The sequence below is a fragment of the Hoplias malabaricus genome, chromosome X2 (genome assembly GCF_029633855.1).
Source record: "Hoplias malabaricus isolate fHopMal1 chromosome X2, fHopMal1.hap1, whole genome shotgun sequence".
Classification (NCBI taxonomy): domain Eukaryota; kingdom Metazoa; phylum Chordata; class Actinopteri; order Characiformes; family Erythrinidae; genus Hoplias; species Hoplias malabaricus.
In genome coordinates this window covers 18759914-18904092 of record NC_089819.1, presented here as the reverse complement: position 1 = coordinate 18904092, position 144179 = coordinate 18759914, and the positions used below count along the sequence as shown (strand labels likewise).

The 144179-nt window shown below is 38.9% G+C and overlaps 9 protein-coding genes and 1 pseudogene across 10 annotated transcripts in view; 3 read left to right on the top strand and 7 right to left on the bottom strand.

Moving 5' to 3' along the window:
• The window catches only part of LOC136677188 (arrestin domain-containing protein 3-like), a 4898-nt gene extending 2815 nt beyond the window's left edge, over positions 1-2083 (bottom strand). Inside the window, exons 1-3 of the mRNA XM_066654642.1 lie at positions 1785-2083; positions 967-1008; positions 599-659 (exon numbers count right to left, since the gene is read on the bottom strand). Coding sequence (XP_066510739.1) covers positions 599-659; positions 967-1008; positions 1785-2043 — 362 coding nt within the window. The 5' untranslated portion in view covers positions 2044-2083. The remainder of the gene's footprint in view (positions 1-598; positions 660-966; positions 1009-1784) is intronic.
• Positions 2084-25678: 23595 nt separating this feature from the next.
• Positions 25679-34170, bottom strand: LOC136677359 (arrestin domain-containing protein 3-like; annotated as a pseudogene).
• Positions 34171-41427: 7257 nt separating this feature from the next.
• LOC136676450 (arrestin domain-containing protein 3-like) lies at positions 41428-50093 on the bottom strand. The gene is made up of 7 exons (XM_066653494.1): positions 49740-50093; positions 48335-48376; positions 47924-47984; positions 46754-46898; positions 44707-44803; positions 44356-44612; positions 41428-43985 (listed from the first exon to the last, which is right to left on the bottom strand). The coding sequence occupies exons 1-7, from the start codon at positions 49999-50001 to the stop codon at positions 43326-43328; spliced, it is 1524 nt and encodes a 507-aa protein (XP_066509591.1). The 5' UTR covers positions 50002-50093; the 3' UTR covers positions 41428-43325.
• A 2443-nt stretch (positions 50094-52536) lies between these two features.
• On the top strand, positions 52537-61089 carry LOC136676449 (mitochondrial-processing peptidase subunit alpha-like). Its single transcript, XM_066653493.1, has 13 exons — positions 52537-52693; positions 54546-54748; positions 54837-54916; positions 55442-55524; positions 55656-55750; positions 55841-55941; positions 56202-56465; positions 56696-56788; positions 56908-57026; positions 57230-57320; positions 57427-57489; positions 57581-57725; positions 59705-61089. The coding sequence occupies exons 1-13, from the start codon at positions 52647-52649 to the stop codon at positions 59872-59874; spliced, it is 1554 nt and encodes a 517-aa protein (XP_066509590.1). The 5' UTR covers positions 52537-52646; the 3' UTR covers positions 59875-61089.
• Positions 61090-61095: 6 nt separating this feature from the next.
• On the bottom strand, positions 61096-67742 carry LOC136676448 (phosphatidylinositol polyphosphate 5-phosphatase type IV-like). 2 transcript variants are annotated; one of them, XM_066653491.1, is made up of 11 exons: positions 67638-67742; positions 65705-66558; positions 64988-65111; positions 64788-64885; positions 64589-64713; positions 64303-64422; positions 63822-63929; positions 63062-63223; positions 62770-62885; positions 62538-62674; positions 61096-62247 (listed from the first exon to the last, which is right to left on the bottom strand). In XM_066653491.1, the coding sequence occupies exons 2-11, from the start codon at positions 66529-66531 to the stop codon at positions 62112-62114; spliced, it is 1953 nt and encodes a 650-aa protein (XP_066509588.1). In that variant the 5' UTR covers positions 66532-66558; positions 67638-67742; the 3' UTR covers positions 61096-62111. The 2 variants fall into 2 exon arrangements, with proteins under 2 accessions (XP_066509588.1, XP_066509589.1); XM_066653492.1 differs by having other exon boundaries at positions 67644-67729.
• A 257-nt stretch (positions 67743-67999) lies between these two features.
• LOC136676645 (major facilitator superfamily domain-containing protein 10-like) lies at positions 68000-76803 on the bottom strand. Its single transcript, XM_066653772.1, has 13 exons — positions 76613-76803; positions 74124-74332; positions 72903-72999; positions 72709-72812; positions 72288-72446; positions 71693-71881; positions 71106-71214; positions 70844-70955; positions 70406-70514; positions 70153-70243; positions 70020-70067; positions 69766-69855; positions 68000-68447 (listed from the first exon to the last, which is right to left on the bottom strand). The coding sequence occupies exons 2-13, from the start codon at positions 74268-74270 to the stop codon at positions 68344-68346; spliced, it is 1359 nt and encodes a 452-aa protein (XP_066509869.1). The 5' UTR covers positions 74271-74332; positions 76613-76803; the 3' UTR covers positions 68000-68343.
• A 157-nt stretch (positions 76804-76960) lies between these two features.
• On the top strand, positions 76961-81133 carry LOC136677357 (4-hydroxybenzoate polyprenyltransferase, mitochondrial-like). The gene is made up of 9 exons (XM_066654884.1): positions 76961-77165; positions 77306-77385; positions 78288-78638; positions 78984-79150; positions 79667-79788; positions 80225-80310; positions 80394-80527; positions 80659-80847; positions 80972-81133. The coding sequence occupies exons 3-9, from the start codon at positions 78332-78334 to the stop codon at positions 81131-81133; spliced, it is 1167 nt and encodes a 388-aa protein (XP_066510981.1). The 5' UTR covers positions 76961-77165; positions 77306-77385; positions 78288-78331.
• A 139-nt stretch (positions 81134-81272) lies between these two features.
• LOC136676712 (glycine dehydrogenase (decarboxylating), mitochondrial-like) lies at positions 81273-94018 on the bottom strand. The gene is made up of 25 exons (XM_066653897.1): positions 93692-94018; positions 93147-93225; positions 90493-90628; positions 89999-90163; positions 89827-89904; positions 89345-89492; positions 88944-89140; positions 88707-88803; positions 88514-88619; positions 88276-88415; positions 88079-88159; positions 87870-87967; positions 87251-87335; positions 87125-87166; positions 86769-86911; positions 86165-86240; positions 84886-85011; positions 84608-84757; positions 84010-84122; positions 83750-83891; positions 83527-83638; positions 83338-83433; positions 82883-83055; positions 81874-81954; positions 81273-81744 (listed from the first exon to the last, which is right to left on the bottom strand). The coding sequence occupies exons 1-25, from the start codon at positions 93941-93943 to the stop codon at positions 81607-81609; spliced, it is 3054 nt and encodes a 1017-aa protein (XP_066509994.1). The 5' UTR covers positions 93944-94018; the 3' UTR covers positions 81273-81606.
• Positions 94019-95290: 1272 nt separating this feature from the next.
• LOC136676255 (ghrelin O-acyltransferase-like) lies at positions 95291-97309 on the top strand. Its single transcript, XM_066653113.1, has 3 exons — positions 95291-95412; positions 95932-96156; positions 96376-97309. Exons 1-3 carry the CDS (start codon positions 95291-95293, stop codon positions 97307-97309), a joined length of 1281 nt encoding a protein of 426 aa, XP_066509210.1.
• Positions 97310-104814: 7505 nt separating this feature from the next.
• LOC136676379 (tyrosine-protein kinase JAK2-like) lies at positions 104815-128457 on the bottom strand. The gene is made up of 24 exons (XM_066653343.1): positions 127738-128457; positions 122963-123209; positions 121932-122055; positions 121010-121127; positions 116303-116448; positions 115743-116037; positions 114457-114576; positions 114046-114203; positions 113423-113534; positions 112992-113178; positions 112705-112829; positions 112385-112519; positions 111549-111636; positions 111248-111375; positions 111020-111158; positions 109144-109295; positions 108763-108913; positions 108336-108472; positions 106923-107112; positions 106383-106507; positions 106103-106275; positions 105824-105941; positions 105508-105621; positions 104815-105387 (listed from the first exon to the last, which is right to left on the bottom strand). The coding sequence occupies exons 2-24, from the start codon at positions 123159-123161 to the stop codon at positions 105253-105255; spliced, it is 3369 nt and encodes a 1122-aa protein (XP_066509440.1). The 5' UTR covers positions 123162-123209; positions 127738-128457; the 3' UTR covers positions 104815-105252.
• Positions 128458-144179: the final 15722 nt, after the last annotated feature.

Sequence of the window (144179 nt, the reverse complement as noted above, 5' to 3'; positions counted from 1 at the left end):
GATTAATTAACCATTTCTTTTCAAAATGTATTTACATGTTTATTTTTGTATATGCAAGGTTCAGCAATGAAACTGTAGGTGTGTAATAAATTATGACTATTTGTGTTTCCTATGGAGGATGTTTAAATCTATTTTTTTTCTAATTTAAAAATGAACTAATTATGTCAATGGGCGTCACGGTGGTGCAGCAGTGTCACAGTCACAGAGCTCCAGGGACCTGGAGGTTGTGGGTTCAAGTCCCGCTCCAGTAGACTCAAAAACACATTTTGGTAGGTGGATTGCTGACTCAGAAGTGATCATAGGTGTGAGTGAATGTGTGTGAGTGTGTGTCGCCCTGCAAAGGACTGGCGCCCAATAATCCCAGGTAGGCTCTGGACCCACCATTACCCTGAATCTGATAAATGTTTACAGACAAATTATGTCATTTATCCAGGGGCGACCAAACTTGTAAATACAACTGTAGATTTGTCACTCCTTTTATAATTAGCTTACATTAGCATCATCAAACCTTATGAGCACTGTGCTACGGTAAAAGGTTACCACAAGAGCAAGACAATATGATACTGCACGAAAAAGACATTTGAGGATCAGCACTCACCGATGAGGCAGCTGAAAGCTAAAGGAATAAACATGTCTTCCTGGCCTGACTACATTACCATCTGGAAATAAACAAATATGTAAGAGCACATTAAATTATGTGTCTTTTAAAAAGACCACAATGTTTTGTTTGTTTGTTGGTTTTTAATATAAATGACAATAACACATTATTCAGTATAATAATGATTAAATAGTAATACAGGTTCCGAGAAAATATTAATTATCTCCCACTAATACAGTGTGAAACCAAATGTGTTGAAACGTACTTCCCCAACTGTTTATGCAAACTGACCTCATCAAATTTCAACATAATTCCCATAAACCTTAAGACTGGAATGATATGATGTAAAATATACAGCTTGTACTTACAGGTCTCCCCAGCTGTTATAATGTCATTTGGTTTGACTTTTGCTGTAAAAGTAGCAGAAAGGAAAGTCATGAAGGCTTTATCTACTTTATCTCTTACAGTAAAGGTTACATAGGTTACATACTATTCCAGTTTACTTTGGCAGGATTTATTACACTCTATGGTCAAATGTCTGTGGACACTTGCTTATCCAACATTAGACAGATTACATGTGCTCACTTATGTTGGAACATTTGTGTGAGGATCTGATTATATTCAGCCAAAAAAGCATTAGCAAGATCAGGCTCTAATGTTAGATTGCTAGTTTTGAATAACAAAAGCCACTACAACTCATACTAAGCTTATTAACATAATTATATTCACACACACACACACACACACACACACACACACATACACACACATATATATATAGATAGATAGATAGATAGATAGATATGTAATCATAATGGATTTGGGTTTAAAGCTAAAATGCACTTTAAATTAAGGAGTGTATAAAGATTTTTGTGTATATCCTGACGATATTTCTTAATAATCAATAATTTCTACAGTAAAGACAACTCGGAACAGCTAAGCTATTAAATGCTATTATAAAGAACAAACACGGGATTATGGAAGTATTATAAGAAAACAGTTTATCAATCACAAAGGAAAGTAATTCTGTAGTATACCTACCCAATCATTATCTGGCTTAATTTATTTGTTTATTTTTAATATATGTTCATTTCTGCATTGTTAGCTAAATCCCTCATCTTACCAACAGATGTTACTGCTACGAAAAATACCGTTGAATTCAAACATGAAGACAGACTGGTCTCACCTGGTTTGGAGGGGTCCTGGATGAAGAACTGTTTCAGTTTGAAGTATCGTTCATGGGAGTGGTAAGTGTCTGACTCGTCAAAGTTGTCTTCCGTCCAGCGCACATCCGCGTCCCCTTTACATTTAATATAAAAACAGTCGATCTTCACCTCCTTGGAAACTTCTAGAAAAACCCGTCCCTGCAGCAGGTCTCCATTTGTGAACGTGTTCCTCTCGTTCACGGGGTCGTAGGTTAAAGTGAGTTCTTTAATCGTTGACATCTTAAAGCCACCGTTAAGAGTCGTGAAATTTCTGCGCAGTTCAGACGCTCCACCGCAACCTCTGATAGTGAAATACACACCACAGTCATATTCCCCACTTCCTTTAAAACTTCTCTCCTGGTAAATGGGCGAGGACCCACTGATAAATGAGCAGTCTACAATACAAGCGTTTAACATGAGTATTGCACTCCACATTCAATTCCGAGTATCTCAGTTGTGGTCCCTTCCATTGTGTGTAGCATACACACACACACACACACACACACAACAATGAATATATGCATGCTTTTTCACCCACAGATATGTTCTAACTACAGTCTTAAAACCCATCATTTCCAGTTGGTTTAGGGGTGAGAAAGAACGCATTTTTCATTGTGTTGTTTGTGTATGTTACTTTATTTCATGCTTCTTTTACTGTAGTTCCCTGGTTGTCTTGAAAGGTGCAAATAAAATATTATTTTATTTTATACATAAAATTACATTTATTTTACAATGAAATCTGCTGACCTATGACATTCATTCATTCATTCATTATCTGTAACCGCTTATCCAGTTCAGGGTCCAGAGCCTACACAGAATCATTGGGCACAAGGCAGGAATACACCCTGGAGGGGGCGCCAGTCCTTCAAAGGGTAACACAGACACACAGAGACACATTCACTCACACACTCACACATACGGACACTTTTGAGTCGCCAATCCACCTACCAAGGTGTGGTGGGTTTTTTTTTTGGACTGTGGGAGGAAACCGGAACACCCGGAGGAAACCCATGCAGACAAGGGGAGAACACACCAACTCCTCACAGACAGTCACCCGGAGCGGGAATTGAACCCACAACCTCCAGGTCCCTGGAGCTGTGTATCTATGACATGAACCAACAAAATAATTTTCCATGTTTGACTTCAGTTTAGTTTCTGGAAAGAAATGTATGGGCCCCATGAATGTGTTGGGTTGGTCTGTGACCTAAGAAACCCTGGCTGATTGAATTCGCCTGTCTGAGACACTGCAGTTTTGTTTCAGTGAACTTTGGCATTTGGGGACAGCAGAACTATTGTAAAAACTATTAGCACATTAGCCTCTAATGCAGTGGTCGCCAACCAGATAATCGCGATCGATGGGTCAATCTCCAAGATCATGGCAGTTGATCGCAGTGCTGCTTCAGTTATCGCGTTTAAGTTGCTATAGCTGCGTCATATATCTGTAGTGGTTCATTGGCTAGTTAAGCAGAGACATATAAAGCCGCAGTCACACAGGGCTTGTTTCCGCAAATTATGACACGTGAATTCATGCACTTGACCAATAGTTCTGCTGCTCTGTTCTGTGTTTGCCCTGTCTGAGCCAACAGGGTGGCAGCGCTGGTGACATTATACAAACATTTAATGTATATTAATAAATACAACATGCGAAAGTCACCCTATACCCCAGTGCTGTGTCAAGTTGTGCTAACTTGTTGAAATGTGCTACCATTGTGTACTTTTACAAGTACAATCACCTAAATAAAACAGTAGGTAAGATATTTGGACAGACTAAGAAGATATCAGGAAATGATCACAACAGAAGTATGCAGGAGATATGCAAAGTTAGAAATCTAAGTCTATCTAAATCAAAGTTAAAAATATAAGGCAATTAAAGGTATTTTTATATAAATATATCATTTTTTTTTTGCACATTTGATTAGGCCTGTACTGTTTTGAAGCAAATAAAGTGTGTTCATGAAGAACACATGAAATCATTTAAATTGTTCTGAGCATGCACAGAGCTGCTATAGGACAGATAATGATAGGTAGCACAACTTGTCAGTACACCTGTTTAGCACTGAGTACTACCACAGCCAACACTCAGCTGTACATTAACAACGTAAGAAAACTGTTCATTGTGTTATTGGAAGTTACGGGGACTTTTACATTGTTATTTTAAGTAGCCTAAGCCTGGAATTTATACTGTTAGATCTTTAATTTTTTTCAAATTTTAAAAGGTGATCTTATATGTAAAAAGGCTGGTGATAGCTGCTCTAATTCATTTGCAGTTCAGACATGATATAAGTGTTATTAATACGTAAATAGCTTTTTATATATAAGGTATGGCAGATTTCTCCATTATAAATAAAAGTTTTTTTCCATTGAAACTGATTTGATTTGTTCTGATTTGATTAAAGATCATATATGGGTGCAGGCTTGCTGGGAAAGTAAATTTTTGTTTGTTAACTAACACATGACTATAAAGGCCTATTTGTATGTCATCCATTGCTCATATTCCATACTACATATAGCCTTTTACATTTAACTTAGTAATAGTGACACATATGGCAACATTACGTAGTAGTATGTAGAAAGTAAACCTTCAGACACATAACTGAATAATAAACTACATACTTTTTTATGCAATTTAAAGGTGTGTAATTTGCAAACGCCAGCTGACATTATATATATATATATATATGCGTGCGCTGGCCATGAAATTAGAATATCATGAAAAAGTTGATTTATTTCAGTAATTCCATTAAAAAGGGAAACTTGTGTATTACACTCATTCATTACACACCAACTGATATATTTCAAGTGTTTATTTCTTTTAATTTGATGATTACTGACAACTAATGAAAATTCAAAATTAGAATATTGTGAAAAGGTTCAACATTGAAGACACCTGGAGCCACACTCTAATCAGCTAATTAACTCAAACCACCTGCAAAGGCCTTTAAATGGTCTCTCAGTCTAGTTCTGTAGGCTCCACAATCATGGGGAAGACTGTGGACTTGACAGTTGTCCAAAAGTCAATCATTGACACCTTACACAAGCAGGGCAAGACACTAAAGGTCATTGCTAAAGACGCTGGCTGTTCACAGACCTCTGTGTCCAAGTACATTAATAGAGAGTCGAAGGGATGGAAAGGATGTTGTAGACAAAGGTGTACCAGCAATAGGAATAACCACACCCTGGAGAGGATTGTGAAACAAAACTCATTTAAAAATGTGGGGGAGATTCACAAAGACTGGACTGCAGCTGGAGTCAGTGCTTCAAGAACAACCACACACAGACGTATGCAAGACATGGGTTTCAGCGTCGCATTCCTTGTGCCAAGCCACTCTTGAACAAGAGACAGTGTCAGAAACGTGGTCCAAAGTTATGTTCTCTGATGAAAGTAAATTTTGCATTTTCTTTGGAAATCAAGGTCCCTGAGTCTGGAGGAAGAGAGGAGAAGCACAGTATCCACGTTGCTTGAGGTCCAGTGTAAAGTTTCCATAGTCAGTGATGGTTTGTGGTGCCATGACATTTGCTGGTGTTGGTCCACTGTGTTTTCTGAGGTCCAAGGTTTTAGAACACGTCATGCTTCCTGCTGCTGACCAACTTTATTGAGATGCAGTTTTCATTTTCCAACAGGACTTGGCACCTGCACACAGTGCCAAAGCTACCATTACCTGGTTTAAAGACCATGGTGTCCCTGTTCTTAATTGGCCAGCAAACTCTCCTAACCTTAACCCCATAGTAAATCTATAGGGTATTGTGAAGAGGAAGATGCAATACGCCAGACCCAACAATGCAGACGAGCTGAAGGCCACTATCAGAGTAACCTGGGCTCTCATATAACACTTGAGCAGTGCCACAGACTGATCGACTCCATGCCACACCACATTGCTGCAGTAATTCAGGCAAAAGTAGCTCCATCTAAGTATTGAGTGCTGTACATGCTCATACTTTTCATGTTAATACTTTTCAGTTGGCCAGCATTTCTAAAAACCTTTTTTTTGTATTGGTCTCATGTAATATTCCAATTTTCCGAGATACTGAATTTGAGGTTTTCATTAGTTATCATTGATAATCATCAAATTAAAAGAAATTAACACTTGAATTATATCGTTCTGTGTGTAATGAATGAGTATAATATACAAGTTTCACTTTTTGAAAGGAATTACTGAAACTTTTTCATGATATTTTATGACCAGCACCTGTGTGTGTGTGCATGTGTGTGTATATATAGATACACCTTAATAAAATGGGAATGGTTGGTGATATTAACTTCCTTTTTGTTGCACATTAGTATATGGGAGGGGGAAAACTTTTCAAGATGGGTGGTGACCATAGCGGCCATTTTGAAGTCGGCCATTTTGGATTCAACTTTTGTTTTTTTTCAATGAGAAAAGGGTCATGTGACACATCAAACTTAAAAAAAAAAAAAAACAATATTGTGCTTGGTTTTAATGTAACTTTTATATTATATTTTTTATATATGTCCGACATTCTCTTAGATTTTAAGGGCACTTAATCTGGGTTTAAGTGAAATAAAACATGCAAAATCTATGTAAATGCTGTAGTGCAATTATTTTCAAATGATCTCCTTCTCCAAAAATAAATACATAAATACATTTTTATTTATTATTAAAAATGCAAAACACCTTATTTCAGCACATTTCTTGCAACAATTATGTAAACTGACTGACAGAACAGTTGTAGATATTTGTATGATGTATTTGTGTTATATTACTGTCCGCTGACTGTATATAATCAGACTTTGTAGCTCTACATTTTCAGACTGTTATCCAGTTGTTGCTCTGTAACCTGTTCTTCGAGAGTTCTTCAGCTATTTGATTAAAGAAACCTCCAGCAGCACTGCTGTGTCTGATCCACACATTCTAGCATATAACACACTAACACACAACCACCACCACACCAGGGTCACTGCAGTGCTGAGAGTTATCCAACATCCAGATTATACCTGCTCTGTGGTGTCCTGGCCATTGAAGAAGAGGGTGAAAGGGGGAAAGTATGCAGAACAAGAGATGGACTACAGTAATAGCAGAACTACAAAGTGTGGTAGTGGACAATGAGAAGTAGTTGTAGTTTTGTAGTTGATCAATGTATAAAACATAAATATTTCACATATTTATCTAGAGGTTCACATTTAAATCCAGTGAATTCTAAGCAGCACTTCAGAATTTTCCATTAAACAATAATGATTTGCACTTTTGATAATTCTTAAAGTTAACTTTTTGAAATTCACTGCTGTCCTAGCAACTTTCATAAATATTGTGATATCTGCAAACACTTAACATGAAGCTGGCATCACAGTGTTATATAAGGCTTATTTACTTGAAACTGTATATTGATTAGCTCTTCACAGTGAGAATTCAAAGGCACATCTCACTATGCATGTTTTTCGGATGTTTTAGTTAGATAAGGCTCTTGCTGATTGGTTAGATTGCCGGAATTTGGCCAATATCCTGGAGCACCTCCTGCCTGACCATAGCCTGGGGCAGACGGATTTGGACAGAACTCTGGGGCACTTGGTGCTGCATGATGCTCTGGGGCAGGAGGACCTGGATAACCCATAGCAGAGTATGGAGGAGGATTGAAGGGTGGGATTGATGAAGCTGCCTGGAATCCTGGAACTGTTGGGTTTTGATTTGGGAAGATGTCTGTGTATGAAGGAGGAGGAGCTACTGGATTGGCTGGAGATGGATAAGCAGGTGAAAGGTATAAATTGGGGTAAAGTCCTGAAGCTGTTCCAAAGGATGTACCTGGAGGGCTGGGCCCAAACCCAGCCTGTGGCGTAGGGCTTGGCCAAAAGGCAGCTTGAGGTGGTCTGGGCCCATAGGGCTGAATATTTGGTTGACTTTGCCAAGAACCAAAAGGCTGGCCTGCAGGGAGAATGAAGACTGGAAATTTGATCTTTGGATCACTAGCAAAAGGGACATCCAAATAGACCTATAAAAAAGGAGTGCAATTAAAATCCATGTAGTGACTGATGGCAATAGAGGTGGCAAATGTCAATATTTTATTCGTAATAGAACATAGATGACAGATCAAATGTTTAATCTGAGTAAATATAACATTTTAAAGGAAAAATATGTTGATTCAAAATTTCACAGTGTCAACAAATCCCAAAAAAGTTGGGACAAGTAGCAATAAGTGGCTGGAAAAATAAATTGAGCATATAACGAACAGCTGGAAGACCAATTAACACTAATTAGGTCAATTGAAAACATGATTGGGTATAAAAAGAACTTCTCAGAGTGTCAGTGTCTCTCTGAAGCCAAGATGGTAAGAGGATCACCAATTCCACCATTGTTGCGCAGAAAGATAGTGCAGCAATACCAGAATGGTGTTACCCAGCGTAAAATAGCAAAGACTTTTAAGTTATCAAATTCAACCTTGCATAACATCATCAAAAGATTCAGAGAATCTGAAACAATTGCTGTGCGTAAGGGTCAAGGCCATAAAACTCTACTGGATGCTCATGATCTCTGGGCCCTTAAACGTCACTGCACCTCAAACAGGAATGCCACTGTCAAGGAAATAACAGAATGGGCTCTGGGATACTTCCAGAAAGCATTGTCAGTGAACACAATCCACCGTGCCATCCGCCGTTGCCAGCTGAAACTCTACACTGCAAAGAGGAAGCCATTTCTAAGCAAGCTCCACAAGCTCAGATGTTTGCACTGGGCCAGGGGTCTTTTAAAATGGAGTGTGGCAAAATGGAAGACTGTTCTGTGGTCAGATGAGTCACGATTTGAAGTTCTTTATGGAACACTGGGACGCCATGTCATCTGGACCAGAAAGGACGAGGATAACCCAAGTTGTTATCAACGCTCCATTCAGAAGCCTGCATCACTGATGGTATGGGGTTGCATAAGTTCTTGTGGCGTGGGCAGCTTGCATGTCTGGAAAGGCACCATTCATGCAGAGAACTATGTTCAGGTTCTAGAACAACATATGCTCCCATCTAGACGTCATCTCTTTCAGGGAAGACCCTGCATTTTTCAACAAGATAATGCCAGACCACATTCTACAGCAATCACAATGTAGTGGAGAATGGATCAAATCAAATAAAGAAATAAAGAAATGGAAAGTTCTGAATAAGAACTCTCCACTTTAACAAGGATTTTTGTTTGGAACAGAACCCACATTCCACAGAATTTTGTGTGTGCGTACAAACTCACATCAAAGGACTCACCAGGACGCCTGTCCATGGCCCCCTCACCTCCGCCATGAATGAAAGATAACAAGCCAGTTTATTATGCTTTTAGGCAGAGGGGAGATCAAACAAAGTGGGGAATAACTGTGGGTGACAATTCGGCTTTATGGCTGTGGCGCCTAAATAGTGAAACGTTATCTTGTGTGAAAATCAGCAGATGGTAACACTGACTGAACTCGGGTTGACCTCCTGGTAACCATCCGCACAGGAAGAACAGCATGGACCAACAGCGACCCCAAGTGGACGTTTGTGAAATCGTGTTTTACCCTACTGACTCCTAAATGCACACAGAGCAACGAGTGTTCATGAACATTGTTTTATGCAAATATGTATTAATGTCAGCCCCTTTTGTTGTCCTCAGATGAACGTCTACCAACCAATGAAGTGATGTGTATTACTGTTTCAATCATGAAAGAAAGTTTCTGTCTCTAATTAAGAAAACGAATAAATTTCTTCTAACATAATATTGTAGTGGGATGTAATCATAAAGTAGCCAAGATATATATACGTAGATGTTTGATATTAATAATCCAGGACACATATTATGCTATACCACAAGTATGTATAGGTAATTTTATGTTATTCAATTTTGTGTATACGTGTATCTTTTCTCTCTCTCTCTGAAACGTGAAACAAGTCATGTGAGCCTCAGACCCAGGATCCAATTAAAGGAAGGATACCTCCCAGTTGGGCGTGAATGCGCCACCTCTGAAAAGAGTGTGCCCGGACCACGCCGACCTCTTCTTCTCTTCTCTTTGTATTACGCTCTTCTCCGACCTCTTCTCTCCCTCTACTTTGCGCGCTCTTACACGCTCTCTCTCTTACGCACTCTCTCTCTGATTTTCAACCTCTCCAAGCGAGACGTTTTTCTCTTCCTTACGCCGACAAAACAAAGACTCTAAAGGACCTCACTCAGCTCCCCAGGAGACGTCTTGCGCCAGCTAGAGTGTGAAAGAAAAATTACCAGTAATGTCGAGTAATTCTCAATAATCCTTTGTTCTTTTTATTGTGTTTATGTTTTATCGCCCAACCTAAGTTTAATCTCACGATTGATCAAAGCAGGTGAAACTTATTCGTGGCCAGAATAAGATATCACCCATTTAGATTAGTTGATAGCAGATACCTTAGCGTTATAAGTCGACTTCTGAGGGCACCACTTCTGGAGACTCGAGTGATGAGCTAACGACTCTGAGACGGCCCCCCACTCAGGGGAAAGACCAGCCAGGCCTGCAGTCCTCCGCAAAGGGGAACCCCCGACTGACGTCACCACGTCTAAGACCAAGAGTGTCTGACTCAACCTGGAAGGAATCCCCTTTCCAGCGAGCCTACTTTCAATGACGCAGGGAGGACAAGAAGCAAAAACCCGGAGCACGGAGGTTAAAACAGCGGGACCCGACGGCTCGGTGAAAACGGCAAAAAGAGTAAGCAAGCCAAACTTCATTCACTTTTCAGAAGCTGGTGCCTAATTGAGTCTCTTGATAAATTTATACCTTAATTAAAACCTCAGTTAGCAACACATTCGTCACAAGTCCTAGCGCCTAGCTTATGTTTAAATTCGAATCGGCTTCACCTGCATTGATGCCGTGAGATTTTGAGATTATGCTATGTTAAGTACATATTCTTTTGTTAATAAATATTTCCATTATTTGAAATCACAGTGTGTGGAGTCTGTTCATTAAAAGTCTGAAGATCCTGAAGAACTCACTTAGCTAGGCCATTATTCATTCTCAAACTACTTGTTAATGTTTTAATTACTTAAGTCAATGATAAAATTTTAATTATTATCATTAGTCAAATATCAGTAATCATAAGAGTTTGATTAAGGTCAAACGCTACAAACACAATATATAAATATATATTATATATTTATATATATCACGGTGTATACACAACATACACTACATATACCTTTATTATTTTTGGCGCCCACGCGAGGCCAAGAAAAATCTTTTAATGAACAAACTGTAAACACTGATAAATAATCTCAGCTTGGGTTTATGAAATGCTTTCCGCTGTTTATGTTGCTGAATAACGATTGAGATTCAAAGCTTGATGTGGGCAATTTTGTGTCGTGTATGTTACTGTTGAAAATCTGTTCTGTGGTATATACCGTTGAAAAAAATAAGCTTGGTTGTTTTTGAAGTGCGCGGCTCTGCGCCATTTTGCATGCATTAAATTGAGGCCTCGGCACCCCCACTGCGCGGATTCCGCTTTGGGACATTGCCGCGGTTCGACCCTCAGCCGCGAATTCCGGCGAGAAGGACCACCGAACCGAATTCCTCCGTTCGTTTTAAAACTGGGTCTCTACCAGCGTTAAGAACGAAATCGCGCGCTAGGCGATTGGGAGGTAACTAAAGAAACAGCCGAAAATATGGCTTGTGTAAAGAGCGGTCTGCTCTCATCAGCTCTTCCTGTTAGACTGAACGCGAATTCAGGAAAGGAATGACCCCTTTGAAGGGGCGGAGCTGAAACTAAGGAGGGAAATTCAAAACGCCCCCAAAACAGAGGAAGACTAATTCCCTCTTGTGGTTAAAGTGCATAGTTGCAGGGAAATCACTTCATAACTAGCGTCTATTGAAGCATGTCCTCCCGTGCTCTTCCTTGTGGTCAAGTGTGGTGCTACCCTTGACGTTTGATTCCCGTACACCCTCTAGTGGTTGGGAGGTTGTCCGCCAAGGCAACCTTAAGTGTTTAGCAGCCCTCTGGTGCTTAAAAGCTGTAATTACAGATGAAATTCTTTTAAAGTACCTTAGTGTAAAATCTCTGTTCCCTTTTAAATTTTAATTTTGATAAAGTACCTGAGCGTTTAAAATCTTTATCCCATTTTAGATTTTAATTTGATAACGCCCTCTAGTGTTAAAACTTCCCGCTACAGTGGAAATTCCCATTTGTGTTACATTGTGCCTGCTTGTGCCGTGTGTATTAGAATTTCCACCAGCGCCGACTGGTGTTCATTGCTGCTATTGCATTATAAAATTGCTTGTCGCCCTTTGGTGCCCCAGTCTGGTATTACAATATAAGTTCAACTTTAATACTGAAGCTTGCTGTTGCCATCCAGATTTACCTTCAGTACCCTCTTGTGGAGAAACTTGCTATCGCAATTGAAATTGTTGACCAGTTCATACTAACAAGATCTGGTACTACAGCTCTGGTGGCTGTCTCTAAACTCTGCACATCTGAATAATTACAATTAAAGGCTTAGAAGCATAGTAAGCTGATACAGCTATAGCAGACAGGGTGCAGTAATTAGAGATTGATACTTTAACTTGATACCAGATCATAAACTCAGTTAAAAGAGAAAGTCTTTTAATGTCGTTATTCTTAATAATTCTTCAATTTGGAAAATTCTTTTACTTTCATAATTCTTTAATCGGAAATTTTATTTAGTTTAATAAATTTTACTTTAAAATTTTTTTAATTCTTTAATCCGAATTTTTTCGACAATTCTTTAATTCCAAAATTTTTTAAATAATTTTAATTATTGAACAAAAAACTTTTTTTCTTTTGCTCACTTGCGTATAGCAACTTTCACTCCAACCTCTACTACTAACAGACTTCCTTTAGAGATTCACAAGTGAACTTCAACACCATACAGACTAGCAGTTACTCTTAGAGCACTCGGTACAGCTGAATTTAGCTCGGTTTAGTTTAAAAACGATTAACGAACTAAACCTAACTAGAACTAATCCTAACTAAATAGAAGTAAGTTACACCTCGCAGCTAGACACAGCTAACATGGCAGAAGGGACTTCTCCCTTGGGAGTATATGTAGAAGGCTTGTGGGATGAGGCATTCTCTGTTCTGACCAGCATCACCAATGATGTGATGCCTGGACTTGCAGAAACTGTGCAGAAAGCCTCACAGGTCAGTCGTGACCACATGGCGGCCAAGTGGATAGAGAACCACTTAACAGACATCCTCAAGGGCAAACCCCGAACTGAGGCATTAGGTCAAATAGCCATCCTCGCTGTAGTACAGCTCAGGGCCAGTGAACGTGAACTTGATGTATCACGGCGACAGCGGGCAAAGGTGGAGGCAGAGTTAAGTCAACTTCAAAGTGAAATGGCTGAAGGGAACACACTGCCCCAGGTCACTCCTGATGTGCCACCTAGTGCCGCTACAGAAAGACAAGACCAGCAGGAAGATAGTGAGGATCAGGAACCAGACTCAGGGACCGTAACCTTTAGAGCTGCTGCAGCACCTCCTCTGGTATCAACAGGTATTTCAGCTTCCCCTGTGTCTCCTGTCAGCCGTCCCTTACAATGCCCTGCTAAACCCAGAGCACTGCAACCCAGTGCCTGGCCCCCTCAACCTTTACCCTCTCACGGTCCCTCATACAAGGACCTAGATAAAATCGCGCGTAATATAACCCACTTTGATCCCAAACCTGATGGTTCTAATGATATCTTTTCTTACCTGAAAGATATTGATTTCTACCTCTAACGGTTCCCCGGAATCACAATAGATGACAGACTATATGTGATTAAACTGACCTCCAACCGAGACGTCAGTAACTTCATTGACCGTCAGCCAGACTATGTAAAAGCGCGATATGATGTGCTGTGCCAAGCATTGGAGGAAGAATTCTCCAATTACCTGTCACAGACAGGACTGGCCGCTGCTTTAAACATAAAACAGCAACGCCAGGAATCCCCTCAGCAATATTATAACCGACTCAGACAGGCGTATTTCGGACCTAGAAATGACTCCGGAATGAGAAGAGTTAAATTTTAAATCACTATTTATCCAAAACCTCCATCCCCACATCAGTCATCAGCTGGGAGTCTCAGCTTGCCCTCGCACCCTGTCTAGCAGACAGCTGCGTGATTTAGCATTCAGAGGTTTCCAAAAATCCCAACACATTCCCAATAGATGGTCCGAAACACCCCAAGTCTTTAATGTCGACTCCAGCTCCCCACATTTAGAGTTGGAGGGTGCCACCCAGGCTGATCCACCAAGATCCGCCCTGGACCCTTCCCCCACTCCGTGGGCCAGTGAGGGCCCAAAACCTTCAGTTAGATAGTAAGGAAGGTTTAACGCCAAACGACCCTTCAGTCATTGAAGGCAACACACCCGTCCAACAATTCATGAGACACTTAACTGAGAAAGGGGTTGCATGCAAATTCTATTTGTCCACCATTGTGGAGAGAAGGCTAGTACATGAGGCCCTGCTGGAAACTGCATCAGATGTCACCCTCATGTCTTCCACCTTGTTCCACCAGGTTCGAGCCATTGCGCGGCATGAAAATTGCGAGATACAGCTCCAAAACTGTTCTTTTAAAATTCAGCCGTATTCACATGCAGGCCTCACGATCCAATCTCTGGCACTAATACACTTAGCCATTGGACCAATGACTTTAGTGCATCCAGTTCATGTGTCTCCTCTTGAAACAATTCCCTTCCTCATTGGCAAAGATTTCCTTAATCGCTTCGAACCACTGATTGACTTCAAAAGGTCAAAAATCTGGGCACAAGTGCGTGAGCCTTTGCCCATCTGCACCCCACACCACCGGGAAGCTCAGTGTTGCCGTCTTGAAATCCGGCCCGAATCAATAGGAGATCCACTAAGTCAGATCCCTCACTTTGAGGAAGAGGAAACTGAGCCTATGGCGGCCACACCAGAGACTGCAGTCTCTTCCTGGCCCCCTAATGCCATGTTAGAACAGCGGAACACATTCCTGTGCACTTTCACTAAGCCGTCCACAACAGACACTCCCGGCCTTCCCATCGTGAATGGTCTCACAATGCAGGACCATCAGGTGGACAATGTAGTTCTGGCCCTGTGGACTGACAAGTCCGTCATAAGCCAAACCCTCTTTGAAACCCTGCACCTCACTCAACCAAATATTCCTTTGGTGAGCAGTCCTTGTCGCTTTCCTCTCGACCCGACATCAAAAGTAATGTCACCCACTGATGGAATCTGCGCTCTAACCATCCAGTGGAAGAAAAGGGTACTCACCCACTATTTCTTGGTCGTCCCTAACTTGCCACATGACGCTTACATTGGAAGTGACTTCTTGGTGTGCCTTGATGTCCACGTAGACACCCTCAATAGTGTGCTGTGGTCCTTGACTGATGTTTCAACGGAAACCTGGTCCTCAGATCCCAGCAACCTAGGCTCAGGACAAACTATTCCCGAGGTATGTCAGGTCACTAACCAAGGTTCACTTGTAGTACCTGCGAACACCGAAATGTACCCATCCGCTTGGTCATGCGACCTGGCCAACACTTAAGCCACACGCATGCACTTTTCCAACCGTCACCTCAGTTCTTTGAACTAGGCCTCACCCTCGAAGCCACACCTTTGGTGGAAACACGAGCAAGATCCACCTATCTGTTTGTATGAAACAAAACCTCTCAACCCTTGACAATTGCCCATTCATCTCTGGTTGGTCAGTACGAAATTCCATGACTTCGAGTTGCGAATCCCGATTATAGGACCAATGCCTGAATCCCTGCTTCTTGATCATCCAGAATCAAAGGTGTTCTATACTCATCCGACACGAGCTGTTGCTCTCTTCTCAGCTCTGGATATGGGTAAAGACGCCATTTGCAGAATAGATCTCGCTGACGATGATCAAATGACGGTCATGGTTCTTTCTTTAAATTCATCCCCGGAATCTTCCTGGGAACCATCTCTTCTTCCCGAAGCGGGAGAAGACACTTAAAATTCACGCAATTCGAAAGAACTATCGGACTCCAAATTTCGTATCCAAGTCGAACAAGTTCTAAAGGAGGCCGAAGCCCTCCAAAGCAAAGAAGAACGTGAGAAACTCTGTGAAGTGCTTTTTAAATACCAAAAATCTTTTGCCAAAGATTCAACGGACTGTGGTCTCACTGACATTCATTCAGTGCGCATTCCCACTCGTCCAGGAGCACCACCCACATTTGTCCGCCAATACAAAATTCCGTTGGCATCCTATGAACCGGTACAAGAAATCATTGATGACTTGCTGAAAAAGGGCATAATTCGACCCTGCAACAGCATGTACTCGGCACCATTATGGCCCGTCATATGGCCCGTAAATGGCGCCTGACCATCGACTACCGGAAACTAAATCAACAGGTTCCCTTGTCTCGGTTGCCGATGACACAATTGGAGCAAGAACTTCCCTCGGTCCGCAACGCTAAATAATTTTCCACCATCGATGTAGCCTCTGGCTTCTGGACCATCCCGTTGCAAGCAGAAGACCAACACAAACTAGCTTTCACCTTTGCAAACCGACAGTACACATTCACTCGGTGCCCCTTTGGATATGCCAACACGCCCGCGGAGTTCAACATTTTCTTAAACAAAGCATGCCCTGATGCCCGCGAGCGAGGCACCCTCATATATGTGGACAACATACTCATGCGTAACCACTCCCTACAGGCACATATTGACGAGATTGATCATGTCCTTAACCAGCTCACAACAGCAGGTGCGAAAATATCACTCTCCAAATGTTAGTGGTGCAGAACAAAGGTGAATTACATCGGTCTGCTCGTAAGCACTGATGGTGTTGAACCACAAGTGAGTCTAGTGCAAGGGGTAACAAACCTCGCAGCACCCACCAATCTTAAGGAACTTCGCAGTTTCTTAGGAGTATGCAACTACTCACGCCAGTTCATAGAAAACTATGCGGACCTAGCTCGTCCACTTTATGACATCTTAAAAAAGGATACTCCATTCACCTGGGGCGAAGCCCAGGAACAAGCCATGCAGGCACTAAAATCGAAACTGTGCACCGCCCCATGCCTTGCCTACCCTAACAGTAGCAAAGAATTCTACCTAGAAGTAGGGTTCTCTGACCACTGTCTCAGCTCCGGTCTGTATCAAATACATGACAGAGACAAACGTGTCATAGCCTACGCTAGTAAAACTATGCTGGCTGCAGAAAAAAAAATACAGTGACTGCGAAAAAGCACTACTAGCAACAGTGGGCAGTCAAACATTTCTCCAACTACCTAGGTGGTCAGAAGGTGATTGTTGAAACTCATCATCAGCCAGTCACTTTTCTGAACAGCCAACGAATTCGAGAGGGTGTAGTAACTAATGCTCGAGTAGCCTCCTGGCTAATGGCTCTCCAAAGCTTTGATTTGGAGGTACGTTACGCACAAAACTACAAGAGCCCCATAGGCACAGGCCTTGCTTCCTGCAGGCGATGTGAAGCCCCAATGTTACGAATAACATAGACTCGTTGTTGTCAGTTGTTGTTGTTTTATTGCCCTCTGGTTATACACAGCTTAGAGATAGCTGCTTAAACTGTAAATAAAATGAAAATGCAATATTCAGAATCATAAAACAAATAAACACAAATTTAGACTCTTCCCTTATAAACCTTTGAATAAGTCACACTTAAGATCATGCTAAATTACTCACATTCAACTCTGAGCTTCAAATTCAGCATTTAAACACATTACAATCTTCAACATTAAATTTTCAGATTGATAAATCCGTCAATAAACTTAACCTTGTAAATCTTTAGTTTACCCTTTAAACATATGCAAATACATTAGATTACACATTATGAGGATCTTATGTAACCAAAAAATAATTAAACCCAGTTGTTAGATTTACAGACAGGAAAAACGTATTTCACCTTTATGCAAAATGAACGATAGTTTACTTCTTCAAACAACACAACGTCCGTTTTCACATTTAAACAGATGTCTAACATTAATTAGAACAACCTCGACGAGCCATGAAACGCTGAAGAGCATTTATGAAAGAATCTGTGTCCAAGCTGTGCGCTACCTCCAAATGAACGGCCCTGGTTGTTAAGCAAGTGAAAAGGCAACCATACCTCTTCACCTCACTGCGTCCCCTTCTGATGTTAATGGGACCAAAATAATCAACTCCAACATTGGTGAAAGGTGGTTGACTTGGAGTTACACGATCAGCTGGTAGGTAGGCCATGTACTGAGTACTGATTGGAGCTCTGCGTCTTTTGCATGGTATGCACTGTGCTAGGACTCGTTTCACTGCGACGCGTCCTCTGACTATCCAGAAGGATTGTCTAATCTCAGAGAGGACCCGTTCAGCTCCAGAATGGCCTTTGAGTTTGTAGAAGTGCCATATGATGAGCTCACTTACACGATGCTTCTGTGGCAAGATCACTGGGTGTTTCGCTGCTTCAGGTATCGGAGCATTGGTGATTCTGCCTCCAACTCGGAGTAGTCCATCACTGAGGCGTACTGGTGTTAACTTTAAGTAATCCACCCTCAGTGGATTGGTGATCTGGGAGCGTTGAACATAGTCAATGATGGAAGTCTCTGCCCGCTTCAGGTCATTGAGCATTATAGGTGCACATAGTTTGGTTTTTGTCTTCTTCAAAAGAATATCTTTTGCTCATAAGATCAATGCAATAGCTCGCTTGAGTTTGTACCAAGACGAATACCTCTGGATGAAACAATCAACTGCTGGCAGACTGGTGACTTTGGATGAGATTGTGTATGTCTGACTTGGTTTCTTTACCTCTGCTTCTGGAGGTAAGCTTCCTAGCTCAGGTTGGAGAGGCCAAAACTCTTCCTTCTGCCAAAGGAAAGCAGGACCTTTAAGCCAGCGCTCACTACTTGCAAGTTTTTCAGCTGATAATCCCCTAGAAACATCATCTGCGGGGTTATGTTCTGTGCAGACATACTTCCATTTTGAGGCTGCTGAGACTTCACGGATCTGTGAGATTCTATTTGCGACAAAGGTTTGATACCTTTTATCTTCGTTTCTGATGTAATGCAGCACAATGGTGCTATCAGTCCAGAAGACAGAATCCAGCAGGTGTAGCTCGAAGCTTTGGTGGATTTTCTGGTCGAGCTGCACTGCTACCACTGCAGCCGCCAATTCTAGTCTTGGAATGGTGGTTGTTTTGACTGGAGCCAGCCTGTTCCTGGACATGATGATGTTACAGTAGATGTTGTCTCGGCTAACAAGCCTGAGATAGGTGACTGCACCGTATCCCAACTCTGACGCATCACTGAAGTGATGGAGCTGCATGGTGACTGAAGGCACAGTATAGACTGTTGGTCTGAGACATCGAGGAACTTGTAGCTTGCACAGCCTTGGCAGGTCATCCAACCACCGGCCCCATTGCTCTGCGATCTCACTTGGAATGGTCTCATCCCAGCCTAGCTTATTGTGACACAGTGCTTGGAATAGTGCCTTTCCTCGTAGAATGAATGGGCCAACTAAACCCAATGGGTCATAGACTGAGCTTACTGTGCTTAACATACCTCTCTTGGTGTTGGGTTTGTCTTTAATATTCACACTGAATGTGAGGCAGTCATTTTATATGTCCCATAACACACCCAGAGCTCTCTCCATTGATGGATCTCCGTCCAGGTCTAATGAACGTGAGCAATTTGCATGTTCCTGCTCTGGGATAGACTTCAGGACCTCTGCAGAATTTCTTGTCCATTTGGTCAAGTGAAACCCTCCTTGCTTGAGCAGGTCGGTCAGCTGCGCTGCTAGATGGATAGCTTGCTGAGGTGAGTCAGACGATTTCAGACAATCATCCACGTAGAAGTTTCTTTCAACAGTGGAGATGGTGTCTGCATCATACAGATGTGCATGATCAGATGCACATTTCCTTAAGGCAAAACTTGCTGCATTTGGAGACCACACTCCGCCAAAGAGGTGAGATGTCATACGGTAGGTAAGTACCTCATTATTTTGATCATGGTTTTCCCACCACAGGAACCGCAGGACGTCTCTGTGGTCTGGTGTTACATAAATCTGGTTGAACATGGCTTTGATGTCTGCCATCATAGCAACAGGACCTTGTCTGAATCGAATTAACACAGTTATTAATTTGTTCATTAGGTCTGGTCCCTGATGAACAACATCATTGAGCGATATTCCATCGTACTTAGCTGCACAGTCAAAGACGATCCGTATCTTTCCCGGCGAGGGTGAACCACTGGATGATGCGGTAGGTACCATACCTTGCCATCATTGCGGTCAGGCAGTGAAGTAGGGACTGCTTCCGCATAGCCATTGTTGATAGTTGATTTCATTGCTTCCACATACTTCATTTGCAAGTCTGCGTTTTTTGTCAGTCTACGCTCCAGGAGTCGTAGTCTGTGTGCTGCTAAGTTGAAATTGTTTGGTAGTGCCACTGCCTTGTTCTTAAAAGGTATGTCTAAGATGTAGTGTGAGCCATCTTTAGAGACTGAATTCTCCCACTGTTTAATCACTTTATAGTCGTTGACTGACAGATTGTCCCTTTGGGTGGAGTCATCAAGTTTCCAAAACCTTTCTACCTGCATTTGCAGACTGTGATCTGACTTGAGGAAATAGGCCTTGACCTTATTGCCACTTTGTTTGTAATCAATCGGCCCATTTATGGCCCAACCAAGCACTGTTCTTGTGGCGTATGGATCATTATCGCCACCTACACGATATTCTTCAGCTCTGAGAAGGCGTGGGGCATCCTGTCCAATAACAAGGTGCACATCATCTGAGTTGACACTGGGAATAGGGATATCTGCTAAGTGATCCCATCTGGCAACCTCATCAGGTGTGGCGAGGCAACTGAGACCTACGTTTAACTTCTTTAGTGTTCTCACACCATTGAGTGTATACATGTTGCCATCATGCAGAGAGTCTATCTCAATGTTCACACTGCGAGTAAATATGCCTTCTTGGCTGCCTCCTACCGTATCAAGATCCAGCCTTGCAGGTTTGCCTTTGACCTTGAGTTTCCTTGTGAGTTCTTCTGACACTAAACTTGTGTTGGCTCCAGGATCAAGTAATGCGTATGTGACAGAACTGATGTTGCTAGCCTTGCCTCTAACAACCACAGGAACAATAGGTAAGCAAACTTTACCATCCCCAGCACCAGCAAATCCACAAGTAACATTAGGTGATTGAGTAGGTTGTATTTGTTGAGTCGTTTTATTGTCACCAGTGGCATTTTGACTTGCTGCTGCATTTTGCTTGTTAGCGTGGTTTGGGTGTAGCCATTTGTTATGTTTCTGTCCACAGCCAGGAACGTTGCATACCCAATTGCGTGTGCATACCTCAGCACTATGTCCCATCATGAAGCAGTTTTGGCACAAGCGTTTCTCCTGAACAAATGTGAGGCGTTCTGACACAGTCAGTGATCGGAAAGCTGGGCACTGGTTCAAGAAGTGGGGCTCTGAACACTTCAGACATTTTGAATTAGCTGGTCTTCTGGTAGGTGTAGACTTGCTCTCTTGAACTGCAGCTGCCTTAACATTTTCAGAGTAATTTGGACGAGGTTTCTTTGAGCTTTTGGTGGACAACATAATGTTGCTTGGTTTCTCCTGCTTCTTATAACTCACTATCCCACCAAAAACTGGGTCAGATCTCTTCTCAGCCTCTGTTTCAACAAAGCTGACAACGTCCTCAAGTTTAGGTAGATGTCCTGCCTTAGTTATTTCGTAGTTTATATTTAACCACTTGGACCTGAGATCTGGTGGTAGTTTGCTGATGATCTCAACTAATGTGCGGCGACCACTGAGCTCCTCCTCACACTTCATGGCAGAAAGTGTATCCTTGCAGCCTCTCAGCTGGTCCGCAAAATCTCTCAGTTGCACATTGTCTCTTATCTCTTTAAAATTCAAAACCTTCTCAACCCAAGCCTGGGAGATGGTATGAGGATTTCCAAATCTTGTTCTTAGTCGTTCGAGTGCTTCCTTGAAGCCTGCACTGGGATTGGGATTGTATAAGCAGTGACTAATAGCATCTTGAGCTTTTCCTTCAGTGTACTGGTGTAAACGAGTTAGCTTCTCTTCTGCAGCAATAGACTCTTTGTCCACCATCGTGGTGAAAAGCCTCATGAATTTCCAGTACTGAAGGGGGTCACCATTGAACTTAATCAGATCAGTTGGTGGGAGCCTCAGTGAGTCTACTTGGGCTTGATACTGCTGCCTTGAGAATTCAAGCAGCTGTGAGATTGAATCTTCTGCTATCGGTGACAGTGATGGTTGTGTTATCAATGGGCTCTTGCCAGCCTTAGGTGTAGAACAAAGATCAGTTGTTGCAGCTTGTATCCTTTGTTGATTGTGTAACATCTGTGCATCTAGCTCAGCCTTGTGATGCATTCGCTGGAGTTCCAGTTCAAGCTCCTCTTTGTTGCGTTTAAGTAAAAGTTCAAAGTTTTCTTGTTCCTTCTTTCGTAAGGCACGTAGGTTTTCTAGCTCAGCTGACACGGAGTTATCATCATCTGTGCCATCTGGAGCTTCTTCAACTGGATCATTTTGATTCATGTTGTCTAGTTCATCAGCATTTTGCTGATCATCAACCTCACCAGAGGTGTTCACTTCTTGCAACCAGGCTAGAGCGTCGTGACGCACATCATGAACGCTCATCAAGATGACCTTCTCATAGGCTTCTGACTCTTCTTTGTCAGTTTCATCAGTGAGCCTATCATGATAAAGTCTGTGTGCTTCCTGGAGTTGAGTGACAGCTAGGTCAAGGCTCTCCAGTACTTCCCTCAACTCTTCGGGCTCATTTTCTCTGATTTTCACATTAGCAGCTGTTATCATCCTAGTTACGGCTGCTTTGGCTTGTCCTTGCCGCCTCCTCAGCGTCACGAGATCGACTTCTCCCCCAGACTTGTCTGGGTTGGACATGTTGCCGGCGTGTTTAACTTTATGTTACGAATAACATAGACTCGTTGTTGTTAGTTGTTGTTGTTTTATTGCCCTCTGGTTATACACAGCTTAGAGATAGCTGGTTAAACTGTAAATAAAATGAAAATGCAATATTCAGAATCATAAAACAAATAAACACAAATTTAGACTCTTCCCTTATAAACCTTTGAATAAGTCACACTTAAGATCATGCTAAATTACTCACATTCAACTCTGAGCTTCAAATTCAGCATTTAAACACATTACAATCTTCAACATTAAATTTTCAGATTGATAAATCCGTCAATAAACTTAACCTTGTAAATCTTTAGTTTACCCTTTAAACATATGCAAATACATTAGATTACAAATTATGAGGATCTTATTTAACCAAAAAATAATTAAACCGAGTTGTTAGATTTACAGACAATCTGGCTGAATACAGTGAGTAATCTCAATTGAAAACATTAATTAGAACAACTTACCACGTTGGGCAATGTGATTTAGATTCTTAAGTGACAGGTTTAATCATCGTTACATCTGCTTAGCTTGCCTGGCTCTCATACAACTGAAAAGCCACTTGCCCTTCTTTCTCTCACCAGTCAGAAGACACAAAACCGTAAACAGAGAGTGGAGCCCTCTAGAGGAAGGGAGTGATACCAACACACAAGCTCCAGAAACCCTCTTACCTACCATGGCTAACCACCACTATTTCGATCCTAACACATACAAAGACCTTGTCACTGCATATGTAGATGGTTGTTCGTTCCGCTGAGAACACACCCTGATGGCAGGGGTGGGTATTATCGGAATAAACGGGTGGCCTCACGAACCCCTAAGTTTCAAATTGGGTTCTCAGTCCTCCCAATATGCTGAAATAGCAGGAATTCTCATCACAATTCAGTCTGCGGTCCAGAAAAGCGTAAAAACGTTGGTGATCTGCACAGACTCCAACTATGCGCGCCTAAGCTTCACATGCCACTTGAAACTGTGGAAAACCAACAACTACACCACGTCAAACAAAAAGCCAGTCACACACAAAGAGCTTTTCGTGGCGTGTGAAAACTTGGTAGACACACATGACCTGCAGATCTACTGGAAGAAAGTGAAGGGTCACTCCCGAGTCCCGGGAGATGACAAAGAATTCAATGACCAACCAGATAGCTTAGCCAAACAAGGGGCCTGCGAAGGCACATCATGGACATTCGATCCCTCCCTTTATCCAAACCCGCCCGACATCGAAGTCCTAGCTATTACACGGTCTCAAACTGTAACGAAGGCATCGCCTGACAATGCTAAAACTACCATTGTCTCTATTAACCGTGCTTTTTCTGACGCTGACTTAGTTACTCTCCAAGCTCGAGACCCATCTCTAAAATGCTTAGCCATGTCACTGACCCATCTACATGTCCCATCTCAGCCCAAGATCTTGACACCATACCAGGCCTTAAAGACCTATACGGCACCAGAGCGTCCCTCCAAGTCGTCAAAGGCTTGCTTGCAATACGCCAGACCCAACAATGCAGACGAGCTGAAGGCCACTATCAGAGTAACCTGGGCTCTCATATAACACCTGAGCAGTACCACAGACTGATTGACTCCATGCCACGCCGCATTGCTGCAGTAATTAAGGCAAAAGTAGCTCCAGCTAAGTATTGAGTGCTGTACATGCTCATACTTTTCATGTTCATACTTTTCAATTGGCCAGCATTTCTAAAAATCCTTTTTTTTTGTATTGGTCTCATGTAATATTCATATTTTCTGAGATACTGAATTTGAGGTTTTCATTATTTATCATTTATAATCATCAAATTAAAAGAAATAAACACTTGAATTGTATCATTCTGTGTGTAATGAATGAGTATACAGGTTGGGCCATTTATATGGATATATCTTAATAAAATGGAAATTGTTGGTGATATTAACTTCCTGTTTCTTGCACATTAGTATATGGGAAGGGGAAAACCTTTCAAAATGGGTGGTGACCATGGTGGCCATTTTGAAGTTGGCCATTTTGGATCCAACTTTTGTTTTTTCAATGGGAAGAGGGTCATGTGACACATCAAACTTATTGGGAATTTCACCACAAAACAATGGTGTGCTTGGTTTTAATGTAACTTTTATATTATATCCGACATTCTCTTAGATTTTAAGGGTACTTAATTTGGGTTTAAGTGAAATAAAACATGCAAAATCTATGTAAATGCTGTAGTGCGATCATTTTCATATAGCACATTTCTTGCAACAGTTATGTAAACAGACTGACAGAACAGTTGTAGATATTTGTATGATGTATTTGTGTTATATTACTGCCCGCTGACTGTATATAATCACACTTTGTAGCTCTACATTTTCAGACTGTTATCCAGTTGTTGCTCTGTAACCTGTTCTTCGAGAGTTCTTCAACTATTTAAGTAGCGGATTATTCTCAGTCCAACCGTGATCCTGAGAGATTAAAAAACCTCCAGCAGCACTGCTGTGCCTGATCCACATTCTAGCATATAACACACTAACACACAACCACCACCACACCAGGGTCACTGCAGTGCTGAGAGTTATCCAACATCCAGATTATACCTGCTCTGTGGTGTCCTGGCCATTGAAGAAGAGGGTGAAAGGGGGAAAGTATGCAGAACAAGAGATGTACTACAGTAATAGCAGAACTACAAAGTGTTGCTTTATGTTTGGTGGTGCTGAGAGAATGGACAGTGAGTGGTAGTGGACAATGAGAAGTAGTTGTAGTTTTGTAGTTGATCCCTGTATAAAACATAAATATTTCACATATTTATGCAGAGGTTCACATTTAAATCTAGTGAATTCTAAGCAGCACTTCACAATTTTCCATTAAACAATAATGATATTCAATTTTGATCATTCTTAAATAAAAAAAGTTCTTAAGATAATTCTCAAATAAATTCTTTTTGAAATTCACTGCTGTCCTGGAAACTTTCATAAATATTTTGATATCTGCAAACACTTAACATGAAGCTGGCATCACAGTGTTATATAAGGTTTATTTACTTGAAACTGTATATTGATTAGCTCTTCACAGGGAGAATTCAAAGGCACATCTCACTATGAATGTTTTTCAGATGTTTAAGTTAGATAAGGCTCTTGCTGATTGGTTAGATTGGTTGAATTTGGCCAATATCCTGGAGCACGTCTTGCTTGATCATAGCTTAGGGCAGACCTATTTGGACAGAACTCTGGGGCTCTTGGTGCTGGATGTTGCTATGGGGCAGGAGGACCCGGATAACCCATGGCAGAGTATGGAGGAGGATTGAAGGGTGGGGCTGATGAAGCTGCCTGGAATCCTGGAACTGTTTGGTTTTGATTTGGGAAGACGTCTGTGTATGAAGGAGGAGGAGCTACTGGATTGGCTGGAGATGGATAAGCAGGTGAAAGGTATAAATTGGGGTAAAGTCCCGAAGCTGATCCAAAGGATGTACTTGGAGGGCTGGGCCCAAACCCAGCCTGTGGCGTAGGGCTTGGTCCAAGTGCAGCTTGAGGTGGGCTGGGCCCATAGGGCTGAATATTTGGTTGACCAAAAGGCTGGCCTGCAGGGAGAATGAAGACTGGAAATTTGATCTCTGGATCACTAGCAAAAGGGACATCCAAATAGACCTATAAAAAAGGAGTACAATTAAAACCCATGTAGTGACTGATGGCAATACTGAAAAGTTTAAATTCTGTAATTTCCTAAGAAGCATTTCTATGTAAATCAGTGTTACATTTTTTAAACTGTAGAAAGCTTCTAGTAACTTGATTTCTGTTTTCAAACGTACTTTCTCAATTTTTTTACGAGTTCACAATATGAAGTGGAGTACAGTAGTTAAAGTTTTTGTATCAACCTCAATTTTCCTGTAGCTTGTGTACAACAAAAAGAGTGAAGAGAGTATAAACACATAAAATTAAATCTATAAAGAGGAAGGAAAATAGAACTCCCGTACCTTGAGTATGTACTGCATTTTTATAATACTACAAGTTGCCACTGTTAGTTCCAGGTTAGGTGGGATTCTCAGGGCTGTGTTGACTGTTTGCTTTGACCCATTTGGGATGGGATCTCCAACCACTTTGAAAATAGTTTTTAATGAATATTTAGAATGGCCTTGTGCACAGAACTCCTGTTTTTGCTCAAGTTTGTACTTCAGCTTGAGCTCACGTGATGAAGAATTATCAACATTAGTGGAAACCCTGATGACATCACCTTTAAAAAAGAAACAAAGTAAATATACAGAGTCAAAAACTGCACTGAAGGTGCTGAAAGCCACAGCTTAATCTGGGCCTTTTCTTGTCAGTACAGGAGAGTAGAATAAACTGACCTCGAAAATAACCCAATCTGTCAATTGTTGCTTGCACTGAGACACTTCCAGACGTAAAAAGTTTCATCCTTTTGCCTATGTTACCACTCCGTGGATTCTGTATGCAAAAATGAATAATACATGACAGATTGCAAAATGCATGATAAAGCAAATAAATAGTAGCTCTAACAAGCTCTATCAAGTACAGCATGAGAACTATATACTATATATATATACACAGTGCATTGCGAAAGTATTCGGCCCCCTTGAACTTTTGCCACATTTCAGGCTTCAAACATAAAGATATAAAAATTAAAAAATTTTGTGAAGAATCATCAACAAGTGGGACAAAATCGTGAAGTGGAATGAAATTTTTTGGATGTGTCAAAGTTTTTTAACAAATAAAAAACTGACAAGTGGCGCATGCAATATTATTCTGCCCCTTTACTTTCAATGCAGCAAACTCGCTCCAGAAGTTCAGTGAGGATCTCTGAATGATCCAATGTTGTCCCAAATGACCGATGATGATAAATAGAATCCACCTGTGTGTAATCAAGTCTCTGTATAAATGCACCTGCTCTGTGATAGTCTCAGGGTTCTGTTCAAAGCGCAGAGAACATCATGAAGACCATTGAACACACCAGGCAGGTCCGAGATACTGTTGTGGAGAAATTTAAAGCCAGATTTGGATACAAAAAGATTTCCCAAGCTTTACACATACCAAGGAGCACTGTGCAATCAATCATATTGAAATGGAAGGAGTATCAGACCACTGCAAATCTACCAAGACCCGGCCGTCCCTCTAAACTTTCATCTAGAACAAGGAGAAGACTGATCAGAGATGCAGCCAAGAGGCCCATGATCCCTCTGGATGAACTGCAGAGATCTACAGCTGAGGTGGGAGAGTCTGTCCATAGGACAACAATCAGTCGTACACTGCACAAATCTGGCCTTTATGGAAGAGTGGCAAGAAGAAAGTCATTTCTCAAAGATATCCATAAAAAGTCTCATTTAAAGTTTGCCACAAGCCACCTGGGAGACACACCAAACATGTGGAAGAAGGTGCTCTGGTCAGATGAAACCAAAATCTAACTGTTTGGCCACAATGCAAAACAATATGTTTGGCCTAAAAGCAACAGAGCTCAACACCCTGAACACACCATCCCCACTGTCAAACATGGTGGTGGCAGCATCACGGTTTGGGCCTGCTTTTCGTCAGCAGGGACAGGGAAGATGGTCAAAATTGATGGGAAGATGGATGGGGCCAAATACAGGGCCATTCTGGAAGAAAACCTGTTGGAGTCTGCAAGAGACCTGAGACTGGGACGGAGATTTATCTTCCAACAAGACAATGATCCAAAACATAAAGCCAAATCTACAATGGAATGGTTCACAAATAAACGTATCCAGGCGTTGGAACAGCCAAGTCAAAGTCCAGACCTGAATCCAATCGAGAATCTGTGGAAAGAGCTGAAGACTGTTCACAAACGCTCTCCATCCGACCTCACTGAGCTCAAGCTGTTTTGCAAGGAAGAATGGTCAAGAATTTCAGTCTCTCGATGTGCAAAACTGATAGAGACATACCCCAAACGACTTGCAGCTGTAATTGCTACAAAAGGTGGCTCTACAAAGTATTAACGCAAGGGGGCGGAATAATATTGCACGCCCCACTTTTCAGCTTTTTATTTGTTAAAATAGTTTGACACATCCAATAAATTTCATTCCACTTCACGATTGTGTCCCACTTGTTGTCGATTCTTCACAAAAAATTTAAATTTTATATCTTTATGTTTGAAGCCTGAAATGTGGCAAAAGGTTGAAAAGTTCAAGGGGGCCGAATACTTTAGCAAGGCTCTATATATATACAGGGGCTGGACAATGAAACTGAAACACCTGTCATTTTAGTGTGGGAGGTTTCATAGCTAAATTGGAGCAGCCTGGTGACCAATCTTCATTAATTGCACATTGCACCAGTAAGAGCAGAATGTGAAGGTTCAATTAGCAGAGGGTAAGAGCACAGTTTTGCTCAAAATATTGCAATGCACACAACATTATGGGTGACATACCAGAGTTCAAAAGAGAACAAATTGTTGGTGCACGTCTTGTTGGCACATCTGGCACACCACCAAGAAGGACGAAACACATCCAACAGGATTAACTGTGGACGCAAAAGGAAGCTGTCTGAAAGGGATGTTTGGGTGCCAACCCAGATTATATCCAAAAAACACAAAACCATGGCAGAATTAAATGTGCACCTCAACTCTCCTTTTTCCACCAGAACTGTCCGTCGGGAGCTCCACAGAGTCAATATACATGGCCGGGCTGCTATAGCCAAACCTTTGGTCTCTTATGCCAATGCCAAACGTTGGTTTCAATGGTGCAAGGAGCGCAAATCTTGGGCTGTGGACAATGTGAAACATGTATTGTTCTCTGATGAGTCCACCTTTACTGTTTTCCCCACATCCGGGAGAGTTATGGTGTGGAGAAGACCCTAAGAAGTATACCACCCAGACTGTTGCATGCCCAGAGTGAAGCATGGGGGTGGATCAGTGATGATTTGGGCTGCCATATCATGGCATTCCCTTGGCCCAATACTTGTGCTAGATGGGCGCGTCACTGCCAAGGACTACCGAACCATTCTGGAGGACCATGTGCATCCAATGGTTCAAACATTGTATCCTGAAGGCAGTGTCATGTATCAGGACGACAATGCACCAATACACAAAGCAAGACTGGTGAAAGATTGGTTTGATGAACATGAAAGTGAAGTTGAACATCTCCCATGGCCTGCACAGTCACCAGATCTAAATATTATTGAGCCACTTTGGGATGTTTTGGAGGAGCGAGTCAGGAAACATTTTCCTCCACCAGCATCACGTAGTGACCTGGCCACTATCCTGCAAGAAGAATGGCTTACAATCCCTCTGACCACTGTGCAGGACTTGTATATGTCATTCCAAGACGAATTGACGCTGTACTGGCCACAAAAGGAGGCCCTACACCATACTAATAAATTATTGGGCACCAGTCCTTCACAGGGCAACACACAGACTAACACATTCACTCACACACTCACACCTACGGACACTTTTGAGTCGCCAATCCACCTACCAACGTGTGTTTTTGGATCGTGGGAGGAAACCCAGGCGGACACAGGGAGAACACTCCAAACTCCTCACAGATGGAGTCACCTGGAGTGGGAATCGAACCCACAACCTCCAGGTCCCTGGAGGTGTGTGACTGCTGCGCCACCGTGCCGCCCACACTGCAACAAGTAAACAACAAAAACTATACCAGTTTTATTTTTCACTTAAGTATGCATTATTGTTATTATTTATTGTATTGTTATTGTATACTTGCAGAATTAAATAATATCCTTGAAAGGTTCAGAAAAGCATATAGTGGCTTTTTGTGTTGTAATTTACAATGATCTCTTATATTTTTAGACATAAACTATTAATCAGGAATTTCTAAACAATAAAAGAATAACAACACTCAGCTACCTAATCTAAATAGCATGCAAATTTGCATTTATGTAAAACTAGACATTCACAATCAGGCATGTGGACAACTAAATAATGCTTAAAGTTGAACTCTTCAGCTAAGCCAATGGAGATGCCCATAAACTCTATCAGCTTCTGTTACTTCTGACATTTTACTGTCCCTTTAATAAAGAGTCCAAACTATGGTACCTACACTGCTTTAGATTCAGAAATGTCAAGAAAAAGAGCTACAATATTTGAAAACACACATTTTCAGAAGTGCACATACCATTAAACTGACACCAGCATCAATCCTTGGCACAAAGTTAATTTCTGCATTTGTAGTACGGTCCGGCTTCCATGAACGATTCAATCTGACTTCTAGAATATATTTAATAGAGCAATGGGATCCTTTAAAAGATGGTGGCATGTTCCTGTAATTGTAGTTCTAGATTAATTAACCATTTACTTTCAAATTGTATTTATGGCATTTTGATTAATGGTACATACAAAAACATCCCTAATTCTACACAATTTTCCATATGTAATGACATATTCTGTTACAATTAAGACAACAAATATTTAAACATCACTGAAATGGACCTGCCTCACTACATGTGTATGTCTTCAAAGTACCCTCCCTCAAGTTAAACAGTCTTTTACAATATAAGGCTCGGACATCTAGTTTATTATCTATCACATCAGTATTAGCTCACATATATTTTCTTTAAAATACTATTGCATTTTACCTTAAAATCACCAAGACCCGACTCAATGTCAAAACTATTTTGATGTGACATTTATTTTAAGTCATCTTGATATAAAGTTTGACAGTTTATGCAGGATAAACCTGAATAGCCATCGATAGAACACATTTTGTTAATTTTTCAAAATTACAAGTGGCATTTCTACATATTTTAATGCATAAACTTCATTTACTTCATTTTTATATGCAAGGTTCAGCGATGAAACGGTAGGTGTGTAATAAATTATGACTATTTGTGTTTCCTATGGAGGATGTTTTCATTTTTTATTAATTTTTTTTTTTAATAATATAAAAATTAACAAATTGTGTCAATAATTTGTTAATTTGTTAATTGCGGTGGTGCAGCAGTGTTGCAGTCACAGAGCTCCAGGGACCTGGAGGTTGTGGGTTCAAGTCCCGCTCCAGTAGACTCAAAACACATTTTGGTAGGTGGATTGGCGACTCAGAAGTGTTCATAGGTGAGAGTGAATGTGTGTGAGTGTCCTCCAGGGTGTGTTCCTGCCTTGCACCCAATGATCCCAGGTAGGCTCTAGACCCACCGCAACCCTGAACCTGATAAATGGTTACAGACAAATTATGTCATTTATCCAGGGGCGACCAAAAATACAACTGTGGATTTGTCACTCCTTTTATAATTAGCTTACATAAGCATCATCAAACCTTATGAACACTGCGCTAAGGTAAAAGATTACCACAAGAACTTCATCTAAAAAGCAAGGCAATATGATACTGCATTAAAAAGACATTTGAGGATCAGCACTCACCCATGGGGCAGCTGAAAGCTAAAGGAATAAACATGTCTTCCTGGCCTGACAATATTACCATCTGGAAATAAACAAATATGTAAGAGCAAAATAAATACAGTATTTGTCCTTTAAAAAGACCACAATGTTTTGTTTGTTTGTTTGTTTCTAATATAAATGACAATAACACATTATTCAGTACAGTGGTGGATGCTGGTCTTTCAAGGAGGGGAAGCTCAATTGCGGCCTACATCATAAAATGTGTCGGTTTATTTATATGTAAATTCTACCCTCCGTTCCTTTTAAAGAAAATGATCTGTGACCCTGTCGTACCAACAAGGCGTCTTTTCCAGGGACTTGACTAGTGTCCTCTCAATGGCCAGCAGAGCTAGGCTGCTTAAACGGCCTTGGCCCATGTGAAGTGTGTCCGCCTGTACTCCCACGGATCTTTATACCAAAGGATCGCTGATTCGCTCATTTCGCTGTCAATCAAAAAGGGATTCAGCCTCAGACAGATCATCCAATCATCATACAGAAGCTGAGCATCCGGGCCAGCCGAGGCCAGCCCACTGCCCCATAGACGCTGAGCGTCCGATGGGCGGGACAAAGCCCAGCATTTATCCAATGACTCGTCTCGTTTTGCTGCACTTCGCTGCTTCGCTATTGAACTCTGTGGACGCTCAGCGTCCAGACTGTTTAAAACACCGTGAAACTGCGGGAAAGCCGCGTCTTTACCAGTGATAAGAAGCTGATTCTGAACAAAAGTTGAGCGCGTTGTAGTGCATATTTATTCAATGACATGTACACACAACAGTATATATTTGATCACTTATTTTTTAACATTTTAGGGGAAGCTGAGCTTCCCTTGCAGTCTTAAAGCAATCGACACTGATTCAGTATAATAATGATTAAATAGTAATACGGGTTCCAAGAAAATATTAATTATCTCCCACTAATACAGTGTGAAACCAAATGTGTTGAAACGTACTTCCCCAACTGTTTATGCAAACTGACCTCATCAAATTTCAACATAATTCCCATAAACCTTAAGACTGGAATGATATGATGTAAAATATACAGCTTGTACTTACAGGTCTCCCCAGTTGTTATAATGTCATTTGGTTTGACTTTTGCTGTAAAAGTAACAGAAAGGAAAGTCATGAAGTCTTTATCTACTTTATCTCTTACAGTTACAAAGGTTACAAAAGGGTAATATTCCAGTGTACTTTGGCAGGATTTATTACACTCTATGGTCAAATGTCTGTGGGCATGTAGACACTTGCTCATCCAACATTAGACAGATTACATGTGCTCACTTATGTTGGAACATTTGTGTGAGGATCTGATTATATTCAGCCAAAAAAGCATTAGCAAGATCAGGCTCTAATGTTAGATTGCTAGTTTTGAATAACAAATGCCACTACAACTCATACTAAGCTTATTAACATAATTATTTTAATATATTCATATATATTTTAATCTAATAAGATTGAGTTCTATCCCCCTACAGAATGCAGTTACAGTGCCCCACAGCCCTCATGGTGAACTGTAACTCATTTACCACTGCTCCAGGGAGTTCCATTTCGTTATACTTTTCTAGGGAGATTATGCAAGCTGTGTGTGCACTAATGAATATCTGTAATCATAATGGATTTGGGTTTAAACCTAGAATGCCCTTTAAAATAAGGAGTGTATACAGATTTTTGGGTATATCCTCAGGACATTTCTTAAATACAGTTCTACAGTAAAGACATTTCTTAAATAATTTCTACAGTAAAGACAACTCGGAACAGCTAAGCTATTAAATGCTATTATAAAGAACAAACACGGGATTATGGAAGTATTATAAGATAACAGTTTATCGATCACAAAGGAAAGTAATTCTGTAGTATACCTACCCAATCATTATCTGGCTTAATTTATTTGTTTATTTTTAATATATGTTCATTTCTGCATTGTTAGCTAAATCCCTCATCTTACCAACAGATGTTACTGCTACGAAAAATACCGTTGAATTCAAACATGAAGACAGACTGGTCTCACCTGGTTTGGAGGGGTCCCGGATGAAGAACTGTTTCAGTTTGAAGTATCGTTCATGGGAGTGGGAAGTTTTTGAATCGTCAAAGCGCACATCCGCGTCCCCTTTACATTTAATATAAAAACAGTCAATCTTCACCTCCTTGGAAACTTCCAGAATTACCCGTCCCTGCAGCAGGTCTCCATTTGTGAACGTGTTCCTCTCGTTCACGGGGTCGTAGGTTAAAGTGAGTTCTTTAATCGTTGACATCTTAAACCCACCGTTAAGGGTCGTGGAATTTCTGCGCAGTTCAGACGCTCCACCGCAACCTCTGATAGTGAAATACACACCACAGTCATATTCCCCACTTCCTTTAAAACTTCTCTCCTGGTAAATGGGCGAGGACCCACTGATAAATGAGTAATCTGTAATACTGTCAGCAAGCGTTTAACCTGAGTATTACACTCCACATTCAATTCCATCCCAGTAAACAAGGAACGTCCCTGGACGTTCAAAAAAGGTCTAAAAGTAGTCGGTCCGTCAATGACATATTTTAAACGTCAGTGGACGTCCAAAATGAATTGAAAACAAGTCCGTCATTTCAGGACCAATTGATAACGTCAATGGACGTACAAGATGCGTTGAAAACAAGTCAGTTATTTCGGGACAAACTGATAAAGTCGGTGGACGTCCGAAATGCGTTTAAAACAAGTCAGTTAAAAGAGAGAGAGAGAGAGAGAGAGAGAGAGATGTGTGTGTCTGAGAGAAAGATTGAGAGAATGTGTGTGTTTGAGAGAGAGAGAGAGAGAGAGATGTGTGTCTGAGAGAAAGATAGAGAGAATGTGTGTGTTTGAGAGAGAGAGAGAGAGAGAGAGAGAGAGAGACCCTCCCCTTCAGATAACGGTTGCTCTGAGTTTGAATACAGCGCCAAAATAAGTTTCAGTGGGTGATTTTTCAACGGTTTGTGGAAGCAGGCATTACTAAAACATTCAGACTACTCTATATTCAGAGGTAAGTGATATTTAATCTTAATAAAAGTTTCACCCATTCTGGTAAAGTATAAGTATTTAAGCTCTAGCAAAGCAGCAGCTATGCTAGGTTAGCATCTCAGTGAAGACAAGTGAAGGAGTAGAGGAGGATAATAGTTAACTCATTCTGTATAAAAAAATTCATAGTAATATTGCATTATTAACAGTAATGTTTTTGACATTTATTTCAGCAGGTCTGGGTTTAAATTTAAAATTCCCTTTCATACATGCAAGTTTGATCTTAAAATTACAATTCAATTTACATTTGCCATTTCATAGACTTCTATTGACATTAATTTTTTTATTAAAATTTTTTTAACTGATGCTATATTGTGCATATTTACAACTAAATAAACAGCATATAAAGTCATTATGAATACTTGTTTGAATAATTCTGGTACACTTTAATCACCACAGGGTCTAAAATGGTTTGTCACTGGGGTGGTATACACTGTAAAAAATGTGACCCATTAGTTACTTAAAAAAATTATGGCAACAAAGTGACACGTAATATTAATGAGTAGATTCTAATTTTCCAACTTTTAAGTAACATTCATTGAATAAATTAACTAAATTTAAGCAAGAAGATTATGTAAATGTTAATAAAATGCACAGTTAAAATGTGTTGGATTTAGTAATAACATGCCTAAATATGAATTAATATAGCTCAAAAATATTGAGTAAATACAACTTAATTTCACAAGGAAAGGACTATTTATCTGAGAAAACTTAATTAATATTTACTAAATATCTTGCAAGTATTGATTTACATTTACTAAATATCTGGCAAAAATTGAGTAGCATCTACTAGGATTCTGGAGAAAGCTTGTTTCTATTCACTAATTATAGTAACTTTACATCTATTCAATAATATCATGTGTCACTTTGTTGCCATATTTTTTTTATGTTAAATCTACTTAATTTGTCCTTTTTGTGCATGTTCAAGTCAACAGGTCAATGTGCATAAAAATAATACCAGGTAAACATTTATTCAACTCTTGAAACATTTATTCATACAAAAATTGAAAATTGATACAACTACATCAAGGATCACAGGCAGAATATATTTTGGGGATGTGATGCAAGGTCAAAACTTGCTGGTGCACTTAAATCTCAATAATGTTTTGAGACTGCACTCATCTTACACCAGATCAATTTAATTAGGATTCAGCATTCACCTGCAAATAGATGAATATTAGCTTTAACTTCATAAGTGTAATGTTTTAGTGTTGGTCTTTTCTATTCATCGATTTGCAGGGGCATCCTGAGTCCTAATTAGATTGACTGGGTATAATTGTTAACAAAATATGATATCTTGTATTTGAAATACATTATGTACATGAAATATAAACAGACATAACCTTGCTGTACAGTCAAACCATTTAAACCAGACTGTAGACAGTGAGCAAACACAGGTCATAAAATTGTATAGAAACGATTTGAATTGGAATTTTTCTTGCTTTTAATAAGTACTAATTATATTGTTTATAGTAGTGCCCTCAAGTCAGGCTCGAATTTAGTTTTACGATTGAGATAAACAGAAAAAAGTAAACTACGAGCCATATCGGCTACAGCCTGTTTTCGAACGCTACAAAAACCAGAAACACAAATTAGTGCAAATAAACAGTGAATATAACACCGTTTCTGACACAGAAATAACACAGCAGTAAAAATTCAGAGTGATCTGAATGGTCTACTTTAACAGAAACCATCGGGTATATGGTGCGAAAAGAGAAAATGCGATTGGGAAATAGATTTAAAAAAAAACTTAGCAGAAAAACAAAGAGATTAGAAATAAAAACAAATAGGTGTTCCTACACAATATTATGAAAACATGCATTCTGATATATTGAGAATGGAATGCTAACATAATACGTAAACTGTTAAATGTTTAGTAAACAGACGAATCATTGCCGCTGATTTCGTGGTGTGCTGTAATTTGCTGAACTCTATTCAAACGCAGCTCTGTGTGTGAAGTGAGAGTGCGCTAGAGCTGCAATGACCGTTTGAAAGTGTACTCTCACAGAGACTGAGCGTCCTGTCATGGCTTCATTATACCGTCAACAGACACATGAAACGACATGCAAACTACAGAAAGCACAACATCAGCTTCTTAAAACCGTAATTCAGGATTGTAATCACAAAAACACTTTGTTTTTTAATCAAACGTTGTTCCTCACCATCAGCTAACTCTCCAGTCTGTGCTCGAAACCGGTCTTTATGAAGCACTGGTGTTTGTAAATAAACCGCCTCAGTTACCCGCTCGGTCTCTCTCTCCCTGCTCATAGCAGAGGCATCTGGTGTTGTTTTAGACAGAGAAAAGAACTCCAAACGTTGAAATCAACGAACAGAAATGAGGATTACTCTATTCCTGCTCCATGGTTTTGCGGTTTCGGATCTCTTAAGGTGGAAATGCCTCCAAACTCCGGAGACGGCTAACTGCATTAGCGACAGTGCTACAAACTAAACACCTCGAGTTACAAATGAGTGTCTCTGGGAATTCAATCAGTGAATTAAAAACTTACAGACGAGTTAAACTTCATCCACATACAAACAACTGTCGCTTTCCCCCTCAACTCAAACACACCGATCCACCTTAAAAATGCGGAGCTTAGAACTGCGTGTCCCCACATTTAAGAGCGCCTCAAACAAAATACACAAATTTAGATAAAAATTGTTCTTTTGCTGTTAATAAATTAAAAGCTGTTCACTTTGGGAAGTCCGAGGACGTTCAGAACCCAGTAGTGCTGGTGTTCACGAGTTTCAAATTGCATTGGGCGGAAGTGTATGATGATTGTAATTAAAGACCTCCCAATGAGTAAAATCTATTGCATTTTCTGGATCTTTGGTGTTACTATTAAAACATGAATAAATTCTATTCAACATATCCCAGCTAATTTTATTTAGCCAAAATTGTGTAAATTGCAATTAATACTTTGTTCAAATTTGTTGAATTTAGCTCAATTTTATTTCAAACTACATGAAGTCTTTTTATTAAGTGCAAGTTACTATTAGTTTTTAACTAAATATTAATTTACACAGTCCCACTTTTTACAGTGTATATAAAGCTAATGTTAATAATACATTTTAGCCCCTTATGGTTCCAAGTATATTAACTAGTACAAAAACATGACTACATAAAAGAACTTGAAAGGTACACTGAAAGGGGTACAGCCCCAGTGACAAGCTTTTGTACACTCTGTACTTTGTACTTTGTTCAAACCTGTACTTTATTTTCTTAGTATGTCGATTTTTGTTTCATTTACATGTGTAATCGAATACAGAATATTAAATGTTTTATATTTTCATTAAATATATATATATATATATATATATATATATATATATATATATATATATATATGTAATTGTGTCCCATATTTGAGTCACATATTTTGGGCTATTTACAAAAATTTGCAAATGTGTTTATAAATATTTTTCTTTTACCTATGGGTGTAATGTTTTTTCCAACCGGGATTGTGAACTGACAGGTACAATTAAATACTAATAGAAGTGTTACATAATGGAAACTATTAGAGAAATAATGGTTAAACTATTAGGAACCATTAAGTGCTAATGGGTTACATGATGGAAACTATTAGATGTAGACACCATTAAAAACCAGTCTGAACCATTACATTCTTAATGGAACCTACTGTACTTTGAAAGTACATTTGCAATGTGAGTCTGTTACTCGTCTTTTCAAAGTTTGCTTGAATGTCTTTTTTCAACTTTGATTCAGTGTTTATTGAATGACATTTAGGTACGTGATTTCAACGTTGATATAACGGCTTTAAAAGGACGTATTTAATGTGACTTTTTCAGTCATCTTTTCAACTTTCATTTTCAACCTTAACAAAACGTTGATTAGACGACAGTCAAGTACGTTATTTCAACGTTGAATCAACGGCTTAATGTTTACTGGGTAACTTCTCCCCACACGCGAAGTTCCTCCGGGTTGCCAGGTTGAGGAATACGGATCCAGGAATGACGGATCTTCATATGTTCAAAGAATTTAGCATACACACAAAACAATGAATCTATGCATGTTTTTTCATCCACAGATATGTTCGAAGCTACAGTATTAAAACCCATCATTTCCAGTTGGTTTAGGGGTGAGGCAGAACACATTTTTTCATTGTGTTGTTTGTGTATGTTACTTTATTTCATATTTTTTTTTACTGTACAGTGTCCTTGGTTGTCTTGAAATGTGCAAATGAAATATTATTTTCCTATCTAAATCTAAATCTACTGACCTATGACATGAACCAACAAAATAATTTTCCATGTTTGACTTCAGTTTAGCTTGTGGGCAAAAAAATGTATGGGTCCACATGAATGTGTTGGGTTGGTCTGTGACCTAAGAAACCCTGGCTGATTGAATTCTTCTGTCTGAGACACTGAAACAGTTTTGTTTCAGTGAAATGTGGCATTTGGGGACAGCAGAACTATTGTAAACAGTTATGAAAGATTTATACAGCTCCTTTCCCTGCCTATAGTAGTCAGCTATATGAATTTTTGCCAGAATTTAATGGAAAACTATTAGCACATTAGCCTCTAATGCAGTGGTCGCCAACCAAACAATCACGATCGACGGGTCAGTCTCCAAGATCATGGCAGTTGATGGCAGTGCTGCTTCAGTTATTGCGTTTAAGTTGTTATAGCTGCGTCATATATCTGTAGTGGTTCATTGGCTAGTTAAGCAGAGACATATAAAGCCGCAGTCACACAGGGCTTGTTTCCGCAAATTATGACACGTGAATTCATGCACTTGACCAATAGTTCTGCTGCTCTGTTCTGTGTTTGCCCTGTCTGAGCCAACAGGGTGGCAGCGCTGGTGACATTATACAAACATTTAATGTATATTAATAAATACAACATGCGAAAGTCATACTATACCCCAGTGCTCTGTCAAGTTGTGCTAACTTGTTAAAATGTGCTACCATTGTGTACTTTTACAAGTACAATCACCTAAATAAAACATTAGGTAAGATATTTGGACAGACTAAGAAGATATCAGGAAATGATCACAACAGAAATAGCAGGGTAAGAGCACAGTTTTGCTCAAAACATTGCAATGCACACAACATTATGGGTGACATACCACAGTTCAAAAGAGGACAAATTCTTGGTGCGCATCTCGCTGGCGCATCTGTGACCAAGACAGCAAGTCTTTGTGATGTATCAAGAGCCATGGTATAAGAATGGCTTAAAATCCCTCTGACCACTGTTCAGGACTTGTGTATGTCATTCCCAAGACGAATTGATGCTGTATTGGCCGCAAAAGGAGGCCCTACACCATACTAATAAATTATTGTGGTCTAAAGCCAGGTGTTTCAGTTTCATTGTCCAACCCCTGTATATGTGTGTGTGTGTATATATATTCATTCATTCATTATCTGTCACTGCTTATCTAGTTCAGGATCATGGTGGGTTTACAGCAGGGATCGGCAACCTTTACCACTCGAAGAGCCATCTGGACCCGTTTCACACAGTAAAGAAAACACTGGGAGCCACAAAATCCTGTTGAAATTTTACATGAAATAACACTGCATATAACAGGGTTTTTTTTGCCTTTGTGCTATGTATAAACACTATACTGTGTTACATTTATGAAATTAATGAACGACTGCAGAAAAATGAAATAATATTTCTGCATGCAACAAAACATTTTTAACTCCGAAAAAAAGATGTTGTGTTGACGGTTAAGTAAAATACTCAATGTCTATTTGAGTCCTTGGAGTAATGGGGAAAAAAGTCCTTCACAGGGCAACACACACACACACACATTTATACCTACAGACACTTTTGAGTCGCCAATCCACCTACCAAAGTGTGTTTTTGGACTGTGGGAGGAAACCGGAGCACCCGGAGGAAACCCACACAGACACAGGGAGAACACACCAAACTCCTCACAGATAGTCACCCGGAGCGGAAGTCGAACCCACAACCTCCAGGTTCTCCATATTTGTGTTTTGTTTTATTGTGTAAGAGAGAAGCTTTTTTTTTAAACAGGGTTTCAGGCTTATTGAAAAACTGAAAGTAGAACCATTCACATTTAGCCATGAAACACAGCCAAGAAAGTAAACAAACCATGGTATTCTAGCTGGGTGTGTTTCTGGCTTTTAGGATTAAGATCTTTATTCAAATTGAAGCAGTGAGTCATTTCTTGGGTATAGGGCGAAGTGGAGTGGAGTTTTGGGGTGTGAATTTGAGTTGTTTTCTAGGCCTGTAATTATTCAAAGGTAATGGCAGATTTCTCCATTATACATGTTTTTTCCATAGAAACACATCTTAGATTAGCAGTGTTTAACTGACAAATATGCCGCCTGTTCAGATTTGATTAAAGATCATATATGGGTGCAAGCTTGCTGGGAAAGTAATTTTTTGTTTGTTAAGGTTGTGTTCTTAACAGGAGGCTAATAATGCGTTACATAGTATTGCATGTAAAGATCCAGTACGGACATGCCACAGGAGGTCATTCCTACCAGTGGCTACCAGACTTTATAACTCCACACTTAAAGCACGACACCTTTCACATGTACAGTAATAACAATAGAACAAATTTTTTAATTATGAGTGTAACAACTCAAATGTGCAATTCTCTTACTGCTGTATACAGTATATCTGTATTTATTATTATAGATGTGTACATATTGTAAATTTCCTTTTGTGTTAAATTTTTTATTAGAGTGTTTATTCTTTTACAACTGGTTGCTACTGTAATAATTGCAATTTCCCCCTGGGATCAATAAAGTATTTCTGATTCCAATTCTGATTCTGACAGTGCAGTAGCGCATAGTGCACAGTTGCATTGTATGTTTGGAAAAAAAAAATAGTTTCCATTCCTACAGAACCAGACTCTTAGATCGTAGAACTGTCCGTAAATCTGTATAAGAGCTGACATAATAATCTGACATAAGAGCTATTTGTCTTTTGGACACATGACTATAAAGGCCTATTTGTATGACATCCTTTGCTCATATTCCATACTACATATAGCCTTTTACATTTAACTTAGTAATAGTGACACATATGGCAACATTACGTACTAGTCTGTAGAAAGTAAACCTCAGACAATTAACTGAATAATAAACGGCATAAGCATATTCTCTTGTCAGGTTGATTAGTTCATTCAATATTTGCTATATTGGTTATATCAGTGTCGTCTTTTTTATGCAATTTAAAGGTGCGTAATATGCAAACACCAGCTGACATTAACATGTGAAAATTTAATGATGAATATTAATAGAAATGGTCCAGTAGTATATGAACATTGTGCATTATTTATACATATACATTATATATATATATATATATAAACAGACATTCTCTTAGATTTTAAGGGCACTTAATTTGAGTTTAAGTGAAATAAAACATGCAAAATCTATGTAAATGCTGTAGTGTGATTATTCTCAAATAGCTCCTTCTCCAAAAAAAAAAAAAAATCATAATAAAAAAATATATATATAAAGCTACTACTAATAAAACAAAAATAATAAAAAAAAATATATATATAAAACTACTACTGCTAATAATAATAATAATAATAAAGTACAAAACACTTTATTTCAGCACATTTCTTGTAACAATTATGTAAACTGACTGACAGAACAGTTGTAGATATTTGTATGATGTATTTGTGTTATATTACTGTCCGCTGACTGTATATAATCACACTTTGTAGCTCTACATTTTCAGACTGTTATCCAGTTGTTGCTCTGTAACCTGTTCTTCGAGAGTTCTTCAACTATTTGAGTAGCGGATTATTCTCGGTCCAACCGTGATCCTGAGAGATTAAAGAAACCTCCAGCAGCACTGCTGTGCCTGATCCACATTCTAGCATATAACACACAACCACCACCACACCAGGGTCACTGTAGTGCTGACAGTTATACAACATCCAGATTATACCTGCTCTGTGGTGTCCTGGCCATTGAAGAAGAGGGTGAAAGGGGGAAAGTATGCAGAACAAGAGATGGACTATAGTAATAGCAGAACTACAAAGTGTTGCTTTATGTTTTGTGGTGCTGAGAGAATGGACGGTGAGTGGTAGTGGACAAGGAGAAGTAGTTGTAGTTTTGTAGTTGATCAATGTATAAAACATAAATATTTCACATATTTATGCAGAGGTTCACATTTAAATCCAGTGAATTCTAAGCAACACTTCACAATTTTTTCATTAAACAATAATGATTTGCACTTAAGATAATTCTTAAATAAAAAGAGTTCTTAAGATAATTCTTAAAGTTATCTTTTTGAAATTCACTGCTGTCCTAGCAACTTTCATAAAAACAAACACTTAACATGAAGCTGGCATCACATTGTTATATAAGGCTTATTTACTTGTAAATGCATATTGATTAGCTCTTCACAGGGAGAATTCAAAGGCACATCTCAATATGAATGTTTTTCAGATGTTTTAGTTAGATAAGGCTCTTGCTGATTGGTTGGATTGGCTGAATTTGGCCAATTTCCTGGAGCACCTCCTGCCTGACCATAGCCTGGGGCAGACAGATTTGGACAGAACTCTGGGGCACTTGGTGCTGGATGTTGCTGTGGGGCAGGAGGACCTGGATAACCCATAGCGGAGTATGGAGGAGGATTGAAGGGTGGGGCTGATGGGTTTTGATTAGGGAAGACATCTGTGTATAAAGGAGGAGGGGCTTCTGGAGTGGCCTGAGGTAGATAAGCAGGTGAAGGGTACAGATTGGGGTAAAGTCCTGGAGCTGATCCAAAGGATGCACCTGGAGGGCTGGGCCCAAACCCAGCCTGGGGCGTAGGGCTGGGCCCAAACCCAGCCTGAGGTGTAGGGCTGGGCCCAAACCCAGCCTGAGGTGTAGGGCTGGGCCCAAACCCAGCCTGAGGTGTAGGGCTGGGCCCAAACCCAGCCTGAGGTGTAGGGCTGGGCCCAAACCCAGCCTGAGGTGTAGGGCTGGGCCCAAAGGGCTGAATATTTGGTTGACTTTGCCAAGAACCAAAAGGCTGGCCTGCAGGGAGAATGAAGACTGGAAATTTGATCTCTGGATCACTAGCATAAGGGACATCCAAATAGACCTATAAAAAAGGAGTGCAATTATGAATCATGGAAATGCTGAAGACAAAAGATTCAATTCTGATTTCCTAAAAAGCATTTCTTTGTAAATAAATGTACATTTAACAGACCAAAGCTTTTAGTAACCTAAATTAACATGTGGAATTGTTTAAAAATATCAGTTAATGCAAGATGCAATCTGTAAGACCACAATGTAAAAATACATAACATTGAATAATTTCACAATATTTTTGAGTCCATAATTTGAAATGCAGGAAATGCAGTAGTTTGTGTATCAACCCAAGTTAAATTTCTTTTAGCCTGGGTTCAGCAAATAGCGTGAAAACAACACAAACAACATTAAAAAAATGAAGGAAAATAGAACGCCAGTACCTTGAGTATGTACTCCAATTTTATAATACTACAGGTTGCAACTGTTAGTTCCAGGTTAGGTGGGATTCTCAGGTCTGTGTTGACTGTTTGCTTTGACCCAGTTGGGATTGGATCTCCAACCACTTTGAAAATAGTTTTTGATGAATATTTAGAACGGCCTTGTGCATAGAACATCTGTTTTTGCTCAAGACTGAACTTCAGCTTGAGCTCACGTGATGAAGAATTATCAACATCAGTTGAAACCCTGATGACATCACCTTTAAAAAAAAAAAAAAAAAAACACAAATAAATACACAATCAAAGACTTTACAGAACGTGCTGAAATCTTACAGGAAAATAAATTAAACTGACCTAGGGTGTAACCAGTTTTGTCAGTTGTTGCTCTAATGGAGGCACTTCCAGACGTAAACAGTTTCATCTTTTTGTCTGTAGCAGCACTCTGTGGGTTCTGTATACAAATAAAGATTAAAACAACAGATTGTAAGATATACGGTAAAACAACAGTAGCTCTAACAATAGTAAGTAGAGCGTGACAGCTTTATGTATACAACAAGAAAAAAATCCACTAATGATATAAATGTCAAAACATGCCCTCCATTTTCAATAATGTTTTGCCAGCTTTACATGACTTGGGAAAGTACAACATGCATGTTTCACAAGAGCCATTATACAACGGTTGTTTCTGGCACCACCCTCTGATTGACTGAGAAGCACTCTAACCGTTTTTCCCTATAAATGTGTGCCATTAAAACTTATATAGAATATAGCCTAAACTATACTAAAAAAAATAAACTAACAAAGTAACAGAAAACTAAATGGCTAAACAGCAAAGCCAGTCTGAATACAAAACCGCCAGTAAAACCGCCAGGACAAAGGAAACTAAGATACAAGTAAAGCGAAAGCCCATTAGAAATGCAGTTTCTGTAAGGCTTGTTTGTTTTTCTAGCATTTGTGATGAGCTTTCAGCTGCACATTTAGGCATGTGTTAAATCACTCCCCATTCCCTAGCCGTATATGTAAAATATAATTATGAATTTTAAAACCAAACACAAAAGGGTAAATATGGAAATTTAAAATATAATTCACACTACTTTCACAGCTCTGTTTACTTATTTCTTATTTAATGCACAAACTCTTGTACAGAAAAGCAATAGAACACTTGCCTTCCACTTATTCTTTGTTCCACATCACAGTTGTGCTGTTATTTCATGATAACACATGACCTTGAGTGACCTTATTGCTTCAGAAACACACACCACACGGAAAGAAATTGACAACAAGGAGCAATTTTTCTATAGAAAAGCACCTGCAACCCCAGCTAGACTAGCTCCAAATAGCGAAATATCAAACTTAGTGGAAAAGATAGGTTGAAAAAAAAAATACCTCAAAAACTTTAAAACCATAACATGTAAACTTTAGAAGTAAATGTGTTGTCTGACACAGGCTTTGTGATTGACAGGTTGGTAGGTTCTTGGACAAATATACAACAACACACATTACATTTGTGCAATGCAAAAAGATGATATGAGAGAAAAAAGTTTTACAAAAACAAAACAAAATTTGATGTTTTTTTAATTCAAAGTTTCACTTGTTTAGCACTAAACACTGCAGCAACACTGCAAAACCCCACCCGCGAATTTAGACAACATCCCTGACAGGTTCAGAAAAATCATACAATGTGTTTTTTTGGGTTTATCACAGTACAACACATTATCATCATACTGCTCATCCTTATGCTGAACTTCACTTTTGCCTTAATCACCCCTGCAACAAACCACTCAACCATGATCTCGTATATTATTCAGCAGTCTAAACTGCATCCAAATTCTTTGTATTCTTGTAAAACTAGACATTTGCTACCAAGCATGTGAAAGACTTAAGTATGTAAATACAGGGGGTCCTCGACTTACGACATTGATCTGTTCCTACGTCGCGTCGTAAACCAATTTTCGGTGTAAGTCATAACATAAGTACATACTGTACGTAAATAACATACTGTAAGCACGTATCCTATCCTAACACCTATCCTCCTCGGTCCCGAGCCGCGTAACCGTGTATTCTTCCACCGCGCACACCAAACACGAAGTTCACTTTACGACGCAAAACCACTTAAGTCAAAACAAGGCTTTATACAGTAAATGGGAGATGTGTCGTAACCACGAAACATCGTAACACTGGACTGACGTAACCCGAGGACCTCCTGTAATGCTTCCAGAAACTCTTCAGCTAAAGTAATGGAGAGGCCCATGTAGAGCTACACTCACTCAGTTAATGTTAATTCTGACATTTTATTGTCCTTTAATAATCAGTCCTATGGTACACTGCTATAAATTCAGAAACCCCAAGAACATGAGCAACATGAAAAAAATACAAAATTTTAACAATACTATGCACATACCATGAAACTGGCACCAGCAGGAATCCTTGGCACAAAGTTGATTTCTGCTTTTGCAGTGCTGTCCAGCTTCCATGAACGATCCAATCTGGCTTCCAGAATATATTTAACAGAGCCATAATATCCTTTAAAAGATGGTGGCATGTTCCTGTAATTACAGTTTTAGACTAATCAACAATTTTTATTCAATCTGGCCCCAATGTAAAATAATAGTAATTTGTCTTTTGACATTGGATTTGACAAGAGCATCATAATGGACACATAGCACCTATTTGAATATGTTTATGTGGTGTAACCCTGAATACCCATGGATGGAATACCTGTCTTGTTATTTTCAAAAATGGAGTAAACTTACAAGTGGCATTTCTGCATATTTTAGTGTACACGTTCACACAGTGTAAACTGTCACAATATACTTTCACTTGAAACATATGTATTATTTTTTCCAATATGTAAGATTCAGCAGTGAAACAGTAAGTGTACAATAATGTGTGTAACACAAAGAACAAATGAATTATTTTTACTTTTGAATCAACAAAAGATGTCATTTACCCAGGGCCTCCAAACTCTTTACATACAACTGTAGATTTATCTCTACTTGTCACACAGGGCATTAGCAGTTGGCTCAGGTGTTACCCATTACTCAATGACAGAACCTCACCTCAAAACAAACCATTTTCTACACCAGCAGTAAACATAATATGTAAGTATTACATGTAATTACAGCATTACCCATGTAACTATGAAATAATTCTGCTTCACAGCCCAGTAGCATATTTTAACTGAAAAAGGTGAGATTGTTTAGCAAGCTAGCAATGTATATATGTAAAGTTGAAAAAGAAATAATGTGTGTGTGAGCTACTGGAAGATAAAACAGGGACAGGAAGGGCAATTAGAAATAAGAGGCGAACAGAAATATTTAACTAGTGGTCCTGGATTGTCCGTTCTGTCACACTATTATTCTGCAACATACTCATTTGCAATAGATCATTAATAAATCTTTACTTTTTCTTTACAGGTACGGGTTATGTTATTTCAATACATAAGTTCAAAAACAATAATTCTACATAATGTTTCAGTTGTGCTACGATAAAATGTTAAAACAAGAACTTAATCTAAAACTCAAGGCAATATGAGATTGTATTATTTAGACATTTGAGAATCAGCACTCACCCATGGGGCAGCTGAAAGCTAAAGGAATAAACATGTCTGCCTGGCTTGACAATATTACCATCTGGAAATAAACAAACATGTAAGATCATTCACATTGCAAAATAATGCAAAATGCAAAATAATTCAGTGCCTTAAAAATAACCATAGCTAGGTTTCTTTAATGGGAGTGACAGTAAGAGATTATTCAGTGTAATAATGATTAAATAGTAATATCTTGTATGTTTTGAGAAAATGTTAATTATCTTCTAATAATACAGTGAACCAGGATTTATTAAAAAAAATAAATTAATAATAATAAAAAAAAAATCCTGAATTTTTATGCAAACTGACCACACCAAATTCTCAAAACATTCATTTCCATAAACCTTTTAACTGCAACAAGATGGTGTAGAATATACAGCTCATACTTACAGGTCTCCCCAGTTGATATAATGACATTCGGTTCAACTTTTGCTGTACAAGTAACAGAAAGGAATGTTGTTAGGTGTTTTTCTACTTAATCTCTTGGACAAATAATTACATAAGAGAGTGGAAAAATATTCCAGTGTACTTTCCCAGGACTTATTACACACTATGGCCAAATGTCTGTGGACACCTGCTCATCCAACATTTCTCCTGAAACAAGGATCAGTAGATGTACCCACTGATGTTGGAACATTTGTGTGAGGATCAGTTGATATTCAACCAAAAGAACATTTGTGAGGTCAGGATGATGTTAGATGACTAGTTTTGCATAACAAAACCACTTTCGCTAATACTATTACTATTACACTAATCTAACACTGTATTAGATGGAGTTCCGTCACCCCACATAATGTTGTTTAGTGCTCCACAGCCCAATGCTGGCAGGCTTTTATACTCCTTAACTGATCATTGCTTATCACTGGGCATAGCATGCTTTGACCTATTTTGGGGGGGGGTTAAATGTTCTTAGCCCTCCATCCCGCCCCCTCTTGGGTGCACTAGGACCCAGTGGAGCTGCTGCTGTTTCTGCATGTCTTTTTGACACTGTTGGCTATCCGTCTGTATTGCTTTCTTAACAATATGCACACTGTTACAATCTTTAAATAACCAAACTGAAAATCCACTGAGGCACTAGTTGAAATAGAATTATTCTAGCAAAGGAACCCTGATTATTGATGAACATAAAGTAAGCCTGCTTAAAAAACCTGTTAAAATGTTCATGCATTAAACACTGTGATATTCAGGGCAGACTGAATTGATGTTTATGTTCTTTCCTGAGTTTATGACTGTATATTTTACAAATACATGAGATACCTGTATATAATGAGTTAATAGCTGTTCACAACTCAGTTTTGTTTTTCTACTTGTAGATGGAAATTCCTTATTTATGTATTTGTTTTTAAAGCAGCAGCCCCACATGTGCAGCTGCTCCAGGACGTCCCATTTCATTACATACCCTTCTATGGAGCTTATTCAAACGGTGTGTGTACAAATGAACATCTGCGTTCACAATGAACGCACTTTTAAATAGCAGAATGTCTTTTAAAATTAGGGGGTGTGTACAAAGTTTTGGGTAGTTTACATTCTAAATTCTTTTCTTAATAATAAAAAAGTTCCAAATAAATACAGACAGCTCAGTTTCTAACCACTAGGCAAGTAGACTATTTAAGGATCAGATAATAATACAAGTGTTGATTTATTGATCCCAAGGAATTTTGATATTTTGATAGCATGCCTATCACAACTGATAGGCTCTTAATTTGCATTATTTCTTCTTTTCTGTACAGTAGTTCCTCATATTAGATTACTGGCAGATAACGTTCGATTAAAGCAGAAGTAGCAGTGGTCTCACCTGGTTTGGAGGGATCCTGGATAAACAACTGTTTCATTTTGAAATATCGTTCATGGGAGTGGTAAGTGTGTGAGCGGTCATTGTGTCTCTCCGTCCAGCGCACATCCGCGTCCCCTTTACATTTAATATAAAAACAGTCGATTTTCACCTCTTTGGAAACTTCCAGAAAAACCCGCCCCTGCAGAAGGTCTCCGTTCGTGAACGTGTTCGTCTCGTTCACGGGGTCGTAGTTTAAAGTGAGTTCTTTGATCGTTGACAACATTTTTGTGGTTGTTTTTGTCTGTTTGTTTGTTCAAACCAAAGCTAGGAGTCGAAGCAAGGGTTTCAGCGCAGATCACATTCTCCACCGCAGCCTCTGATAGCAACAAGATAAAACTCACTTCCTTTAAAACTTCTCTCCAGAAAAGTGGGCGAGGCCCCACTGTTATAGTAGTAATATGAAATACTGACGACAAGCGTTTAAAATGAGTATTGCACTCCATATTCATAAAATTGAAGAGCGACCACTTCCCCTTCTTTCCAGTCGCGTTCTAACGGGTTGGCAATTGGGACAGAAATTGCCACTGACACGAACGAGGACAGGTCGAGTTGAGGAACTGTGGACCTAGCGACATGCTTTAATTAACATGTTTACACAGAAAAGTGTACATAATTTCGCTAAAATATACCTATGCTAATGAAAGACAAAGCTGCAGCCTTATTTATGGTTTTCCCTTAAAATGTTTCACTGCCAAGGATGATGTATTTTTCTCTTCCTTTCTTTGCTTTCAGAAGATATGATATTACTGTTATTTGCCAGTTTCTCGTTTGAATTCCGTATGTAATGAGAACGGGGCGGAACGGTGGCGCAGCAGTGTATCAGTCACACAGCTCCAGGGACATGGAGGTTGAGTATAGAATATGGAACGCCGTTGGGCTCTAAACGTGTGAACACATGCGCGTTAACACGTAAAATTTTGTCGTTTACACGTTTACACGCTTCTTAAGGTTTTCACCAATGGGAGGCCTCAAATTCGGGAGTACTTACATATTCATGATAGGATTTACATCACACAATGTAGCTGACATGAAACATAAATCCTTTGTGAACATAGTCCCTATGTTTCATCTGAATTATTAATAACATAGTGAGCTAAGCGCTGACCTATGGCTACGTTGAGCCCTACGCGAGCAATGTGAAGACAGCAATACTAAGCTGATCCCCGTGGCAACTGGTAGTTTATTTTTTACAATAATAGACTCTGGTGTTTAATACCTTAATATTTGTAAACATGCATATTATTATATAACTTCATAAAAAGCTTTAAGCTTTTCATAATTTTATATCAAACAAGCATCACTACTCTCTCACACTATGTGTTTGACACATACTGAGGCGTAATTCATTCACATTGATACATTATGTGCATTCTTTTAATAGCATACTGCTAAACAATATGGTATCAATACAAACCCATAGTGAAATTAACTTTCCAGATCCTCCTCTTTCTGTAAACATGTATAATGTTTTTAAAGATACATTAATTTACTCATCTTTTATTTAATTATGTATATCTACTTCTATATATACATTAAAAACGTGATAGGTTAAATCTCCTTCAAAATGGAATTGAACAAAATAAATCTGAATTAAAAAATGGCTTTTTTTTCAGCAGTGAATTCTGTGGTGGCCATCATTTGAAGTGAGGGGTTTTTATATTTATATATATATATATATTCGTGTGTGTGTGTGTGTGTGCTTTTAAACGTTCAACAATATAATGTATTATATTTATATATGTATAATGTTTATACAGGATCTCAGAAAATACATTGTTCAGAACATTAAACACTGAAATTATTTCCGTTATTTGGTAAGTTATGTTGTTTCAGCAATAACGCCATACACCAGTAGGTGGCAGTAAAGCATCATGATTCACGAACATCATGATTCCCCACAGCGAAAAAATGTATACAAACAACGTGTTAACACGTTCGAAACGCATTAACGCGTAAATACATTAGCGTGTTAACACGAAATTATATGCTACGTGTTAAAACGGAGAATCCAACACGTTTAAAGATCAATGGCGTTCCATACATGTTCATAATAGGCCTTACATCACACACTGTAGCTGACATGATACACAAATCCTTTGTGAATGTAGTCCCTACGTTTCATTTGAATTATTAATAACATAGTGAGCTAATCGCTGACCTATGGCTACGTTGAGCCCTACGTGAGCAGTGTGAAGACAGCAATACTAAGATGATCCCCATGGCAACTGGAAGTTTATTTTTCACAATAAAAGGCTCTGGTGTTTAATACCTTAAAATGTGTAAACATGCTTATTATTATCTAACTTAATTCATAACATGCTCTAAAGCTTTTCATAATTTTATATCAAATATCACTATTCTCTCACACTATGTGTGTGAAACATACCGAGGCGTAATTCATTCACATTGATAAATTATGTAGCATACATCCTTTTAATAGCATACTGCTAAACAATACAGTGTCAATACAAACCCATAGTGAAAAAATGATCTTTCCAGATCTTCATCCTTCTGTAAACAAACATCATATCATATCATATTTATCATAGTTTTAAATGTGTAAATCAAATATTGTAAATGTGTAAAAAATATATTATTATTATTATTAATATTGTTGTTATTGTTATCTGATTAGTTTTGCTACCTAAGTGGCCAAAAATGTATGGGCCCACAATCTCTCGCTGACTTTGTCCATTTGAGACATTTTTGGAACACTGCAGTTGCATTCTTTTTTTTTCTTTTTTTTCTGTCTCTAGTGTGCAGCGAAGGGTGTATACCTTAGTGCAGACTTGAAGGCTTCGTCTAGCGAGAATTAGAACGAGCCCGTGTGTGCGTCATTTCCATTCCTCTTCACGGTCACAGTGGATCATGGCGGCGCACATGTCGAGCTTCAGGAGCTTGAGTCGTGTACAGAGGTAAAGCGAAATAATGTCATCTTAATACCACAGAGAGTACTCTAGTCAGCCTCTTACTGCTCTGTCAGCGGAGCAGACTCTGTGTAAAGGTCTCTGTAACTTGTTCACTGGCTTTACTCTGGTCAGCTTGTTAGTGGTAGCTGTTGTGTTTGGACCGCTGCAGCTCATTTTTCTCATGTTGCGTACGTTATTTTCAAGTTTACATTTAAAGCTAACTTCCCAATCCACTTTAAATTATGCAGCATCATTATTTTTTACATTTCTAAAGGAGCACTCAATTAATTCACTAATAATAAATACATTGATATATACATATCAGCTAAAACATTCCAACGACCTGTTTGTTTAATATTCTGTTTCCTTTCTCACGGCTCCACTGACAATAAAACGGAATTTTAGTTCTACAGTTATAAAATATAGTCCGTTTTGCCGCTGCATACGTTGTTAGCCTCCTTTTCGCCCTCTTCGTAACTGTTCAGGACCATCACAGAGCCGATATTATTTGGTTGGTGGGTCAGTCTCAGCAGCGACATGGACATTGTGGTTGTACCGTGTTGGTTGGCTCGTGCGAATGGATCGGACACTAAAACTGCTGGAGTTTTTAGACACACTGTACACTCCCTGGCGACCGTGCTAGTCATATCTGCATTGTCCACCGAGACGTCACCCAGTAAACAATTAGTCGTTGAAATGACGTAATGACTGCCGTCTAATCAACGTTCAAGGTTGAAAATAAAAGTTGAAAAGACGTCCAAACACGGACATTGAAAAGACGACTATTAGATGCATTTTGGACGTTCATTAACGTTATTAATTGGTCCCGAAATAAATTGCTTGTATAAAACGCGTTTTTGACGTCCGCTGACGTTATCGATTGGTCACCACTTAACTAACGTATTAAGATTTTGGACGTTTAAAATATGTCCTTGACAGACAGACTACTTTTAGACCTATTTTGAACGTCCAGGGACGTTCCTTGTTTACCAGGCAGCTCATCTGTTGGTCACAATGTTTCAGAAGACGTTATTGGCTCTATATTTTGGGTTACTGGACATTTCCCAGTCCAGCTGTGACATAGAGGAAATTAAAATCTCCAGGAGCACCGCTGTGTCTGATCCACTGGTTCCAGAGTACACAACACACCACCTTCACGTCAGTCACCGCAGTGTTGAGAATTATCCCCCAAAACACTCATACATCTGTTTCTGTTCCTTTGGGGGCATTGACCATTGAAAAACAGAGTGAAAGGGGACAAACAGTGTATGCAGAGTAACAGACGGGCTACAGTCTGTAAATGTAGAACTACAAGTTTAACTATATGGTAGGGTGACCAGACGTCCTCTTTTTTAGACTTAAAAAAATGTCCGGGCGGAATTGCACAAACGTCCGGGATTTTGTTTTTCTAGAGCTTACATAGAAGTTTGAGAACTAGTCCCGCCCTCCCCTACTCCGATTGGTTCGCTTGAGTGAGAAGGGGGTGTGGCAAAGTAGCCTAAAATCTTCGGATTGGACGGTCTGACTGTAGAGCTACCGTTATTGGTCGATAACCTTCTCTGTAAATATTTAATTGGCCAGTCTGCACGTCAGTAGTCCTTGTTTACGTCAGGCAAAGCTCAAATACCTACCCTCATCTCGAGCAGCTATGCCAAAACGTAAATGTAAGTTCTCGCAAGAGCTCATCCGAGACGTGTCCTCTTTTTCACAATCTCAGGTCTAGTCACTCTACTATATGGCGAGCTGGCAGGTTTTCTGTAGTTCACCATATTACATCAAAACAATTTTTTTGTAAAATCTGTTAAAACTCTACTGTGTTAATTTTCTAAATGTGTTAGCTTGTGTCCTTCTGTTGTAGGTTTGGTGTTGCGGCCTGTAGACAGTACAGCAGCAGCAGTGGATACCCCAACATCTCTCTGTCCACTCCACTGCCCGGCATTCCAAAACCGCTGTTTGCTTCAGTTGATGGACAAGAGAAACATGAGACTAAAATCACTACTTTAGAGAATGGGCTTCGAGTTGCATCACAAAATAAATTTGGCCAGTTCTGCACAATTGGAAGTAAGTATGGAAGTAAATACTGCCACTAATGTATGAGGCCATTGATAATGTACCAGCTGATGTTCTCACCTTTTACTGTTCTTTGCAGTTTTGGTAAATTCAGGTTCCCGTCATGAAGCCAAGTATCCCAGTGGGATTGCACACTTTTTAGAGAAGCTTGCTTTTTCTGTAAGTGAACTGTGGGTTGATATACATTGCAGTTATCACAGCTGCAAACATTTATAATAAAAGAATATGTACATGTTTAAATTCTTACAAATACAGTAAAGTGTCAGTGGCTGTGATAATAAATATGGAAGATACTGTGTAAAGCAGTTAAATCATTGCACCTCTGAAAAAAAAAAAAATATATTGCATTATTATTATTGCCCATATGAGCTGTGTAATTTGGTACCGAATATTGCACAGATGAGTTTGATGGCCACAGGTCGGAATGACCTCCTGTGGCACTCTATGGTGCAATTCGGTGAAGGGTGTACAGGATATACGCTTTTACAGGAAAGTTTCTGTAAAATATAAGACACTTTCAGCTTCCATTGTTTACATCTGCAAAATGTTACGCTTTATCATTTAGAAATTAAGCTTTGAAATGTGTAATAGTCATTTAGTTTTATTTATTCTTGTTTTGAACAGAACTGGAGATATAATGAGTAGTGCTTAAATTATGTTAAAGTTTTGTATTTTTGTTTTCAGTCTACATCACAGTATGGAAGCAAAGATGAAATTCTCCTGTCACTGGAAAAACATGGAGGCATTTGTGACTGCCAGACATCTAGGTTTTCTTTACGTTTTGATATTTTAAGAAAATGTTTAATTTATTTCCTTACCTAATTATTATTGTTATTGTCAGATACAGTAAAACAAATGCTGCCGCTGTTCCTCATGTCATTTTTACTATTGTTTTTAGGGATACAACAATGTATGCAGTCTCTGCTGAAGTTAAGGGTCTGGATACTGTGGTTAGCCTGCTGTCAGATGCTGTTCTGCAGCCACGTTTATTAGGTGAGACCGCATCACACTTACTGGAATGTATGGAATTATTTTCCCCTCCCTCTAGTAGTTTCTAATTATGTGGTCTTTTGTTTTTTTTAGATGAAGAGATTGAGATGACCCGCATGACTGTGAGGTTTGAGTTGGAAGATTTGAATATGAGACCTGATCCTGAGCCTCTACTGACAGAAATGATTCATGCTGTGAGTGGAATATTTCTTTATGTCCATTATTTTATAAAATGGCTCTTGCTTTCTGGAAATACAAAGCGTTTTCTATGATGGGAGTCATCCTACCTAGTGCATAATAATTCAAGATAGGCTCCCGACACACCACAATTCGAACTGTATGAAGCAGAAGATAAATGAATGACATATGAATGAATGAAAGATTAAATTAAGACCAGTCTGAGACACAGATCATGTAAACAAAATGATTTAGCTTAATCCCATTGTGGTTTTAGGCTGCTTATCGTGGGAATACAGTGGGTCTGCCTCGTTATTGTCCTGCGGAGAATGTGGACAAGATTGACCGGAAGCTTCTACACACGTACCTGCGCAGCTACTACTGCCCTGAGCGCATGGTGCTGGCAGGGGTGGGGATCGAGCATGAGCAGCTGGTAGGGTATGCCAGGAAGTACCTTCTGAATGTGAAGCCAGTTTGGGGAGTGAGCACACCTGAGAAAGTCGACCGATCTGTGGCTCAGTACACAGGAGGCATCGTCAAGGTTAAAAACATTCATTTGAACTTTTAATAACAGTTGTTCCTGGTAACAGCAGTTTCCACTGAATTATTCTTGAGAGGATCCTAATACTGCATCATTGTACACTATTGTAAGCATCATTGTAGAACTTGTTTTAGATGCAGTGGAACAGCTTGTTTCTAAACAGCTAAATTGGTTCTGAATAATATTTCATAAGATTTTATTTGAACCTATTATGCCCTGTGTATCTGCAGATTGAGAAGGATATGTCTGATGTAAGTCTAGGACCCACACCCATCCCAGAACTCACTCACATTATGATTGGCCTTGAGAGCTGCTCCTTCCTGGTGGGTCTGATAAACAATTAGTTTTACACTAATATGGTACTGTTTTGTTTTTTTTTTTTTTTTTTGTTTTTTTTAAAGCTAAGTTAACACATGAGCAATTCCTTTTAAACACCCGGTAGGAGGATGATTTTATCCCATTTGCTGTCCTCAACATGATGATGGGAGGAGGAGGGTCCTTCTCGGCAGGCGGTCCAGGAAAAGGCATGTTTACCAGGCTCTATCTCAACGTTCTGAACAGGTACCAGTCTTTTAACTTCAACCTGAAGGAAGCACTTCACCCAGACATGCAAGTGTTGGTAGTTATGTATTTAAACTGGATTGATTGTGGTCTCGTTTTAGGTATTAACTGATAAAGTATTTCTGTCATAAACATCTGTCAAACTATTATCTGAAAGGATGCTCAGTAAAACTAAACACAAAATATTTGTTAATGTTTTCCAGACATCACTGGATGTACAATGCAACCTCATACCACCACAGCTATGAGGATAGTGGCCTTCTCTGTATTCATGCCAGTGCAGATCCTCGGCAGGTACAGCTGGAATAATCATAGACGTCCTGCTGTAGCTAATTGTTTTTATAATAGTTTGATTTGTCATGATTAATTGAATGTGAACTTATATATTCAAATCTATTAGGTGAGGGAAATGGTAGAGATCATAACAAGGGAGTTTATCCAGATGGCTGGGACAGCTGGAGAGGTAAATTGTTTTGGGATTTCTAACAAGATTTCAGTGCACTGTAATTCAAACTATATAGTTTTATCATTGCAATTTCTGTCTTAAAATACAGTTGGAACTAGAAAGAGCGAAGACTCAGCTAAAGTCCATGTTGATGATGAACCTAGAGTCCAGGCCTGTCATTTTTGAGGATGTAGGTCGGCAGGTTCTGGCCACAGGCAAAAGAAAGCTTCCCCATGAGCTGTGCCAACTCATTAGTAAGTACAGCTTCTATCTCACACCTCAGACAAAGGGAAAAGTTTGACATTTTATGGGTTTTTGGTGTTTGTGGACCAAGATTTTTTTCTGTTGTGTTGTAATGGAACAGTTTTTGTGCACAGCACTCTATATATCCAGAGTTTTAAAAAGTTAATCTCCTACACTGCATTCACACCAGCAGTGACACGACAAAGCTGCTGGAGTTCATTAACCTTTAATGAGAGCTGATGTTTTCCAGTGACATGAGGCAGCACAAAGGCTGGCAAAATGGGTGGAGTCAGTGGTGCAGGGTGGTACACACTTTATCTGTGTCATTTGCAATGGTACACTCCTTTTTGGTTCGTACATCAGTGTCCCTACTAGATATGAACGACAAAATCACTGTCGTGGTGTCAAATGTCCCCATCCTATACCATATATCAAGGTTTAAAATAAATAAATAAAAGATTTGTAGAGAAGCATATCTGAAACTGTCGGAATTTCGGACGAGTTTGATTAAAGTACCAGAAATTGCGTGCCATTTGTTTAACATCAATGAAACCATGGCAACCAACATATATATATATATATATATATATATATATATATATATATATATATATATATATATATATATATATATATATATATATAATTTTTTTTTATTATTATTTTTTATCACGTCATGTAATGACATTTGACTAACTAATAACTAGCTATCGGCAGGTTGCTAGCTAGATGGATCATTTTATGAACCACCTGGATGGGGTAAATTAAGTTGTCATAACAACATAGGTGCACTTAAATGCAAAGCTATAATACCTCAAATAGAGAAATGTGCAAATGTATGGGAGATAAGTAAAATAAATTTGTCTTAACACAAAGGCAGATAGAGATAACAGTTCAATGATATCAACACACACTTGTATTTTCTTAAAGTGAAAAACATGTTTAACACAACAGTACAAGTATTATTTATCCTAGATTTACATGCTCGGGTGCTTGCTTTAAAAACACATGCTTGAGTTTTTAAAGGCTGCTATTTCTCTCTTGGCAAACACAGCTTACACTGCATAATAATGATGTTGTCTTCTGCACTTGAAGCTGAAGTGGTCCTTCTTTAAATATAGCCAAGGGTTCATATCCTAAGCAGGATTTGCCATTCAGCTTTCGCATTGAGACTAGTCTGCACCACTAATGGACTTGTCCGTCTCCATATTTCTTAAGAATTTAGCGATAGTTTGCTCTCCAGACTATCATTCACTCTGGTAGTTTAAGATGCGCAATTTTTTTCTTGCATTTTTATTTACATTTTTACTCAGTAACAGATGTGATTTGAAATTTAGCGAAGTATAATACTTCAAGCAAATAATGTTTAAGTAAAAATTTAATTACAGATTTTAAAACAGAAATACTCAATTACAGTAATTATAATATTTTTTGTGCGACTGGTAGTGTCGCAGTCACACAGCTCTAGGGATCTGGAGGTTGTGGGTTTGATTCCCGCTCCGGGTGACTGTCTGTGAGGAGTGGGTGTGTTTTTCCTGTGTCTGTGTGGGTTTCCTCCGGGTGCTCCGGTATCCTCCCACAGTCCAAAAACACACGTTGGTAGGTTGATTGGCAACTCAAAAAGTGTCCGTAGGTGTGAATGTGTGTGTGTGTGTTGCCCTGTGAAGGACTGGCGCCCCCTCCAGGGTGTATTCCCGCCTTGCGCCCAATGATTCCAGGTAGGCTCTGGGCCCACCGCGACCCTGAACTGGATAAGCGCTTACAGATAATGGATGGATAATGTTTTATACATTCTGACCTGTAAATCAAGACTAACAACTAGATGCAAAACATTGAAAGATGTATTCAATTTAAATACATTTTCTACTGGTCCATGTGTCACACAGCAGTTTGATTAATTTGACCCATTGTACAGGTATAGATATTTTTTTGCTAATTTTATATTTTTAATAGGACTTCATGGTTTATATTGTCTTCTGTCTCTCAATAGGTAACGTTACAGCTAGTGACATCAAAAGAGTTACCACCAAGATGCTGCGTAGTAAGCCCTCTGTAGCTGCACTGGGAGACCTGACGGAGCTGCCGTCATATGAGCACATCCAGGCAGCTCTCTCCAGCAAAGATGGCCGGCTACCTCGTATGTATCGTCTCTTCCGGTAGGACCTCCTCCAGTCAGCAGCGATTATAAAGTTGCTTACACCACGGACTGACCTACAGTTCCACTCAGTGATGCTGGAGAGCAGTGTGACAGTGGGCACTAAAGTTTCAGTTGTGTCTCTGCTGTATGGATTTTAATACAGTGATCTTTGGAGAGTGAATGTTTGGACTTGTCAAGGCACTAGAAGCAAAATTTGTGCCCCCAGCAGACTGGTTTTGACTGATATTTGCACAGTATAACTTTTAATCCCATGTCCAAATTTAATAACAGTGGAAATAATATCCCATGGATTCTAACGTGTAATTTTGGTCTGGATACATTAATATGATGTAAAAGGCAGTGTGCTTAGAAAAATGTATCAATTGTTAATATATTTATCAACTGCAAATGTGTGTTGATAAACAAGGGGTTCTTGTTTTCTCTTTGGTTCCATACTTTTGATAGAACACAGTGATATCAAAACGTTCCATTTACAGTCAATACTGTAATGCAGATATGAATATAAACTCAGTCATTTAGGTATCAAATTGGATCCAGGCCTAGAAGCCATCAAGAAATTTTTTATTTTATTTATTTTTTTTTTTTGTAAAATAATCATTGTGAAACATACTCCAAAAATGGAAATCTAAAACTCAGGTACTAACAGGTAATAGTGACCCTGTTGAAATGTGTTCTGAGAAGAAAACTGGCTAGACAATTGTAATACTCGGTGTACGTTCAAACACTTAAACGGTATTTGATGTCATGCCCACCTAACTATTTATAAACTTTTATTCATATTGACTTCTGTCTTATCAAACTTTCGCACGTTTAGAAGCTTTATTACGCACAGTAACTAACATCTTTAACTATTCTTTTTGTGAAGGTGCCCTCTGAATTAGAGCGGCAAAGGAGTTTTGTGTATACTGTCTTTTTTTTTTTTTTCTTAGTGTTCACATCGGTGCATATGTGATTGAATACTGGTGTATGAAGCGAATACAGACCCCTCCCACAAGTTCATTATTCTTTTCTTGATAGTTTTACACTTTATAATATCAACTTTTAACGGCGTATCTTTATCAGGTTCTTTTCTGTGTAAAGGCTCTGTTTTTGGTTCATAAATGTGGTTTACATACATATTTGGTCTTCATGTATTGGTTGATAAGCCAACGTTAGACTTTAACAACAAATGAGTCAAACACCACATAACACTGAAGGTGAGTCAGAAATAGCTGCTTTATGTTACATATGTTGTAAACATTAAAAATGTGCTTTTTTTTTGGTTTGAGACAACAGAATGGATTTAAAAAAGGCCCGAGGGCAATCATGAACAAGATCTCAGGCACTTTCCATAAGGAGCGTGAAATGTAATGTAAATGGATGGTTCACAATTACACTGGTCATTTCAGGTCCATGCAAGAGTACCGTTATTGTGTTAGTCTGTTAGGCTGTTTGTCAAAATCAGCCTTGCTTCCACACATGCACAGTCAGTTGACATTGACATCAAGTAAGCAACAAGCTATTTTTTTATATGACAAATTAAGGCAGTGGACCACAAGTCCAGTCTGAGCTGTTCAGTCTTGAGGGTGCACCTTTCTTTTTCAATGTCTGCACCACTATTAAATAGAACTTCCTTTTTAAGAAATAATTTTATGAATAAATATTGTAGTCTATTGAACAAATGGTCCATAAATTATTACATTCCTGTCATAAATTTGGTACTTGGAAAATTTACCTGTGATGGTTATCTGTAACCATCAATAATATACCCTTCTAAATTCAAGCATTAATTGAATAACTTTTATAAATGAGATCCATAAAATATTTATAAAATACCATCAAGATCTACTGCCATGTACTTTGTGGTTGTAGTAAACTTAAATATGTTCCGCTGCAATATCAGTGGAATTAATTGTACAAGGCCATTGAACACTGATTTAGTCGGAAATATGTTATAAATTTTAAGACAATTTTCATATAACCTTAAATAAGTGTACAAAATAATACAAAATAAGACAGGCAAAAATGTTAAGTAGAACGTAACTGTAGCGTTTAGGCTTGAGTGTCCAGGCACAGCCTTTTTTTCTTTTTTTTCCAAGCTCATCTGAGAATGTGGCAAACACTGCCTAAAATCTGGACGGTGGTCAAACTACATCCCCCATCAGTCTAAATTCTCCTTTGGTCCTGAAAGTCCAGCTTCCTAAGAGAATGCAGTGAGTGCATTCTCAGTCCATTCAGCTCTAGGGCTGCTGATCCAACATCAGGAGATGGAGCAGACAGTGCTGTTACTCTGGTTCTTCATTACAGCTTCCCTTCTCTTCAGCTCTCTACTGATTCTCCTCCTGATGCCCTCCAGGTACACAGGTCGATCAAACTGGCCAGCTCCCAGTGGAATGCTGGAGCAGAAGTTTCATTAGAATTTACTTCAGTTTCGAGCCCTCACCACACCTGCTATCTTTGTTTTATAGTCACTACTTTTTGCAAAGCAGTAATTAAGAACTCTGGTTCTTGAGTATCACCTGTTCCACACATTTTTAAATGTTGTATTGACTAATCAGCTAAATAAATTTGTCAAACTGTCTTCTTAAAACAAGCAACTGAATCATAATTGTTGGCTGTCTGGACATAACTGAACATATTTTTTTAAATGCATCTTGGATACGTAATGAATGTGTGCTATACTTACTTGTCCCTACCAGGCCGAATCTTGACCTGGAACATGCCGATGACAGGACGGTGATCTGAGGTCTTGATAGAGGAGCAGGAGCTGTACTTAACTACCTTAATATCTTCCACTTGTCTGTTTCTGAAAAGGATGCGATCCTACAAAATTATGAGAAATTCTTAGCTATTGTGAAAAAAAAACAGAAATTGTACTGACAAACTTTAAAGAACAGCCAAGGACAACATTTTCTCACTGTATATGAAGGCGTTCTCTGCTTGGATGTAGTGTCATAAACATCACAGCCAATGTCAAACTTGTAGGTAGGAGGGAAGTGGATAGGGGCTTCCTGAAATCCTTTAAAGATGGAGCCTAAATAATAACAATTAGGAAAATTCTTAGCATCAGTTGTACCAAAGAAATGTACCAACTTACATCAAAACAATGTCTCACTATAACTGCTAAAGAGAACCTTACAGAACTTAAAAACTGGGTTAAAGTTAAATTAATTTTCACTGTCTTTAAGTCCAAGACAAGCCCAGGCTGACCATCTTTCATTTCTTTGCACAGCTGATCATGCTGAAGTAGTGGCCCCATGTCTTCCCCGTTGTGCTGGTTCAGAACAGCCTCCACGTCTCCCCGGTCTTTATTCAGGCGGAAGTTAAAATCCCCAAACCAGAAAACCTCATCAAAACGAGTTGTCACGTCCGCTGAGAACAAAGATATCATGAGCAGTTATTATAGTTTTTTTTTAAGATTTAATTTAATTTGTTTATTAGTTTATTTACATATTTACTCAGTTATTTCAATTTCCATTCGTTTTTAGAGTGGAATAATGTCACTTCTATTTGAGTCTGTATTGTAGCATGGCTATATATACACACACAAAGTTACATCACTTGTGTGATGATCAATCTTGTCAGAAGCAATCAATCAGGAGAGTCTGTATGTAGGCTCACACCAAAAGAAAGGTCTGTTGTCCAAACCATTCTTCAAAAAAATTCAAAAGCATTTAATCTAATTAGAGCCATAGACCTTTGCCTTTTTTAAGCTTATGAAACCCACTCCATAGACTACTTTGTCTACCCTTGGTGTGTTTGTACTTTTTTTCTTAATTAAGGAGTAGTTTTAATATTATTATTTATTAGTTTTTATAAAGGCTAATTTCTTATTTTACATTCACAAAAATATTTTTGCTGCTTTTTTTCCATTTCAATAATACATTAGAATACATTCACAGTAAAAATGTATGGCTGTGCTTCTATTACTGATGAGCAATGCCTAATGCAGATTTTAGAGGAGACTCACAGGCGATGGAACGGTAAGGGTTGGTGTCAGGAAGGCATTTAGGAAGAGCTAGGGCTTCTATTATCTTGTTGTAATCCAATATTCTCTCATACACTTTGGAATCTCCAGCTGAAAGAAACGTTGTCCACTGGTTACATGATGCCAAAGAGGAATATGTAGCAAGTTGTGTGTGCTACATTTGAGAATTTCACAATTTCATTTAAAATTTGTAGTTTTTAAAACCTGGTCTCATTCTTGAAACTTATGGCAATGGTTTAGCTAAAAGGGTTTATTATCTTTTTAAACATATATAAAATACGACAGATAAAAGTGTGTCACACAGGGTCAGAAAACACATAAGGAAGTCTACTTGAGCTTCTGTTATTACTTAAACATATTAGCCTTATATATCCTTGGCAAAGAAGCAAATACTTTTTGTTCTGGGCACTTCAAATGTATCAGCATGCATCTGTGTTGAATTCAGTACAGTTAAATATCTCACAAGTAAAATGAGATGTGATGAAGAGGAAGGATGTCCCAAAGAAGGTAAAGCCTATGCCAACTGCGCCTTTGGTCTTAATCTGCGAGATGATACGAGTGGTGACCGTAGCATGTTCAACCTCTATTTAAAAAAAATAAAATAAAAATCAATCAGCAAATGCAGTTGTAGGGAACTGGAAATCATGTCCAATATTACATTTATTCCAGTACATTTTTGTAATACACAAAGCTGCAGAAAACCAAGTCTCAGCAGACAGAAAGTAGACTGACAATAAGGAAAGACTCACCAGAACAGAACCATATGAGATCCCTTCGTATGAAAATGGTGAGATAGAGCACTCCATGTGCTGCTGCATAAAGCATGACATAGTATGGGCCAAGAGTTTCCTGAAGCCGGATCTCCCATTCTCTCCTGTTAACATAGAGAATGCTGAATGCTCTGAATGGTAAAAATGAAGATAAATAGACAGATGTGAAGTTTCATACCTATCTGGGCATCCTTCCTGAACCCCAATGATATACAAGTCTTGTGCAAACTCAGTGTCAGTGGGGAGCAACAAGTCGTCTAGGTTGTTTGGAAATCCCTATAAATCACATGCAATAGTCATTATCAAAAATAATCATTTTCCAATGCCGGCAGCCGTATGAATTAAAGCCACTTTTTAACATCTGTTTGTGCCATATACCTTCTCTCCCTGCATATTCCACGTGACAACATAGATTCCCACATGCCGATCAGGAAAGTACCGTTCCAGCTCTTCAGGCCCAAGTAAGGCTCCGCTGGCCAGGAGACTGCCCTCCATAAAGCTCCTGAAACCAGCAGCAGGCAGTCGTATATTTTATTTAAAAACAGACCTGAAGTTTATAACAGTGTTATAATGCTGACTACAGAATCACTAAACAAATTCAGTGGTTTATATCTTGACCAGAATCCAAGTCATGAGCAAAAAGTTTATATTCTTTAATGAATTATGGAACCCATGAGTAAAGCAGCATGTGCTGAACGCATCTCTCTGAGTTATGAAATGAACGTAACTAAAAATAACCTAAATGAAGAATTAACCTCATCAGAAAAGAAGTGTAAATAGATAGTAGGCTTTGAGACTTACATGTTTATAAATTTTCATAGGAGTCCAAGTACAGTTAGGTGTAGAGCAGAGCTCATTATTTTTGACAGCAGTGAACAATAATAAGCAACAGAGACATGCAACAGAGACTGCTTAGTCATAGCAACAGTTGGCAAGCTGCATGGTTAAACATGGATCATTCAAATAGCAGTATGACAGCTTAACTAGCAGAACACTGAACCCGGAAGTAAATGAAAGATACGTGGCAAGAGCTTAGCCCCACTGGAGCCATAAGAGTGCAGACTAAACACCCCAAAGAAAAGGAAAAGACTCTACCTGTTCCTCACATCCTTGGGTCGGATTGGATTCAGTGCACTAAAAGTGGACTTCATGGAATTTACAGAAGCGCTGTCCGACACCATGGTCTCCAAAAGCCGGCTGTCACTGAAGTTCCTGTGCAGTCTTACTGCCATGCCCCTTTTGCCATAATCCAAACAATCCCTGTCAATCCGATTAGTGGTCCTTAAGGACATGGAGGCGACGTTGTACTCCAATGCAGGAAACACTCCTGGGGGCTGCAGAGGGGACAGGATAACTTTGGATGGTTTTTGTCGCTGCTCAGCTTGACAACTGTGCCCGTGAGGATGTTTGTCTGCCTCAGGAAGGCTGCTACATCGATCCCGAAAAGGTGGGGACTCCCCCGCTGCCCGGGTAAAGTCACTTCTACCAAAGATTTGGCCATTCTTTAAACCTACAGCAGTGTTTATTGCAGGTATCGAGTCTTCCTTAAGCGAATCTGTTGAAGAGCCTGTCTCAGTTGGATCGGTGAGGCTCTCTTGACTGCTCCTAAGTCGCCTCCTCCTGATCTTTTCCTCAAATGAGATGTTTCTATTCCCCTTCCCCACACTGGGAGGCTTGGGGAGGGAGGGTGGATGTGGCTGGTAGGGACTCAGGCTCATTTCATCCTGGGGGATTTGGAGTACCTCTCTGGACTTTTTGGTACCTCTGAGCGGGTCTTTGTTGGATCCATTACTCTCACCATCTATGTCAAGGCTGTCCTTCCTGTAATGTGGGTCTTCTGGCCTAACATTATCTTCAGGTTGAAATGGGACAATGATTTCTCCATTCTCATTCATCCTATTCTCACACTTGTTTTTAAACATGTGCCATGGCCTTCATATTTTCTCATGCTATCAGTGAGAGAAAAAAAACTTACATGAACAAACAATGTTTAGAAAATGTTTTATATTTCTGTAATAAAAATGTAATATATTTATTAATGGGACCCAGCTGGGCGTCCTTTATTCAATAAACGATGGCATGCCAGCGCCAACATGGTCCACAATGGGCTGTATTCATTTAGGGAGATTTTTTTTTTGGTTGTTGTTGTTTTCATGTAGACTGTCTATATTGTTATTCATTAAAATAGCACTCTATAGAGATATTTAAATATCAAAGTGTCCTGAGATGCATCGTGAACATCTCTGGAAACATTGCATAAATGGAAAATGAAGAGAGTCAGGGGACATCCTTTATTTTCCAACTCATTATAGATATCACTAACCACTTCAAAACAAACTAGTCAGTGAAATTAATTAACGGACTTGACTTAAACTAACATTTACACACACTACGCTTTGCGTGTTTGACGGAAACGTAGGTAATTAGTTTAAATTTACTGTACAATTTAAAATTCTTGGAATGCCCTTCGGTAAAGTTAGTTAACAAACGCTAACCTTGAATCACACTGCATTTTAATGAAGCACAAAAGGCAGGAATAGGCTTTTTTGTTGGCTTATATAATTAAACAGCAGTTGTTTATTAGGGTTTCTGACAGCTAACTGTAATCGATATCACGAAGCTGAATTTGGCTTATTCGATTCTCTGGTCCACCTTAAATGGTGCAACGGCTGCATTTAAATGCGGTATCATTCACGTTTTTATATCACTAATCATTACGACATCCACAGCGATATTTTTTACCAGTGTTCCCAGCACTAAGCTTAAGTTTTCACCTTGACTTTTCCGTTTCCATTAACATGTAGCTAATATAACGGCTCCACAATTTAAGGTGGAGCGGAGCTTCATGCTAACAACACGGGAAGGACGCGCTGTAGCTATCGTGAGGTGACAATAAAATGGTTTCGTCTATTTGTAGTTAAGGCCAGCTTTTCTATCAAACATAAGCAACTCGTAGAGGGCAATAAAGTAAATTTACACATTTGTTTAAACGTAGCATATATATTAAAATACATTTACAGCACGTTACCTTTACCTCCAAGCATCACTGCAAACATTTTCACTTCCTTAGCAACCAGTCAGCTGGAGAGCACACATACTTCTGTCATACAGCGCCACCCCACAGACCTTCTGAGATTCATCACAGCTTCTGAGATTTATTAATTCTCATAGAGCTTCCTTCTGATGTTTAATCTTTCTCACATAGCTTCTAGGTTTCCTCACAGAGGAATTAAACGTAACCTGCTTTATATACAGCCCTTGACTCATTCCCATCTATAATTTTGTGGGCAACAATTTAAAATACTACCCCCAAAAGTTCATGAAGTTGTAAAAAAATATATAATTATTTAGCAAGAATCATAGATATAATTATATAAACTATTACCCAGGCCTAATGTGACAATATGTTTATTGATAATACAAAAAAATAATCCCCTTTATTTACATTTACAAAAATGCACAGTAAAAGAGACTGCTCAGTTTTAAGTCTGTCCCACTACATATTTAAATTAACTTACTAATTTGTTCAGTAATTTGATCAGTATCTTTTGTTTTGCCTACACTGTGATAGGTGTTAATGCTGACACTTGTTTACTCCAATGTTAAAAAAACACTGACATTGATTGCAATACATGAAAAACATATTATAGTACCATATAAAATGTAAACACATCCCCTATTATGGCCAGTAAAATGTGGGAAAGGCACTTTTCTTGTAGAAAGCATCATTGTTCTTAATCCTCTTTGTGTCTCTCTAGTCTTCTAAGTAGGAGCAGGGGAGCAATGAAGAAGGCTGAACTGATGATAAAGCACATCTCTCCTCCAGCCAGCCAGTACACTGCAATAGAAATATTACAATATTCAGATTTGTGAACTACCATTCATTTTTTTCATTCCTTTATCCTGTTCAAGGTCGTGTTGAGTCTAAGAAACTGCTAGGCATAAGGCACACTTCCTGGACAGGGCACCAGTCAATCACAAGGCATCATACACTCACTCAGTCACACACACAACAATGGACAGTTTTGCAAAGACAATTTACCTATAAACATGGGTTTTTGTTTTTTGGCTGTGGGAGGAACATGTGAATACATTGGTTCTTAAATACCAAGAAAGAAATATGTCCATATAATCAGAACATTTGTTCTTGCCATTTTAAATGTTAGAGCTTAATATAGTTAAATGATGTAAGGTATTAATGTTTCCAAATCGATTGCTAAATTTTCTCAGGGTATGTATAAACTAAGGGCGGTGCGGTGGTGCAGCAGGTAGTATCACACAGCTCCAGGGGCCTGGAGGTTGTGGGTTCGATTCCCGCTCCGGGTGACTGTCTGTGAGGAGTTGGTCTGTTCTCCCCGTGTCCACGTGGGTTTCCTCCGGGTGCTTCAGTTTCCTCCCACAGTCAAAAAATAATAATAATAATAAATAAAAAAATTTAAAAAATAAAACACGTTGGTAGGTGGATTGGCGACTCAAAAGTGTCAGTAGGTGTCAGTGTGTGAGTGAATGTGTGTGTGTGTTGCCCTGTGAAGGACTGGCGCCCCCTCCAGGGTGTATTCCCACCTTGCGCCCAATGATTCTGGGTAGGCTCTGGACCCACCACGATCCTGAACTGGATAAGCGGTTACAGATAATGAATGAATGTATAAACTAAGCTGCAAAACTGCCATTAAAAAATGAATTGGTTTTATGTCAAGAAAAAAATACATTTGCATTTATCCTGAAATTAAGCTGTTTTTCAACTAAAAATTATTTTAATGCATGATATAAGTCTGCAAAACAGAATAGAGATTATTTACGTATGTAGGACATTAAAGAACATAACAATAGTTCCCCATTAAATAAGAGATATTCCAGATAAAACTTCCAGACATGATCAAATTAATTATGACTCTTTAGGTACACCAGCACTCATAGGTGCAATAATAAAAAGAAGAATACAGGAGAAAACAGAAGAGTTTCTACAGTTTAACTGTATGTATATCTGTTGTCAACAAATAGAAGAACTCAAACAAAATGGTCAAAAATTATTTATTAATGAGTGTAAGTATCTCAGTAACTTCCTGAAGTGCTTTCAATAATATGATATGCTGCTGTAATAAGAGTAAAGGTTGTTTCTTTGTTCTTCAGATATACAATAAAAAAAGATTAGTCACCTGATGAGGCCACAATTGGCCCTAATGCCCGTGCCAGTGCTCCCAGGCTGCGGAGGATACCCATCACTGTGCCCTTCTGACTGGCAGTGCCTAATGTAAAGACAGCATAACACAGCTATTCACACTGCTGGGAATATAATAAACCTCAAATTAAATACTACAGTACCTCTATAGTACAAATAAAGTGCACTGTTTCTGTTATCCTTAATCAAAAGTTTTTTTCTGAATCTGGAAATATATATAAACCAGCTCACCATGTCCAGAAACTTGTGCTGAAAGACATGGCACAACAATGGCAGCCGCTGTATAAAAGAACACATGTAGAAGTTGGCAAAATGACTCTTCTCTGTATAAAATCCTTTCATCAGAAATCAGCCATGTGCTTACCAAAGGAATACAAAAACAGGCCACTGTAGAGCACAGTCAAGGTCTGAGCAAGGCCAATGAGCAGAAAGGCTGGAATCAGTAATATTATTGCCTAAAAAAAAAAAACGTTAAAAATGGAATAAACTCACGTGTTGATCATTTTTATGTTCATTCAGTACCTTGTTTTTTGCTTGAATAGTATACATTTATTATATTACTCATAGTGTATAGGTTTATGAAGGTTTTAGAAAAGCACAAAAAAATAAGACATTACCACTCTGACTGTCTGGATCTGGCGCCCTGGTTTGATCCTACGGGCATATCCACCTTGGAACGCTGCCATGGTGATTCCAATGAAGAAAAACATCTTCCCTTGTTGCATACTGAAAAAAATATTACATTTATATATATTGTAATTACAGAATTAAACAAATAATGAAGAAGCAAAAGCAGCTATTACTGGCTTTTTATCACATCATCTCCATTAATTACCAAATGTGTCAAGGCTGTTGACACGTTTGTTTTCACAGTTATAGGATTTAAATGAGAAAATTAGAGATTTTCATTAAGACTGAAGCAGAAATAAGCAGTTTCATCTAGCCATTCATATAATTTTTCAGTCTCTTGAATCTTGAATGAGTGGAAAACCAGGAGCCAAACTACTATGAAGAGTATGAAATACAAATAATCGGTCACATCTGGTGAGACTTACCTGGAGAACTGAAAACGCTGATGTGTCAAGAAGCTCAGAGTGAACTCCAGCCCAGAGAAAAGGAAGAGGTAGGTGAAGTAGACCCAGCCAAGGACTTTAAGATTTTGCATCCCTAGTGGCAACAGTGGTGTATGTATTATGTAACAGAGCCATTTCTGTCAAGTGTGAACACAGACCTACAGATAGTTTTGAAGTCATGTTCTACAGATGTGTTATAATATAAATTATATATTAAAACTTCATTATCAGAAAATAAGCTTACGTTGTTTTGATGGTGGTTCTTTTGTTCTTGTGACTGCAGAGAAGTTGAAAAGAGCCAATGGACTGAGCAGGTCTCCTATGTCCTGAACACCTGAGCTGTCTAAGGGGCCCTTGGTTGAAGAAACATTATATATAAGCTACAATTATTATTGTGCATTGTGATGTGTAAAACCATTTATGAATTTGAATCAGATTTGAAATCATACTACAGTACTTTCTACTTTTGTCAGTTTCAAAGAGCTATAAGCAGCAAACGTTAATATGGATGACAGTATAATATGTAATTTAATGTTCCAACACTATTTCCAAAATGTGAGATGCTGTGCAAAATGTAAACAAAGTGCAATGTTTGATGCTCCATCCCAGCTTTCTGGAATGTGAAGCAGACATCAAATTTAAAGTTTAAAATGGGTATATTTCAAAAAACATTTCTCTGTTTTAGTATTTGAAATACCGTCTTTGTACTGTCTTCAATTAAATGTTTGGTTTAAAACATTTAATTATATTCTGTTTTTATTCACACTTTATACAGCATCCCAACTTTACTAGACATATAGTTGTACATTTTTAACAGTCATTTTTTCTTACCTTCTTGTCCTTATGCAAAGTCTCCGGAAGCATGAGAAATATGAAACACAGATCTGCTATGGAGAAGAAAACTGCAAGAAAAGCTGGGCCCTGGTAGAAAAGCTCAGTATTTGCCAACTTCAGCACAAAGTAAGCTCCCATTATCGGCCCCAGAGTGAAGCCCAAAGAAAACGCAACACCTATCATTGCCTAGTGAGAAAATTACTACAGATTAGTCACCACAATGTCCACGTAAAACTTTTCAAGGCATTTCAAATCTACTTTAAAATATAGCTTGGCAGTGTATTAAATATGTACAGTATATTCACAATGATTATTAGGGAGAAATGTAAACACCTTCATGTGTATTCAATTTATGCATGCAGTAGTGAGGAATCACACAATCTCACAATTATGAGCATGTTAAGCTAAAATACAGAGATACAGATAGGGAAGGTAAAAATTAACCACCTGATGCAGAATGTTATTAATAAAATTCTAAATACTAAAAGTTGATTATATTTGTTTTCATTTTTTGAAGAACATACTTAATATCTCTATGTTAAATACACTTGTTTGATATTACTGAAGAAATCAGACACTAATAGCGACTCACCATTCCTTTGCTTCTTGCTTTAGGGCAAGGCAGGTCAGCCACAACAGCAGTGCAGAGGCTGACATTGCCTTTACATATACCTCCCACAACACGAGACAGAAGGAAAACACTAAAACTGTGGGAAACCGCCCACAGAATGTAGGAAAATATCAGCCCCGTCTGTCAAAACGGAGAAAAGCCAAATATAAAATATAACAGCCTTGCAATCATTACCATTGTCCTGCCCGGGCTTTGGCAAACAATTGAAATATTGTGTTTTCCTGTTAAAATTCACACTTAGTAGTAATAAACCATTTCAAAGAGGTGCAGCTCATCAAGGATGAAAAACTATTTTCATGTATTAAGCATTCCTTAAGTTTAGCTTGTGAAGAAAAGCCACATATTGATGATAAAATAGATTCATAAACCCCACTGTACTCACAGTTGTTAAAAGCAGCAGAGGTTTTCTCCCATGTTTGTCTGATGAAGCTCCAATCACAGGAGAAGAAATAAACTGTAGCATAGAGTACAGCGAGCCAATTAGGCCTAAAATGTTGAATATGGAGAAAACATCATTCTCGGTTAAAAACAAATCTTTTTGTGTTATAAATTTAAAAAGGTGAAAGAAATGATTACCTCCAAAAAGTACACTGTTGTATTTTGTTTCCATAGGAACTCCTACAATCTCTCTGAACCAGTCTACAATGGCTTGCAGAGACAGGTACACACCATCCTGTTTAAACAGATATGAGACAAGAATCTGAAACTAAATTCTGCTAACTTTAATGTGCAAATACCAAATTAACATTCCATGTTTAATCCATATGGAAAATAATGTTTACAAATCTTTAAAACAACAATATTTAAAGTCATATGATCAATATGATAATGACAGAATGATTGTGCATAATTTGTTGAATGAGATACAACCTCAGTCTATAAAACTTTGTCCTGGTGTAGATGCTTATAGTCATCTAATTCCACTGTTCATAATTGGGACACTTAAACATTTTAATACCTCTTAATTTCTGGAACATTTATTCATTATCTGTAACCCTTATCCAGTTCAGGGTCGGGGTGGGTCCAGAGCCTACCTGGAATCATTGGGCGCAAGGTCCAATTTGAGTCGCCAATCCACCTACAAATGTGTGTTTTTGGACGTTGGGAGGAAACCGGAGCACCTGGAGGAAACCCACGCGGACACAGGGAGAACACACTAACTCCTCACAGACAGTCACCCGGAGTGGGAATCGAACCCACAACCTCCAGGTCCCTGGAGCTGTGTGACTGCGACACTAACCTGCTGCGCCCCCAAAGTGGTACATGGAGCATCTGATATTTATCTAGATATTATCACGAGTATCAGAGATTATGATCTATCATAATTTTATACGTTTGGCTTTGATTAATCTCCTCAGCCAGAGTATCATCGTTTTTCTTTGGCAGATTGCACAAAGCAGAGAGGTGACTAGTTTGACAAAAAGGTCATCTGATGTGGTGTGAAAAATAGCCAAGAATGACTGTTACAACAAACACGCAACCAAAGTAGCATGCACCAGCCAACATACAAGAGTGTCTCATTTACAAGCGTGCATACAAAAGTGCATTTAATAATTCTATCTGGTTCTAACTGGAGAGTACCGAGTTAAAATAAACTGCCACAAGCATTTTTCTGTGCTGAGCGATTAAGTACAAGGGAAAGCGGGCCTTATAATTGTGTCAAGGATGATTTTTTTTTGTAGCTGTTTTTAAATCGCTTGTCAACGTATATTACAGTATTGACCAGGTTTGTTGTTGGTTATTTATTATGTCATTTGTTTCCTTTCTATTAAAGTAAGAACCAAAAAAATGGCTCACCTCTGTTTGACTGTAGTTGTCTAAAATGGAGGGAAGGAGGGGAAGTATTAAGGTGAAGCCCAGCAGGTCCAGCAGGAGGGCAAAAAACACCACGCGAATGATCTTAGAAGAACGTCCATCCTCTGGAGAACTCTTGTCCCCTGCCATAACTCCTGCTTTCACTGATCTCTTCAGAGGTGAACAACTGTGGAGGATCCTCAAAGCATGTCCTGTGTTCAAAAACAAGTTCTTAAGGATATAGGCTGGTTTTGCAGTGAAGTAAAATTCAAAATAACAAGAACCCTGAACATTTTTTAAATCAAAAAGACACTTTAAGATGCACCCATTAAGGACATAGTTGTCCAGTTGTGCAAGCACAGATGGTATAATCTATACTGAGAAGCAATATAATAGGAACCAATGGAGTAGTTGCACATACGTTTATTAGCACCATGATCAAAGCCAAGTGTTGGCTAAAGTGGTATTAAACTTGTCAGCATTATGCTGTAGAGGAGTGGAACTGCATTCTTGGAAGTCATGCAGCTCCCTCCAATACAATAGGATGTGTTAGATCTGTGTCTTTGAACAGGAAATAAAACAGCCAACATAATACCTGACCTGCCATCAAATACTCAAAAAATGTTCCACCGTATAGTTCCCAGAAACATAGAAGCATTTACTGCAGTAAATAAGGAACAAATTCCCTATTACTACCCTCCATTAAATCTGAAATACTGAATGTACAGGTTAAAAAAAACGCTAAAAAAAGTTAGACTGTAATGTAATGCACAAATATACCAGGAAATGCTTGCATAATAAATGTAAAGAATGTGAAAAAAATGTGAAAAATGTGGGACCTGTTCTTCAACTGTCTGTATTAACTTTTACTATATCTTACAGCGATATTAAGATAACTTCACAGTAAATCAAGTGTGCTGTTAGGGGGCTTAATTTCGACAAACAACTAACACCAGTCCTGTACGGCACCGTCATGCACTTTGCAAACGTGTTTTCAAGCCACTGTACCAACGAAGTGTTAATGTGCGCGTCTACACTGCATTTTACGGTAGAACGACGGCACAGGGAAAAGTCCTCATTTGTGGGGGAAAAGCAGCGATATTTAATATCCAAATAAAATTGATTCATCTTATTAAGACATTTACTGAGGTTTACCCACAAAAAACAAACCTTATTAGAGAATTTGTTATAACTCTTAAACACGGTAGCGATGTTCATAATTTGAGGGAAATTAACAATTTTAAATTAGGTAATAATTCTCAATTTAAAGTGTTTATATTTTATACTCTCTTAAAACAAATTACGGAAAAGGCACATTAAACTTCTTCACGAAAAGGTACACACAGTGTAAATGTACTTTCCAAGGTAAAACAGGTGGGTAATATCCAGTTGTGTTCCCTAAATCTACAGTTCACTCTCCTCTCCAGAAAGAGCTGAATATTTGTAAGATTTGATAACAGAGCTCTACAAAATTATTAACAATATTAAAATCTTGTAGATGAAATGGGGTTTATGAAATCAACACTATTTTAAAATCTACAATTACAGTAGCATACGGTATGATTATGTTCCCTGACTAAGGTACAGAAATGTACCCTCGAGGGTACCACCACAGTGACCGTTACCGCCACAGTTTTTCTGACAGGAATCTGGAGTCACGTCACTGCAAAACCCTGAGAAATTACCAAACAATATTACGGTACACTACAATAATCAAATGTTAAGGTTTTTACACAAGCGAATACTTCTGAATAATCTTTTGAACAGACCTTTGCTTTTTATGGGTTTTGTGTGTGTGTGTTTGGGGGTGGGGTTTCTGGTTATTTTACATTTTGTGTCTGTAGTTTGGCATAGAGTCTTTCTAGTACTTTCCATGACATCTCCACTGTTCAGGTCAGGACTGGTCAGTGCAGGTCATGGCAACCATGGTTGGTAACATTGACATTTTGCAAGAGTTTGCTATCTTAATACTACATATATAAACAGTTAAATGGTTCATTCATATGTAATTGTCAAAAAAGTGATAAACAGTAAGAATGCTTACTTAAAAATGTGTTCTTCCAGCTTGCAGTTGTTTATTTCAATTTGAATTTAAAAATAAATAGATATATAAATAAATAAATACCCCCCCCCCCATTTTTTATTCAAGTTTAGCTGTTTATATCGGTTAATTTTTATCATATTATGAATTTTTCTGTCCTAAATGAAGGTTTAAAACACTTTTTTTTCGATCCGCTCATTAGTTTTCCCTACGCTCTCATTCTACCGTAACCGCTTAGTAGACGCGCAAACGAAACAATTGTGTTGATGGCGACTGTCGTGTAGGAGTCATACCTAGAGTAAACAAAATAGTTTTTTTCCCACTGTAATTATTTTGGAGAACAGCTGTAGCTGATAATATTGCTCCCTTTAACAAAGACAACACAACTGAGACATTAAATCACAGCAGACGGGATGATTGCCTGGTATGAAAATATGAATGAGATATTTACCTCGAGTTCCTGTATCAGCTCGACTCTGAATGGATGGTATCTACTGCTCTCTCACTCACACACGCTAACGCTAACTAACTAACACTAACACACACACACACACACACATTTGTGTTTCCCAACCAGGAAGAGAATATTTCAGAGCAGTGACGCAAGGAGGAGGAAGCTCTAACTGCAACTGGGAAACCCACAGCCCAAAGCAACTCTTCAGAAAAACAGTACCACTTAAATATTTATGAGCTCTTCAGTGGAACACTAAAACATAATTTCATGATCTTATCAAGTCCAAATACAACAAAGATACCATCCTTAGACACATCTTCAGTAAAAATATAAAATAGAGATAGAAAAAGCTGAGGAAACACAATGTAAAAAAGTGTTCACACGCTTATCAACAGAAAACCAGAAGTAAAAAAGAAAAACTAAAGCCTGTAATCTGAGCTGGTCATCTGAATTAGAGTAAACTCTTCTGTGTATGTTATACCAATGGCCACATGAGGGCGCTGATCACAACAGAGTGGAGCTGAAATAGAGACTTGTTTCTACATTTGAGGTAAAAACAAAATCAAGAGTTAAATACAGTGTTGCATGCACTGTAAAGCACTTTAAAGTGAATATGTTACTGAACAAAATCTGTACAAGCCCAAGTGTGCAAGTACAAGTTGTTGTTTTTTTGTCCCCTGCGGAACCAAGTGTCAGTCCGATGTTTTTGAAGGAAGATTATCACTACTGCACAACATCTTCACTGGAGGTAGAGGTGTTTTAAGGACGTTGTGAGTAAACCCTAAATATTACAGTTATTAAAATACCCCAAGATGCACTTATTATCTCATTTGTCAGCTTTGCCTTACACCTTAAAAGGTGCAGGAATTATAATCTGTTGCCATTTTAAGTTAGTTAACAGTTCCATATTTAAGGTGAAACGGAGAATTTGAGCAAGAAGCACTTGCTGTAATTATATTTTAAAGATAATTTGAAGTACTGATAAAATACATGATTTGCTTTCAAAAGTACTATTTCTAAAGGCAGTTTCACTCAAATAAAATACATTCAAAACATAGTCACTAATACTACAGACAGGACTAAAAATCATATTTGTAAACGATAGTAGCTTTACTGGAATAAAACAGTACTGCAGCAATATGTGGAGTGAAAACATTAGCACTAAAATGCTAATTTTATTTAGTGAGTTTATTATAGTATAATTCTAAAAACAAATGTTTTATTTTTTTCATCAACAGATGATGATACTTTCATAAAATGTAGAAACAGAAAAAGTTGAAATGTAGCTTTAAGATATAGGTCGCCTCTAAATATATCTCCTTGTCATACTGTCAGTATGATTCTGATACCATCATTAATCTCTTATTTACATAGATCTATTCTAAGTAAGGTTTTCAAAAATGCCAAAGCTGGTTCTTGTGTGGTTTTGCACAAGAACCTTTAAAATCCATTTCAAGTGTACATTTGATGGAATAAGAAGCATGCTGGGGATGTGTAGTCCAAACAGAGGCCAGTGTGTGCTCCAGCGTGTAATTACACCACAACACTGCCACTGAACAGTTTCCACTGAAGTCACCGTTTCCATTGTTAATAATTCATGAGCATGCAGAATGTTGATCATTTGCATATGAATTAAGAAACATACAATGCCTGTATTGGTTTTGTTTTACAGATGAGCCTGGTCTGTACATAGCTCTCACTGTCACAGATGACAAGATGATATCAACCAGATATTTAATGCTGCTGAACTCACATCCAGTAAGGAGAATCGCACCAAACACCTGTTATTTCTGTCAGTCCAACATCCAGAGGAACAAGAAAGATAACACAGCAGCTACATTTACATCAGGATTATGTTTTTCCAAGAGGGACTTTCAGAAACTGAACACAGGGTCTTTGGCTGGCCATGGCTATAGACTTTCAAGTAAGAGATTTTTCAGCCTCACGCCTGCTGGGATTGTAAACGCAGCTCCATCATCTGTGCAGCCATATCTACGTTTAATGAGACTGGACAAACCTATTGGTGAGGTGACATACAATGCACACCGTTCATTTATAATACTTAGTAACTAATTAACTAATAACAGTGTAGACATAACAACAATAATGATAATAACAAATAGGGTTTTCAGCACTTCACAAATTAATCTTGTAAAATAGACTATTGGTTTTGGCAGTTTTTTTAATAGTGTGTATGTGTGTTTAAGGCCACATAGCCTAATTAAACAAGCCTAAATATAATATAGGGTGAAATACTTTAAATAATTGTAATTAAATATGTTCCACTTGTTGTACACTCTACAAACAATGCTACCTTTCATTAACTAATGGTCATGTATTTTTTTATGACATATGTTTGTGCTGGTAGGGACATGGCTGCTTTATCTGCCTTGTACGTGGAGTATTGCACTGGCTGCAGACCCAGGGTGTCTCCCTGACCTGCGCTTGCTCGCTCTATTCGGCACAGGAGCGCTGCTGATGAGAGGAGCCGGCTGCACCATCAATGACATGTGGGATAAAGACTTTGACAAGAAGGTAAAAAGTTTAAAGTAAAGTATTTATGTCTTATTTAAACAATCACGATGTTGGTGTTGGAGGAGTTGGAATCTGAAGAAACATGGAGCTAAATCTTATTTTCTCTGGCTAAATCTGGCTATTTTCTCTGCTTAAATCTTAAGGTAACAGACCTTACTAGATTTAGTATTACCTGCAAACTAACACTTCCTCGTACTTTACAATGCTGTTAAAGATATTTAAAACTGAACGGTTTACGTGGTCTGAGACAAACTCACTTGGATTAAACATTTGTGGCAGATTCATTTATGACATTGAGTAGCAATTATTCAATGAAGGCTTAGACAAGCTCTGGCTGTTGGACTTTTTCAGTTATGGGCTCCTTAGTATTATCACAAGTTAGTTTACACAACACAAGTGTTTTGATTAGAGTGCATTACTAAATTGACCATTCAATATTTATGCAACCATTCAGTTTTCATATTTTGACTCTGTTTGAGACAAGTCTGTGAAACACACATTGTCTGTTCCATGTAGGTGTCTCGGACGGCCACAAGACCCATAGCAGCAGGTCAGATCTCTCGCTTCCAGGCTCTGGTCTTTTTGGGGGGTCAGTTGAGCTTAGCACTGAGTGTCCTACTCTGTCTGAACTATTATAGGTACAGTTGTCTAAACATCTTTCATTGTGTATCTCATTTTTTTCCCCCTGCACTTTGGTTTATATGTTTTTTTTGTACTCAGTTTGTACAAGATACACCATGTTCTTTTACATGACATGATCTGTTTTGTTATCCCAGATTTGAACTTAGTTCAGATTGAAAGTTTGAAGTTGGCTATTCCAGGGTTAGACAGAACCTTGACTTAAGGTTGGCTAAGCAAGAAAACATGCTCCTTAAGGCAGGCCCCTGGTCCGAGAGTACCTCAGTTCTTCATGTATTGATTTTTACCCTGCTCGAACACATCTGAAATAATTAGATAATTAAACCATAAGTTGATTTGGATGTGATGAAGCAAAAAAATGTGCTGAAATATTATTCCTTTTGTAGAGCTCTTGGCTAAAATACGTCTTGGCTTTCCTTTTTTGTTTCCTTTTAGCATTGCACTTGGTGCAGCCTCTTTATCCCTGGTTGTCACCTACCCTCTAATGAAGAGAATCACATACTGGCCTCAGTTGGTCTTAGGTATGATACAAAACTTGGATGAAAAATATATTTATGTTTAATTGAATGTTGTAAAGTGAAAGAAGTTATCTTTATTCTGTAAGGTCTTACTTTTAACTGGGGAGCTTTGCTGGGCTGGACTGCCGTGATGGGATCATGTGACTGGTCTGTCTGTCTACCACTGTATTTCTCAGGAATCATGTGGACATTGATATATGACACTATCTACGCCCATCAAGTAATACCTTCTGCTTAACCTGTTAAATTTTGCAATGAAGTATTAGTACCTGTTTGTATTAGCAATATTTGGGTGCATAAGAGTAGTTTTGTTCTTCTTTTTACTGTCTGTAACCCTTGTTACTTGTGTAGGACAAAGATGATGATGTTAAATTGGGTGTGAAGTCCACCGCTCTGAGGTTCCAGGAGCAGACAAAGCCTTGGCTGAGTGCCTTCACTGTGGCAATGCTCTCTGGACTGGTGCTAGCAGGAACTAATGCTGACCAGACTCTTCCCTACTATGCATCAGTGTCAGCAGTTGCTGCTCATTTAACACATCAGGTCAGTGCTGGTTAATGATGATGTTGAGAATGTTCCATTTGACATTAAAGCAAATTAACTTTAAGGTTCCAAATATTATTAGAAAGCCGTTACAAATTAATGTTTTTAATGTTCCAATCCATAGATCTATTCTTTGGACATCAATAAGCCTGAAGATTGCTGGAAGAAATTTGCATCCAATCGTAATGTAGGACTTCTGCTATTCTTGGGAATAGTTGTTGGAAATTTGTGGAAGAAAAGAAATGAGAGTCAATATGAAATATCTCTGAGCTCTATTCCTAAATAAAACAATGTTTTTAATACTATCTATAAAGTGTTTTTGCTTTAGAAATAATATAAATGTAAAAACGTATTGCTCACTTAGATGTTCCTTTAAAATATTTATTGTATTTCTACAAACAATTTCTAATCATTTCTTAAATAATTAGATTCAGATACATCTATAAAAATTAATGTCAACATTGAGAACAGTGGCCGTAAGTTAACTACATACAGTGAAAACAAAATCCATACATCTAAACATATTCATACAGGGAATGAACAGAAATATAAAAACCAAAACCTATACAAGTAAATCTCTAAATCTGAACCAAGTATCGATTATTTTAGTACCACAATGGACAGCTAAAGAGAGGAAGGGTAAAGATTTGTACATTGCACAAAATGAGAAGCGAGGCACCACGGGTATAACCAATGGAGACTTGAGTGGTTTTTGCTGAACATTTATCGTTTCAAAACTGGGATGTGGTTAGAAGGTTGTCACGAGGAAGCCCGTTCTTCATAGGGAGATTCATACAACTCCATCGGGGGACAGGTACACACAAGATGCTGGTCACCATAGATGTCATCGATTCTTGAAATTGTGGGCCAGAATTTGGTCTCAGGTCTCACAAATGGCTGAAATAGTGCAGAAATAATTTTGCATCATATGTAAAATAGAGAAATAATATAGATTTTGGAAATAAGTTAGTTTTGCATCCTGTATAACAATATCTAAACCATATATAAAAGGCATAAGCCACATACCATGGGGAAAGCAGCATACTCCCTGGAGTAGGGTCTGTCCCATGTGGACGAAGCAATGCAAGCAAGGGAATGGGGAGCCATCTGTGTATAATATTAAAAAAATAATTAAACACTCTGCAGTTTCTCTACGAATCCAAAATTTCTCATATTGTCTGTGCTTTACCCAAAACTCTTTAAGCTAGCCACTAGGGCTGTGCCATATCGTATCGTTCACAATAATAAATGATTTTAAAAAAAGTCCATATTGTGATATCATGATATTCTAACATGTTTACCTAACAACGTCATGCAATTAGCCATATGGCATACGTTCTTTACATGAGTTGTTTGGGCACAGTAAAATACAGTAGAAAGTGGCTCTGAACGATAAAATAAAAACCATTTAATAATATTATATTAAATATATATTAAAACTAATATAACTTTTCTTTGTTGCAATAGTGTGTTCTCAAAGTTAATAAAAGTATTTTTCATTGTTTCGTCATATCGCCATGGATATCGTTATCATGAAAATACCCTAAAATATCGTGATAATATTTTAGGGCAATATTGCCCACCCCTACTAGCTACTGTTGCAAATACCAAATAAGAAATTGTATGCAATATAACTCACCAATAAGTTCTTATTACATCTACATTTCGAGCATGTGACTACGTTTACATGAATCAGTATGGATTTTTATAGTCACAGTTAGGATAGATCACTTTTATTGTGATGTAGTGAAACTAATGCAAGTAGGTGATAAATGTGTCTAGCTACAGCATCATAGTACATTTCTAAAGCTCAGCCTTTTAAATTGTGTATGGAATATTATACAGTAACTAAAAAAAATCTGATGTGTATAATCTATGTATATTTTGTAGTTTCAAATAATGCACTATATATTTTCTCAATGAGGTGGATGTCATTTTCCCCCAATGTGCAATAAATCTAGTTCAACCCCAACAGCTGCTACAAAATAATGCATTTGTGGCAGAAAAAAAATTGGGCAATAGGCTCTTTGCCAACCTTTAGTGGGTTAACGCGAGTGTCCATCCTGCCTTCCTCAATGTCTAAAATTTCTTGTCGAATGGCCACCAGGGCATCACAGAAACGATCCAGCTCACTCTTGTCCTCAGATTCTGTAGGCTCGATCATCAGTGTCCCAGCCACAGGCCATGACATGGTAGGAGCATGGAAACCTGATAAATAAGACAGAAATTAATCCTATAAACTAGTGTGTGTCTTAATAAGACAATTATCTATGGCAATGATTCTCAGTCCTGGTCCTGGAGTACCATCGCCCTGTTTAAGAGAATCCTTTGCTTCAAACATTGCTGAGGTAACTCATGAACTAATTACCAACCACTTCCTGAGTTGAACTGAGAGTTTTAGCACAGGGAGAACATTACGGTCAGTGGTACTCCAGAACCAGGATTGACAATCACTGATCTATGGAGTTTGCTGAGGCATATCATCTGTACCGTAATCTTGCAGCCTTTTAGCAACGTCCACTGCCTCAATGTTTGCAGTCTTCTTGAAAGGTCGGACATCCAAAATAAATTCATGTGCAACAAAACCTGTGATAGAAGGTTTTTACTTTTTAGTTAAAAACAATACCCCAAAATGAGATTAACTGAGTATTCACATCTTGACATTTCATGACCATATACCTTTGGAACCCCTAAAGAGGATTTTGTAATGGTTCTCCAGTCTCTTTGCCATATAGTTTGCATTAAGGATGGCCACTTCCGTTGCATGCCTTAGACCTTTTGAGCCCATCATCTAAATAGTAGAGTAAAATACATAAAATTATTCATAATCAAACAGATTCAACACGGTTTTCCACAAATAAGCTTCTTGTCCTGGCAAAAAAGGCTTTAAAACCCTCATTACCTTGATGTAGGCCCAAGAGATGGGCAGGATGGCACTGGAACCCCAGGGGGCAGCACTGATTGTTCCCAGAGAGCTTAAAGCGTTGCTAGATTGCATGTTCACCACTGGGTGGCTTGGAAGAAATGGAGCAAGATGCTGCTTTCTGAAACAAAAAGGTGTTATCGCATAAATTACACTGAACAAGACACCCATCTGGTATATGTGATCTTGGATCATTCTTTAAAAGTAATGGTGCAGTGAAACAGCTTTTCACCACTTACACGCCAATGGGACCCATGCCTGGACCTCCACCTCCATGAGGAATACAAAACGTTTTGTGAAGATTCAAGTGAGAAACATCTGAGCCGTAATCTCCTGGCCGACACAATCCCACCTGGGGTAAAAAGCAGAGATCAAACGTGTTTTTGTTAATAATCATTTTGGTATAAATCTGGCTTTTGAGAGATCAAAGCCAACAAACAATGGACTCTGAAAGAGCTCTTTCAAAGTGCAGGAACCACCGCACTAAAGTGAAAACTTGTGGTCATTGAGCCCTCAATACAAACAACCCTGTCTAAGGTTGTTTAAAACACGAAGCATGTTTACATGATCAGCTTTCAAACATAACATTCTGCCTCCAAGAATAAAAATGTAACCAATTATGTAACAGCAGCTTTGTTTTTTATGCATATTGAAAAGCAGGATAAAGTTCACAAACAGTGTGATTTAATAACGCTTAATTTGGGCTAGCGAACTGGCTTACACCCTTTTGATATAGAATCTAAAGAAATGTATTGACACACTATGCTTCAGATGAATCAGATCAGTTTTGACCTCACTACTGTTTAACACTGAGTGACTTCTTCTAAAGGGTCTCACCTGTGCATTCATGTTGGCCCCATCTAGATACACCTGTGCACCATTCTGGTGAATAAGGTCACAAACCTCACTCACATTCTCCTCAAACACACCATTTGTTGAGGGATAAGTGATCATTATAGCAGCCAGGTTTGTCTTGTGTTTGTCCACCTGTGTAAATATTGAAAAACAGGAACTTGGTCAATGCCACACAAAATACACTCATCTTTTATAATAAAGTTCCAAATTAATTGGTAGTTGGTATCTGAATGTAAGATAAACAGCACAGTATACTGTACCATAGCCTTCAGGTGAACCACATCAATATTGCCGTCTTTGTCCACCTCCACCACCTGAACTTTCAAACCAGCCATTTGAGCACTTGCAGGGTTGGTGCCATGAGCTGACTTGGGAATCAGACACACCTGGAATCCAGACAGGGCAAAAGGTTATTAGATTAATGTTGTGTAGTCAAAGTAATTGCATAATCCACAAAAGATAAAAATGGGTCATTCTTGTCAGCATTATAGGGGAAAATAATAAAGATTCAACTATGGTGATAATGATCTATGATCATAATATTAAAATAGTAAAATGAAATTTGTGCATGCTAATAATTAGACAAATAATTAGACAATTCATTCAGTAACCATTTATCTATAATTATCTTCAGCTTTGTGCATGTTTAGATAACTTCCTGAGTAAGGCTGCACACTTGACAGATCATAAGATTTCCATTAAACTCAATAAAACCAAAAAAACCCACAATTAAGCAAAAAAATGTGAGCAATCTTTACAAGGACACCACGACACACAATCCTGGTCATGTTTGGTAACTGCTTATGAAAGACAAAATGCAAACTGATCAGGCGATGGTAGAGAGTTCTCTGCTTTTGAAGAGGGGGAAAAAAAAAATCACCAAATATGGAACTTAGTGTTGAAGGGAAATGTGCTAACCTTATGAAATAGAGTGTTTTTTTCTATCTCTTATTTGCTCAACCATGGCAGTTTGGACCTTGACTGTTTCAGGAGCTTACCGGCTATCTAAGATGTGCTTATAAAGGAGTTGTTAAAACAAAGGCCAGATTACAAAATCTTCGAACAACTTTAACATGTCACCTTATCTTTGATATCTTGTGTTTTTTCCCCTCTGTCATGTTGCACACCATTACCTGAAATTGCAACTGTTCAGCATTTTTTTTTTGTCATTATTAATTGCCATTCTCTTCTGCCATAAACTAGTTTTCTCAAGCCACAGCAAGCAGTACAGCCGCTGTAACACCAGTATCACCTTCAACATAATCTAATTATTTCCATTAAAAGTTAAGCCCATTCTAAAAATCTGTCAGGTTAGACAGCAGGTCAAAAACCACTCCGGAGTTTGGCTCTGGCCACTGAGTAGTTCAATTATCCTTATCTGTTTTTAGACCATGCTTAAAGACAGACACCAGGATGCAATCTTCTTTAAAGCCATTATCTGGATGCTCCATTTAGTCATGACTGTTTTTCTGTGGATTGATCAAAGTAATTCTGATCAGTCTTCACTACCAGTGAGTTACTAAAACAGTGGATACTCACTGTTCTATGCGACTCGCCTTTGGAATTAAGGTAGGCTTTGATGGCAGCCAGCCCAGCATACTCCCCCTGAGCACCACTGAAAGACAAAGCAACCAAACATTCTGTTAAGCACCAATGACAACCTCTACCTCAGCAAATCACAGTTCAAAGATCACACCACTTGGTCCATCTCAGGACATTAATGTTTTAAGTGTTAACTAGACAACATGCTTTATGAAATGTTGCAGCCTGTGGTTGGGTTATCTAAGCAGATTCAAGTATTAATATTAAATGGTTTATCTATCAACTGGGAGAACGGATGGTTCATTGAATTTTCTAATGGCATCAGCGCTTAATTAATCAACCTGTAAATGTGGATGTCTAAAAAACGATAAATAATGCTTCTTCTCATTTTCATTAACAGACTTTTTAGCTTATCAGATGCAAACTGAAAAGTTACAATCGAGAATTCATGGGGACGACATTGGGTGATTTGCCAAATTCAAAGAAAGCTATAATTATAAGGGCTATTTGAATACATGGAATGCTTCATTTCCATTCTATAGAATTACATTGCGTATTAAGATAATAAATATTGTAGTACAGAAGTGCATGTATTGCTTGCCTATTTGGTTGGAAGGATATCTTGTCGTATCCTGTGACCTCACAAAGATCCCTCTCCAGCTGACGAAAGAGCTGTTGATAACCCTCTGCCTGGTCCAGCGGCACAAAGGGGTGGATATTAGCAAATTCCCGCCAGGTGATTGGCTGCCAGCAAGAGAGAAAAGCACTCATGTAAATGGATTTGTTCACAGTGTGTCAATATCCATTTTGAGAAGCGATGAGGGGTAGAGACACATTCCAATGCATGTAGGGTGTAGGGTCATGGTGACGACATACATTCTTATATTCGACTCAACAATACCCTTGACAACACCAACACTTTTCAGGATTTTGTAGTACAGAATAACAATGTCTCACCATAAGTTCTGAGGAGCTGTTCAGCTTCATTGTGCATGATCCCTAAATTAAAGCACAGTTTTAATAGGCCGTTTGTTAAAAGGCGATGACATGAAATTAAATTAGACTCATTTATTAATTACTTACCAAAGGAATCATACTGTGTACAAGTGAAATGTCTTTATTCTCCAGTCTTTTCATATATCGCACAATGTTAGTCTCTGAATGATAACTGCAAATGCCAAGAATAAAAATAAAATGATTATAAAAATGATATCTAATGCTACACAAAAACATTCAACCTTGAACAACTTATTACTACGGTTAATCCACTCATAGGCTGCTGTAATAACATTCTGCTTGACAGTAGGACTGCTGCATTACAGGTCTTTCTAAACACAAACAGTTTAATCCGAGATGACGTTAATGTTTTGTTTAGCATCATATTTCCCAAAAAATATAAATCTCAAAGATTGCAGTTAAGTACTCTTTCATTTTACTTCACTTCACACCAAATTAGTAACTGCATTAATTACAAATATACCATGTCAGTGTATCCTTATGGTGAAATAGCACACAAGATTAGATAAGGAAATTGAGCTATTTTTCCAAAGCCCTCAGAGTGGAGGTGATACTGAATGACAATTGTTTATTGCCTTGCCCTTAGAAGGCTAAGGCCTCATAGTTGTATAAACGCCCAATCAGCATTTTAGCTTGAAAGTACCACAATTAATAACATGTTATTCCTAAAAACATAACGACAAACCTGTTGAACACTGGGTGGGTGAGGAACTTGCTGGTCCTCTTAAAAGGACTTGCCAGCAAGCCTTTTGTTCTTTCACTCATTTTCTCTGCAATGAGCTCCTAAAAAATAGGAAAATGCAAATTAAAACTATTGCTTACAGAATGATCAATACCCTACTATGGTAACTGTGACCTGGTAATCATAGTATTTTATCATTTGGGCACACTTACAGCAGATGATTCACATCCAAAGACCCAGAGCAAGTCATCCAAGTCTCTCTCTGTAACTGTCTCATCCAAAGACACACCAAGCTGAAACCATTCCAACCACATATTTCAAATGTCTCTGTGCTATTATAAAAAAATCATAAGTGTCATTAAAATATTGAAATGATTGTAGGCTTAAGCAATTTCCTGAGAGTTCTTACCACTCCTTCACTATAGACCCGCAGGTTAATCTCACGCTGTTCAGCCTTCTCCAGAATGTCCTTGGCAGCCACACCACAGTGAATCTTCAGTGTGTCAAAGAATGTTTCATGCTGGAGCTTGTGTCCAGCTCTAATAAGCCCTGTATTAACATGAAGATAAGTGACAAAACTTGTAGATACCTGGCAGATGATTAATAAACCGCCTTATGTGTCATAGAATGAATAACTGAGGACATACCTTCAGCAAGAATCAGGGTTGCGTTGTGAGTCCTCTCAGCAATGTGCCTTAGGCCCTGAGGGCCATGGTACAGTGCATACATAGCAGCCATGTTTGCTAAGAGAGCCTAAAAAACAGGAGCCGTTAAATACTAAGTCACCAACGGCTGTATCTTTGACATGTAGCACCATGTTATTTGCTTATACTCTGGAACCTGGGCAGTGCAGATGTTGCTTGTGGCTTTGTCTCGTCGGATGTGCTGCTCCCTTGTCTGCAGAGCTAGACGATACACTTCTTTACCAGCAGCATCCCTGTTAGTGAGGGGGGAGGGGTGGAAAGGAATGTGTGAATTAAGATCTTTCCAACAGAAATAACATTAACCTCACAGATAACAACCACTCATCCAAATATAATAACATAAATGCTAAAATTATACGTTATAGACACTCACCTGGTAACTCCAACCATCCTACCTGGCATCATCCTGACCAGGTTTTCTTTAACTGAGAAGAAAGCTGCGTGAGGTCCACCATAACAGAGAGGCACTCCAAAGCGCTGGGAGCTGCCCAAGGCAATGTCTACTCCAAACTCTCCAGGTGGACGCAAGACGCAGAGTGCCAGCAAATCAGTAGCGCAGCAAGCCAGTGCCTTTAAGTAAAATGTAGCATGAAGCAAATGTTAATGTCAGTGAAGCAAATCCCCATTTGGAATTAAATTAACTGAAATTCCATGTGCCGTAACACTTTAAACAAAGCCTTATACACATGGTATTGTTGCATCAATTCACTTTTAGTTACAGTTTTAAAAAGAAACTTTTAAGAGTTTAAAATTTAAAGTCACAGTTTTACATACTCCCCCCTTGTGGGCCCGATCCACAAGTTCAGAGAAGTCCTCCACTCGTCCTTCAGTGTCAGGGTACTGGAAGAGGACTCCACTCACATCCTTCCCACTGAAGTCCATCTCATGAGGCAGTTTTAGCACAGTCTTTACCCCAATGTAACTAAACATATAACATTTATCAGAAATTAATCTGGATAGTAGTCTACATTTAACTTTATACTGGTGAAAATCAATTCTGTGATGTTTTCCTAATTCACCTGGTATCAGCCCTAATACATGCTTACTGTTATTCTCTGCTAAAAAGAATGTCCTATGAACCTGATATAGTTTGTTTGAAATACTCATGTTTTCTGTGCTACTTCTTTTAATATTACATCAAATAATATATTGTATATAATTATAGATCTATGCCAGAAAAGCTATAGCACCCAGAACTACATACAAGTACACATTCCACTCAATTTCATTCCTGAAGCTAATTCAAAGCGACATACTTTGCTCTTGTCTGCACCACAGCAATGGTCTGTGGATGGCAACGGGGATCAATGTAGAATGTTCTTCTCTTGTTTTGCCTGAGGACGAGAAGAAGCCAAATCAAACACATGAATATTAATAATGTTTCTAAATTCACCCGTGTTTTCTGGGACCTTAAAGAAGTGAGCTAACCTGTGACAAAGCTGCATGGCCTCAGCAGCTGCAGTGCCTTCATCCAGAAGTGAAGCATTGGCCACTGCCATTCCAGTGATGTCACACACCATGGTCTGGTAGTTAAGTAGGCTCTCCAAACGACCCTGTGCGACCTCAGGCTGGTAGGGGGTGTACTGAGTCACCCTGGTAGGGAAAGATTTAAGCAGAAAGGGCCAAAGAAAACACACAATTTTATTTATTTATTTATTTTTCCTCTGAAGATATTCTGAAATACATTCTGAGTAACTGGAAATATATAAAAGATATAAGGTATAAAGTTTAACTGAAGAAAAGCTTACTGGTTGGAGATATTTAGTATCATTAATTACAATTGCATATGTATGCCAGCTGGTCACATGGATGCAACTTTCAAAAGAGCTAAAATGTTTCTACTGCCTTAATATGCTTCATAACAGCATTGTTTAAGATACAGAATGATATCAAATTCTTAAAAACGTATAAAAGACACACACCATCCAGAGTTTTCTAGAAGATTTCTCTGTATGACAGGAGGCACAGAGCAGTTATAATAACCCATTCCTATGTAGGATCGCCACATCTTGTTCTTGGAAGCAATCTTTTGCAGTGTGTCAAGGATTTCATTTTCACCTGTGAAGAAATAATTCAGCAGTTAAGTAAATGGCATTTCTTCTGATTCTGATTCTGAAATATTAAGCATGAAGAATGAAATGAATGGAATTTAATGAACCAAGTTGTTTAATAGAACCACAGTAACTCATAAGGAATGTTTGAGAGACTTTATGATTTACTGAAAGCAAACCATTCCTCCTCACATGTCTGCAGTGTTGCCACCACTTACTGTCAATCTAATTCAAACTGACAAATGAGAAAAAGAATGAATTAGGCCCTCAGAATAGACCCTGCCAGGAAAACCCTGTACTGATGCACCATCAAATGAAAGCAGCTACCCATCCATTTATTTATGGAGTGACTGGCCTTGTGACTCAAGTCTAGTTAGGAAACTAGGTTTTCTCAGGAAAACTAGATTTATCCCTGGCAAAGATTTCATATCTACACATCCAAGATGGAACATTTAAAATAGGTGCACATGTTATGATGTAGTTTGACAGATTTTATAACAGGGATTTTCAGAGTATAACATGAATGTAGGTCAGTATTTAAAGCACACAACTGTGTTTCCAGACAGAGAATTTAACTTAGTGCAGCATAGTATGTGGTACGCAAAATGAATGTAGCTCTATTAGACCTCTAACAAAACCTCAGATGAAATCAAATGTTGTGATGGATTAATTACTGTGAGCCTTTCAAGTACACGTTTTACACCCCTACATGCAAGCTCCACATTTAAATTCACAGTATCCTATAAAACTACTGCTGCTACAAAATGATTCATGACTTTAATCAATCAAGGGGATATATATAGTGCATGTGTGGTTTATAAATTACTCAAGACAGTAGAGAGTGGATGATGGGCACATATGGGCCATTTCCTGATGGCTAAGTAACTAGTTTATTTCCAGTTGCTCAGGCGCATTGGAACCTGTGCATAGAGACACAAGAATTCCCCAGGCATTGTACTGCAGCTTAGTAACACAGCAACTCAGCAGGGCAAAGACAATCCTGTAGCGCAGGCTGAGGTAGAAGCATTAAAAACAACCATGCTTCAATATCAACTAGGATTCCTCATCTTTAAAGCCTGGATTTAAAACACACTTTTTTTAAGCATGCAACTGCGTTTGGGACATTATTTAGTTTATCTAGATTTTGTAATTACAATGTTTCCCAACAAATTAAAGCTGGGTCCCAACTATCATAAAATGGACTAAACTGGGAATGAATACATTCTTTTTTACATCACAATTGGCTAAAATAGTGCTTTAGGGTCAACCTCTTAAATCATTAGAAGTGCAAACGCTTTTTTGTGCATGTGAAAGGGTGGGAGGGTGCTCCATCTATTGTTGAGATGTGAATCCCTCACTGGATTTGCAAAACCAAGCTCTAGGCAGCTGAACCAGCAAAATCCAGTAAGGCCCCCCATCGAGTTCTTCAGCATGGCTTGCTTTGTTACAGCAGCAGACGAAACCGACACCTGAGCATTACATCACACTTTGTGATAAACTGGAGTGATCTTCTTTATACATTTAAGACATCAATGCTCATGCTATTATTTCAGAAATCAGATTATGCAATTTATTACAGATTAGTATTTCTCCACCCAAATTCTACTTGCAGTCAAATATGTGTGTGTATTAATATGACTTATAAACAGTGTGAGTATAATAAAATATTAAATTGAATAAATCTGTACTTGGCAGCATTAACAAGATGCACGTTTTAAAAATGTGTAGGATTCTAATGAACCGATGGTGCTGTGACACCACCACAGTGAAATAGTCGTACTGTCCGTTCAAAATCAAAAATGCCGTTTTTTAAATAATGTTTCCATCAAAAACACTAAAGCCCTCCATTAAAATCAAATGAACTGCTCTGAAGATCCTTTCATGCATAAGCTCTGAACTGATGTCTAAACCTTCAAACAAGCAGAAGGATGTCTCAGAAAGATGTATAATGTCTGTTTGCGTGGTGCTGTTTCCCATACCGTTTAAAAATATATAAAAGCCAAGGTTAAGCAAAAAAATAAAATAAAATAAAAAAAAAAAACAGAAAGAAACCGGTCCATGCAGTGCACAGGGCGTGATGTAATGGCAACACTAACCAGATCAAACTGGCCGAGTGACGGGAGCTCAGAGCTGAACTTTACACTCTGCTGCTCGCCCTGTTGGCATGGGCTGAGGGCAAAAACAACTCCTAATATGTTCAAAGGAAGACTTTTCATGGAGGAAAGAAGCCCCCCCACTCCACTAAAGGTCTATTTGGCACACAATGAGCGTGCAACCCACATTCCGCTTCTTTTGTTCCCAGTCAGACAAAATATCTAGGGCTTCTGACAGACTACAGTTATATTTTAGTCAATAACATGAAGAGAATGTTGTTTATCTCTCCTACAGGGTTTTTTGTGAAGGTACACCCAGAATTGAGATGTTGATGAACTGGATCTTGCTGAATATGAATTAGTGATGGACTCACATCAACACAAAACACGTGCTCTCCCGCTCTCTCAGAGAGAGTTTCAGAAAATACTTACACACTGGGTCGTCCATTTTCAGACTCCTTTGCAGGCGAATTGATGATGGGATTGTTTTTTCTATGAGTTCCGTAATGGACTGAAATAAGAGAGAAAACAAAACGTCACAATGGTGTTTACTCATGTGTGTGTATCTAATTAACGAGGCTGTGGGTAGCTCTTTATTAGGTCTCTATCCAACTTTACAGCAACATTTCCCGTCATCAGTCATCATCTTATTCGTGTTTTCTGTCATTCTATACTTTCTAGACTGAATTTTTCATCATTTAACGACATCATTCTAACCTAAATGTTTCGATATCTGATGCTTTGCTTTTTTATTCTATTATTTATGTAGTTTCTTGTTGGAATTATTCACAACAGATGCCAGAAATAAGTTGGAAACAGATTACGAAGCAGGCGAAGAGCAGGCGAACTGAATATATCCAAACTATTACTTTTACATTAACACTGAAATGTCTGGAGCAGGAAGAATATGACAGAAAAGTCACGTTTAAATAAAGTGCGTGTCTAAAGACCGCGGTGTTTATCCTCCGCGCGCTCACCTCGAGGCCGAGTGTATTCAGCATCTCTCTCTTCTCTTTATCCCCGGGGCCAATGTGTCTCTCCGCGAAGTCGTCGTGCCGCGGCAGAATCCTCTCAATCTTTCGCGACCCCACACTCGCGGTGGTCCTGAGTCCGCAAACGCGAACATTATTAACATTATTAACGGACACAAGTCTCTCGCAGACGCGGCGTGTCTCGCGGGCGCTCACGGTCCTAGTGACGACGCGCCACGCTCTCGCGCAGCTCTGCATCCTGAAAACAGCCGACAATAAACCAGAGGGAAAACTAACTATTCAAACTCCGCGAGGAGACCGTGCTCGCGCCGCTCCAGCAAACTCCTTAAAAGTGTTCCGCACCTACGCCCCCTAACTCTGTCGGGGGCGGGAGTGGCCAATCCGAGAGCGCGAGGGCCGTGACGTCGTCTCCAACTTTTTCTCACGTGCTGGGAGAAAGCCCGGAGTTTTTTTTCGAGGATCTACGTGTGACAATGGGTATTGTTGTGTGAGATTTTTATATTATTGGTCTCGGTTTGAGTACGGCTTTTTCAGGAGGATACATCAATACGTTCTTCAGTGAAGCTTTAATAAATACAAGTCTGCAGTTTTCTCCGAATGCATCTGACCTACGCATGACAACTGAAACGCTGATATTTTTGTTCCTTACATATGACATTTTATCTGAAATGTCTGGGGTAAAGAGACTGCTCAGACTAAGCAACAAGTGTGAGACAGCATAGGCCTACAGCATACGAGTTAATGGAGTTAGTGACAATTATTTGTCATGATATTCAATGAAATATTTGTATCTGCAGCATGAGGATAAACAAAGCCCTGGCAATTGAAAGAATATTATATTAAATAGCGTGACCAGATCAGAGATGGTGAAAAAGAGGACAGGTCTCCGGTGGAGGGAGTTGTTATCGACCAATAACGGTAGCTCTACAGTCAGACCGTCCAATCCGAAGATTTTAAGCTACTTCACCACGCCCCCTTCTCACTCAAGCGAACCAATCGGAGTAGGGGAGGGCGGGACTAGTTTGTGAACGAAAGTTCTCGAAGTTCTATGTAAGCTCTAGAAAAACAAAATCCCGGACGTTTGTGAAATTCCGCCCGGACATTTTTTTAAGTCTAAAAAAGAGGACATGTCCGGGTAAAAGAGGACGTCTGGTCACCCTATATTAAAAGACATAGATTAGAATCAGATATAGAATCAGTTAGAGATTTCAGCACACTTGTAGTGGACAGTATGATAAATAAGGAGTGATTGTAAAATATCATGATTCCTGTGTATTGGTCAACTGCATGAAACCTCTGTGTACTCATGATAGTGTTGCTTTGTATTAAACTCCATTTGGTTAATATGTAAACAACTGTGTGTCATCGCACATCTGACTATCTGTGAACACCAGGAATGTTGATGAGCTTTTGTATCAAACAAAAAACAGAAATAATGTGAATCCATTGTAGTTATTTGCTCTCCATCTGTTAATAATAAACCTATCTCTGATTCTCTAACAAGCTTTATGCATGATGTTCACACACAGGGAGTCACTGTATCCCAAGACACCATTCAGTACTCACCTCAGTTCTTTTCATATCATGCATCTTCTGTGGATACTGTTTAATCAAAATCCTCAGATGGTTTATCAACTGTTGACTCTACCATTTGCTGTGCTGTTTAATGTCCTGGCTACTCAAGGATATCTCACCTTGACTAACAGGTAAGTGTAATAGCCATTTTAAACATTTATAAACTATATATATGGCCTAATACTTAGAGAAGTGGGCTTGGGACCAGACGGTTTGAGTTCTGTGAATGGCAGGAAAATTGGGTGTGATGGGAGTAAATGAACGACACTGTCCTCCTCCATCAATCCACGTCTGAGGTGCCTTTGTTTAAGGCACCAAACCACCCAACTGCTTCCTGGGCGCTGGGGATGGCTGCCAAAATTTACTCGTAGCAGCTAATTGCTATTTATGCTTCTCACCTCTCAAACACATTCAGTGTTGTTGAGGTCTAGGTCCTGTGGTGATCCATTTTTTGATGCGGTTTCTTTGTTGGGTTCATCTTTTTACTTCCCCATTCCTTAAATTGGTTTAGTTTTATATGTAATCATCAGAATATTTTTAATTAAAATATTATATATAACTGGAAATAAAATAAATGAAGGTTTGTTGATTTACTTTGTTCCTCAGGACTGTATATTATTTTCCTTGAATTAATGGACATTTGTTAACAGGTATATCTCACTGACTCTGGGAGGAGTTGTCCTTGCTGTTCTGACAATGGGCCCATACAGCTTATTACTTTTTGTTAGCACGGCTGTGCTAGCGCTGCTGGTGCATTTTATGGAGCCAGTCCACATTCATCAATGGATCTTTGGGCTGCAGATGTGTTGGCAAACGTTCTGGCATTTCTATATGCAATATCAACAATACTGGCTCCAAGAAACTGTGGATTACAGGTATTACCTGAGAAACACAAAACTCAAGGGCCATAATCATATGTGAAGTAATAAGAGAGAGTACTTCAGTATCTGTACTATATCAATATCTTACTCAGTTAAAGGTGTAAGTAGAAAAATATACCTCAGGGAAAGTCACAAAAGGAAATTCTAGCTGTCACAAGAAAAAGACACTGAAAATAGCTGAAATACTCTAAGAATTGCTTCTTCCTCCCTCAGGCTTTTGTTGGCCATGTCTGCTCTAATGCTCCTCAGCCAGAAAGTCACCTCTGTATCACTGGACATCCAGGAGGGAAAAATAACTGGGTCTTTTGGAAAAAGCTCCCAGAGCCAAAGCTCTTCTCTCATTCCTTTCATTAGCTACACTCTCTACTTTCCAGCACTTCTTGGAGGCCCACTTTGCCCATTTGCCACTTATAGGGCCTTCATTGAGGAGATAAATATCAGACCACCACCTTCTCCACTTGCCATTCTGCCATGGAAGATATTGCGAACTCTGGCCTTGCTGGCCCTCAGATATCTCCTCTCAAGTGTCCTACAATTAAGTGTATTCACGCTGAACAGTCCTCAAGGTTCTCCAGGATTGTTATGGCTATGGATCTTGTCCCTGATCCTCAGACTGAACTATTACTCTCACTGGGAAATAAGCGAATGTCTCAACAATGCAGCTGGATTAGGTTTTAGTGGGCTCAGTCAAGATGGAGGTGCTGTGTGGGATGGACTTTCTGATGGAGATCCATGGGAGATAGAGACATCAACACGTGTTTCCATATTTGCACGCCGCTGGAATGGCACAACAGCTGCCTGGTTACGCAGACTGGTGTACCACAGATTCAACACGGCCCCACTCTTTATGACGTTTGGATTCTCAGCCTGGTGGCATGGGCTCTACCCAGGTCAGATCGTAGGTTTCCTTGGATGGGCCATTGCTGTGATAGGGGACTACAAGCTTCATACATATATTCAACCAAGGCTCATCACACCTTGGAGGAAAAAGCTCTACACTTGGTTAAGCTGGGTCTACACTCAGATGGTCATTGCTTGTGTCGTGCTTGCCACTGAGCTCCAGAGATTTGATGCTGTAATGTGGCTTTGTAACACGCACATAGCTGTGGTTCCATTGGCAAGTGTTTTGTTTTTGTTTATACTGTAATCTCAGTGCAGAGACCTGGGCTTTTTAAAATTACAATTAACTTAAGCATACATTAGCCAGGGGTGATGAGGTGAAAAATTATAACTTTTTTTATTAATTGATTCATGAAATTACAGCAACACTAAGCTTTTTTAATGTAATTATTTACGTAATGTAATTAATTAAATGTAATTAATACTCATGGTGTTCAAGAATCTGTTATAATATTTTTTTCTATTAATTCAGCTTTCTGAGACTTGTAAAGGCTGGACGTTAAAGCTATTGCAAAAAAAAATAAAGAACTAATAATAAATAACCAATTACATCTTTATTATTTACTAAGTGTTTATTTCATTTCATTACTTCTGGAATAAATTGCTTTCAAAATATGCAGCCTGACCAGCAATTGTGTGTTTATTTTTGGTCATTTTATGGAACTATTTCTCTTGTAGTAAAAGCAATATATAACAATAAAATGTGGAACAGGCATCTGCTTTAAAACACCAGTAAAATTAAAAAAATGTAAGGTCAAGCAAATCTGTTGTACATGACCTGCTAAACATAACATTGGCCATGTTTACAAAGAGACAGAGAGTCTGTTACCTTCAGTGCATTAAACTGTCCTGACTATCAGGATTCTGCCATTTGTATTTAGATTGGCTCTCTTTTAGATTTAGATTGGATCTCTGCATTAGCATATACACACTTCCATGTATCTTACTTGCTCTGGAACTGAGGTAAAGGAGTGCCTCCTTCTACAAATTTCAATAGTAGGCCGTTCTTGGCCATATTAATAATTAAAGTTACCAGACTCTCCTTAGAGAGGTGTCCTAGTGTAGTAATATAGTGAAATGGGATACAAATAACAAAAAAGGACACCAAATGTTAAAAGACTGTAAGTGGAGTTGTTGTGCATACTTGCTTGGTTACAAGAAATAGAATCGATTTACATTTATATATTGAAATATTATGACATATGAGTATAGGATTCTTTGTTTTTGCACTATTATGAATACATCATTACTACATGACTGCAAGCTCACTGTTTATTCACTGTCCAGTCAAGGTACTAGTATACTGTTTGAACGCTGTCTGCCATCTAGTGGTTAGTTACGTGTAATACATCTTTTTTCGAACTTTTTAAAAAATATTTTATTAAGGATCAAATAACATTCACCACTTTACAGTAGGGCATCCATATAAATAAATAAATAAACATTCACATTACGATTCACTTACACTTAATAAAATAAAATTCAAGGGATTGAAAGGAGTGATATTAAAATGTATGGACAAAGTTTGAGTGTGTTTCCCCACATTCCCTCCAACAACTACTAGACAAAGAAGAGCCAATCCTCATAGTAATATGGGGTGTTCTAAAATATCTAGCAATGAGCTTCCATTTGAATTCTCTCCAATTATTAGAACAAGTAGTTAAGTCACATTCAGAACATATATCTTTCCAACTTTCCAGTATTTACAGCCTGGCCTTTCAACATCCAACCACTATATGTTGTATCATTGACAATAAAGTCCACAATGGGTTTTAGTTAAGCAGCTCAGAAATACAGCTTTCGATCTGGATGGGTCAGCCCTCCATCTGATTTACAATACAAAGGGGTTAGCAGCTCTGCCAGGGTACTGTAGTGCAGATTTGTCAGCTTAGATGGGCCATTCAGTCGATGGGCCATTCTGCCAATTAGACGGGCCATTCTGCCGAATAGGTGCCTTTTGCGTCACCAGGTCATTATGAGTATAAGGATGTATAATTACTAACAGAAAAATAAATTTTATAACTACACAAAATGTCCTGGACCTTGATCTAATGGCAAATTTAAGATATATTATTAAAATTATGAATAACAACTACCAAGAACACGAAAAAATAGCATTTGCTGCCTGTCTCCTGTTTCTAATATGATATTTTACTACGAAAAATAATTATTTTATAAATCCTATAAATACCTTTGCATTTTTTTTTGCATTGCTGTCAACTATGCTTTAATATTTCAGTTCAAACACATATTTTAGTCTCAGTCCTGTTTCCCTAACACATAGCCCCTTCTAAAACATTTGAAACATTCCACAAATCACATTTTCAGTAGGAATATACATCATCTGGCTCTGCTGAAGGCTATGGCAAGACCAAAAATGGGTTCTCACTTTTTATTCTGTATATTTTAAGATATTTTAACTACAACAGAGCTCAACATAGTTTCCTGTTACCTTAAACATTTCTCAGATGTTATTTGTTTATTTTAAAAATCATTTCTTTGGTAAATTGTTAGAATGAGCCCAGTGTCCTCCTGTTATTACCATGGGCGTAATGTGTCTGTATTTCATTAATTTTCTCATTTTATGTTAAAAATTCAGTTACAGTAATGAGTGAATTGTGTCCTCAGTTTTATTGATTTATTTTTATTGTTTGAATTTTAGGCTGTGTATAACTGTTTACTTCAGTTTTATTTTTATTTTGTATGTTAAAATTAACATAAAAAATTATTTACTTAAATTACTTAGTGTTGTGTAATATCCCAATGTTACGATGTAGAACGTTGGGTTAAATATTATCTGTACTCTGCCTGTAGAATTTATTCTAATCCGAAAAACACATCATCTGCCTGTTTTTGAATACACTTTGTATCATATATTTCCTCTTTAAAAATATTTAGGCTGAGCTGTGAGCCAAAAATGTACCACTGTCTAAAGTTTTTGGAGAGTGTTGACAGCATGGGCAGTCTCCAGTAATGGTTCCATTAAGAAACTATTACTATTCTTAAAGGGTCAGTTCAAAGTTGTTTGCAGATGTCCAAATTCATCTGCGTGTGCTCAGTTCACATGCTGCTCAATGCTGTCATCAGTCGGGTATACAGATGGGCGTAATGCTCCTTCAAACACACTTCTTTGTTACAAAGCACTTAAACAAAGGTTTTGATGAATATACACACCAGTATGGAAGTCTGTTTCCACCACATAAAATAATACAGAAAAGACACATGAAAAAAAAATCATAAATATGCAATTTGCTATCTCAATATTTTGAGATACTAAGTCAGTATATTGAGTTGGTATACTATCTCAATATATTGAGATAGCAACTTGCATAATAATGAAAAATAAAAATTGGTGCCTTTTTTAAATTATGTTATGTGGCAGAAACAGGCTTTCATACTCCAGACACTAAAAAGTCAAATACAATTTAAAAATATATAGTTATATATAGTTTCTTGCACCACAATCACAAATAAACTGATACAATACGTTCAAACCTGCACACCAGTGACTGGGAAGACAGCGGCTCATATGGAGAGCACTGATAAGACAGTTTGGCTAACAGAGGTTTTATCAGTGTTGATCATTTTTAATTCACCCTCAAAAATGTTTGGGTTTTTTTCATAACATGTAGCCTGACAGTTTACTTTTAGCTGGGTCAGGAACCACAAAGTAATTTGATTCTCATGTCAACAAAAAAGTAATACATAAATACTTTAATAATTATTGATTTATTTTCATGCACCTGAATATCCAGAGCAGCAATGAGCATAGATAGCACTACAATTTCACCATAATTAGGGTGACCAGATCTGAGATGGTGAAAAAGAGTGATGAGTTCTCGCCCCTCGCTGCCGTTGTATGCTTAGCTGAACCCATGTGTGCTTATAGGTCCTTTACACCTTTATCTGTACACAAAACATGGGGATTTCTTTTTTAATTCATCCGAGAACTTACATTTACGTTTCGGCATAGCTGGTCGAGATGAGGGTGGGTACATGAGCTTCGCCTGACGTAAACAAGGACTACTGACATGCAGACTGACCAATTAAATGTTTACAGAGAAGGTTATCGACCAATAACGGCAGCTCTACAGTCAGACCGTCCAATCAGAAGATTTTAGGCTACTTCACCACGCCCCCTTCTCACTCAAGCGAACCAATCGGAGTAGGGAAGGGCGGGACTAGTTTGTGAATGAAACGCTTCTCCAAATTCTATGTAAGCTCTAGAAAAACAAAATCCCGGACGTTTGTGAAATTCCGCCCGGACATTTTTTTAAGTCTAAAAAAGAGGACATGTCCGGGTAAAAGAGGACGTCTGGTCACCCTAACCATAATACAATATGCTCCACCTGACTGACTGCTAAATATGTCCAGACAGATGGCAAAGCTAATTACTTTCAACTCTTTTTGTCCACTTTAAAAAGGCTCCTCTGATCTATAAATCTGCCATTCCATAATTAGCATTGTTTTCTCACTCTTAAATCTTTCTGATGTGTTGGACATTGTGTTGGATTAAGAGAAAGATTATAACCATGCTTAAGGTAAGGAGAAATTCAGATGTTTCTCTAAACTATTAAGTGAGAGCTAAATGTTGGGACATATACAGCAATAAAGCATTTAAAAATAATACCTTGCAGAACTCCTAGGGACTGGTACTGATCATTCCTGAAGTAGCCAGCACAGTGCGGATCATGAGAACACCACGCCGAGAGAAGCAGACTGTAAGAGCTTCAGCCACTGGAACTGCAAACAGAAAGTACAATAAAAAAAAGTGAAAATGGTAGCAGGATACAAGACACAAACATAAAACCATTAACAAAGACTCAAAAGAATAGAATAAATCAACATATATAAAGGCTTATTCCAACAGGCATCTGTTGTTTTGAAACCTAGTTTTGTCAATTCATTATGATATTGTGAATTTGAAAGTGTTATGATTCTTGTTGGAATGCGCCTTTAAAATTTTCTTCCTAAAAATCCAGCTACTGTTTTCAGGTCCTCCCACAGTAATCTCCAGATATTTCACAAAATTATTTTGATTTGATTTTAATTATTTTTAATGTGGTTACACAGTTTACCCTTTTATAGTTTATCATTTTCATCTTGTAGAAATGTGTATACGGACAACAGGTGTTATCAGAGAAGCACAAGCTGTCCACTGTGGTGCTCCTCACCTCCCAAATGAAATATAGCAAAGCTGGTAGAGGTGATCCATGACACAGTACTGATGAGGATGCTGTAGAAGTTTTAAATGTCAAGGAAAATTCCTAAGAATGCCTGCAGTAAGGCCCATGGAGGAGAAACTGGAGATGACCACCACCCAGCCATAGCCTCCATCAGGGGGATCCCACATCATGACCCTGCATGTGTTTTAGTCAGGTCTAACTGTCTAACCTGAGATGAATAACAATTACACAGTCACACAGCTCCAGTGACCTGGAGGTTGTGGGTTTGATTCCCTCTCTGGGTGACTGTCTGTGAGGAGTTTGGTGTGTTCTCCCCGTGTCCGCATGGGTTTCCTCCCACAATCCAAAAACACACGTTGGTTGATGGATTGGTGACTCAAAAGTGTCTGTAGGTGTGAGTGAGTGTGTGTTGCCCTGTGAAGGACTGGTGCCCCCTCCAGGGTGTATTTCCGCCTTGCGCCCAATGATTCCAGGTAGGCTCTGGACCCACCGCGATGAATGAATGAATTAATTACTATGTGACATTCACACACTCAAACCAAAAATGTCAAAAAAGCCTCTGTTTTCAATTGAGTTGCAAAGCTTTGCACTGAGTGCCCTTAAAACAGGAACATGTAGCATTAATCTCACAAACAGATAAAAGCACTGATCATTTCACACAGTTTCAGTGTGCTGAGTAAGTTAGTATATGTTATTTCACTTGGAAAAACAATTTAATAAATACATAACCTTACCTTGGAGATGTTTTAAAGACCCTCCCACCCCTCCTCATGTCCTTCTTTGTAAAAGGTTAAACAAGACTTGTTCTTTCAGACCCCATTAAATTCTGGAACTTTCACCCCCAAAGGTAATTTTATAACTTACTCCTTAAATTGACTGCATTGATACAGCATCACTCACCTATTTATTATCAGTGAGGCAGTCTTTCGCTGTTTAGGAGGAGGATTGTGATCAGGTTCCAGCTGATCTAAAAGTGGAGTAGTACAACACAACAGTGGGCTTTATGGCTGAAGTTACTTTTAATGATTTAATAATCTGAGGTTAAAACCTTGTTTTCTGATAGAGGATTAGAGACCATGTTATTATCCACCATCTGACTTAACAAAGGAGTGATTGGGATAGTGTGTGATGCTCTGTAACGGACCAACAGCCTGTCCAGTGTTTGTTCCTGCCTTAAAGCAAATGATTCCAAGTAGAGCCACCGCAGCACTGATCATAGATGAAGAGGTACATAAACGTTTTATTGTGTTGCCTATTAAACTTTGCTTTCTTTTTGCATTCATTTTCCTTCTAGCTTTTTGAGATATGCCACATGGAGGAGCAGGGTTCTTCAAATATTTCAAGCTTCACACAGCACATGGGGCTTTTGATTCATATTGAGGTGACTCATCTAATGGCAGCTTAACCCAGTTAGGTCCCATGTTATTGAGTTAAAAATCAATTTTCAAGATGTACAATTTTTTCCATATAAATCAGCCCTACAACAAACGTGTACTTTATACACAGTGGAAGTGTAGTCTGGGGACAACTTGTATTTCGGTTCCTATTTACCATGCTTTTCATAAACAGCAATGTATTCCAGAGAAGCGATCAACAACGGTTGTGTGGAGCTGTTTTATGAATATCTAAGTGTAAGGCAAAATATAATTTATTTATATATATATAATAAATATAATTTCTGATGCTCACAATTTTAATGTTTTTACAACTGGTGTCCATGCGCAGCAGGTAGTGTCGCAGTCTCACAGCTCCAGGGGCCTGGAGGTTGTGGGTTTGATTCCCGCTCCGGGTGACTGTCTGTGAGGAGTGTGGTGTGTTCTCCCTGTGTCTGCGTGAGTTTCCTCTGGGTGACTGTCTGTGAGGAGTGTGGTGTGTTCTCCCTGTGTCTGCGTGAGTTTCCTCTGGGTGACTGTCTGTGAGGAGTGTGGTGTGTTCTCCCTGTGTCTGCGTGGGTTTCCTCCAGGTGCTGCGGTTTCCTCCCACAGTCCAAAAACACACGTTGGTGTGAGTGAGTGAATGTGTGAGTGTTGCCCTGTGAAGGACTGGGGCCCCCTCCAGGGTGTATTCCTGCCTTTTGCCCAATGATTCCAGGCAGGCTCTGGACCCACTGCGACCCTGAACTGGATAAGCATTTACAGATAATGAATGAATATCAGTATATTAAAATATAAATTGGTTGCTGCAAGTATAAAAGCTATCTCACACTCTGCCTGTTTTTTTTTACCAGCATTTCTCCTGAAAATATTCTCTATCGTTTCTTTTTGTTATTTATCTGTTATGACCTTTACATTGACCTGTTGCAGCTGAGCTGGACGGTTACTGAGGGCTTCATGAAAATCCACTTGACCTTAAATATCAAATGCGTTCACTAGATGGCGCTGCCCCCATCCTTTTAGGTAGGTTGCCTGCATCTGTGAATTTGAAAACTTAAACATGCCCCACCCATGACAAGCATTTTATTGAGCTCAACCAACCAGAAAAAGTAAATAAAATAATTTAAATAGATTTTAAAATATGTTCAAACACGTTCAATATTATTAATATATCATTTTAATTAGACACCACCTGCACAATGGAAAAAAACAACCTATAAACAAACTCTATTTCTCTCTCTTTAAATTCTTCATTTGTATTTCACCGCTTTTGAACAGTTCAAATATAGCCAGCAGTGCATACATATTTCATTTTTTTTATAAAATTATAAAATCTTCATATATGTACATAAAAACACTTGACATATAAAAAGAATGCAGTGCTCATGCTTTCTTCTGTTCACAGTTCTTTCTTTCTTGGTAGGATAGGGTTAGGAGGCATGCCAGCACTGCTAGCAAAAAAAAAAACAAAGTAAGAAGAAGAAGTTAAAATTATTTTTTTTGCTAAATATGTTCTTAAAAGCTGGCAGACGATAAAGGATGTCTTAAATGAGATCTGCAATGATGGCACACTGAAGAACATAATTAAATTGAGGATTCAGGTCCTGATGTACACAGCAGCACAAAGTCTCTTAAAATGCAGGCACTTGGGTGTATCTGTCTGAGTCGCTGCTGTCTCGAAACAAGTCCACCCGCAGAGTGAGCTCCTTAAAGGCCGGCCGAAAGCTGGGGTCACTGTCCCAGCATTCCTGCATTATCTCATATATCTAATGGGGAAAAAAAAAATCAGACAATTATTTATGTTCACCTCATTTACTTTTGGAATAACTCTGGCTCATGGCAATAGTGAACCTGGCTGCCAGAGGTTTAAAGGATTGGTGACTTACCTCTGAGGGGCAGCCCACAGGCTGGGGTAAACGGTTCCCTAGTTTCAGGAGCTCAATGAGATGATAGACTATAGTCTGACCTTGCTTGTCTCCTCCCATCATGCTCATGAAGACCTGAACAGAGTTAGAGGTAAAGTGCTGTTGCGCAAGATTCTAAAACAACGGCTTAAGTTGTTTAATTTGAATTCAGGGAAGGCACACGCTGAGACCAAATATAACTCGTTTAAATTAACTATGAAAAAAATGTGAAGAGATAAAACAGAAATGACAACGAATAGTAAGACAGAGTCTGAGTGCTTGAGAGAGTGATACGTACGGTAGGAGGGCTACAGAGCTTGTCACTGAGAGTGAAGAGTTCATATAAAACAACTCCGAAACTCCAAACATCTGATGCCACTGAGAATTTGCTCTCTGTTAAAGACTCAGGAGCATACCTGCAAACCATTTAACATCCTTAGAAACTTCAGTCTGAACTCTATACAACAATGTGCCAAAAATAAAAGCAGATTCAAGACTGGCTCTTTAAAAATTCAAAATCAATTGCAACTTTCACCTGTAAAATATATGTAAATGAATTAAACTCATGAACGCTTACCAGAATATGGGGCTTTCTCCTGGCTCTTTGACCTTGTAATATTCTTTGTCCTGAGGCAAGACCTTGGTCAAACCGAAGTCACCAATTTTCACCCGAAACTCACTCTCCACCAAAATGTTTCGTGTGGCCAGATCTCGATGAATGTACCGTTTGTTTGCAAGATACTCCATACCCTGTGTCAAAACAACATAATTTGATGCCAATAACGAATCCACACAAACATATATATGACTGAGTTAATGATTATATGTAAAGCAAATCTTTTTGCAATCTTTAATACCTTGCATATTTGAGAGGCATAATGTACAAGCTTTTTGTGATCAATCCTTTCACGATTCTTGTTGAGGTAGTCTCGCAGACTACCGTAAGGTAAATACTCCATTACAAGCCGAAGGTTTCTCCGCCCTGGAAGAAAACCGCACTTTCAGTTCTGTTCACAGAAAACTAAGCAGCTTGTTAGGCGTTTAAGGTGGAAAGTTCATAAATGGATCTAAGCAAATCTAAACATATGAGACACCATAAAGACTACAATATGAAACACGCTACAAACCTACAAGCAAGGAAAATTAAATCAAAATTAAATAAACTAACATGCGTCTTGGGTGATTTAATTTGATTCAGGACTCTACAGACCTGATCTCTGAATGTAGTCTGAGTGAACCAAATATAATGCACCTCAGAGACACATTCACACTTGTATTTAGTGCTGGCCGCTTATGAGCTGGTCGCTCAGGACACATGTTAATGCAATGGCCATAGTGAGATTACACCAGGACTACTATGACATTAGTAGAGTTACGCAATTGTCTCTTTGCCCCACCTGCACCGTAGCAAACGCCTTTGTATTTCACAATGTTCTCATGCTGAAGCGACTTGAGGATCTCAATTTCTCGCTCAAAATCCCGCATGTGCTCAGTAGTGCTGTGCTGCAGCTTCTTTACTGCCACCACTTCACCAGTGTTGTCCTGCAGAGGGTCATATCTGCACATCTCCACACTGCCAAAATTTCCCTACAGAAATTACACAGCCAGTTATTGATGTCATTTCATTATGAATCATTAATTAGGGTGAAATAATTAAATATAAAACTTTGTACCCATCCCTTATCACAACAAAGAATAGGACGTAACTTGTGGACATAACCATTAGATGTGCACCACAAGCTGCCCCCAAGCATGCTATTTTTAGGTACAAGTGCAGATTTGACAGCATTGAAAAACAACTTATTATTGATTTTACTGATATTTATTATTTAGCTGCAAATAAAGCATTTTTTCATGTTGTTACAAACATTCCCACTAGATGTGAATTTGTAGTGATACACCTAAGATGAACTGATAAAAACCAAATCTAGGGATGCACTGATTTTGAATCTTTTGGGCGGATACGATAACTGATAATTAGCACCTTGGAGTAACCAATACCAATATTATTAACCGATAACTTAATTAAAGCAAATTCACTTTCGATTAAAGCACAACAAATTATTTTGATTGTGGTTTGTCATAGGACATGCCTTTTCCTGAGTATTTGTACATTTCTGTACTTTTCAATTTTATCTTTTAAGTTAATTAGTTGTAGTTATTTTATATTTTTATCAAAGATTTATTACTGGTTCCGCATTTATTGTTTCTAGAGGGGTGCAAATTACTGCAGCACCGGGTTTGTTTTGGTGAGCGCAGCATAAACTGTCTCAGAGCGAGTCAGGGAGAGAGAGACCATTTGAGCGAGTGTCTGTAATGGTTTATCATCGTGTTTTAGTAATAAATTCAGATGCTGAATGACACTATATATATTTTTGTGTGTTTTATATAAGAAGGGCTCCTGCAATGTGGTGGTTGAGAGTATCTTTTGTGTAGTTTAACCTGATGCATGTGTGAACTGAGCATCACTGATACTTTAAATTAGATTTCACCACAGAGAAATTTAATTGCGAGAAACTTTTCTCTGTAGAAACTGTAACCGTCCACATGACACACATTAGTTGTGTATTTACAGGCATCAGTGTATATCTGAAAGCACAAAAACGACGTCAATTTATTGGTTGCAATATGGGCTAAAATTCCAATTTCGGACCGATAACATAAAAACATCCAGATATCCGCAAATGATATATCAGCCGCAGATATATCGTGTATCACTAAACAAAACTCATTAAAAGCTATATGCACCCATTTTATGATCAGATTTGACGAATAAGTGCTATTCATGGATTCTATTTTGAATGCATTACCTTGCCAAGTTGCTGTAAGAAAATCAGATGTCTTTCTTCAAACTGCACTGGTTCCTGATCCTCAAAGGCCCCTGTGGCAAATGCAAGTCCCGTTCTACTGGGCAGCAAGTCACTCTCCATCATCATCATCTCATAGTCTACAAAGGAAAAATGATCATTTATCATTATAAATGCTCTACAGTGACAGGACTTCAGACATGTCAGGCTTAAGGAGGACCGATGGGTTTAAGATGGAACTGACAGCACTTAGCATTTCAAGGTTCTCTTCATGTGTGGATTGTTATTAAGGGATCAGCACTATTGCTATTGACTGGCATGTTCGAACATGTTTTCCAAATGTTATGTCCTTCTTATAAGCTTTATGGAGAACTATAAACTGAAAAGTCATAACAGTGGAGATGAAAATTAGAGAAAGAAAACTACAGACCTGGACATGAGAGACAGTTGAGGTCACGAATGATTGCTCTGAAGGATGACCTAAATGCTGGCTCATAGTCCATACAACTGTTGATCAAGTTGGCCAGTTCTGTCCACTTGGGCACAGGCAGCTGGTGCCGGTTTTCATAGAACAAGTGTTTCTGTAAGGAAATATTCAGCACAAAACTCAAACATTGACATTATGTGGATTTCATCTACAACAGTGCCTCAGATATTTAGTTTTTCCTCTGTCCTCTTTGTGATCAAACTGGTGATTAGTTAGCATAAAACAACTGATGTAAAACTATCATTCAATATACATTATTAATTAGAACAATAAATGATATAGAGAACCGGTGAGAGTTCTGTACCAACACATATGTTTCCTAACCTTGGAGCTGTCCATGTTAGCTAGTGGCTTCTCTCCGCCACTGCAAATCTCCCAAAGTGTCGTACCAAAGCTCCACTTGTCCGTAGCAAGGCTGAGGTTCTTTGGATCCACAATACATTCAGGAGGCACCCATGGAATTCGTTCCACCAAAACTAGAACCGGGAAGTTAGGTTTCAGGTTAAACATACAGGTTGTACAGAAAAATAGAAGCAATTTATTAGGTTCACAAAAAACACTGTCATCCTTTCTGACCTCTACTGGTCAAAGGGGGTTGACATAATGTGGAGGCAAATGCATAGACAGATCCCAAGGGAGGCTGGAGCCCCTGCACTTTACCCTTCGACTGCATAAGTGCTTTTTTGGTCATTCAGAAGAGCAAACTTAAAAAGTAAAAGTAAAAATAGACTCTAGGATTTTATTCCAAATGCCTGACACCTTTAATAATTACAAGCCAATCAGGCAGCTGTCAGGGCTGTTGAAACGAAATCCTGGGAAAGATTTTTACTTTTTGGACCGGAATTTGGTGAACACACATTACACACTGGGTTTTGGCAACACACTGCTGAGCCTCAACCTGAGAATATAGTAGATTATGTGTGTGTGGCTTCAAGAAATTAATCAATCCCAGACTTGAATGAATCATGAATCAGTACATTATTCAGGTAAGTAAAACATTTATATGACTGAGTCTAACAGGCTACTCCTTTATTTAGCCCAATAAAGCTACATTTATTAGTAGGCACATTTTAAATATGGACCTGTATGCAGAATATATATATTCTGGGAGTTATAATAGCCCATTTCTCATGCCATGCCATCTGGGCTCAAAGCCCATGCACTTCAACAGTGTTGCTCTACACAGACTTCTGTCTGGTTAAATACATTGAAATCTTGCCCTGAACAGTTCTAATGTTGTTTATGAAATGTTGTGTTTGAAACATCTCTCACAAAGTGGTGAGTCACATCCCATCTTTGCTTGCAAAAACCAGCCTTTAAATGGAGGCTCCTTTTTGGACCCAATCATGATACCCTCACTTGTTATCAATTCACCTGCTTATTATGTTTATGAGTTTTTTAAGATTCAAATGTATTTGGAATATTCTATGACCCCCCCCCCCCCACCATTAAAAATAATAAAAACAGCTTAAAGAGAATTGACACATCACAGATTCTGCTGTACAAAAATGTCCCAGCTTTTCTGGAAATGGGGTTTTGTATTTGTCAACGGCAAATTATTAATATTCCTGGAATAAATATATGATGCCAAAGACCCAGGTATATGTGCTTTGAAGGTTCATGAAGGTCATGCATTCAGTAGGGCATGAACAAATCCAGATCTCACATAAAGGCAGCATGCATGCATGAAATATATTCTTAAAAACGATTTCATTGCATCTGGTATAAACACAAACCATTCATGAAATGTCCCTGGATATTTGCCTGAGCACTGAGCATTTCTAAGTATATATGGGGTAATCTCTGAGGCTTGAACACTTTTTAAGTTGCATAAATACATTTTTACACTAGTTAAAATATAGCCATCCCCACTCCCATTGGACACTTATTCAACTGTATCATCCATATTACACACATCGTACACCCACAATCACACACCACAGCTAACACCGACATATGCTCCTCTTAATAATTTAATATGCATGTCAGTATAAGTTGAACAATATGCATGTTATTAACAGACTGCATGATTACAAACAGCATTACAGATGAAATAACTAATGTTATTATGGGAGATGAGTAGGTGGCATAGAACAGAGTGTGCCCTTTTATACCCCTTGAGCCCCTGCACCTAACTTCTCTGTGCGGGTGCCTGTCTATGTGATTCTATTAAACATTTCAAAATGTGAGACAAACTCACTTTCTCTTGGCAGCACAGTGATGCTGATGCCTGGGTCACTGAGTTTGATGAAGGGAGGATTGCCCATTTTTCTGTCTTCCTCACGGATCAGAAGGACATTTTTTGCACACACATTCCCATGGGCTAGGTTTTTCTCTTCCTGTGTATTACATGGGCAGGCAAATGAATATCAACTTTGTTTTTTTGTTTTGAAAAAAGGCAATCACTGCACTTTAAAAGACCACTTACAAGAAATAGCATGGCCCATGCAAGCTGCTTGGCCACTTCCAGTTTCCACAAGATATTGACCGAGTTCTTGTTTTTTTTCAAGTAGGTGTCCAGGGAGCCAAACTTCACAAACTCCTGCACCATAATGTCTGAAACAGCACATGACACAAGTTAAGCAACCTACTGATCCAGAAAGAATAGCACAGACTAAGGCTGGTCAGTAAATACATGCTGCTCCAGGGGTAATGGAGAAGGTTGAGTAGAGGGCATAAGCTTAAATGTCTAGCTTAACACGCTGAGAAGTTATATGATACACACGTACTCTCTTCGCCACACACACAGATGCCGTAGGTGAGTGCCAGATGCTTGTGGGAAAGCTGACTCATCATGCTGGCGGCCTCAAAGAAGGACTGCAGACAAAACCAGAAAATATATAAGTATTGACTTTTGACAAAACTGATTTCAACATTGGACTCACAATGAGCATAATCCCAATAACCACCAAAAATAACTTGCCCACAATATCATTCAAGACTGTGGATTTGTTTCCTTATTTTCAGACCATTCTCAATAACAGACTACAGAACTTCCCAGTGGGTAACCACATAATCATCTACTCTAACCCTGAAAACAGCATTACCATAGGGTTATGTCCTTAGTGCAGCCTGTATCACCTTTTACACTCACAACCTCATACTCTTCTAATACTCTTAGTGAAGTGACCAGGAAAACAACACCTCACACTCTTCACGTAAATTATAAGGATGTAAAGAAGGTGAATGACAAATTTTCTTGGGACTCCACATCACAAAGTAACTGATATGGACTATACCACCTGAGGAAGAAAGCTCAGCGGAGGCTTTTCTTCATAAGAAGGCTTTAAAAGTCCAATCACCCCTCTCAGTGCTTAGTGAATTTCTACAAGAGCAAAGCAGGGGGCATTGTCTGCTACTGTGTTACAGTGTAGTACACCGGCTGCACTGCAGAGAATCTGACAGACCTGGCAAGCATAGTTAAGACTACACAGAGGATTGCAGGAACCCTTCTTCCCAATCTGGATACAGTTCTGCAGTCATCTGGGGCCGAGGAACATTATTAAGGACTGTATTTGGCTACTTTAAAGTGCTAAGTATCAGTAAATGATGGCCTATTACACACCTCTGAATAGTTTCTGTGCGCTTTATCAAGGACTTTAATGATGACATCTGTCTTGTGCATCTCGCCATAGTCACCGAGTTCTTTCCGAATTCCTCTGAATATCTTTGTGAATGTGCCCTGGCCTTGATTCTCCCCCTGGAACAGAAAAATGTGTTTAGTTAAAATGTAGATGATGACAAACAGATTCATTTCATACGTTTTTTACTTTTTATCCAGTGAGATCACAGTTCAAAAGCATACAGCAGTAAAACATGGGCCAAATCTCTGTTCTACTTTTTTATTTTTTAAATTATGACTTAATAAGAACAGAGAGTGCTCACAAACTCAAGGTCTTCTTTCCTGATTTTGTGGAAAACCATCTGACTGATGTTCTGCCTCTGCAGTGAGGGTGAGATAGGAACCTCACAACCCTTATTACTTCGACACACAAGCAGACTTGACTTTTCTGCAAAAAATAAATAAATACACACACAATCATAATCTGATCATTGTCTCATGCAGTGATAATTAATGAGGACAGGAAACTCAAGGTTATAAATTATTTCAGCAAATGAAATATGTTCTGCCATCTAATTTATTAGCACACAAATTCAAGTGCAGTACTAACCTCTGGCCTTGGGAGGGCAGCATTTGCTGAACTGAAAGGTGATGCCATCTGATCTCACTGTCTCCTTTTGGTAGCATTTGAGCAGCTCCTGCATGCTTCTGAAGGTCCTCTTAGTCCCACTTAAAACATAATCCCCATTGTCTGACCTACTGATCAGACAATGTTTGTATTCCACCTCATCATACATCTGAAATGATTAAGTGGTTAGAATTACCTTGTCGTCAAGGGTTTTCCAAGAAATTCACTTAATTGAAGAACCTAACCTGTATCACAAGTTTATTAAAGACTTAATATTGACATACTGATTGGTAATTCAAGGTTTAGAAACACTCAGAGGTCAAAATTTCACAACTGGATGTGACTATATTTTGAGAGCTCTGATAAATGCATTCTGATTTGTCAGGTTCTTTGATTTCAGCCAGCAAACATACCCCAACAGCGAAAGTCAAGAAGAATTTGTTGTAGTCTTTGGGGCTGCATCTGAGAACAAACATTCCTCGCTGGTTTCCAGCCTTGCGTAGTTTACTGATGGAATACTCCATTCTATGCAAACATTCAGAGAAAAATGTTGTTAAGCCCTAAATTTCATTGAACATAAAAATTAATTTATTCATTCATTCATTGTCTGTAACCACTCATCCAGTTCAGGGTAACGGTGGGTCCGGAGCCTAACCGGAATTACTGGGTGCAGAGCGGGAACAATCCTTCACAGGGTGACATACACTCACATATTCACTCACACCTATGGGCACTTTTGAGTCACCAATCCACCTACCAACTTGTGTTTTTGGACCATGGGACAACACACCAAACTCCTCACAGACAGTCACCCAGATCGGGGCTTGAAACCACAACCTCCAGGTCCCTGGAGCTGTGAGACAGCGATACTACCTGCTGCACCACCGTGCCGCCCAATATAAAAATATATACTCGACAATACCATTTTTGGTTAGCTAGCAAATGCAACATACTAAGGAGTATTTCACTAAGGTATACTATCTGATTAGCTTTGTTGAGAATACTCATATCTCCATGCGTAGAGGTTAAGCCTTACGATATGGGTCCATGGCAGAAGTTCTCAATGGCCTCCTGTAGACGAGGTGGCACAACATCCTTGCAGAGGTAATGGTGGCCATCGATGGTCAGCCTGTAGTAGCCATCGATCAAAGACACGAAGGACAGAGCCTCAATCTGTGAGCTGAACTCCAGCTCCTGACACAAAATATAGCACAGATACATATGTACATTAGTAAACAAAACTAGATAATAAAGGGGCATGGGGGTTGGTTTGTAAGAAGAACAATAAAATATTTACAAAGAAAATTATAGCTGAAATATTGTATTTCCCTGAGACCAGAAATATGATAAACATTAATATCCAAATGTCTCTATTTACAATAGGAAAGCAATCTCTTTCCCAAAATTCCATTAATATAAACAAAACCCATTTCAAAAACACACTTACCAGGGTCTTGCCATCTTGTTTGTTGATGGAGACGACTCTGCTTTTGTTGGAGCCCTCTATGCTGGCTTGTCTGATACTAATATCAACGATGTGAGGGAAATCACAATATGTCTGCAGGTCCTGCACAGGAAGTACAAGCATATATTTTGCCTTTTTTGTACACTATCAAAGCATTTCATTTTGACTGAACACACATGAAAATTTTCCTGTCAGCAAAAACCTTAAAATAACATCTTTGTTTTTACACTCAGCGTCCATTTTAGCAGCTTCTCTAATCATATGGGTAAACTTTGTAGTTCTAGAAATACAGACAATAGTCCATCTGTTGCTCTGTATACTTTGATAGCATCCTTTCCTCATGCAAACACAACACACACTAGCTGCATCTGTGTCACTGCAGTGCTGAGAGTGGTACACCTAGCCAATTAATATCTGGTGGTGCCAACCACAGGTGTACAGGGGCATAAAAATTAGGCAAAGCAACCAAGTATAACTGTAGTATTTTAATGTGTGTGTGTGTAAATGGACAATGTGTATAGAAACAAAAATGTGATTTTAATGTTTAATTGCTGAGTGTAAAAGTGGTTGATGCAGTTTTCCCAGAGTTTTTGAAAGCCTCTATAAGTAATCCCATGTACAAGCTCCACATTTGACATTAATAAAGAGCAAATTAGCTGCTGCTATCATATCAAACAAGTGCCATTATGGAAAGATCAGCCACAAACTAACCAACATTTGCAACTAATTATTGCCTACAAACATAGAAACCCTGCAAAACTAGCCTATACTGTTTCAGTATCTCTGGCACATTTAATTTGTGTGAGAAAGTAGCTCATTACTTGAGCATCTGTTAATTTAACTTTAATTGGTTTGTTTTTAAAGAAAAAATGTCGTTATCTTCAATTCTCACACTGCACACTTACAATGTCTTCTTATGGCTGCATAAAATGCTATCTGAGAAAGCCTTTAGGTGCTTCATACACAAGCCAGGTTATTTTGTGGGATTTCAAACCGCTCTACAGACATTTTTCCCTCTTGCTGCCCATGGTAAATGACAAAGAGTGCTAAACTTCACAGTGTTGTGCTAGGCCAAACCTGGAATGTGACATTCTATGGCAGTGTTTCCCAAACTGGTCCTCAGCCTGCATTTTTGCAATTGTGTTGAAGCCAAAATGTGCAAGGCTGCTAACAAATCAGGGGAACCCCAAGACCTGGTTAGAGAACCATCACCCTTCATGCTGACTAGGTCAACACAGATTACTTGCAAGCCAACTCAGCCAGCTCACCTCTGGCTTGGCATCTTTGTGCTTCTCACGGCACCACTGGATGCCTTTGTCTGCAGAGACAATGATGGTGACTTGGCCAGCTGATGGTTCCTTGACCTGGAAGTACTCTGTGAAGAAGCCAGAATCCAGCGCCTCCAGGTTGATAAGGTATTTAAGCTTCAAGTCACGAGCTGTGGCCCGACATTGACTGAACTGCAGCAACACCTTCCGGAAACGGTAGCGGATGCGTTTGCGCGTCACAATGTGGTATCCCTGGATTTGTACTCGCATGTCCTTGGGAAGAAAGGACTTGTAACTGCAGACAAAAGTCAGTGAAAAGAGTGAATCTGCAGCCTACTTAGGAGATTCAAGACATTTTTGAACAGCAAATGTTCAAAAGATTTAATCATTCTGAAACCTTAAGAAGCACGTAGGTGGAAATAAGGAACTCTAGATAACAACCAAACAGGATATCAGTAACAGAAATTAGGTCATTCACCCTGGTATCTTACATTAGGGAAACAATGAGTTCAGAGACAAGGTCAAGTGCTGAAAGATAGAACTGGTTCAAAAATTCATACCTAATGGCATTGTAAATATCTAATGATGAGCACTGCTTCTCTTTGGCCATCCTCATCATGTCCAGAACAGCCATACCAAGGCACTCTTCTTGGGTCTCATGGCTGTTGGACAGCTTCACCCAGCCATTTACAAAGTCATTTCTCCACTGCAGAGGAAGTTAAAATAAGGAAGAACATAGACTTAAAAGAGGCCTAAACCCACAGATATGTAAATGATCATTTGTAAACCTTCATAAACATTTGTGCATTGGACTGAATGACTCTGCAAGGTTCGCTATGCCTGGCAGGCTGTGTAATGAGGTGACGAGAGAGCAGCGGCCTCATTGGAGTCATAAAACGACCCAACTGGCAACACAGACAGACTAACCTTGCATGCCAGAGTCCAAGGTTTCTGTTACAACTTGGCAACACTGCTATTCCCAATTTTATAATCAGGGAGATGAACATTCTGAAGTTTGCAGCGATAAACAGAACTATTTTAATGCTTGATTTGCAGGAGGATAAGAATTCACACTAATCTGGTCTTGCGTTTATAACTGTTTTTCTTCTTTTGGCTCCAGTCTCTTCTTTCAGCTATTCAGCTAATTATCAGAACAGCTTATTCTAAGCAAAAGTCGAAGTAATACATGTGAGTCAGCAATGGTTGTACTCTTGGTTAAGACTAGTTTCTTGGGAACATATCCATGACAATCATTTTGTGATGTTGTGCAGCAATATTCAGGAAGTAACCTTTGAGTGTAAAGCAGAAAAGCATTTACAAATGCAGCTTTTACCAAAAAACTTACAGTGCTTACACAAATGTAAAAAGCTTTGTAGAAAGAGCCAGAATCTAACCAGGTCTAACCATTGAGACGACAGCATTTTTCCCCAGAGACTGGCTTTTTCCTAACACATAAATCTATGTAATCTGAGCAGTTCAAAGTGAGTACAGCTCCTGGAACAATGCAGCTTAATTCTAACCTTTTCTACAATTATGTGGACTCCACAGGACAGCCCACTGCTTGCTTGAGACTTCAATTCACAGCCAATATTTAAAAGAATTTTATAAAGCTGCTATGCTGTACAATTAATTTTTCCAGAGGTTACATATGAAATTTATTGATATCCCATTCTTAAACCATAGGGTTAATTGTGACGTCGACCCACCTTCTGCAGCTATAACAGGTTCAGCTCTTCTGGGAAAGCTTTGCATAAGGTTTAGGAGTGTGTTTATAGGAAGTTTTGGCTATTTTTCCAGAGGCGCATTTGTGAGGTCAGAACTGATTATATAATTCCCCACATACTGTTCCTAACCTATATTTACAGGTAAACGATTAAACTGAGTCTTGCCACTCTAGAAGCCTCAGAATCCTGTAGATAGTCCAAATATTGGCCCCACTTCCACCAATATATATCTAATTGCTCCATCATCTATGACAACTTCTCATATGTTGCCATTTTACTCAGCTCTGTAGCCCAGTCCCGAAATGATGGTGATCCCACCAGTCTCCAACTCCTTAATATAACTTGTCTCCCAATAATTAAGCTGGTTTGAATCCAACTTAAGTATTTGTCCTGAATATTCAAGACAGAGGGTTCACCTAATATAAACAGCCTTTGACATAAAGGGATTTGACAACCCAGGATATCACATTTAATATTTATATACCCCAGTCCATATGGACTTTTTTTTTTTTTTTTAATCACATGACAGTGATTAATACTGCAGAGGAAACTTTTGGACTGAAATTTACTGTCCATGAAGAAATAATTTAAGATAAGTGATGTCATTTTAAAGATACACACAGTAAAATGGTGTTCTCTGAGCTTATGAATAATTTGTAGACTGTGATTTGGTTATGATGATAAATTGCATCCTTCTTAAAGGAACACTGTATTATATTAACCTCAAAATATGGCAGAGGGAGCAATGAAGAGAAAGAGAGACCACACAGTTAATACACTTTACTTAGTGTAGGGAGCAGAGAGAGACAAGACACATGTGTTTTCTTTTCTGGACTAGTAAGTAATAACAGGTTGTTACATTTTCTTCATATGTTGCTGTCGTTAGTAATATGTTTTGTTGAGGAAAGTGTTATAATTAGGTTTATGAGAGTTACTGATGAGTGAGTCAGGGTTTGCTAACTTTAGCTGGAATAGTAAACATTAGACATTGACATACGCATTAATAATGCTTTTTTGTAGTTGTTGTTTGGTTGTAAAGGCTAGAGTTATCCTTTTTTGTCAGTGGAACACAAGATTTATTGAAGACAGCGTTATGATCAGGTTTTTGAGAGTTATAGATGAACGAGGGCAAGTGATAGTTCTTGCTAACTTTAGCTGGATAAGCTCACAGTTTACTGATTCTGGTAATAAGTGCTTTTCTGTTATACTTTGTTTGTAATTACAGTATACAGGCCAATGTATATTTTGAAAGATATATACCTTTTTATTTCCATGTAGTCAACAACATTTTATTTGATTACCCACATTCCCCAGGCCAAATATTTATTAACAGAAAATCCAGAGAGCGAGACTTGACACTTGATTTAACTAAAGTACTGTAAATATTAATTACACTCAGCAACAGGTAGGGGGAGACCAGGAGACAAAACAAGCCACAGTATTCCTTTAAAAGTTGTAAGGATGTCTTCGTTAAGAGTGGAGAGCATTATCCAAGGTTGGGAAAGCTTCACAAGACCAAATCAAATTTATTTGGATAGCGCTTTTTCAACTGATGTTGCCACAAAGCAGTGTCACAGAATTCCAGTGTGAAGACGTGTATGTTCACTGGTTGCTATAGATATCAAATAAAAAGTAACAAATTGATTTTGGACAGAAGACTGTATATGCCTCTACAATGCACCATTTTACATCAGACTATTCTGAAACACTCAATGATTGAATTATGCTGTGTTCCACAGAAATGTTTTAAAAGATGTGGAATTTTCCTTTAAGAGTCAAATCACAGATGTGGCCTTCAGGGTAAAAGTCCTCAACACTATGCAGTGTGAAGTTGGCAGAATCAGTTACCTGGCAATCTCCCCCTGCTGAGTTCAGGGACTTGACAGGCATTTGAGAATGGCTCTTTTGAAGATCTGAATTTGCAGACAGAGCCACACTGAAAGCATTATTATACGCTAGGCCAGACTGTGTCCAGACAGGTGCTGTTATGTAATGTGGCAAGACATGTTAATTTCAGATGTGATTATACCCTAACTGAGAGAGAGAAGTAAACTGGGAGAAAATGACTAAGTCAAACATTTTTCTTTTTTAGACTAGTGTTGAACTTGATTTATGTTCACATATATTTCTTTTACAATTTAAAGATCTTATATATATTTTACATGTCTGAACAAAGTGTGGTTTTGTTTTCATCTTCTATTGTTGGTCAAATCTGAATAAGAGCAGGGTATATCTAACATGCATGTTGACCTTTTATTTACAAAACAAACGACAAATAAAGGATACCCATACTGTCTGGCTCCTATGAAAGGGCTGTATTGTTCTGTAATCTTTGGCGGCTGTTTTGTTTTCTACTAGTGTTATGATATATACTGTTTAAAATAAGGGACGCAGGTTGATGTTTAATTTTCCCTTTAAATGGCCATTATAGAGAGAGTGTTGTAGTGCTGTGCCTTGTGATAACGCTATCCCTAATTAGATGCTAATTATTCATAGATTTGTATGCCTTGACTGTCTTTTTGTAAATCTAAGCCTAGATTTATCTTATGAGCTTGCAGTATAAAAATAAACATTTGAGATCTGTGCAATATTGTTACATTTCTTGTGGTCTAGATTAGGGATGTCACAATACCAAAAATGTAAATGTCTGTACCAATACCACTACAATTCTACGATTCTCTATACCAATTTCAATACCACAACAAAAAAAATAAACCAATGAAACGAATGCATCCCAACATAAATGCCTTTATTTAAAGTCTTTTTCCAGCAAAAAAGTGCAATGTAGTTAATTGTTGTTGTTGTTTTTTTCGTTTGTATTGCTTACTCATTTCTAACCCAGTACTCTACTTCTTTAAATGCCAGACGTGTTTGAAGGTGGGAGCTTCATCCTGTTTCTCACACTGCAGAGGTCCGAATGGGCTCTGCTGAAGGTCTGTTTATCCCGAGAGTACTGTCGTGAAATCAAGTCTCACATATGCCTCTCTCTACCTCGCTTGCTCGCTCACTTAAACATGATTTGCACACACTCTCCCTGTCTCTCTCTCACAGACAAACACACACCACACACCATCATATAGGATGATGGAGCAATTAGACATATATTTGCGAAAGTGGGGCAAATATTTGGACTATCTACAAGATTACTGAGGCTTCTGGAGTGGCAAGACTCAGTTTAATCTTTTACCTGCAAATATATGTTGGGAACAGTACGTGGTAGTTGTATTATATTATAAAGGTTATAAGCATGTTGGAAAACAGACATGCCCCGTTTCCTTTCTTTTGTATGCCATAATATTACACTGACTCCAGTGGAGAAGGGGATTTGAGGGAAGAGAAAGGGGTAATTAAGATGTTATTTCATTGACCCTTATACTTCTATAGTTTGTAATATGTATGAAAATAGAAGAATAACAAAACAGTGAATCATTAATAAAGAAAAAAACCTCCATAACATACAACAAAATTATATTTCCTGAACATGAAAGAACATGAAATACATCACACTCAGATGTTATAAATAGTTGAATAAAGTGGTCCTACCTGGGCAAAAAGGTAAGACATAACATGGTCATCAAGGACAGGACTCTCAGATCCCTTTGTAACACCACATCGGTAAGCTCGAGAGCCTCCAGAGCTATACCACACAGGAAAGTAGTACCTGTAAGCAACAACATGATTAAGACACAACTGTGGCTCTTATCTAAAATAGTTTACATGAACGCCTACTGCATAATATAAACAGTCTTGGAGAAGCTTGGGAACAGTTTTCTAAATTGTTTTAAGGGGTAAAGCACCAAATGGAACTTGCCTGTGACTGAATGAGTGAGCACACACACTCACACTCACAGGGATTGGGGAGAAAAAAATATTAAATAAATAAATAAAATAAAAAAAGAGGCCCAGGATGTTTGAGGGAAATATTCAAAGGGTTCTCCATAAAAGGTGTGTAATTTTGCAAAAAACTAAAACTGAAAAAACTAGGCAGTTCAGAGCCATTTAGCAAAAATTGACAAAATACTGCCTATGGGGAAAAACACACCATACTTGCTGTGATGTCAGTACATATACATTTCACGTGCATAAATCACCTCTAGGCCAAAAGTGTTCCCATCCATTGTTTGAAAAATTAAACTGTCAAAAACATTATTTAGGCAAACCTGCTCTTCATACCAAAGAAAAATGTAAGAGTTGCTAGGTGTAGCCAGCGTATTAACAAACAGCTATTAAAGATTGACAGGTCTTTTTTATATATATTGTGTGTGTGTATAATTTATTTTTCACATATTTTTGCTTGATTTATTTCCACAAAATAATGTCTGAATTGGTCTGAATTCATGTTGACCATCATGTCTTATAAATAAAAATTCAGCATGTATTTAGATAAGAACAGTGTGCAGACAAAACATTTTATGCTACTTCAGGCACTCCCTTAACAGTCCTCACTTTAATGTGTTGTAAGTACCTAATTCTGAAGATCAAACTCTCTTTGGCCAACTCATCCAAATGAAGGATGTGGTTGGGTGATAACCAGACCCTGTCACTTTCTCTGTAAAGGCTGAACAGGCTGAAATAGACTGGAGAGACTCCTGTAAAGAAGAGAGATATTTCAAAAGCAGCATCAGAGCAGAGCCAGTCAAACAATTTAATTACTAACACAGCTTCAATTCAATTCAGCTTAAAATCTGAAAGTTATTATTAAATACACGTTCATCTATAAAGATCTCAAAGCCCAGTAAGCAAAATTTTACTTTTTAGAGCAGCCTAAATGTTATGCTCATGTGCAGCAAAGTAAATACATAATGAATTGTCATGATTAACTACCATCTGTAATTGTAGAACTAACAAGAGCACCTACTTAGTTATTAAGTTAAGCTAATAAAATGTAAAAATGTTTTTTATACTACACATTGTTATTATTAGCATGTTGTACATCATATCAATGTTATCATATCTTGGCATACCTCATTTAAACAAGTACTATATTTCAAATAAAATATATTTTTTATAACCAAAATAAGCCTCAGTAGGTGCACTTATGAAAGGTGTTGCGTCACTTTTAAACACCACTGAACATCTCACATCTGTACCATGCTCTAAGATAAATTCCTCCTTGATGAACTGTGTGTTTATATTAATAGAGTGTAAATAGAGGTGGACCGACAGGGTCCACCCAAGCACACACATTCTTAATGCCACCACTATCAAAACACATTTGAGCCAGTCTCTAGAAGTGCTGCTATTTTTGTTAATTGTCAAGCTCTGGCCAGGAGAGCCAACAGCTACTGGAACCTAACAGCTAGTTAATACAGTTATTAAGATGGAGACTATGGTTTATTTTAACATTTTGTAGTTCAATTGGTATCAATTTAATCTAATTTACTTATGTTGTAAAAGCAGACCAAAAAAAAATAAAGGCATGATTTTAAACTAAAACAGCAACAATTAAATCCTGCTGACCAATTGCTACTGCTTCATTTTTTCTATTTCTCTTACCGCACTCCTTGGCTGCATCAATGGCCAGTTCTTCAGCCACATACTCTCCTGGCGGATAGCAGAGTGGGGCACGTTCTGGTTCACTCTGGCTGCTGTGGTAGAGATGAATCTTCAGAGCAGTGGTGGACGGTTTTGCCACGCGTTCTTGCCGATGAACATCACCATTCTGGTGTGCTGGGGGGCAAGCGGCTGACTCCATGTCCGTTACCGACACGTGAGCGGCTGGGGGTCAAGGGGCAACATTCATCTAAAGACAATAGCAGATACAGTTAACTAAAAACAAATACCTATTTTTACTCTTAACCCATCACACAGTTTTACAATCATTTAATGGGTTTACTCTGATATTATTCAGAATTTTATAAAATTTGCATTCTAGTGAAATAATAACTGTTAATGCAGTTAACAGGCAGCCATTATGTATAATAATGGCAGTGTGAATGAACAAACATCTGCTGTGGTGAAAGGCTACCTGTCATACTTCAAGTATAATGGCCTCTAATTACAAATTTTAAGGGCAGCTGTGAAGAAGTCATCAGAAAAGCTGATACATCTAGTCAATTGTTGTGGATAAGGAGAGCACAGACTACTTGGGGAAATACACTGCAGAGGCGTTGTGGTTGTTGGTGATGTAGCACGTAAAGATCACATGGAACTGGTGGCACTAAGCATGCATTAACGGTGCCAGTGGAGTAAGGTATGGCCTTTTACACCAGGGAAGACAGCTGACCACCACCATTTCAGTTTCACTGCAGTACACTGGGAACTGTCCACTGTGAATGTTGTGGTCTTCTGGGGGTCATAATTATTAAAGAACAGGTTAAAAGTGGGCTAACAAAGTATGCAGAGCCACTGGTGGACTACAATCTGCAATTGCAGAACAACAAAGTGTGGCATATTGGAAGTGGAGATGATGAAAATGGACAAAGCTATTGAGATATAAGCAGCTGGCTGTAATTCTATTGCTAATTGGTGTTATTTAAATTGTTAATATTCCATGTTATCAAATATTTACTATTAAAATACTATTTACTATATTTACTATTACTATTTAGTCTACAGATTTTGTGGTATAAAAAATGAATGTTCTAAATATAAAAACAGACAAATAAATACAATGCATTTTATTTATCATTTCTGAATCAACTTCAGCATCAGTATTCGTTTTTGCTACAGCATTACTCATTCATCTTTTGGGTTTCCCTTTTACTGTTTTGACACTCACCACAGAGCAGAGTGTGATAACAGTTACCAGAAGAAATGTACTCACAAGCAAACCAATATCTTTCCACTGTTGTTTGTTGGTTCATTGCCTTGAAGTTGCTCGATTAATCATCTGTACTATCGACAAGCAATATGTTTTTTTGTTTTTTACACTTTTTAAATATAAAATGACACATAAAAATGACAAAAGCCAACTACCTTCTGAATTAAATTACTTAGGCTACATCATGTCAATGGCCAGCTACTGGGAAGTGACGTAACCGAAGGAAACCACAAAGAGCACACCTCCACGGTGTAGTCACAAACTCCTGACACTGCCTGAGGAGCCTTGAGATTAGCAGCTCATAACATCACTGCCCTAGACCAACTGAAACATTTATTAGCCTTTGGGACAGAGCATAAAACAACCCTCTCTCTAGAGTATGAACAGCTTAAATAACAAAAGCTGCCACTGGGCATTACTGGTAATGTACTTACCAGGCAGAGCACAAGATAATATTCAGAATAAAGAGGGAGAAGGAAAAAATGATGGGGCGGGGGACAGGATGCTCAGAGAATGTGGCTTTTGTGAGTACAGTGTACAAGGGCACAATGTAAGCAACAAACATCACAACTAAAAACAAACAAAAATATAATTTATCATTAGAGATGAACCCTGATGAATGGCTTTAATCCAAGGTAAATTACAGTCCCTGTAAGTTCAGAAATAAAACAACAAACTTCAAAGAAGCTAGAAATTACGGCCATTGTGGAAAGTGCTCATTGAAAGACGCCCTTCCTTCGTCATGCTAAAATAAGCAAGCATTAGCGACAAACTCAGTTTAGTCAATGAGATCTTTCTTACAACAGCAAACTCATTTCAGTGGTTACAGAAAGGGTAAACCACACAAACTCTGATCTCTCACCCAACAAAGTTTATTTTGTTCAGATGTAAACAACGCATGTAGTGATGTGGCCGGGAGGATACAGGCCTATAGCGTTGTTGTCTACCCTATTGCGTGATCTGCTGAAAATAATTCACACATAAATTTCAAGGTATATAAAATCCCTACGCATTGAATTCATCAAATTGGGGGTTCTTTTATTAAGTTGTCTTTATATGTTGCTTGTTCTCATTACTTACAAATTAATTTCATACAGCCTGCATAGACAACTTAGAGACACAGGCTATTAATCCATTCCAGATTTTGCTCAGATTGTTTTTCATCTTAACAGTCCACATTCATAAATGTAAGTGACCTGGATCTGTCCGTAATGTAAAAGACTCAGTCTCACTTTGTTTATGGGGTCCCTAAACCCTGTGTAGTGCACAATGTAGGTCCTAAAATAACAGATTATACAACCGGGTACTGAGCAATTTGTCTAATACAAACACACTTATATTCAGCTATCACTTCCACAGCTCTTTTAACGTCTATGTCATTTTTAGGTGCATTAACCATAGTTTAATCCCCCACACAGTGCACTATGTAGGAAGCACTAGATCATCTGAGACACAGCACGCACGTCAATGCCAGTGATAGATGCTGTCTTTATTTAAAAACACTTGACAACCTGCATGCTCCATCAAAAGAGGGTATGAATAATCATATTCAACTGAAACTACTGTAATGCAGTGTATAAAAAACACTGAATAAACATCATACTTCATTCTAGGTTTTTATAGTGTTTTAAGTTTGTGTGCTTTGTATCTATTCTTGGTGTCTTGGAACATCATAATATTTATATTTACTCATTCTCCTCACCTCCGGCAAATGAATATACACAGATCAACCATCATATGGTGACCACCTCCTTGTTTCTAAGAGACAAAATTTTGAACATTGACTTTAGAAATATACCGAGCTTGTTTTCAGCTGGTGCCATACATAATTAAAGTGCAACTCCAGCTCTTACATTTTAAATTACTGTAATTCAAATCTTGCTTTTGAAGAGCTGTTTAATCAGTCAGACTGAGATGGTATGTGCATTAACCCACTGCAACAATTCCATGCTGCAAAGACGTATGTAAAATTCCTGTTCTGTTCTCAATCAATTCGTTGTCCAGATATCCATGATAATAACTAAAGAATTTTGCTTTTTTGTCTATATTTATTTTGCTTAATCAATGTAAGAAATGCACAAAAATATAGATAAACGAGACACAATCAGCTTCAACTTTGACCAGTCTTTCTGACCCTAAGTGTCTACTTACCTAATGTTTATATATTTTATAACAGTATACAATAAAAATTACTGATCTTGTTATATACATCTTAAAAATCACTAATAAACATTAAAAAAAACAAATTACATCAGGAACCAGTTACTTGCCAAACACTGAGCACACATCCAGCTCTATTGTTAAATCACATTGATGGATATTGATTAGGCACGCACATGTTAAAAATAATTAATAAACAGTTATAACACACATACAAAGAGTATGACTGACCTGTTGCTTGACATATACTAAGTCCACTGACCTTTCTGGCTACTTGCTTTGCCTTCTCTATCATTAAAAACTGAACTTGTTATTAAAACTAATTTAGAGTATAAGCTAATGGTTTATTGATGATTTTAAACTCTTATGGCCTAATTAATGACCACTAATGAACTCATTTAAAAGCATTGGTTAAAGGGCTTATATTTAATAGCACACTAAAGGTTCAGTGTTTTGCACAATATTAAATAAATAAAACACAAACACACACACACACACAGAGAGAGAGAGAGAGAGAGAGAGAGAGAGAGAGAGAGAGAGAGAGAGAGAGAGAGAGTGTCAGCCCCAGCCTTCGTGAGTCTTGTCTCTCACAGCAAAGCGACTCGTTTCCGCCAGGAGAAACTTTCAACAACTGATATTAAATATGGTCTCTGTCATTCTACCCGAACTATACAGTTCATTTTACAAGGCAACTAACGTTACAATGAGGTCAAATACAGCCCATTCTCCACAAAACCGCCCTCCAGCAAGTCTGAAAGGAGCCAAAGGCCCAGTTGTCATGTGAAGTTCTCGTGGACAACTATCGTTAATATTGACAGCTAGCAGTCAGGATCTCTTCACATTCACGCTCTTTTTACTTTCGAGCTTACTTAGATTTGAAGGCAAAAGGCGCCAATTAACGTAATTAAACGACCACGACATTAATTTTATTCATGCATCTTGCTGTAAGTCAACGTTAGCTACGGGGCTGAAGTTGGCTTCCTCTTCTACAGCTTCTTATTAGGATTTTCCGTTCCACCTTAAATGGTGCAGCACTTTCACGCTGGCGCGTGCAACAAAACACGGATAACGTTAAGAAGAAATTGCCGAGTAACGGAAAACAACTTCAGCCCCATGTCTGTTGGAACATGGCTTCAGTGTTATCTGCATGAATTGTCAGACTGAAATAAAACTTTCCTTAATGAAAGAATCACTACTAGTTTCTCAGGTTAGGTCACGAGACAGTGGAGACACATTTGATACGCCTTATTAAAGCACGGTAATGTGGTTTAAAGCCAACGGTAACGTGAACTCTGACGAAAAGCAGAAGGTAAAGAATCAGGAATGTTTAGCAGAGCTGTAAACTTACCTGGTGTTTTGGCGTCGCTAGGCTATGTAGCAGGGTTAGCCAAGCCGCTCTTTTAACGTGAAATTCCCCACTGAAATGTTGACCTAATCCATTTTACTGTTCCGTAGTCCAAACGTGTTCGCATATGCCACCTTCGTGACATCTGAATTTCTTGAGTTTCGATGCTGGACAGACTGGCCAAATCACTGTCGCCGTTTGCTAACTGAGCTGGGTAACTTGTCTTGACGTTCACCTCTATTATTATGGTCCGCAAATCAGTCATACACTGAAGATTCAGCGGTTAAATACGATGTATTGACATAAATTACTTTATCCATCGTGACAGCAATGGTGGTAGATATATCCAAAAACGACTAGCATGTTCAATAATCAGAGCACGCTAAGATAACACGATTTCTAGCTCCAATATGAACTTTAACTCTGGCTAGTGGTTATGTGTCGTTTGTGAACGAGTCGATTCTTTGAGTCTTGCTTTTAGGTGATTGTTTAGATCTGAGACAAATTTATGTTGGGAATCGGCTCTTTAAAGTGGGGGTTGGGATCCAGAATCGGCTCTTTAATGTGAACGTTTTAAGTCAGAGTCGATTCTTCTAAGTTGACGTTGTTAGCCAGCGTCGGTGCTTTAAAGTGAACGTTGAATTAGACTCGAATCTATTAGGTGAACATTGGCAAGCAGATCCTGTACTTTTAGGTGAATGTTGGGAGCCGATTCATGCCATTAAAAAAAAACCCTCGTTATATCCTTGGGTGATTCCACAAAAGAACCAGATACTCATTGGTGCTTTAGGGTTAATACGCAAACAGTCCTCCAAATAATTCAGGTCAGACTTTTTTACCCACAGGGACGAAACAGTCAAATAAAGGGCAGTTATTAATTCCTAGCACGCAGGGTTAAGTGGCTGTGAAGGTTATTGCGCCACTGTTAGTACTTCAGCTGTTATACGACAGACTTGGGGCGTTAGTCAGGCATTCTTTCAGTCAGTCTACCTATGTGTGCGTGTCAGCCTTCTCCTAAATCATTAGTCTGTCCTTCAGTATATATCAGTATATGTCAGTCGATCCGTTTACCAGTCAGTCTGTCTTTCCGCATACCAGTTTATCTTACTCTTTGTCAATAACTAACACCAAAACATCAAATGAATGTTAATACTACCACCTGTAGGCAATCCCAATTATCTGCAGCTGTAGGGAATTAACCTGAATCCATCCGCCAGTAACAATTTTTTAAATTATTATTTCTATGAAACAATGACTCAAGCAAAAAGTACCTCTCCAGAATAACTCGAGTAGGAGGGCAATATGCAGATAGAGTCACTGAGGTGAAACATCTTAGTGCAGAGTACTACTGTATGTCTATGGTTTAGAAACATAAACGCATTTTAATTCAGAACTATAGATTCATCATCCAAGCTACAATTAACCTGTGTGAGATTTTACGGTGATGAAATCATAACACATCAGAACATTTTTTGCTGCACAGTTCAATAAAGACATTACTGATGATATATACAATGTGTACAGAAATACAAAACATAAATCACTTTTAGATTTTTCACTTAAGACCACCAATGCATATTATAACACCTATGGTGTATTTCAAAGTAACAGTAAATGCAGCTCATTACTGTTCACGGACTGAGTTGGCGTGTAATGAAACACTACAGCTCTGTTCAAATAAACAAAGGGGGGGGGGGGGGGGGGGTGGACGACTGCTGACGTGCAGACTGACCAATTAAATGTTTACAGAGAAAGTTATCGACCAATAACGGTAGCTCTACCGTCAGACCGTCCAATCAGAAGATTTTAGGCTACTTCTCCACTCCCCCTTCTCACTCAAGCGAACCAATCGGAGTAGGGGAATGCGGGACTAGTTTGAACGAAACGCTTCTCACAATTCTATGTAAGCTCTAGAAAAACAAAATCCCCGCGGACGTTTTTGAAATTCCGCGCGGACATATTACGTCTAAAAGAGGCCATGTCCGGGTAAAAGAGGACGTCTGGTCACCCTATTTTTACACAAAACGTGAAATATATTGGGGCGATGCACTTCTATCAAAGAGTAAAGCTAATGTGTCAGTTGCTCTTCCAGTGGCCTTCACATCTGAAGCTTTGTTTAAATACATTTTTTCAATCTATATTCTAAATCTTATATCACATGGACATTTTTTTCCCCACAAAATGCATGTCAGAATCTGTCACAGAAACCTACACATGTGATTACGAAAAAGGTGACTGCTTTCAAATTCTGACTCAGACAATTATAGAGATTGGACATTTGTCAATCAAATGACTGCAGGTGAAAAAATCTATTAAATATGTTAGATCAATATAACTTTACACTCAGTCAATATAACTGAATATCAGACAAACCTAAAATGGGACATTGTAGACTCCATTAGGGGTAAAATTGCTAGCTACTTTGGCCAGTAGGCTAATATTGTGTCTTAGTTTGAAGGAAAAGTTTCTAAGAGTGCATTTAGTGTGGTCTATGCCTTAGTACTGAGAAAATGTTAATTTTCCTTTGGTTGGGTCACAGGCAGGTCAGTGTAACTGACATTTACTATGAAATCCCCTTTGTTGCTTTGTTTTGAACGCGTTTCTTTTTATCCCATATTAACACATAAACATCTGTTTTGATATACTGCCCTGTTGAACTTCTTTCAGAAAAGAAGTTCAGTAGCATTTACGGATGGAGCAAAACTGCTGAAGGATAAAGAGGTGGGTATGTGTAAATGTATTGGTTTTGTGATTGTACATTATTGTTTGTGTAGACATTAGATTTTTACTGGCTTTAAGAATGTATTGTAGAATTAAACCTAATGACAGATTGTGTACAATTACAAAATTTTTAAAACATCACAGTGGAAATGAATAGCCTACTGCTACTGTCTTCATGCAGATCAGGACAATTCATTGTCAATATTCAACATATTGTATAAAACTGTTAACTGGGAAATGTATAGCTATTTAGCTTTTGCCAAGGTTTTGCATTCCATATCATTCTTGCCTAGGAGTTGAGAGTGTTGATCTGATAAATATGGAAAGAAGCATTTACAGGAGCTCTTGCAATTCCCAGCAAGGTTGCTTGAATGAAAGTGTGCCAAATTCCATTGAAAGCACTTCAAGCATGTCTAATGTGTACCCAAATGTACCTCACTGTCAGGAGTCACGAGGCGGACTGACGGATGCGGACGCACTCGCTAAAACACAGTACAAAAAATAACAAAACAAAGACTTTTACAGAAGGAAAATAAACAGGGAGCCAAGCAGGCTAAACTGGACACGGGGAGCTAAACAGGGCAAACGGGACTGACAGACTAAAGAGATAAAGAAAAAACAACAGAAAAAACAACTTCTGTAAAAGTCTTTGTTTTGTTATTTTTTGTTAAAAGTACTGTGTTTTAGCGAGTGCATCCGCATCCGTCAGTCCGCCTCGTGACTCCTGACAGTGAGGTACATTTGGGTACACATTAGACGACAACATGAAACGACGACGCGGAAAACAATGGCGGAAAAACTGCAGAAACAGACAGACTAGATAACATGACCGACTTGACACAGTACAAAGGAGAAATGTCCGACAAGAGGAAGTGATACAGGGGGACTTAAATACTTAACACAGACGAGACACACCTGAGACAGATAAAGAGGACAGCGGACAAGGAGGCGGAAACAAAGGCGGGACATGGGCAACAACAAACAGAGCCATGTGCTGAGAGAGCACATGGCCGGGAAAACAGACATGACAGGACGAGGGCATGACAGATGCCCCCCCTGAACGCGCAACTCCCGGGGCGCGTACACCTAAACCCCCCAGGAGCTGGCACAGGAGAGGGCACGGAAAACAAGACAAGACAACTAACCAACGGGTGACAGGACTCAGGACAAGACAGGAACAGACACAGAAGCTGGGGACAAGACAGGACCGGATATAGGAGACGGGACTAAAGACTGGAACGGACTAGACAGGACAGGAGTGGAAACACAAGACTTCAAATCTCAAATCAAATCAAATTTTATTTATATAGCGCTTTTCACAACAAAAAGTCGTCACAAAGCAGCTTTACAGAGATCCGGGTCCAAGCCTCCTATGAGCAAGCCAGGGGAAACTGTGGCAAGGAAAAACTCCCTCAGCACACGAGGAAGAAACCTTGGAAGGAACCAAGACTCATACGGAGAACCCATCCTCCTCGGGTCAACACCGGAGACACAACAGAGAACAGAACAGAAGTAAAAGTGAAATGATGACAGATGAAGGGGTTATAGTAATATGAATGTAGTATATTAGTGATGTATGAGTCTGAGGAAGGAGAAGGTGATCAGGGATTCTGTGTGAGTTAAAAGTAGGTGAAGAGTTAATCTGAGATAAAACAGCATGGCCAAGCATGATATTGTAGATGAGACAAGGCCAGGATCTTGTACAGGATACACAGGGGTTGGATCAGGGCAACACCTGGAGAGAAGCAGGACATCTCAAAGCATGAGAGAGACAGGAGAAAGAAAACCAGACAAAGGGAACAAATAAAAATACAGAGGTTAGGGTCATGGTAAAGAACGGGCAAATTTGTCCTGCGAAAAAAGCTTCCACGGGTCAGGCAAGAGAACCCAGCGACAGACAGCGTGTTGGCGGTTACTAGAAAGCTAACTAAAAAAGCTGTGGCTATGGTAGTATGACAGGGTTAATACAGAACAGTGATAATATGAAAACCAGCTCAAAAACACTAATAGAGAAGGAGTAACCTGAAAGTGAATGATTAACCAAAAGCTTGTTGAAAAGGTAGGTTTTTAATCTAGATTTAAAGATTGAGAGTGTGTCTGAGCCCTGAACAGTAACCGGAAGGCTATTCCAGAGTTGAGGAGCTTTGTGAGAAAAGGCTCTTCCTCCTACAGTATTTTTCTTAAAGCGAGGAACAAAGAGTAGATGGGCATCCTGTGAACAAAGTGTATAAGATACTGCGGGCCTAAACCATTTAGAGATTTATAAGCTAAGAGGAGTATTTTATAGTCAATGCGAAATTTTACAGGCAGCCAGTGTAGGGACGAGAGAACTGGGGTGATATGTTCGAATTTTCTAGATCTAGTGAGCACCCTGGCTGCTGCATTTTGAACTAACTGAAGCCTGTGTAACGCTTTGCACGAACTTCCTGCCAGGAGCGCATTGCAGTAGTCTAGACGTGAAGTTATAAAAGCATGTACTAGTTTCTCTGCGTCTTTTATAGATAAAATATGACGAATTTTGGCAATATTGCGTAGGTGGAAGAAGGCGGTTGTGACTGTATTGGATATGTGGGTATCAAATGTGAGAGTCAAATCAAAGGCTTACCCTTAAGTTTTTAATGATAGTATTGTGTTTTACTGTTGAATTATCAAGATTAATAGCAGCATTTCTGAGTGAATGTATCTGAGTATCTGTACCTAGTAACAAGACTTCAGTTTTATCAGAATTTAACATGAGAAAATTTTGCATCATCCAGTCTTTAATTTCAGTTAGACATTCTGTTATTTTACGTAGACAAGCAACATCATTAGGTTTGGCTGATATATACAGTTGTGTGTCATCAGCATAACAGTGGAATTGAATCCCATGCTTACGGATTAGTCTACCCAGTGGCAGCATGTAGAGTGTGAACAATACAGGGCCAAGCACTGATCCTTGTGGAACACCATATTTAACTAAAGTATGATTAGAGGATTTATTATTCAGAGAAACAAATTCATAACGATCAGATAAATAAGATCTGAACCAAGAGAGGGCAGATCCTTTTATTCCTACCAGATTTTCCAGCCTATCAAGAAGCATCACATGATCTATGGTATCAAACGCTGCACTAAGGTCAAGCAGCACCAGAATAGAGATATAGCCCTTATCATGTGAAAGGAGTAAGTCATTAGTTACTCTTGTTAGAGCTGTTTCTGTGCTGTGATTTGGTCTAAATCCAGACTGAAAAATGTCATGAATGTCATTGTTTTGTAGATAAGAGCACAACTGCTGTGACACGAATTTTTCTAGAATCTTAGCAATAAAAGGGAGGTTTGATATTGGCCTGTAGTTTGTGAGTACAAGAGGGTCAAGATTGGGTTTTTTAATAATTGGTTTGATTACCACTAGTTTCAGAGGTTTTGGTACATATCCAATGTTGAGGGATGAGTTTATTATTGTGAGCAATGGTCTAATGACTTTAGGTAAAATTTGTTTAAATAATTGCGTTGGTACAGGATCCAGTAAACATGAAGTTGATTTAGATGAGCTAATTAAACTAAGCAAGTCATTTTCATCGACATAATTCAAGTAGTCCAAGTGCACCTCAGAGCTGGCGGGGGGTTCATCAACAAAAGCCGATGTGACTTTGGACTGATTTTGGATTTTGAGTTGAATGCAATCAATTTTATCATTAAAAAACTTCATAAAGTCATTGCAACAGAAATCAGAGGGGACAATGGGGTTGATTTCCTTTTTGTTGCCAATTAGATTTGATACAGTGCTTTGTTTAAATACATTTTTTCAATCTATATTCTAAATCTTATATCACATGGACATTTTTTCCCCACAAAATGCATGTCAGAATCCGTCACAGAAACGTACACATGTGATTACGAAAAAGGTGACTGCTTTCAAATTCTGACTCAGACAATCATAGAGATTGGACATTTGTCAAACAAATGACTGCAGGTGAAAAAATCTTCATTGTCAATATTCAGCATATTGTATAAAACTGTTAACTAGGAAATGTATAGCTATTTAGCTTTTGCCAAGGTTTTGCATTCCATATCATTCTTACCTATGAGTTGAGAGTGTGGATCTGATAAATATGGAAAGAAGCATTTACAGGAGCTCTTGCAATTCCCAGCAAGGTTGCTTGAATGAAAGTGTGCCAAATTCCATTGAAAGCACTTCAAGCATGTCTAATGTGTACCCAAATGTACCTCACTGTCAGGAGTCACGAGGCGGACTGACGGATGCGGACGCACTCGCTAAAACACAGTACTTTATTAACAAAAAAAGAGACTTTTACAGAAGGAAAATAAACAGGGAGCCAAGCAGGCTAAACTGGACACGGGGAGCTAAACAGGGCAAACGGGACTGACAGATTAAAGAGCCAACCAAAACAATCAGTGGCGGATGCTGGTCTTTCAAGGAGGGGAAGCTCAATTTCGGCCTACATCATAAAATGTGTCGCTTTATTTATACGTAAATTCTACCCTCCGTTCCTTTTCAAGAAAATGATCTGTGACCCTGTCGTACCAACAAGGCGTCTTTTCCAGGGACTTGACTAGTGTCCTCTCAATGGCCAGCAGAACTAGGCTGATTAAACGGCCTTGGCCCATGTGAAGTGTGTCCGCCTGTGAGTGCTTTGTGATGTTGGATGGGCTCAGCAGCACCCGCTGGACAGAAACTGCGATAGAAGTCAGAAAGTGTGATAGAAGTCAGTCTCCAAACACAAGAAGCTACAAAAAACCCACCAGAAATAGAAGCTCGATTTGTCGCTAGTCGTTTTTAACAAAGAAAAGAGCTTTAAGAAAATCTCCAGTTCAACTCAGAACAAAATGAAAATGTAACGCTCCCACGGATCTTTACACCAAAGGATCGCTGATTCGTTCATTTTGCTGTCAATCAAAAAGGGATTCGGCCTCAGACAGATCATCCAATCATCATGCAGAAGCTGAGCGTCCGATGGGCGGGACAAAGCCCAGCATTTATCCAATGACTCGTCTCGTTTCACTGCACTTCGCTGCTTCACTATTGAACTCTGTGGACGCTCAGTGTCCACACCATTTAAAGCACCATGAAGGGAATGATTGAGAGGAAAGCTGTGTCTTTACCAGTGATAAGAACCTGAATTTGAACAAAAGTTGAGTGTGTTGTAGTGCATATTTATTCAATGACATGTACACACAACAGTATATATTTGATCACTTATTTTTTGACATTTTAGGGGAAGCTGAGCTTCACTTGCAGTCTTAGAGCAATCGCCTCTGGAAACAACGACAGAGGAAATGAAATGACGACGCAGAAAACAATGATGGAAAAATTGCAGAAACAGACAGACTAGATAACATGACCGACTTGACACCGTACAAAGAAGAAATGTCCAACAAGAGGAAGTTATACAGGGGGACTTAAATACTTAACACAGACGAAACACACCTGAGACAGATAACGAGGACAGCGTACAAGGAGGTGGAACAAAGGCGGGACATGGGCAACAAGATGACAGAACAGGGGACAAGACAGTGGACCGGAAGGGAGATAAGACAAGTGACTGAACAGGGGACAGGACATTAGATTGAACACTGGATGGATACGGGGACTGGACATGAGGCAGGACAGGTGATGGGACTGGGTGCTGGGAATGGACAGGAGACTGGACTTGAGACAGGACAGAGGGTTGAAAAGGGGACTGGACTGGAGACTGGACAGAGGGTTGAAACAGGGACTGGACTAGAGACAAGACAGAAGAAGAGACTGGTGACAAGACACTAGACCGAAACAGGGACTGGACTGGATTATTAAGAGGGGACTGGACAGGACTTGGCTGGGGAACTGGGACTAGGACATTTATGGGGACAGACACGAACACAGTGACAGGAACGGGAACAGAGACAAAGGCAGACACAGGTACAGGGACGAGGACAGAGACGGGAACCAGGACAGGAACAGACAGGGAAACTAAAATAACAGGGGAATGCCCAGGACTGGCAAAAGTCTGTTGAGAAGTCTGAGGCCGACCTACGGACACGACCAGGAGCGGCCGGGGCCACAGTCAAGGGTGCAGAAGCGGCCGGGACCACAGTCACGGGTGCAGAGGCGGGTGAGGAAGCTGCCTTCGCAAGGACAGGAGCGGCTGAGGAAGCCGCCTTCGCAGGGACAGGAGCGGCTGAGGAAGTCGCCTTCACAGGGACAGGAGCGGCTGAGGAAGTCGCCTTCACAGGGACAGGAGTGGCTGAGGAAATTGCCTTCTCAAGGACAGGAGCGGCTGAGGAAGCCACCTTCTCAGGGACAGAAGCGATTGGGGGCACTGCGCACATTGGAGCAGCAACGGTAAGCCGTCCTGCAATGACGTCCTCGGAAGCGGGGGGACCTGCAACAACATTCACAGAGGCAGGGGGACCTGCGACGACATCCACGGAGGCAGGGGGACCTGCGATGACAACCACGGAGGCAGGGGGAAATGTGACGACATCCACGGAGGCAGGGGGACCTGCGACAACGTCCACGGAGGCAGGGGGACCTGCGACGAAGTCCAACACTGGCGCTGTTAAGGGTTTAGGGGGTCTGATGGGCGCACTCTTGAGGGATTTCTTTAACCATGGATCCCCCAGAGGTGCACCCCTGTTAGCCTCACTTCCCTTGTCCAGAAGTCAGAGGCTAACAGCCCCCACCCTTAACCTGAGGGGGTAATCCACCAGCGAGGGGGTGACTCCAGCACGCTTCTTACGCCGGTTCCTATGATTCATGCTGGAGTAATCACTCGATACATGAGTCGAATCCTCTAGAAGGGGATAAGGAACCGCGCCGGGCATGTATGTAGTAGCCGGCTACTCCATTTCACAGCCCTGTTAAACAGATTCTTTGTGCTAGCTGCGTCCTGTAAATGGTCGGACATTCTGTCAGGAATCACGAGGCAGACTGACGGATGCAGATGCACTCGCTAAAACACAGTACTTTATTAACAAAAAATAACAAAACAAAGAGACTTTTACAGAAGGAAAATAAACAGGGAGCCAAGCAGGCTAAACTGGACACGAGGAGCTAAACAGGGCAAACGGGACTGACAGACTAAAGAGATAAAGAAAAAACAACAGAAAAAACAACTTCTGTAAAAGTCTTTGTTTTGTTATTTTTTGTTAAAAGTACTGTGTTTTAGCGAGTGCGTCCGCAAATACGATATAAAGAGATAATGAAACAACGACAGAGGAAATGAAACGACAACATGAAACGACGATGCGGAAAACAATGGCGAAAAAACTGCAGAAACAGACAGACTAGATAACATGACCGACTTGACACAGTACAAAGGAGAAATGACCGACAAGAAGAAGTGATACAGGGGGACTTAAATACTTAACACAGACGAGACACACCTGAGACAGATAACGAGGACAGCGGACAAGGAGGCAGAACAAAGGCGGGACATGGGCAACAACAAACAGAGCCATGTGCTGAGAGAGCACATGGCCGGGAAAACAGACATGACAGGACGAGGGCGTGACACTCACTCCGAACACTGGACCCCAAAGAACACCATTAAAACAAATACTAAAGATATACATTAATTATGAAAATGCACTGACATGTCATCATAAATTCATTCATTCATTCATTATCTGTAAGCGCTTATCCAATTCAGGGTCGCAATGGGTCCAGAGCCTACCTGGAATCATTGGGTGCAAGGCGGGGAATACACCCTGGAGGGGGCGCCAGTCCTTCACAGGGCAACACAGACACACACACACATTCACTCACACACTCATACCTACGGACACTTCAGAGTCACCAAACCACCTACCAACGTGTGTTTTTGGACCCTGGGAGGAAAACGGAGCACCCGGAGGAAACCCACGCGGACACGGGGAGAATACACCAACTCCTCACAGACAGTCACCCGGAGCGGGAATCGAACCCACAACCTCCAGGTCCCTGGAGTTGTGTGACTGCGACACCGTGCCGCCCTCATCATAAATTAACTTGCAATTATATTTCAAATAATTTATAATTATAAATTCAGATTCGAACATGCATTAAAAAAGATACTTTGTAATATGTTTGGGCAGGATTTGATTAAAAGAATGCAGCTAACCCACAGCAGCTCATACTACTATAAGCAGTTCTTTTCTACTATAGTTTAGGACAGTTAGTTTATTTGATTCCTGTAACAGCAGACCTTACTACAGTCAGCACTGTGTATCGAGTGGCTGCACTTTGTCATTCATAGTAAGACAATGTGAATTTTCCAAAGTTCCTGAGGAAATATTATGAGTTCTCCTCAAATAATACAGATTAAACCCGTATTAGTTGTTCTGTTGTCTGACACTTTAGAGTGCACTCACCTTGCAATATTCCTCAGGAGTGAGTGTAGTGCCACCAATCACTGGGGAATCAATGGGTCTAACCACTAGAGGGAGTTAATGTCCGTACTTAAAAACAAGGGCCACTCTGTGCAGTACTTTCCCAAAACCGCACTTCAGTATTTCACTGTTTATAAAGTATGTGCTACCTACATAAGCCTGACAGTTGACATAAATCTACATTAAACATTTTAAAAGCTGGCTCCAACAAGTGTTTATATGTCATAAAAGCAGCTTTGTTATTCCTTTATAGATGTTTATGGTATATGCCTCCTGTCATGTAAAGTCATGCCCCTTTGAATGATTTTCATTAATAATATATTAAGACACATTTATATTTACAGCACACTTATACAGAGCAACTCACACAAATGCTACGTTTTCAGACAGAATGTATATCTCAGCTAATACAAATCAATTTGAGAGCCCTCATAAACATATAACTACATTAAACATATGGTATATCCCTCAATCTTTTCTGTAATACAGGCCATAGCATCACCCTTGTAAGGCCTTTGGGACTGCATTTTTACTGCCTTGCTCTTTTCTACATAACTGAACTACTTCAGATGTTATTGCTCCAAATTTTTATTAAAGATATTGGGAGATCAAATCGGTTGTCAGAGAACAATGCTTATCACCATTTACCCCCAAATCAGTGAAGTTAAAGTATCAAAGAATAAGCAAAACCATATATCAGCAAACAAAGATGTCTTAAATGTACTAGAAAAAAGCATGTACAAAGACAGCATAGGTTTCATCATTTGAAGGTTGGTTTGCGAAAGCGTATTTAAAAGTAACATGCAGCTTATGTGATTGTTTTTCCCCAGTCTTTGCCAGGACTACCCTGCATATCATCAGCTGGACACATTATTTGCAACTGCCCCATCTGCACTCTTGAAAATAACTTTTTTATAATAATTTTTTAACAATGCCGTAGAAGAACCCCTTTTTATTCCAAAATAATAATATTTGAGATGTGTGGGTGTGAAGACCATTTTAGAGGTTTAAAAATCCATCACTCAGTTTTAAAGTTGTTTTAATGTTCTTTACTCATTTAAATGTATTAGTAAAAATAGTTCTTTATGGAATCAAATTTGGTTTTTCTTTGGTATCAAAACTCTAGTTCTTAAACCGGTTCCATTCCTGATTCTTGGAACCTTCCTTGGTACTGAACACACAAACACACACCAGGGAGCAGTTTTTTAAAAGGAAAATTTAGTCCAGGACTAGACCCAATTCCTGTAAGACAAAAAATGTAACATTTATTCCAAATGTATCTTAGATTTTTCATGTAGCCTCTCTTTGCCCGCATGCAGCTTTGCATACACTTTCCCTCAAGCAGCTTCACAAGGAGTCATTTGAGATGACATTTCAACACACTTGAAGAAGTTCCACATGGGGCACAAAACAAACACAAAATTCAAGCACCACAGCTAAGGCCTTTAGGGCACATCTTTAAGGCTACGGAGGCATACACACACTCAGTTAGATAGTCGGTCAGGTGTGTCCAAACTTTTAACTGGTACTGTAGAAGGGAACAAAGGATGGGTTGGTGAATGGGGGGGGGGCCTTTGGTTTGTTAGGCTATCCTATACCCCTTCTCTGCCCCCTTTTTTGTGTTCCCTCCAGCCCCACCCCACTCTTCACTTTCACCCAAATACTCTCTCTGCTCCCCCTCCTCCCCTCAAGGCTGCCCCTCCACCTCATCCCCCCAAAACCCTGCACCCATTACGGAGTGCCATTATGCAGCAGTGGACAAAGGGGAGGGGGGATAACAATGCAGATAAAGAAAGCATGCGGTTAGGGCCCAGTGAATGGCTCCATTCAGCCAAGACAGCCAAAGAGAAAAGCACTCCCAAAGCCCAAAGTTTCACATAGTACAACTGTGCCTTTATCCTCCATAATTATGTGCTACCATATACATACATACATATGTCCATGTGCAAGCAAGCAGCCATACACACACACACACTCACACACACATGCATGCACAAGCTGCAGCACATACAGTCTCTGATTCGGCAAATGGCTTCCATTTAAAATTGCAGTCATTCATTGCACTCAATTTATGTAGCATTACTCGAGTTCAAATTAAAGCTACGTTGACAGCTTTAAAACTACACTGTGATACATAAAGCAACTGGACATCCTAAAACAATAATACAGCTGTAAATCATTAACTGCAGGTTCTAAACAGCGAGTATATATAGTCGATGTCCAATTAAAAACGTTTCCCCCAAAATAGTAACTTTACAGGAGAAGGAAAAACTCTTCTTATCTTTCAATAGTTCAGTCTTTCAAAAAAAATATTCCAAATAATTTTGAAGCATTTCTATTGGTTCATTCATCATGCAATTTTTGCACAATGTGAAGGACAGCTGCTGTGTTTGGATGATGTAACTAAAAGTCAGCAAAAATGGAAATACATGTATTCAACTGGACAACAACCATATATATATGTTTACGCTGTCGGTGCTTCAAACTTGTCTTTGTAGTCTAGTGCTCTTGATGGGAACCATAGCTTTCTACTTGGCTGTTGCTTTTATTAGTTTGCTGCTCATTGATTTATTCACAAGTCTACTAATTCAAGTGGTGTGTTCTGGTTTATGTGATATTTAATGATTTACAATAAGAAAATTAACTATGCCTGTAGCTATTATTTTCACATGAATGTAATTTATGATATTAGATTTTGTCATTATAGCCTTAATAAAAAAAAACAAAAACAGAAGAATATTCAGTTTAAAGCTAAATCAAAACAAAGTACAAGATTACAATTACCACACATATTAACTCACATATTAACATGATGTGAGACAGAAATCTTGGAGTGAGTTCAAGCAAGCAGAATAAAATGACATAAAATCGTGTGGTGTGGAGCATCCTCCGTGTCTCTGAGGTCATGACCTTTCCACCTGTTACCTCACAGATGTTTAACTCCACACTACGTGTCTGCACTTATTAATCAAACGTGCGCGCACACACACACACTTGCACGCAAACACTCACACAGACACACAGAGCGAGTTATGTGTCAGTATTTGTAGAGGGGGGCTCCATATGGACACTCCTGCATCTCTTTTCTGATGTGGCAGTCGGGCAGATGTCACATGATCCTGCAGGTCACTGTGCACAGACGTAAGACGAATAGCTGCACAGAGGAGACCGCATGGGGCCCCCAGCTCCGTCTGCCAGAACAGACCCCTGCTTCACCCCCTTCCTCAAGCTCCCACGCACCAGCACACACACACACACACACACACATATCCATACTTTAGTTTCCGCCCATTAAAGGTCTAGGATTTTGGCACTTTAAAAATTATATATAATAATACTCAATTAGATAAGGAAGTTTGTTTTATTAATTTGAAAAATATAGCCATTGATAATTTAGTATCCCTTAATTATGACTTATTATCTCTTTATAATAATTTGGTTTATAAAAATAATGTCTTCCTGTCTTATAATTATGACTATGAAACTCATAATTATGACTTAGAAGGTGTCTCATAGATGAAACCTCTTTACAGTAAGGACTTACTATAATGAGAAAGGTAGAGGATCTGATAAATGTGTGATAGCAAGCCATAGTTAAAAGGACATAATTAGATTATTTACTACAAGAAATGATCAATTTATTACATAGACAATGGAGTTCATGGTGAAAGCCACATTTTACACTGTGTGACTATTGAATATAGGATGACCAATAATGTTCCAAAACAAAAATCTCACATATAATTCACATAATTCCCAGATACATGATATTCATATGAACCTTGTTTCTCACAAACAAAATATCAACACGACACAAATAATAGATGGTAAAGCAAGGTCACTTTCAGCACGTTAGGCACTCAAGGTCTAGCACAAAAGTCAACTATGCATGAACCAATCAACAAAAATGCACGCACACACACACACACACACACACACACATTTGAAATTGATTTAAAGTACTGAAATAAATAAATGAAACTTTAACAGATGGTTGATGTCATTTTGAGGTCACTTTTAGCACCCTTGACTTGTATGGGATTAACACCAAGTAGACTTTGCATGAACTGTAAACACATAAACACGTAATTTTCTCAGGCCGGGAACGCTGCATCAGGGTTACTTTACACACTTTTGAACATGCTTTATTTCAGGGTTCAGTGTAAAATGGATTTCAATGAGAAAGGGGAGGTCAGCAGAGGAGGTGTGGAGGCGAGACGGAGAGAGAGGAGGGGGAGGGGCAGAAGGGTGGGAAGCGACAGGAGGGGAAATGAAAAGGAGGTGTGCATGGGGTAGAGGGATTTTCCATTTGTAAAAAAAAAAAAAAATCTGGGGCCACTAGTTATTGAGTTGCATGAGAAGGATCCCCCTTTCTTTTTTCTCCTCTATACCCCCCTCTCTTCCCTTCCCTCTGCAGCCTTCTACCTCTCTCTCGTCTCCCTCTCTCATTACCATAGCAGCTGCAGAGCTGTCTATGTGCTAGTATGCGTTTGTGTGTGTGTGTATGTGTGTGTGTGTACAGGGGGGTTAGGGTAGGGCAGTGTGACTTGGGCAGGGGCTCCCGTCAATGGTGGGCCGTCTGGAGCGTGAATAGGGAGAGCAGAGAGGCCGAACAAAAGCAAGAGAAGGAGAGGAGGAGAATGAAGGAGTGAATGGGGCGGCTTGTCACCGCGAGCTAGAGCACGCAAAATGGAGAGAAATTGTGAAAGAAAGGAAGCATAAAAAAAAGAGGAGCAGAGGGCATGTGAGGATTGGCCTGGCCACCTGTCTCTCTCTCTCCGTCTCTTGCCCCTTCTGTCAATGCAGGGGACCAAAGGTTAGAGTTATGAGAGAAAGTGATTTGCGTAAAAAAAAAAAAATGTATTAAATGCACTGTATGTTGGTAAGGGGGGATTTGAGAGTGTGGTGTGGACGGTGGGGAGGGGGGGTGGTGTCTGTTAAATACAAAAAGTCTTTGTTGCTAGGTTGGAAAACAGCTGTGGTAAAAAGCGCAGTGCTAAGAATCACTTAAGCAAAAGTAGTCAGAAGTTTGTGCATTGAAATGTAGCCCACCGAAATTTCAGGTTTGGATTCACACATTTAAAATTTAATTCAGTAAAGAATTTTTAGTTTGGGCACACAATTCAGGAAACACTTAAGTCTTTCCATTATTTTCATTCTTACACAACTCACTTAGTTCCTTATTGTCCACTGAAATGTTCTTTTAAGTTCTTACTGAAATTAACTTTTATTCCATAGAATGTAATTTTTTATTCGGCTTTTAAAACAGCAAAATACATTCCAAACTATTTACAGGGTTGAACATGTTTCCTAGAAAAAAGGTTAGGGTACATCCGTTGCATTGTATGACAGTGTACAGTGTTCAACCTGCACTA

What these genes read in the sequence shown, in the direction of transcription:
- LOC136676450 (XM_066653494.1), bottom strand. Translation starts at nt 50,001, where the DNA reads ATGTTGTCAACGATCAAAGAACTCACTTTAAACTACGACCCCGTGAAC. An exon ending in CTGCTGGTGCCAGTTTCATG is followed by an intron (nt 44,804 to 46,753) that starts GTATGTGCATAG and finishes ATTTGTATACAG; the next exon opens with AACCCACAGAGTGCTGCTAC. An exon ending in CAAAACTGGTTACACCCTAG is followed by an intron (nt 44,613 to 44,706) that starts GTCAGTTTAATT and finishes TTTTTTTTAAAG; the next exon opens with GTGATGTCATCAGGGTTTCA.
- LOC136676449 (XM_066653493.1), top strand. Translation starts at nt 52,647, where the DNA reads ATGGCGGCGCACATGTCGAGCTTCAGGAGCTTGAGTCGTGTACAGAG. An exon ending in AGCTTGAGTCGTGTACAGAG is followed by an intron (nt 52,694 to 54,545) that starts GTAAAGCGAAAT and finishes CTTCTGTTGTAG; the next exon opens with GTTTGGTGTTGCGGCCTGTA. An exon ending in TTGAGAGCTGCTCCTTCCTG is followed by an intron (nt 56,789 to 56,907) that starts GTGGGTCTGATA and finishes AACACCCGGTAG; the next exon opens with GAGGATGATTTTATCCCATT.
- LOC136676448 (XM_066653491.1), bottom strand. Translation starts at nt 66,531, where the DNA reads ATGTTTAAAAACAAGTGTGAGAATAGGATGAATGAGAATGGAGAAATC. An exon ending in CCCTTACCGTTCCATCGCCT is followed by an intron (nt 63,224 to 63,821) that starts GTGAGTCTCCTC and finishes CTTTGTTCTCAG; the next exon opens with CGGACGTGACAACTCGTTTT. An exon ending in GTGCAAAGAAATGAAAGATG is followed by an intron (nt 62,886 to 63,061) that starts GTCAGCCTGGGC and finishes GTTATTATTTAG; the next exon opens with GCTCCATCTTTAAAGGATTT.
- LOC136676645 (XM_066653772.1), bottom strand. Translation starts at nt 74,270, where the DNA reads ATGGCAGGGGACAAGAGTTCTCCAGAGGATGGACGTTCTTCTAAGATC. An exon ending in CTTTGCATAAGGACAAGAAG is followed by an intron (nt 71,215 to 71,692) that starts GTAAGAAAAAAT and finishes TCTTCAACCAAG; the next exon opens with GGCCCCTTAGACAGCTCAGG. An exon ending in AGATCCAGACAGTCAGAGTG is followed by an intron (nt 70,244 to 70,405) that starts GTAATGTCTTAT and finishes TTTTTTTTTTAG; the next exon opens with GCAATAATATTACTGATTCC.
- LOC136677357 (XM_066654884.1), top strand. Translation starts at nt 78,332, where the DNA reads ATGATATCAACCAGATATTTAATGCTGCTGAACTCACATCCAGTAAGG. An exon ending in ATAAAGACTTTGACAAGAAG is followed by an intron (nt 79,151 to 79,666) that starts GTAAAAAGTTTA and finishes TGTTCCATGTAG; the next exon opens with GTGTCTCGGACGGCCACAAG. An exon ending in CTGCTCATTTAACACATCAG is followed by an intron (nt 80,848 to 80,971) that starts GTCAGTGCTGGT and finishes TCCAATCCATAG; the next exon opens with ATCTATTCTTTGGACATCAA.
- LOC136676712 (XM_066653897.1), bottom strand. Translation starts at nt 93,943, where the DNA reads ATGCAGAGCTGCGCGAGAGCGTGGCGCGTCGTCACTAGGACCGTGAGC. An exon ending in ATCGGGCCCACAAGGGGGGA is followed by an intron (nt 89,141 to 89,344) that starts GTATGTAAAACT and finishes TTTTACTTAAAG; the next exon opens with GCACTGGCTTGCTGCGCTAC. An exon ending in GGCATGGGTCCCATTGGCGT is followed by an intron (nt 83,892 to 84,009) that starts GTAAGTGGTGAA and finishes TTTTTGTTTCAG; the next exon opens with AAAGCAGCATCTTGCTCCAT.
- LOC136676255 (XM_066653113.1), top strand. Translation starts at nt 95,291, where the DNA reads ATGCATCTTCTGTGGATACTGTTTAATCAAAATCCTCAGATGGTTTAT. An exon ending in TATCTCACCTTGACTAACAG is followed by an intron (nt 95,413 to 95,931) that starts GTAAGTGTAATA and finishes ATTTGTTAACAG; the next exon opens with GTATATCTCACTGACTCTGG. An exon ending in CAAGAAACTGTGGATTACAG is followed by an intron (nt 96,157 to 96,375) that starts GTATTACCTGAG and finishes TTCCTCCCTCAG; the next exon opens with GCTTTTGTTGGCCATGTCTG.
- LOC136676379 (XM_066653343.1), bottom strand. Translation starts at nt 123,161, where the DNA reads ATGGAGTCAGCCGCTTGCCCCCCAGCACACCAGAATGGTGATGTTCAT. An exon ending in AGGCGTTTGCTACGGTGCAG is followed by an intron (nt 106,508 to 106,922) that starts GTGGGGCAAAGA and finishes GTTTTCTTCCAG; the next exon opens with GGCGGAGAAACCTTCGGCTT. An exon ending in ATGCCTCTCAAATATGCAAG is followed by an intron (nt 106,276 to 106,382) that starts GTATTAAAGATT and finishes GTTTTGACACAG; the next exon opens with GGTATGGAGTATCTTGCAAA.